We start from the raw sequence: 144179 nt of genomic DNA on the forward strand, positions 1-144179 counted from the left end.
TCCGAGCACATGTGGAAAATGGGCTACATTGTAGAATTGTAGCTTGGTCATGTCCAATTCCTGTTGGCTGGCGGGGAATTTGATGTGACGGTGTAGCTGGGTGAGCATGGCGTCAACAAAAGTATGGAGGCAGCGTGACATGGTGGGCTGGGATATCCCCCCAGCAGCCGCTACTATCCCCTGGAAACTCCCGGAGGCCAGGAGGTGCAGGCTACACAATACCTGCACATGTGTAGGCACAGCATTGGTACGGCTTGTTGGGTGCTGCATCAGGGGGTCAAGGTCCTGTATTAGCTGCATTATCATTTCCCCATTCAGCCTGTATTTAGCATATATCTGCTCTCTGGTTTGGCCCAGCAAGGTGACCCGCTGGCGGAATATCCTGTCCTGGATCCTGCGTCTCCTCCGTGCTAATCGCTCTAGCCTGCGACGCCTCACCACCATGTACATTCCTGGCATTGTGGGACTCCTAATGCTGCTGATGATGATGGTCCTTATGTGTGATTGGTCAGGCCAGTACCTGTTGGTGATAGGACAACGGTTTTTTGAATGTTTTTTTTTGCATGGCTTTCATGGTTACCACCTGCTTTGAGTCCTTATTTTGCGCGGTGCAAATAGCGATTTTTGGTTTTTTCGCTAATAGCGATTTTTCTTGAATACCGATTGCGATTATATTGCGATTTCGCTATTATTTTCGCAGAATCCGTGGTGTGTCGCTATTTCCGAATCGCTAATGCTCACCTGCCGGGATTCTGCGAATATATTAGCGAATTCGCAAATATGTGTTTGCGAATTTGCTATTTTGATGTTGAATGCCGATTACGGAAATTGCGCCCGCATTTGCATTTTCGCAGCGATTGCGGGCGCAATTTTATTTCATGAATCAGGCTGATAGTCTCCGTTTCACCCCCATGAATCCCATCCTCTGCTTTTGTACAGACTGTGTAAAGTCTGGGTAGAAACCAATAGTCACATTCTCAAATTTCGTGGGGCCATTGGCCCGCGACGCCTGAAGGATAGTGACCCTGTCCCTGAAGTTGAAAATTCTGGCTATTATGGGCCGTGGAGGGGCGCCCGGTTTATGTTTCCCACCCGGGACTCTGTGGGCACGCTCAACCGCAAAAAAAGTCACTGAGGCCCTTAGGGGCCAGATGGTTCAATATCAGGTCCTCTACAAGGAGATCTGTCGTTAATTCAGTGGACTTCTCCGGAACCCTGATGATACGCACATTGTTGCGCCTAGCTCGACTTTCGATGTCATCCAGCCGACGGGCAAACAAATCATTAGAGGACCGCAGATTACGAGCTTCTGCTTGGAGATCGGACATGTCGGTCGTGAGACTGGCGGTCTTGATATCCAAAGACTTGACCTGTTCATTGGTCTTCGCCAGATCAGTCCTGATCAAGTTGACATCAATAGCCACCGTGTCAATCTTTAAAGCCAATGTTTCGTATTGCTGGCCCATGGATGTCTTCATGCTTGCAATGGCGCCCATGACGTCTCGTAGGGTCAATTCTTCCGTCGCTAAGGAGCCATCTCCGGTCTCTTCCAAAGCTTTACCAACACCACTGGGGAATCCTTTTGGACGAGTGTAGCGATCCATGATATTGGATTGGATGGCACCCCCTCGGTGCGTGACTTTGGTGGTCCGTTTCTCGCTTTCCGGCTTGCTCGCCATATTGAGCGACGCGCCCCGGAGGGGCCTTTGGGACCTGGTTTGAATGGCTCCTCACAGATCTGACTTGTAAAGTCTAGAGATGAGGTGCAGCGGGCAAGCGCTCACCCAAAGTTAAGCCATGGGCCAACAGAGTCAAATGGCGGCAGGTTGCAACAGAAGAGGACCAAAAACGAAACCGAAAGTACTTCAGGGGCACCAGTCGACTGCCACTGGCCATTGTTGTTCAATTGCCACCTGGGTATCTCGGGGACTCGAGTCCCGGGCTGCTCCTCGGTGTAGGCCGCAAACTTTCGGAGTGGAGTAAGTCCGGTTCCCGGCAGCCAAATCGACTTCTGAAAAGAGCTTCTATGTCAGCAGGGTCATATCCATAAGAACCCGTCGTCTATATCAGGATCAGTGACAGGATAGATGCGGGAGGCGGCGAGGGTCTCGGGAGCCCCTTGCTCACGCGACCATCTTGGATGCGCGCTAAGCTCCTCCTCTAGGGTAGTATTGTAGTGTTTGTGTAGTGTAGGGTTGTACTGGGGGTAGTGTTTTAGGGTTTAGGGTAGTGTTGTAGTGTTGTGTGTGGTGTAGGGTCATGCTGGGGGTAGTGTCTTTAGGGTTTAGGGTAGTGTTGTAGTATTTGTGTAGTGTAGGGTCATGAAGGGGTAGTGTTTTAGGGTTTAGGGTAGTGTTGTAGTGTTTTGTGTAGTGTGGGGCCATGCTGGGGGTAGTGTTTTAGGGTTAAGGGTAGGGTTGTAGTGTTTGTGTAGTGTAGGGTAGTGTTTTAGGGTTTAGGGTAGTGTTTGTATAGTGTAGGGTAGTGATGTGGTGTTTGTGTAGTGTAAGTTCTGTAGGGGTAGTGTTTTAAGGTAGTGTTGTAGTGTTTGTGTAGGGAAGAAAAGTGGTTTATGGTAGTGTTGGGGGGTTTTGCTGGGTAGTGTTATTGTAGGATAAGGTCTGTGTGTCGAGGGTGGGTTGTGCAGGGGTACTACATTGGGGTGTAGGGTAGGGTAGGGTAGGATAGGGTACTCACACTTACCTTTAAAACTTTTACAATGAGTATACCTTTAACATGCATGCCTTTGCGTTGTAGTGGCATGCGTGGTAAAGGCATAGTTGCTGTAAAAGTTTGCGTTGTGACAATTTGCGGGGTATTTGTCTTTGCGGAATGATAATTGCGGAGTGATGGTATGCGGGGTATTTGTTTGCGGAAATATGTCACATATTCATCTGAAGGTGTTTGTTTTGAAGGTTCCTATAGATCAGAGATTACTATTGGGGACATACCAAGAGATAGCTTTCCTCACAAAAACTGGTCCCGAATTGTAAATATCCGTATGAGTAAGGCAGAAAGCCTTGACTTTGATCCTATTTTTAATCGTCAGCCAGTGAAGATCCATTATGGCTGAGGAGGCTGACTGATGTTTGGGGAGATCAAGAAGAATACTAGCAGCTGAGTTCTGTAGAACCTGAAGTTTGTTGATATATTGTGAATGGAGACTGATATATAAGCCACTGCAATAATCCAATTTGGTGAGAATAAGATCGGTGATCACTGTCCTTCTGGAATTAATGGGGAGGAGGCTTAATATTTTCTTTAGGATTCTAAGGGTATTATAAGACAATATGACTGCATTGATTTGTTTCCCAAGATTCAACTAGAATTACCCCCAGACTCTTGACTTTGGTTGTGCACCTAGGAAGCATGCCCATTTCAAGCTTGCCCCAGACCAAATATTGGGATGGCTTCCCAATAGAATCACTTCGGTCTTTTATGTGTTCAGTTTAAGACAGTGTTTGCTCATCCATGTGCAGATTGCTCTCCTGCAATTCTGAATTCTAAGGCAGTTGTTATTAAGGTTATTTGAGGCAGATACCACAATCTGCGTGTCATCTGCATAGGATGTGAGCGAGAAGCCGAAGGCTTGAATAAGAGGGGCAAGTTCAGTTACATATGAATTAAAAAGGGTAAGGCTGAGTGACGATCCCTGTGAAACTCCACAGGGCAGAGAGAAGCTGTTGGAGCAGAAAGTGTCTAATTTGACTGAGTTCTCCCTGTTACTAAGGAAGGATTTAATTAATTTCAATGATCTGCTTTTTATGCCCATGGCTTCCAATCGGTAGAATAAGGTGGAATGTTCCACTGTGTCGAAAGCTGCTGACAGATCCAACAGGATCAAAGCAGCCATTCCTCCTCCATCTAGAGTGACCTTGAGTTCATCTGTGGCCGTAATAAGGGCTGTCTTGGTGCTATGTTCTGATCTGAACCCAAATTGTGTTGGGTTCAGTAGATTGTTCTTATTTCTGTAATAGGTCAATTGGCTGTTCATGATCTTTTCAATTATTGTGGAGGGAAAGAAAAGTCTGGAGATAGGTCTGTAGTTAGAAGGGTCTTCTGGATCAAGACTAGTTTTTTTAAGAGGAGAAGGATGGATGCCCTTTTCCATATGTTAGAGAACATTCCTGTTATAAACATGGAATTAAAGATGTTTGTCATTGTCGTAGCTATAAGCTTCGGGACTGACTTGAGGACTTAGGGGGCGCAGGGATCATCTGAGGATCCAGATTGGGTCGTCTGGATAAGATCCTCAATCTATGCTACCGCGACTGGGTCAAAGGAATTTAGCGAAGATAGTGAGGTGTCACCATTACTCAAGTAATCACTCATGCTATTAGTCAATTGAGAGTTAGCATCCCAAACTCAAACATCTCTAATATAAACAAGCCGGGAACGGACCCGGAATCTGAGCCTGAATCAATATCAGAGTCCGAAATCTATGAGACAGGGATGTCAACCTCAAGTGAACCTCCAGGATTACGATATGAAGAAATCCACACAGACTCTATTGATTTATCTAACTCCAACTCTAGCTCCAAAAAACAGAACAATTCTCCTACAGATAACAGTGCTATAAAAAAGAAACAAGAAAGAAAAAAAGAAGACAAAGGAGACAAAACAAAATGTTGGACGAAGATACTACAGACCAAGGAAGTAACGTAGAACTAGTCTATCGGCTTGATCAAAAACACAGGAACACTTCCCCACACGCTATGACCAAGCCACATTCAAAAACAAAACCAAAATCAATAGGCGACGACATGGTGGCTAGTGAACCATCCTTGGTAGATGTATTCAATTCAATAAAGAAGTTTCAACTGGATGTTAAAGCTGACAACAAGAAACTCCAAGGGGCTATCAGTAAAGTAGGCCAAACATGTTTGGAAATTTCAGATAGAATGGCCTAGGTTGAACAACGCACTGAGAATCTTGAAACAGACGTCCTGGCTCTCCAGAAACAAGGCCAATCACAAGAAGAGATTATTCGTGATCTAATGATGAAGGTAGAAGATCATGAAAACCGGGCTCGCCGCAATAATCTACGCATTTTGGGGATCCCCGAGGGATTAGAGGGGAACAATCCCTGTTTAAAGGATCATTCCCCAAGCTTGCTTCATGGGATCGGGAGAAGGAGATCCAGCGAGTCCATCGCTTTCCTTTTACCATCAACAAAAAGTCACAAGGATCAGAGCAATATCCCAGAGCAATGCTTGTCAATTTCGGTAACTTTCTTTTACGGGAAGCAATCTTCGACTTGGCTAGACCGACCAAAAAAAGACAATACAAAGGATATGCTTTCTTTAGCAGACCCGATTTTGCCCATGCAACAGTCGAGAGAAGATGGCGATTACGGCAACTTTTTTCCCCATTCGAAAAGATTGGCGCAACAGTCTTCTTACTCAATCCAGCTAGACTAAAAGTTATATTAAATATCATAACGAGAAGCTTCTCCAGCGAGATTCAAGCGCAATCCTATTTGGAAGAGATCTCCGACCACAGTAAAGATAAAACAAATCTTTCGAAAGGGAAAAAACACAACAAATAGAGACTATACGTTTGCAGTCAATGGGTTGAGAGATAGGTAGAGAGGGAGAGCCGAGATTCTCCTTGAAAAAGTGGGTTGACAGGTAAGATTATTGTGGAATAAGTAAACGCCTATAAATGATAGTCGTTGAATAAAATTACTGATTAGGGCTAACAGCTCTTCAGAAGTTACCGGGGTCAGGGCCTAGAGCCACCAACTTCCAAAGGACCTGCGAGATGCCCACAACCTGGGCCCACGGGCAACAGGTAGCCTCATCAGATGGAGGGGTTTTAGTTGTTGTGGGGAAGACGGGGGAGGGGGAAGGGGGCAACGGTACAGGCAAATTGAAAATGGGGAACTAATGATCAGGCTAAGATATAGGATAAGAAGAGCACACTGTCAAATGAATAAAAAAGATTCAATTTTAGAAGTACACCAAATTTACAAAATAAATGGCTAAATTGAGAATACTACTATGAATATATGTGGGCTTAATGACATCAAAAAAGGCAAAGATTAGCAATAGGTTTACATTCAATAGGAGCAGAAATAATATGTCTTCAAGAAACACATATAGAGGGGTCACAAAGACATCTGCTTAAAGATTTGGGATATAGAGTTGTTGTCGCCACCACCCAACCAAACAAAACTCCTGGGGTAGCTATTTTAGCGCGAGGTGGGGGTTTGAGTTTTTTAAGATCCGCTTTAGGTCCATCGGGTAAATGGGCCATTACAGAATGTCAATGTAAAAGCGGGAAAACATTTACTGTCTCTTCAATCTATGGCAATGTCATAGATGATCCAACATTGTTACAGTTCCTATCTAATGAATTAGCACACTGGCCATTACCTATGATCATGTGTGGGGATATCAATATCAATTTCCCACCAATTTGGCTTTCGGAACTAACATTTAAATATCAAGGCCGGAAACCTAGAACATACAAGGCCTTGGTGGAACTCTTCAGAAAAGGGGGTGGTGATGAACAGAGTGTCTGAGTTAAGCAGACCACTTTTACCCAGTCCAAAGATCAGGGCTTGATCCATCACCGTTTTTTAGCTCACTGCACCATCCCAGCTCAGAACCTGGCTACATGCAAATTAGTCTGACCCTGGCCCAGTGCATCATGGGAACAGGGCAGACCAAACTACCAAGCCAATTCTTATACTGGGAAGGAAACAAGCTTCCGGGGACCGGTTTCTGGCATTTCAGCCGTCGCCGGCCCGGCTTGCTTGCATCCTGATGGTGCAATGAGCAAGGGACTCACATCTGAGTATACCCTTCCACGCTTATGGTGGACAAAAACGATTCAGAAAAGGGGGTGGTGATGAACAGAGTGTCTGAGTTAAGCAGACCACTCTTACCCAGTCCAAAGATCAGGGCTTGATCCATCACCATTTTTTAGCTCACTGCACCATCCCATCTCAGAACCTGGCTACATGCAAATTAGTCTGACCCTGGCCCAGTGCATCATGGGAACAGGGCAGACCAAACTACCAAGCTAATTCTTATACTGGGAAGGAAACAAGCTTCCGGGGACCGGTTTCTGGCATTTCAGCCATCGTCGGCCCGGCTTGATGAATCCTGATGGTGCAATGAGCAAGGGACTCACATCTGAGTATACCCTTCCACGCTTATGGTGGACAAAAACGATTCAGAAAAGGGGGTGGTGATGAACAGAGTGTCTGAGTTAAGCAGACACCCCGGAAGCTTGTTTCCTTCCCAGTATAAGAATTGGCTTGGCAATTTGGTCTGCCCTGTTCCCATGATGCACTGGGCCAGGAACAGACTAATTTGCATGTAGCCAGGTTCTGAGCTGGGATGGTGCAGTGAGCTAAAAAACGGTGATGGATCAAGCCCTGATCTTTGGACTGGGTAAGAGTGGTCTGCTTAATTCAGACACTCTGTTCATCACCACCCCCTTTTCTGAATCATTGGTGGAACTCTGTCATGTTCATGGGCTGGTAGATTGTTGGGAGATGAAAAGACCGCAAAACCATGGATATACTTTTTTTCCCACCCCCATCGCAAACTGGCTAGATTGGACTATATGTGTATCTCCAATGTAATACTATCCAAATGCTCTATAAATAAGCTGCCGAGGGTTTTTTCAGACCATAATCCTTTGCTTTTGAGTTTTGATATCGACATTATTAAATCTGATCGCAGTAACTGGACCTTTGAAAGAGCTCTGCTAACCAATGACCAATATTGCACCCATATGGATCAATGGATCCCAGAATTTTTAAGTTTCAACATCGGTAGCGCCCCGCTAGAGGTGGTATGGGACTCATTAAAGGCAGGGATAAGGGGAGAAACCCTCAGATTTTCTATTCAAAATAACAAAAAATCCAAACAAAACTTAAAAGATCTTGAGGAGAATTTGGCCAGGAAAGAAGAAGATTTAATCAGAGTACTTCAAAGGGGGAACAATATCGACGAGGCAATCAGAGATGTAGCGATAGCAAAAAAACCTAATTTCTGAAATATTCACTCGCAAAGCAATCCTTAAAGCTACAGCAAATAGGGAAAAAATGTATGAATGGAGCGAACAGGTAGGGCACCAATTAGCCATTAGTGTAAGAGAACAAAATTCTAAAAATACGATTAAAGCCATACGAGACCCTATTCTGGGCCTAACTCATGATACAAATGACATCAGAGATGCCTTTAGGAGATATTATGCAGAGCTTTATTCTGAAACAGATATCAAACAAGATAAAATCGATGAGTATCTAATTTCGGATATAAGGACCTGCCTATCCAAAACAGATGAGGAAACTCTCGCTGAAACACCAGACTGGATAGAAATTTTACTACCCATATGTATTTTTCCATCAGGCAAGGCATCAGGTCTGGACGGTATCCCCGTGGAATTTTATGTCAGATTTAGTAGCTCACTCAAAGATATCCTAACCCAGCTGTTTATCCAGGTCTTTATGAATGGAAATCCTCCGGCGTCTTGGGCACGTGCAAAAATTATAGTGTTCCCTAAAAAAAATAAAGATCCGACAGAATTAGGCTCATACCGTCCAATTACCCTAATTAACAATGACTCCAAAATATATTCCAAACTGCTAGCAAGTAGATTGGCACCTCTGATCCATAAAATTGTATCTGCTAGACAGCACAGGTTTGTTCCTGGAAGATCAACCACAGACCACGTTCAGAGGGTGAAAACCCTCTTTGACATTGCCGAGGTCGCAGGAGACCCTATTGGGCTAATTTTATTAGATGCTGAAAAAGCATTCGACAGTGTCTCCTGGCCATATCTATGGTCGGTCATGGCAAAGAGTGGGATCGGGGAGCATTTTATTAAAGCAGTACAGAAAATGTATATTGCTCCCGAAGCGGTCGTTATGATTAATGGGGTCACATCGGATACTATCAAAGTGACAAGAGGCACAAGACAAGGGTGCCCATGTTCTCCCCTACTCTTCGCCATTTATATCGACCCTTTTATCACAAAGCTAGAAATGAATCCGACCATACTACCCATTAAGACATCGAATGAGGAAACTAAAACTCTAGCCTTCGCAGATGATATTGCGATTGTGACATCTGATCCAATTACAACAGCAAGGATAATGGAGGAAGAAGCTAAAAAGTTCAGGGAGATTTCGGGATACAAATTAAATAAAACCAAAACCCAGATTGTAATAAATAATAATATCAGTGTGGATGATGCAAGAGTTACTGATAATGCATTATATCTCGGCATTAATATCACATCCGATCTGAATAAACTAGTGGCCCTGAACCTAGACCCTTTAGTCAAACAGACAAATAAAACCTTATTGAGACTTCATAACCTGCATTTAACAATAATCGGAATCTCATTAAAATGTTTTTTTTCCCCAAATGTTTGTACCTATTCCGGGCAATCTGTCTCAACTTTGACTTATCACTCTTTAATGAAATAGACAATATGCTATCTCGCTTCGTTTGGGGCTATGGAAAAACACGAAGAGTCTACAAACATATCACACACTCCAGGGACAGAGGTGGCCTAGCCCTCCCTAATTTAAAACTATATTGGTGGGCTACAACCATCAAATACAGTCGTTTACTGTTAATCCCCAAACAAGACTCAACGCCAACTTGCTTGACTCCAACGACACAGGAATTTATTTTGGGTAATAATGCCAATAACCATCTCTGGAAACTACCCAATGAATGCCATCTAAAAAAAGAACGATTTAAAACACTCAAGGGTATCTATACAGTTTGGAATATGGTTCGGAAACATTTGGCGATAGGCAGGTTTTCATTTTATACTCCGATAGATAACAACACCAACCTGCCCGAAATTTTTTTTGGATTCCTGCATGCCGCGATGGGTTAGTTTGGGAATTTGGCAACTCGGCTCGTTTTTCGATTCAACGGGTTTTTGTTCATTTGAATCACTAAAAATTAAATATGGGCTAAATTCGCATGATTTTTTAAAGTTTTTACAATCAAGAGATTTTATTCTCAAAAAGGGGGGACCCAATGGTTGCTTTAAGAAAATCCCAACAATTAACACTGTGGTTAGTTCGGCTAGGGTAAAAATTGGAGAATATATAAGAACTAATTGCTGCACTACCAGATGATATAGATAAACATGCATATATCTGGCAAAATAGGATCAATATCACAGAGGATCTAGCCCACAAAGCACTCGAATTATCCAGCTCTATTCTAATGTCTACCAAGCTACAAGCTCAGTTCTACAAAACTTTTTTCGATCTCTATTATACACCTGAAAAAACTTCAAAATGGGGAGTGGGGAAGGGGACTCTCTGCCCCAGATGCAATAAACCTAAAGCTGATTTGATACATATGTTGGCTATATGTCATACTTTAGATAATGTTAAACGAGAAGTCTCCAACTTCCTATCGGAAATATTCAAAGTTGATATAGAGATCAGCACAGCAGAAATTGTGTTAGGGGTAGATAAAGCTACTAGACCTATTGCCATGATCTCTGGCTGTTTTGTTAGCTCATTTATTACCTGATAGAGTTCCCTGGCAGAATTTTTAGAGGATTCGATTGTGAAGTGAAAAATGCTGTTCCTTGTCCAAATCTGATTTATATTTGGATAGGGCCAATTTGTAACCTCCTTTTTCATAGGAATCGTACTGAGACCTCCATTTACATTCTTGTCATCTACAGCCTTGTTTTTCTAGCTGAAGGGCCTCTGAAAACCATGGGGTGGAGGATTTGTACATGCACTCTCCATCCAGTGCCCACACAAATCGATAAAAGCACCTAGTTAAGTGAGCCTAGTTAAGTGAGATGAGCAGATCTTGTAACAGGAGTGGGAGGATGACTGTTTTCTGAAACAGGCAAAAAGGCTTATCCCTCCCATGAGAAATGTTATGTTATGTTATGTTAAGTAGCTTTTATATAGCGCTGGCTCACCATCAGGTCTCTTCGCGCTTCGAGGGTCGAGTTTACGACAAACAGTGCGTATGAGCTAGTGTGGATGATCTATTTCATGGTCAATGCCTCCAAGAACAAGATAGTCTTGAGTTTTTTCCTAAAAGGAAGGAGGAGTGGTTCCCTGCTCAAGTGTTCGGGTGAGTTGTTCCAGAGCTGTGGTATCAAGGTGGAAACAGCTCCATTAATCTCTCTGGGCCCGATGAGAGAATAGAAGTTGTAACGGAGGGGTGCACTCAGAGCTACACTCTTGAGTTTAAATGAATTTACAGGGGTTGCCCTCAGTCAACAAGTGTTAGTCTCCTGTTTACTGGGGAAAAATCTAAACTCTGAGCAAACTCTCCAGAGCCCAGCAGGAAACATGTCTACCCCAACAAATATACTAGAGAAAATAATAATTACAAACAGGGAGACTCATACATTGGGATGGGGGTCTGACGAGGTGTCAGAGAGAGGTATAATGATGTCAGAAGAGGCTAACTAGCTACCTGAGAGTAATTGGCATTTCTATCATTGGGCTAAAGTATACAAGGTAGCCACTCCCCTCTTTGGTTCCCCTCCCCCTTTGGTCGAAGTGGCAATGTCCTGTTGAAACACACCAAAGCAAAGGTGGAATATGACCCAATCTTACCCCTGGAGGGATTGCCCTGCTTTCAAACTGGAGATATGCCACACCAACTGATGGAAATGCCATGATTGTACAGTGGATTCATGAGGCCTGTTTAGGGCATTGTCCAGGATCAGGGTATACCTAAGATATTGAGAGGGAGAAAGAAAGCAGTAATGCCCCAATATCAGGCACGAACAGTGGACCCCAATGGTTCCTTAAAAAGGCGTCAGGATAATGGTCCATCCATTCTCACCCCATCCACTGTCACCCATTCATCCTTGAATGCTTTTACCCATCCACTCATTTTTTGCATTGTTACATTCACACATGCACAGACGTGCCTTCATTTTACAAACACTTTCACTTATGTAAAAAAATCTGTCACCTTCGTCGATGCGTTTTGGGCCTCTCTGGAGCCTTGAAGAGCATACTTTATCCGGATTTCTTTTATCTCCTTCCATTTACATGTTTCATGAAAATCCACGCCTTGGCATAGAAAGGCAGCATTTATGGGCCGAGGACCGGATGCGGCACCCTTCCCTTCCTGCATTTGAGACTGAAGGTGCACATAGGGCGACTGGAAGGATGATGGATGCCCAACAAACTACTTCCCAAGATGCTGCAGAGCGCCAAATGGCCAGATCATGGCATTTGTTCCAGTTCCCAGTAAAGCAGAATGTACATGACAACTTTTTTTTAAAGTTCTGACACTTGCTCAGACATCTCTTAAGTTATTTGGAACTAGACTTACATTCCGTATTATTTTTAAGCCAAATCATGTGCAGAATGCTTTTTAATTTCTATTTAAGGTTTCCTTTCTTGAAAGTTGACAAGTTATTCATGTCTTTTATAAAGATTGAGAATATGGAATTAAAGCTTCATTTTTCAGATACCTTAAGCTATGTGTTTGCTTTTTCTCCAGCATTGTAAAATTATTTTTTCTTTATACTTTCTTTTAACAATGATTTACGAACAAGCAGCGACAATCCCTATAGCTTAGTATTCACAATATACAGGAAACACACATTGGTTTTGCCAATTTTTGTTATTCCAATTGATAATTCATCTGCTTTGACCATTTACAATGGAAAAAAATCACTCTTTAATACTAATAGTATTTATTATGGCTTCAAACGCTCTAACTATTATATTGGCCTTCTGATACACAAAATCTACACTTTCCTATACAAGAAACCAAGACGTGCCTAATTAGTATGAAAAAACATACTTGTTGATGCTTGCTTCCTTTCAGTATTACCTGTCCATATTGCTGTTGCTGTGCAGTATTTTCTTGTGTGGTGGTAGTTTCCAGTGTTGGCAAAGTCTGAAAATTCGTTTTAGGTCACCAAAATGAAAAGAATGCAAATGTAAGAATTCAGCTAAAAGACTGCAGGAAAATCTAGTAAACATTAGGCAAAGGCTTGTGTGAAAATAGTAGAGAAAGACATAACCACTGGCCGGGCTTGCGCATCTTCTGTTATCCGAACACTGTCTCTATTTGTCAGCTTTTCATCAGCATCAGCCGGTGCAGGTATTTGCAGTGGGGCAGGCAGGGGTGTTATGTCAACAGACAACGGCATAGGGAAAATAAAATAAATAAATAACTCCTATTTTGCCATCTGTTGACATTCACCCTTGCCCCGCCCCCACACCTTGCGTACCTGCTCCGGCCGCTGCTGCGTTTCATTCACAATAAAATAGGAAGAGGGAGGAGATGTAGTCTTGGAGGATGACAATTCATATTCCAGCTTCTTTCCAACACCATTGTGTTGGCTCCTGAGCAAGTTACTATATGTTCTGTGTGGTCCTTGGCAAGGCACTGAAAGTGCTTAAAAATGGGCTGATGTCAAGGACTGGATGCAGGGAAGGTCTGTCATTTTCCTTCTTGATTACCACAAAGAAAGATCGACTCCTTCTAATAGCCATGGTGCCACCCTGCTCTTAATAGTTAATGTGGAAGGTGCCAAGTGCCTCCTTAAGAGGATACCAGTTTGGAGGAAAAGTAACAAATGACTCAGCTCTGCAAACACATCCTGAAATTTCAGCTCCTTGACCTCTACCAATCAGGTTTCAGAGCAGGTCACAGTACTGCAACAGCCCTAACTCACATTGTTGATGACATCTTGAGATCTCTCGACCAGAATGTTGCTTGTCTACTGATGCTTCTTGATCTGTCCTCCGCATTTGACACCGTCAAAGACGAAAACCTGATTGCTCTTTTTCAAAATAAGATGGGGCTATCGGGCCCTGTCTTAAATGGGTTTGCCTCTTTCCTACGTAACCAAACTCAAAGAATCAAAGTTAACCATTCCCTTGCAACCAGTACCCCGGTCACAATTGGCATGACTCAAGGTTTCACATTCTCACCCATGCTTTTCAACCTTTTATTGGAACCACTCTCCAAAATTCTCAATCGCTCTAACATTCAATACCATATGTATGATGACACTCAATTGTATTTAAAAATATCTTTGCCGGATGACATAAAAACTATAAATTGTGTGCTTCGAAAAACTTAACAATGGCTAATTCATAATCATCTGTTATTAAATACCTTTAAAACATAATTCCTCCTTATTGCCCCCACAATCACTCTACACTCACTCAAGACTGGCTCAAACAATTTATAGTGCTCAACTGCACCCCTCATGTTGTTGACTCTGCAAGAACTTTAGGTATAACTCTGGACAAATACCTGAATATTCAAGATCACATCAGTGCAACTATAAGGGAAGCCGATCATCAGCTCAACACTCTATGGAAAAGCAAGCCATTCTTGCCTTCTGTTGACATCCTGTCTACAGTCTAATCCTTAGGTAACTCATGCTTGAAATATGGATTAGTGACCCTAGCTGGGTTACCTAAAGCTAGATGGCACCTCTTAGAGCCACTCTAAGCTCCAGAAAACATGGCCACATCACACCAGACCTATTTCAACTAAACTTTCTGTTCATCAAAGCAATTATTTGTTTCAAGATAGCTTGCCTGATGAACAAAGCTATTCATTACAACACCCCTGTTTACCTGGCAAAAAAACTTGAGCTATCGGGTTCGAGTCAGAACCTAAAAAGGTCTAATACCCTACTGTTGAAACCTCTCAAATTCAATCAGAAAAGAACATACAATCATGTTTTCTCTGGTCTTGCTCCAGGAATATGGAACCCTCTTCCTCCTGAGATCAGGAGTAGCCATTTGACATAAAAAAAAACGTTAAATGGCTACTCCTGAATGACTATCAAAAAGCAATAGTCTTGGGGCCATCTTAACCTACTTCCATCTCCTGTTTGACATTTTTTATACTTTTGTTGAAAAGTTCTTTTTGTGTCTCCTCATTTGCCATTATGATTTATTGCTCTTTTGTAACTTTGTATGTCCCACAAGATGAGCTGATTACCCTGGGTCAACAATGTAATTTAGTTTTTCCCATGCTCCATTATGACTTTGTTGCTTTTCATGTACCTCACAAGTTCCGATATGATGTTGTTCCATGCTTTTAGCTCATTCCAGTTCTGCTTATTTGTGCAGCGCTCTGATAATCGTTTGGGTCATGTTCAAGATTTGTAAACCTTTTCAAATAAACAATAAATAAATAAGCAACCTTCTTTGTAATCTTATTACTATTGACTGAAGTTAAAGCATATGAAACTGCAGGTAAGCAAGGAAAACAAATGTCTTTGAGATCATCAAAGAAAAAAGAGGCAAGCAAAAACAAACAGTATCATGGAAGCACACATCAGGGACAATAATTAAAGCAATTGAGTGATGAATGAAATGAAAAGTAAAGAAACAAATGCATTGAAATCTAGCTCTCCCTCATTAATATCTCCTTTATATTTGACTAGCAGCCCGTCCCGACCTTGTCAAGGAGCAATCAGGCTTCAGGGCCCCCGCCCGCCTCGGCCCCCGCCCGCCCCGACATTGTCCGTGGGTCCCCCTGAGTAGCAGCCCGTCCCGACCTTGGCTTCAGGGCCCCCGCCCGCCCCAACATTGTCCGTGGGTCCCCCGGATCCTTACTTCATCCGCCGCACCTCCCTGTGCTCCTGAGTTCACCGGTCCGCCGCTCCTTGCCGCTCCTCCCCGCCTGCCCGCCGCTCCTCTCCGCTCCTCCCAGCCTGTCCGCCGCTCCTCTCCGCCTGTCAGCTGCTCCTCCCCGCGCTCATGTCCGCCGCTCCTCCTCGCGCTCCTGGACGCCGCTCCTCACCGCGCTCCTGATGTCAGCACGCACGTCGCGGCTGGCGCTACTTCCATGGGACTACTTACATTTTTTATTTAACTTATATTTTTTTAATTTATATAGCCTATGTCCATCTGCACACCCTGACAATTACAGCGATGTATCGGGTGTGTGGATTGGCGCTGTGGTTCCCGAGTTTACCCGCCTCAAAGGTTCAAAGTTCTTCCTTTATAATAGTAGTATAGATAGATAAATGTCATACAGTGGAACCTGTTAGTTCAGTAAGAAGAGTTGGCTGTAGAAATTGTAACCTTGTCCTTGTGACTCTGTCTTTTTTAGAAGAGGCCAGAGTTTGTCTGCTTGATAAATGTACGGGAGAACAGCTCTTCTGTATGGTGAATTATTAAGTGCATTTTAACTTGTGAATAAGAAGAAACGGATATAGAGGCCACTGGGCACCATTTGTGATACCTTGGAGGTTAGCAAAGGGAATTCGACCTTTGTCGTGGTAGATGAAGCTTTTGTAGGAAAGAGCAGAGTGAGTGCACTCAATGCTCTTTGATAGTCAACTTGAAATAGAAATGGCACATTAAATTCTTTTGCACCACAATGTCTTGGCAGGTTGCATTTTTTTCTGTTTAAACTATGAAGCAGAGGGTGGAGCTCTTTGCTGCTCCACTTGTAGTGTTACTGCTTGCTCAGATGTTTTTCCTTCGGAGAATGTTTGTTCCTGCCATTTTCTGTCTTGTGAAAGCTAGTCCTCGTTCCAAGATTGGCGCGGAGACAAAGCGACCGGACAACTTAATATCATGTGCACATTGTTATGTCTAACGTTCTTTGTTTTTTATTTTTAGCACTTTTACTTGATACTTGTTTCTTTTAAATCTCTTCTAGAGCCACTAATTCCATCAATTCACATTTTAGTTTGGAAGATATTCTTCTTAGCTCCACAGTTGATGCTCTCACCGATAGAGCCAATAGGCACCGCGATGCACGCAGTGCACTTTATACATTGTCTGCATATTTGCAAATGCCTTAGCACTGCAGTCCGTCCCGACGTTGTCCGGGGCAGAAGGGGGCTGGGGGCAGCACCGCGCAGCAGAGCGGCCAGCAGCGGGAGCAGCGGAGCCGGGGAAGGAGCGTCCTGAGAGCCGTGAGGGGCGGAGGAGGGAGAGTGGCTGAGAGCCTGGGGGAGCGAGTGGGGCCCAAGACAGGCAGCAGACTATGCAGCTTTTAGTTGGCAGGCTTACTGACGTTACTGGTGCTGCTCTGGGCTTCCGAGGCCGGGGCCCCTACGTGCGGAGAGCGGGTGAGTGCAGCATGGCGGGCTCTTACTGACATTGCTGGGGCTGGTGCTGCTCTGGGCTTCCGAGGCCGGGGCCCACGTGTGCACGCTTCTGTCCGTTTGTTGTGCATGTCACCCTCCGCAGGGTATCGTTTCCGCGCTCCTGGCCGCGCTCCTGCATGCTCCTGGCCGACCGGTTTACTTTACCAAAATTGCCGACCCGTGATGTCAGCACGCCTACAATTCTACGTCGTTAGCGCACACGCCCGCCTCAGAGATGGCGCTACTTCCAAGGGACTACTTTGGCAAAGAACGTACTTTGCCCTTCTAAGGTATATTTTTTTCTGGTATATAGCCTATGTCCATCTGCTTACCCTAACGTTTCAAATGATGTATTGGGTGTTTTGATTGGCGCTGTGGTTCCCAATTTACCTGCCTCAAAGGTTCCCAGTTCTGTCTTTATAATAGTAGTATAGATTCCAATAATAACCATCATCAGAGAAAAAAACTCAACTTCATCTAGGATTGGATTCTATATGCAGAAATCCTGGAACCAACCACTCTCTTGGAGAGGGCAATTCAAAAGCCTAGATCAAGCCTTGCTCCTCTTCTAAGACATGGCCTTGTCTAAGCATCCGAGAAGGAAGCAAGGATTTGACATATTTCTTATGATGGAGAATTCCACAACCCAATTCTTCTCACAGGTTAAGGAGAACCCATCTAGATGAAACCAATTGCAGAAGGACTGGAGTGTTTTAGGCCAAGAGTAGGCTAAGCTGTGTGCTTAGCACAACATCTTGCAAAATGCTGCCTGATTGCACGATGAAGGCACAGTCTTCTTCTGAAGGCTCTTTGCCTCTGCCGAGCTGTAGGCATGGTTGTGCTAGTGGGCTGCCCTCCTAAAGCGCAGGGTTTATCAGGATGCTACTGAAAAAACAATAAATCAATAAGAGAGCATAAGTAGAAGAAGCGTCTTCCTAAGAGCATGGGCTGGATGGCCAATCTTTCCAGTGAAGACAACCTAAAAATATCCGATAAACACAGATTTCTTAAATCCGATATTCTGGTCATGTTTGCACCATGATAGGCAGAGGTTCAGATGGAAGCTGAAGATAAGGAATAGGAACATATAGTCTCCAGTAGGGAGGAAGTGGGAAAGATAGGCTGAACCTTCGATGTTCGCAGAAACGTCAACCAAAAGGCAATAGGACCATAATGAAGAGTAATAACAAATTAATCAAAATATGGTGGTTGACATTTCACTGGCATTGTTTGAGGAGACAAAAAGAGGAAGACAGTAAAATGTTAACTCCAGGAACAAAAGGAGAATAATTTAGGCTTTATTTGTCAGCATATTCCTTCATGCTGATTTTAGAATGGTGTCACCTGCCATAAACTGATTATCAATGTTACTCCAACTGATTCAAATAATCAGTAGCCATTAAAACGGAAGGATCAATACAAGGAGTAGAGGGGAAAACTCTAGGATGACAACATAACCTATAAGTATTTGCAAAGCTAGGAGGTCTCGGCTCTAAAAGGCTGAGCAATCGTACTTTCCAATGCTTGTTTGGGACATGTGAGCTGAGCGACATTTATGTTTCTGGGTGAGATCTGAATGTGGGAGGGTGTTCATAATGAGGCATGATTGAGAGCTTTGGAGCTGAACCTAAATGCAGTGGGAGTCAGTGTTCAGATTGGATGTATGACGTTACAACGCATACTTTTACAACGCATACCTTTACAACGCAGTTTTTTACAACGCAACATCCATTACAACGCATGCCATTACAACAAATTTTTAAAAACTACCTTTACAACGCATTCCATTACAACGCATACTACCTTTACAACGCATACCATTACAACGCATACCATTACATTGCATGTATGGTAAGTATTGGATAGTGTAGGGGTAAAATTTACTATTCTAACTACAGGGGGGTGCAACAGTAGGGTAAGTGTTGGATAGTGTAGGGGTAAAAATTATTATTCTCACTCCAGGGGGTGCAACAGTAGGGTAAGTGTTGGATAGTGTAGGGGTAAAAATTACTATTCTAACTCCAGGGGGTGCAACAGTAGGGTAAGTGTTGGATAGTGTAGGGGTAAAAATTACTATTCTAACTCCGGGGGGTGCAACAGTAGGGTAAGTGTTGGATAGTGTAGGGGTAAAAATTACTATTCTAACTCCAGGGGGTGCAACAGTAGGGTAAGTGTTGGATAGTGAAAGGGTACTATGCGTTGTGATGGTATGCGTTGTAATGGTATGCGTTGTAATGACTGCAATGTAATGACATGCGTTGTAGTGTTATGCGTTGTAGTGTCATGCGTTGTAATGGTTGCGTTGTAATGGCATGCGATGTAATGGATCTTGCGCTGTAAAAGTTTTGCTGTAATGGTAGTGCGTTGTAAAAGTTGCATTGTAAAGGTTGTTTCCCGTTCAGATTAGATTCTCATTGAATCCTTTGTCTCTCTTCAGTAGGCCCAAAGCAATGATGACATATGTACCATTTGGGATTACCAATTCTAAATATTTACAACAAAATCATTACTGTAGCTTATATATATCAACCTGAAAACAAGCACTCATAAAGTCAGTCAGTCTGACTTGATTTAAGGCATATGTTTGTTGTGAGATGTGCCTGGATGCAGAAGCAGAAAATTCACCAAGAGGCGTCTAAATGTTGGTCAGGCAGCAGGATGTGTAAAGCACAGGAAGATAGTTGACATGTTTTGAGTAAAGACCTTAATTTATTGGCCATGCCCCTTTTAGAGGCGTCGCACTCCTTTTTCAACCCACTTAATTCACTCTGGTACACAACAGGCTTTTGCCATCAGGCAGCTAAAAAGATGTCTCATAAGCGAGAATTAAAATTGTTATACAGTAAAATTGTGGCATGCTTGGAGTCCAATCTAAAACTTGCCGAAAGAGGGAGTGTCCGCTTGACACTTTCCTTCTCTGTGGCACTCATTTTGCAGCATCTCTGGGATTGCAGGTGTTTGTTTGAGGCATACGTTTGTTGTTATGTGATATATCTTTAACAACAGCAGGAAATGTACAAAGAGACACCTGAATTGTGGCCAGACAGCTCGCTGTGTAAAGGAGAGGATTGGAGCATGCTTAAAGTTACGCCCTTGATTATTTAGTCCACGCCCCTTTTACTTAATGCCCCACCCCTTTTCCAGATCCAACACACACTTTTTTCACTCCACTTAGAGCACTTTGAGAAACAATGGGCCTCATTTATGAGGCTGTGCGTCACTTTTACGCCGCCGGTGCGTCACTTTTTGTGACGCACCAGTGGTGTAAAAAATGCGCCTCGTTGCGCCATATTTACAAATGGGTCACTTTGTAAACCCCTGCGCCACATTATATCTGCGCCAGGTATAATGTATGCAAGGGGGGCGTATTGACGCAAGGAAGGGTCGTAGAAGTGACGCAGTGAAATCTATGAGATTTCACTGCGTCACTTTTAGGACGCTGTTGCATCAAAATCTTGCGCCTGCCTCACAGCAGGCGTAAGACTGACGCAGGCCCTTTCACATGGGGCTTTCCCCATGTGAAAGGACGCATTGCTGGAGTTGCGTCACTTTTGTGACACACTCCAGCAATGCGTCACTTTTGCGCTTACAGATACATCAGAAATACTGACGTATCTGTAACTCCTTGCGACATGATGCGTCATACATTAAATATAACACATCAGGAATGTCGCAAGGAGTGCGCACTGAGAAGTGACGCATCGCTGCTGTCACGCAGCGATGCCTCATTTCATGAGGCCCAATAGGTTTTTGCCCACAAGCAGCTAAAAGCTATCTCGTAGTTGAGAACAAACACTTGTGATGCTTTAATATTGGAGACCTTGGAGTCAAATCTAAAACTTGTGGAGCAGAAAGAAGGGTCTGCAGAACTCCATTTGCTACATCTCTGGAAGGACAAAACACAACTGGTGTTATACAGGGGGAGGGGAGGTCGTGCACTTCAGAGATAGAAAGCAGAGTGCCTGATCTCATCCACTGCGACACCCCAGGCTGTGATTGTAGGGCTCTTGGTACCACCTCACCCCTTTAGAAATGTGCCAGGCGAAGAGGATTCAAATGTCGTGCAGGTCATATGTTCCCTAGCGAAACAAAGCTAAACATCCTCAGCTTTTCAGGGAGTCAATTGAAAAGGGAGGAACATGGGTGAGAGACAGCAATGTGGAGCATGGAAGGTGAATAAGCATTAGAGAGTGGCACAACTGCGGATGGGGTTGGAAGAGGTAGCAGGAGGGTAGGGGAAGCAACACAAGGATGTGGGTGGGGTGAAGCAACACAGTGGGTGTAGAAAGGGAAGACAAAATGGGGAGAGACCAATTTGAAGCTGGGTGAGGAAATGTATATAGGCAGGAGAGCAACAGAAGCAGACAAAGAGAAGCGCATGGAAAAGAGAGAATGTATCACGGAGCATGGAGGAGGAAAGAGACAGCGGGAAAACACATGCACCTCTGTTGAGTGCTTAAACAAAAAGAAACACATTTAGTGACTGAAAAATTATTATTAGAAGGAAACAAGTATTGTCAATGCTCCAGGGAGAGACAAGAAGAGGTAGGAAAGCTCACAGAAGGGAAGGAATAAGGAACAAGTAAAAGTGCAACTGAAACTGACTTATGGGAAGCAATAGATGGACTCTAAGCCCACTGAAAGATAACGATATGTCTTGCAATAGAAAGCATGTGTATTGACTAACAAGTGAGACCTAAAAAGGGTGCACCATTAGTAGCGCTATGAGATAAAATGTTATAAGACATTACCTCACTTGGTAAATAGGAAGTACAATAATCTTTAATTACATTACAGATATTGTTCCGAACTTTGATTGATTTGCTCTGTAAGCCCAATAGACGATAATAGTGCAAGAGCTTGTTTAGTTCCCCATGCCTTATACAGATCTTTTCAAAAATCAAAAAAGATATTCTGCGACAGGTACGTTAGATACATCAGGTAACTTAGGAGACAAAGATTTTCCATCTTTAGGTATCTACACTTTATCAATCCTTCCGAAGGTGGAAATCCATTATAAAATGTATAAAAATCGAGCCACTTGTAACTAAATTACATCCAATGTCGAAAGGCTTTATTTGTAATGATTTATGTTGTGCACAAATAGAACAGGGAAGAATATATTCTTGAACATCAGAATGAGCAGTCAGCCACCAAAAAGATTGCAAAGATAAATCACAGTCTTCACTCTACTTTGACCAGAAATGACAGAGTAAGGACATTTAGTTCTTTATTCACTTCAAGCTGTAGTTCTCTAGTAAGTACAAACATTTGCTGTTGACTAAAGTACAACTCGTTCGGTCGATGAAAATGGAGTCGTCGTAAGATGAAGAACTTCGAATTCCGATGCTCCACTAGACTTAAGTCAACTTAGCTCTGTCTAAGAAAGACTGCATAAGTCCAACCACATGAAGAGAATGAATGACTGGCTGGTTTTAAACGAGCGATGAATCTGCATAACCGCAAGCATCAGACAACACATTCTTTGAACAAGGAATGTAGGTGACAGCAAAATTGTTATGTTCACAGACAAATGCCTATTTGGCTTATTAACTATTCCTGCATTAAAGACTGTGTAAACACTGCAAGTTCTGATGATCAATTTCAAATGGCAATAGAGTGCATATCAAAAGATGTCTTCATTCAATCCAAGCCATTTTCATGGCGGAAAGTACGCTTTTGAGGATTGAATAATGCTATTCAGTCTCAGACAAATCAAGAGACAAATAAAAGATAGGTTGTTCTAGTACATCGTCTTTGTAGCAAAGCTTCCCAAATAGTTATTTCAGAGATATCCGTTTCCACAAAAAAATCTTAGAAATAACTCGATGACTTAAAATAGGGGATTGAATACATATCTTTTAGAATGGTTTACACACCATTTCAACTAGATCAACCCAACACATGCTTCTATTCACATTTTCCTTTTTCAAAATATGGTGGATTTACAAAGTTTTTTCTGCTAAACTGTTAACAAATGATGATAAATATTTGATAATCCAACAAAACAAAAAGTCTTGGTTGGGTGATGACCATTCCAAAATAGCTGACATTTTCTTTGGATTGATTGATGGATCATAAGCATTTAGTCTAAATCCCAGCTACTCAATCTCTTCCTACTTAAACTCACACTTCTCAGGTTTACGAGACAAATGATGTTTCTGAAGTCTTGCTAAGACCAAACATACATCTTCTTGATGTTGTACAAAAGTTTTAGAAAAGACAAAAAATAATGTAGGATAATGAATACAAAATATCCCAAGATAGTAAACCCATAAAGTGTTAAAAAAAATTGCAAGAAGATTGCACAACCCTAATGTCATTAAAAAAAGGACAATTTTGAAGGCGTAATCACCCCTCTCTGTTTAACATGCAAGGAAGAAGCCAAAGTTGAACATATTTTACCTGATGAAGACCTCCACAGTCCCACTGCCTCCCTTCCTGCTTGACGCCCCTCACAGGCGGTGGAGCACCCCTTCTGATGACTGTTGGAACACCAGGGTTGGCCAGACCATGAAGACATCCAGCTATGCACTGAGAATTGCATACAGCTGCCCCCCATTTGACTGCGTAATGAGGTCATCGGTTTCCTCCGAAGCCTTGCTGCCTCTGGTAAGTTCTCCTTGTGGAAAAAGCAGCTAAAGGGGCTAAATGCTTTTATCCTGCACAAATAGAAATTTCATACATTCCTTTGCTGTCTATGGGGTTTGCATTCTTGCTCCAGATGAGACTCAGCAAATCCTTGTTATGTTATGTTATGTTATGTGGTTTTTATTAGGCGCACAGATGCTCCAGCTAAGGAGCGTCCTGGCGCCCGACAAGGCAGCTACACAACACAACTAAATAAAAAACAGCACAAGCAAAATGACTAAGGGAATAAAAATGTTTTCACGGCGCGACGAAAAGAAAGCAAATCGCTCATAGCGCGAATTGCCGGGGGCAAGGAGTTCCACAAAGCAGCGGCCCGCACTCGAAATGAGCGTCCACCGGCCCTGCTTCGCTTAAAGCGCGGTACCACGGCCAATTCGAGGTCTGCCGATCTTAAGGGTCGTGCTGGAATGTAGTTGGCCATGAGGGTCGTAAGGATCGTTGCCGGGGACCCCTTCAAGATCTTATAGGCGACGCAGAGGACCTTAAACTGAATCCGCTGCGCCACCGGGAGCCAATGCAGCGCTCGTATGGTGCTGGAGGTAGGACAGAATCTTGGAAGGCCTACCACCGCTCTCGCTGCTGCATTCTGGATCCGTTGCAGGCGCCCGATCTCAGCTACGTTCAATCCGGCCAGCAAAGAACTAGCATAATCCAGCCTGGAGATGACGGTAGCTTGGATCATGAGTTGCCGAGTGGGGGCATCGAAGAACTTTAGCACAGGACGGAGCCCACGCAAGATGCCGAAGCAACAAGCAGCCGTGCGTTTAGTGTGGCATGCAAACGTAAGGGAAGGGTCCAACCAGACCCCGAGGTTTTTAAGCTCGGCGACTGGGATGGGAGCAGAACCCAACTCCTCCGGCCACCATCTCTCTCCCCACAGTTCCGGTTGCCTACCAAATACCATCACCTCGGTCTTACTAGCGTTTAGCTGGAGACAATTGAGCGTCATCCAGCTAGCGACCGCCCTCAGTCCTTGTTGAAACCTAGGAGCGCCGACTTCCGCATCCCCGCTGATCGTGACCGCTAGCTGGGTGTCATCGGCATATGACACCATGGTCATACCCCATTGTTTGACAACCTCAGCTAGCGGCCTTACGTACAGATTGAACAGCGTAGGACTCAGCGAGGAGCCTTGGGGGACGCCCAGGTTCAACGGATGGAATTTTGACTGATAAGGTGGGACGGTCACGCTAAAGGCCCGGTTGGTTAAGAACGACCGGAACCAGTCGAGAGCAGTGCCGGTAACACCAGCCTCCTCTAAACGCTGCAGAAGGATAGGGTGCGAGACGGTGTCAAAGGCAGCGCTTAGATCTAATAGCACCAGCGCTGCCGTTTGTCCCGCGTCAAGCACGGAGCGAAGATGCTCCACCATATAAAGCAGAGCCGTCTCCGTGCTATGACCTGCCCTGTCCTTGTCGTGGATGACTGGGCAGAATATGATGTGTGGAACGGTAAATAGACATAATATCGAAAAAAAAAATATAGAATGGACAGAATATCGAACAGAAAATAAAGAATGGACATAATATTGAATGGACATAATATAGTGGTTAATAATATTGAAATGCAGGTAAGTAATATCGATTGCCAAAATATAGAAGTACATAATATAGGCATTAAAAAAGATAGGATTTTTAATAAAAGAATTTTTTTTGTAAGTGTTTTGTATGTTAGTATATGAGTTAAAAATGTATAATATTTTTGTAATGTATATTTAATTTTTTTTAAAGTTACGAAATTTATGTAAAATAATTTTTGCGTATATTACTTCCATAGCGGGCTGTGGGTTTATACGGGAAATAGGGTGAGAAGTATTTCAATTATAATATGTATTTTTATAAATTAATTAAAAATGAATTCATTATATGTTAATTATTTTGCGTGTAATTTAAATCTGTAGTGGGTTGTGGGTTAATAGGGGAATAGGGTGGGAAGTAATTTAATTACAATTAAATAATTAAATATATTAATAATTACTAATGTAATATGTAATAATTTATATTGTTGATTAGGTTAATTGGTTTATTTTTACTTAATTATATTTTGACTCATACCAATACATAATTAATTGGTAATTATGGTAATTATGTAAAAAAATGAATTACTTAGTAATTAAAAAGATATGAATTATTAAAAATTATTTTGTAAATATGTTAATTGTGTACGTTTTTTAGGAGTGGGTTGAGGGTTGATAGGGGAGTAGGGTGGAAAGTAATGAAATTTTAATGAAATGTTATAATAATTGAAAAATAATATTTATTAAAAGTTATTTTATAATGTTTTTTAAATTAATTTTGATTTGATAATTATTAATTTGGTTGTTTATTGCTATTAGTTAATTAATTACTTGTTGATTAATTATGTTAAATAATTAATAATTTAGTAAATTGGAAGTGACGTTTGTAGGGGAAAATGATGGGAGGTAAATTAATTTACAAAAATGTATTAATTGTTAATTAATGTTGATTACATTGCTGGAGTCGGAATATTAAATTATTCCTATCCACTACCGAATGCTTTCTTTACTGATGCACTTGCTGTAGTGGGAATAGTACATTTTACTCTGCCGCTATCCAACGCTTACCCTACTGTTCCACTCGCTGGAGTGGGAATAGTAAATTTTACCCTCCCGCTATTCAGCGCTTTCCCTACTGTTCCACTCGCTGGAGTGGGAATAGTAAATATTACCCTCCCGCTATCCAACGCTTTCCCTACTGTCCCACTCACTGGAGTGGGAATAGTACATTTTACCCTCCTGCTATCCAATACTTTCCCTACTGTCCCACTCACTGGAGTGGGAATAGTAAATGTTACCCTCCTGCTATCCAACACTTTCCCTACTGTTCCACTTGCTGGAGTGGGAAAAGTAAATTTTACTCTCCCGCTATCCAACGCTTTCCCTACTGTTCCACTCGCTTGGGTGGGATTAGTAAATTCTACCCTCCCGATATCCAACGTTTACCCTACTGTTCCACTCGCTGGAGTGTGAATAGTAAATTTTACCCTCCCGCTATCCAACGCTTTCCCTACTGTTCCACACGCTGGAGTGGGAATAGTAAATTTTACCCTCCCGCTATCCAACACTTTCCCTACTGTCCCAGTCACTGGAGTGGGAATAGTAAATTTTACCCTCCCGCTATCCAACACTTTCCCTACCATCGCACTCACTGGAGTGGGAATAGTAAATGTTACCCTCCCGCTATCCAAAACTTTCCCTACTGTCCCACTCACTGGAGTGGGAATAGTACATTTCACCCTCCCGCTATCCAACGTTTACCCTACTGTTCCACTCGCTGGAGTGGTACTAGTAAATGTTACCCTCCCGATATTCAACGTTTACCCTACTGTTCTACTCGCTGGAGTGGGAATAGTAAATGTTACCCTCCCGCTATCCAACGCTTACCCTACTGTTCCACTCACTGGAATGGGAATAGTACATTTTACCCTCCCGCTATCCAACGCTTTCCCTACTGTTCCACTCGCTAGAGTGAGAATAGTAAATGTTACCCTCCCGCTATCCAAAACTTTCCCTACTGTCCCACTCACTGGAGTGGGAATAGTACATTTCACCCTCCCGCTATCCAACGTTTACCCTACTGTTCCACTCGCTGGAGTGTGAATAGTAAATTTTACCCTCCCGCTATCCAACGCTTTCCCTACTGTTCCACACGCTGGAGTGGGAATAGTAAATTTTACCCTCCCGCTATCCAACACTTTCCCTACTGTCCCACTCACTGGAGTGGGAATAGTAAATTTTACCCTCCCGCTATCCAAAACTTTCCCTACCATCGCACTCACTGGAGTGGGAATAGTAAATGTTACCCTCCCGCTGTCTAACGCTTTCCCTACTGTTCCACTCGTGCGGTGGTATTAGTAAATGTTACCCTCCCGATATCCAACGTTTACCCTACTGTTCTACACGCTGGAGTGGGAATAGTAAATGTTACCCTCCCGCTATCCAACGCTTACCCTACTGTTCCACTCGCTGGAATGGGAATAGTAAATTTTACCCTCCTGCTATCCAACGCTTTCCCTACTGTTCCACTCGCTAGAGTGGGAATAGTAAATGTTACCCTCCCGCTATCCAACGCTTTCCCTACTGTCCCACTCACTGGAGTGGGAATAGTACATTTCACCCTCACGCTATCCAACACTTTCCCTACCGTCCCACACACTGGAGTGGGAATAGTAAATGTTACCCTCCTGCTATCCAACACTTTCCCTACTGTTCCACTCGCTGGAGTGGGAATAGTACATTTTACTCTCCCGCTGTCCAATGCTTTCCCTACTGTTCCACTCGCTGGGGTGGTATTAGTAAATGTTACCCTCCCGATATCCAACGTTTACCCTATTGTTCAACTCGCTGGAGTGGGAATAGTAAATGTTACCCTCCCGCGATCAAACGCTTTCCCTACTGTTCCACTTGCTGGAGTGAGCATAGTAAATTTTACCCTCCCGCTATCCAACACGGATGTAAAGAATTTTAACCAGATTATATATATTTTATATTAATTTTATCATTTTCAAATTAATTTTAAGTATAATTTTATTGATGATATTGATTATTTAATTATGTTAATATTACTTTTATCATATTTTAAAACATCGATATTTTTACAAACTATATTTAAAACAACAATATTTTGTCTTCGATATTTTTGTACTTACTTACCTTACCTGTAGATAGGGAGACGATTTTTTGTCCATCGATATTTTGGCGACGATATTCTGTCCAGAATTTTGGTCGCCGATATTATGTCAGTGATTCGTGTGGAACATCAGTATGGAAGCATCCTTCCAGCACACCCAAGAGGACTATTTGCAGCTTTGCCATAGTGCCAACAAAAAACATTTGAAAGGGCATTTCATTAAATGTTTCATAAGTCAGTGCTGATATCGCGTAAAACATGCACCAGGAAAAAGAGAAGTAATGTCTTTGTACGTTTTTAACTCTCTCCTCTGTCCAGTAAAGAAGTGCAGACTCTCTCACATACAGGCCAACAATAATTTTATGCAAAAGTCACGCCATATTTAGGTCAGGAGATGTATGAAAGGGTGTTATGCAGGTTGACTTTTGCAGTTTGTTTATGTTGTACAATTCGTTTTAAAAACTAGATGTTGAGTTGTGTGCTACACACAGGGTCTTAAAGTGTTGGGGAGCACAGTGTGAGCTGCAGGCGGGGTACTGAGGTGTGTGTTACAGAAACAGTTTTGAGCTGTGTGTCTCAGCCCGAATCTTGTGAACTGTGCTAGAGGGTAGATTGTAAATTGTATGATAGAGACTCAGGGTGACAAATGATTGCTGCACACTGAGTATTACAGTGCATGTTTATATTCGTGTCTAAGGGAACCTATTTGTTACAGACTGCCTCTTGAGCCACGTCACCCATAGAATGTATGTTATGTGTGTATTACAGATGGGTGTTATGGTGTGTGTTACACATAACCTGTACGTGTCTGGGTGTTCATAGTTTCAGAGGACATTTCAGTTGCGTAACACCAACTGCCTTCCCTTGTGAGTAGATGAACCCATATGAAAATCCAAACCAATATTTGCGACTGCCAAAACTGGTCATCGATGCATAAAAAGGTTATTCACATATGTAATTAAAACTTATTATGCACAAATTGCTTTGAGAACCTTGCTCTCTGTGTTGCAGTCTATAATATGTAGACTTGATGTTATTATGATTTATTCTTGTTATGACTTGCCACAGGTGCTCACCCCAACTCCCATCTAGAGGTTTAAGAAACTTTAGCAATTTTCTTTCCTGGATTTATCCGAAATTACAAAAAATAAATAGCAGGCAATTATGCAAACTACTATTATATCATTTAATGCTATCTTTTAGCACAAAATGCATCCTGGATCAGTGTTTGGTGCGTGGATGCATTTAAACAAAGCCTCCGAGAACAACAGCCACTCACTTTCTGCTGTTCCTGTGTATTTGCTAGGGGTGGGCGGAAATCGCGTAAGGGACTTTCGCAGAGAGGCACGGAGATTGAACTAATCTCCGTGCCTCTCCGCATATTTTCGTTACGCGACGCCCGCCCGCTGCCCGCCTCCCGCCCGCCTTATTAAATTATATGTAAAAGCCTCCCGCACGCGCAGTTTTCAAGATGAAGCCGGGATGGGCAAGGATGCAGCCGCAGTAAAGTACGTTTTATTTAAGTTTAATTTTAGGCTTTTACATAAAATTTTATAAGGCGGGAGGCGGCGGGAGGTGGGCCGGCGGCCAACTTCGGTTCCGCCCCCTAATGTGCGGAGATTTGCCGCAAATTTCTGCCTTCTTTGCGCAAAGGGCTGAAGGGCAAATCTCCGCACATTCCAGGGCGGAATGGAGATGTCCGCCCACCCCTGGTATTTGTGGTAAAGTTTTACAACTAATTACTGTGAATTGCACCATTCGTGCTAAATTTTTACAGCGAATAGTGCGTAATTGCACCAAGGGCCCCATTAGGATGTCAGACGGATCCCCACCGCCCGCATGGCGGTGGCGATCCGCCCAACATCCGCCCCCGCCTGCCACCCATTTCCCCCCCGCCATATTACTATGGCGGGGGGACCACGGCGGATTGAAAGACCGTCTGCCACTTTTCCGCCCGGTCAACAAGTTGACCAGGCGGAAAAGAGTTTAATATGATGGCAGTGTCTGTTAGACTTTGCCAACCATATTATGATGGGGCGGACACATGTCTTTCCATGGCGGCAATGCCGCAACAGAAAGGCATGCGGGAATCACTTGCTGGGGCCCACTGCCGGCCCCCAGGGATTCTGGGGGGTGGGCGGTGCACATGAGGGGGCATTTCAATATACAAAGTGGCAGGCACCGCGCCTGTCACGTTGTACATTGAACTGCTTGACGCGCATTTTTAGCATTGTGGTGGGCGGTGCTTTCAGCACTGCCTGCTGCAATGTTAAAAATACAGGATGCGCCCGCTACTGTGGCAGGTGCATACTAATGGCCCAAACGGGATCCCTGCTCTTATGGCGGGCGGTCCCTTTTTGCGGTATGGATAATGGGCGGACAAAGTCTGCCCGCCATCCTAATGTGCCCTAAGTGCCATAATGACGTCATTTCTGCATTTTCGCCTGGTAAGCATAACGTCAAATTCACACACTTACATGAATTACACAGCGTAATTAAAACCTTCTCCCATCCACCTTTGGTCTTGTACATTATTGACCACCCTTTCTATTCCTTGCTCAGAGCATTGCTACTCAGCATGTTGTCCAAGTTGCGGTGGAAGAAGCTATGCCCCAAGAATTTTGGCTGTCACATATGTACTGCCCATTGTACCCTATACCCATCACTAGCATAACCAACCCTGTCCCTGAAGCTGTAACGGTGTTCCTCTTCTGCTTTGAAAGCTACAGAAGTGTTTGAGGGTCCACCACAGAGTGTGAGGGACCTGAGATTCAGGTATCTACTTCAGTATTCAAGGATCCTTTAGTCTACTAAAGACACAGGTCATAGCATGGCCAGGGGCTTCGCTTGCCTCTCCGTTGATGAGAAGAAGCCTCTGACAGGGCGCTGCTCTTTACTGGTGTTTCTGGCTCTCCAGCTGAATGTCGAGTTCATCTTCTCAGAGGTTTCTGCTTGTGCCACATCTTGTAACTTCTTCTGCAGCGTCACCTCAGAGTATTTGTTTGCAACCTTACAACTCTTCAAAGAATATCCTTGGAACTCTTGCGTTTCTTCCAGCACTGTCTACAGTGGCCTCAGGTTAGTGGTTACCTAGGGAGAGTAAGATATATGTATTTACATTGAGAAACTACTGTTGAATTCTTGAACTACCCTGGGTGTTTGTTACATTTATGTACACTGCAAACAATTTCAAAGAAAACTGCCTGCAACTGAAACTGGTGTAAGAGCTGTGAGTAATAGTAGACTTGTGTTCTGTTTAGTACAAAAAAGTCGTTGCTTGTTAGAGACTTCAAAACACCTGACTGATCCTCCACTTGAAGAGACAAGCTGTGTAACTGCATCCCGACAAGGCATTTCATGTTCCTTCTCTCATATCTCTCTCCCTCTCCCCCCCTTTTCACCTGGAGTATTGAGCAAAGTCTTGGGCGTGTTCGGCCTTGTTAACTGGGAAAGAGACTGGTGGTTTCCATGACATTCCTGAAACAACATTTGGATCTATTATCAGTAGTTCTAATACTGAAGAAGAGGAGAAGGGCAGCCCGGGGACGCCACGGTTACAAGGTAAGTTTTTTTAATTTACTTTAATGTACTTTTAAGTTATATTATTAATAGGGGATGGAGGCGGGTGGCGCGCAATTCCGCTCCGCTGCGGAGTGTGCTAAGTTCTGCTTACTCCATGTTCTCCGCAGAATGCAGAGTAGACAAAACTCTGCACACTCCGCGGGTGGAGCAGAGTTCTCCGCCCTCAGTTATTGTAGATGAACCAGTCACTTAGGATCCCAGCTATTACTTTATCTTTGGCCATGTCTGTGGGTAAGTGCGCTTGCGGTAAAGCTATGTTGACTAAACTTTGGGGCATGACAGGATTCCCTGTGGGTACGTGTTGGTATAGAAGTTTGTGTGCAATTCGTGTGCAATGTCCCCTTTTTGTCAGGCAATGCTGTCTTCTGTACTTTACTCTATAGTTTAGTGCTGTTTCGGTGTATGGTCTGGCATGTGATGGTTTGGTGCCTGTAGTCTGCTGTAATGGGAGTATGTGTGCTTCTATAATCTTCCCGTAGTCGGCTTTTGTTGCAATTTGGTCGGCTACTGTGTTGCACGAGGTATAAATTCCCTGCCCCCGGTGTGGATGAACACCAATACACTCAAGATGATGGACAGAAAGTTGCACATTGGCAAAACATTCACCCCCAGACACAGATCTGAATTTAATCCATCGTCAATTTGCTCACGGCGCCACCTCAGTTCAGACATGGGCGTATGCAAATCAGTCTTGACCCTGTGCCTCATGGGAACAGTCCCGCACGAACTGCCAAGCCATGTCTTCCCTGGACCGGAATCAAGCATCCTAGGACCGGTGCCATGCTATCAGCCGTCATCAGCCAGGATAGCTTGACTCCAGTGGCGTAGTGAGCACGGGACCCACATCTGGGTATACCCTTCCCACATAGGGCGAACAGCAAAACACACAAGATGATGGACGGAATGTTGCACATTGGTAAAACATTCACCCCCAGTCACAGATCTGGGTTTAATTCATCATTATTTTGCTCACCACGCCACCCCAGTTCAGACATGGCCATATACAAATCAGTCTTTACCCTGTGCCTCATGGGACAGTCCAGCCCGAACTGCCAAGCCATGTCTTCCCTGGACAGGAATCAAGCATCCTAGGACTGGTTTCTGGCTATCAGCCGTCATCAGCCAGGATAGCTTAACTCCAGTGGCATTGGGCCATATGTATCAAGCCGTTTTTGAATCGCAAAGTGCGAATTTCGGCCTTTGCGATTCGCGAACGGCCTTTTTGCATTTTTTACAATGTATCAAAAAATGGCAATTTAAGGAATCGCAATAATTTGCGATTCCTTATTTTGCCATAGCATTTAAGGAATTGCAAATTTTGCGATTCCTTAAATGATATGTATGATACAATTTTGAAGTGCGAATTTGTGTTAAGGAATCACAATTTACCACCAACTTGTAGTTGGTGGTAATTTGCGATTTCTTATAATAATGCCCTATTTGGCATTTGTGAGGGTGTTATGTGACACACATACATGCCCATAGGGCATGTATGTGTGCCACATGCACACACATGTAGATTTCAGGAGTGCAGCAGGGTGTTTTTGAGACACCCCTGCACCCTTGTAATAATTCTCAAATTGCGATTAGCAAATTGCGAATTCGCAATTTGAGAATTATTGAACCATCATTCCTATGGGCCTCCTGGCCCATAGGAATGCATTGGAAATCATTCTTTATTTGCGATTTCGCAAATTGCAAATTCGCAAATAAAGAATGATAAGGAATCGGTAAAAAATAGCGATTTTGTACATACATACCGTTTTGCGAATTCTAAATAGCGATTCACAAAATATTGCTATTTAGAAATCGCAAAACGATATCTTGATACATCCGGCCCTTAGTGAGCACAAGACCCATGTCTGGGCATACCCTTCACACATAGGGCGACCAGCAAAACACACAAGATGATGGACGGATTGTTGCACATTGGCAAAACATTCACCCCTAGTCACAGATCTGGGTTTAATCCACCGTTATTTTGCTCACCACGCCACCCCAGTTCAGACATGGCCATATGCAAAGCCATGTCTTTCCTGGACCGAAATCAAGCATCCTAGGACCAGTTTCTGGCTATCAGTCATCATCAGCCAGGATAGCTTGACTCCAGCGGCGTATTGAGCACGGGACCCACGTCTGGTCATACCCTTCCCACAAAGGGTGAACAGCAAAACACACAAGATGATGGACGGATTGTTGCACATTGGAAAAACAACAGGAATGGCATGGTGAGCAAAAAGACAATGGATTTAAGGCCCAGATCTCAGTACGGGGGTGAATGTATGACATTATTCTGAATTCTGTCCATCAACTGTTGTTTTTGCATTTGTCACCTCGAGTGGGACGGGTATGCTCAGACGTGAGTCCCATGCTCTCTGTGCCACTGGAATCAAGCTATCCTGGCTGATGAGGGCTGAAAGCCCGAAACCGGTCCTAGGATGCTTGTTTCCAGTCCAGGGAGGATCTGGCTTGGCAGTTCGGGCTGGACTGTTTCCATAGGGCACAGGGTCAAGACTGATTTGCATATGGCTGGGTTCAAACTGGAATGGCATGGTGAGCAAAAAAACGATGGATTTTGGCCCAGATCTCTGTACTGGGGTGAATGTATGACATTGTTCTACATTCTGTCCATCAACTGTTTCTTTTTGCATTTGTCACCCCGTTGTGGGTGGCACCTTTTACCAAGGCCAAGAATTTAGCTAAAGTTAGCGCATCTATCAATAATTGTAGGAGGTCTCTGTGCGTGACAGGAGTGCCATCTGATTTTAGGTAACCTCTTCTTCTCCATCTGTCTATGCTAGAGTGCACAGTGGTAGTGACATACAGAGTTGGAGTAGGTGGTGACCATCTTACCTGAGCTTTGGGTGAGGGCTTCAATCAATGCCATCAGTTTTGCCGCCTGTGCTGGGAGGTGGGAGAGGAGAGGCTGCTGTTCGGTGATCTGCAGCGTCTTTGAGGCTCGTGGATATGAGCCCTGTGTGTCTTACCCCTGTTCCTTGGTCTATTGTGGTGGATCCATCAATGAATAGTGCTTCACTCTATGAGGTGGTATCCTCCTCTGCTTGGCTGATTCCTGCAGGGTTGTGGATCGCTCAGTCTCCTTTCCATCCTTGACCTTGTGTGTTCTAGAAAGATGGATGGATTTACCAGATGGCACTGTACTATTTGTAGGGATTGTCTGGAGTGAATCAGATCATAGCCTGACACCCGTTGTGTAGTCAGTGTGCTCTTGCTCTCTTTTATGACTGCCAATACTGAGTGTTCGGCATACAGTGTTAGCAATGCCCCCATCACAATGGTGATGCTTTTGTCGATAGCAGCGGCTGCCAATGCCTGTTCGCATGGAAAATGACCCTGCATGACTGAGTCCAAGAGCCTACTTTGATGTGCAAGGGGCTTGTGTCCCAGGGGGTATTTTGCATTAGGTCAGCTGTCATGACTTGCCCATCACTATGGCTAAGTTGGAAAGATTCTTCTATTCAAACTTTGTATAGTTGGGTGTCTGTTGTAAATGAAGTAGTGAGATTAATAAAGGAATATAAGGGCATTTATTATGCACTACAGAGAATAACTGGTGTTCCCATCAGAAAGCAGGGAGCTAACTGACCAGAGAGAACACAGCAGAGAATGACATCAGGAACATGGAATGTAAGACTTAAAGAGATACAACAAGACTTAAGTATAGAGAATACAACATATCCTCTTCCCTTCGCATAAAAAAAACAAAATAACAAAAAACAAAATAGTAAGCACATGCTCTCCATCACACAGACAAACCTCACTCACAAACAAAATCATGTAAGTAACTCGGAGGTCTTCTCACTCTCTGACCTCTACCAGCACGAATCCCATTGTTTGACTCCAACCCACGGTTAGACGGAGACAAATCAACCTGACATTTTCTCTTCTAGTCGAATTCTCTTCCAGATGCAAAATTTTACCAAGTAGTTGTTTGCGTGGTTCTTCTCTCACCAGTGGAGTTCCTCTCCCTCTGTAGTTGTTTAGCTCTCTCTGCTCATCGTCGCCATGTGTTGTAAATGAAGTAGTGAGACTAATAAAGGAATATAAGGGCATTTATTATACACTACAGAGAATAACTGGTGTTCCCATCAGAAAGCAGGGAGCTAACTGACCAGAGAGAACACAGCAGAGAATGACATCAGGAACATGGAATGCAAGACTTAAAGAGATACAACAAGACTTAAGTATAGGGAATACAACAGTGTCCCTAACACAGGGGAGTGCGATATCTCTGTTTTTAGTTTACAGAAACTTCCAAACATTTGAGCTGTTCACGTTAGCTTCTCATGGACCGCCCTCGCCTTCTTAATGGTTGTAGTCGAAGACTCACTGATGGACAGAATTTCATAGTCCTAAAAGCTTTTTCATACCCTTTATTGTCTTTGGTGGTGGAATAGCCTTGATAGAGTCAGGGCATTCTGGTGTGATCCACTGACCAGTTGCTGAGATTAGTTGGCCCAGATTGCTAACCTCCTGCAGTAAATAGTGCAATGTCCCCTTTGCCACTTTGTACCATTTTATGGCAAGTGCAGCCAGGAGGGCTATTGTCTCTTGGTGGCACAGGCCCTCAGAGGGACTGCATACCAGGATGTCATCAGCATGCTGTATAAGAGTGTTGCTGAATTGAAAGTTGGTGAGTTCCTTCCTCAGATTAAAGATTCTGTGGGACTCAAAGAACTCCTGAGGCAGTCTCTGATATAACATCTGGACCCCTCAGAACGTGAATGCAGTCAGGTACTGACTGTCAGGGTGCAGCAGAATGCTAAATAACTCGTTTTTCATGACCATCACAGAACAATAGCGAACGTCTGCTGGTATGCTAGTTAGTATGACAGAAGGACAGGTACTACGGGGAACTCTGGAACCACTATGTCATTAAAGGCACCAGGTTCCTCCCTTTCTCTTTTTGACCAGAAAGATCGGTGTATTGCAGGGGGAGGACCGCTTGGTCAAATAGCTCTTGGATTGCGGATGTTATACCCTTGTCTGCCTCCTTGGAGAGTGAGGATTGGTGCACCCAGGGGAGGATGGCCCCTTCCCGCAATGTTATTCTTATGGGTTTGGAGGTGTTGCTGAGTCCTACATTTTAGGGATCCTTGGCCAACAGCTGTCGGAGAACCATTACCAAGTCTTGTTCCTGTTATATTGTTACAACTGCCATGAGCACTGGGGCCTCATTCTGTGATTCATTCTACCCTCACTTGGATGGAATTGGTGGAGACAGTCTTTGAGGCCCCCACGGGCACTCGGCAAACCACTGGTCATCAGTTATCTCAGGTATACCGAGGCCGAACTCGATGAAGACGATGCATGCCCACATTGCACCTGCTTGGTTAGTCACCAACAGGACCCTGTATGTGGGCCGTATCTCCACGGCCTCCAAGCAGAACAGTCTGTCCACTTGGTGGCCCACCATGGGGTGACCTTCAATGCGGAACACAAATTACTGGGGCAATTGCACCTTTCGACCTAGCAAACTCTTGGACGTGTTCTGCCTTGTTGTGCAATGCGGTCGAATTAAGGACATGAGCCTGTCGGGGCAATCCCAGGGGTTGAGCATGTTATTGTCCTATCCTCTGAGAATTAAATGGTCATAGTTAGGTTGGTCATAGGGTCATTACCTAGAAGATTAGTTGGGGATAAGGAGTGATATTGTCGCAGGGATTCCGTGTTCAGACAGAACTGTGCATAGAGGCTTGGAACCTCAGTGAATTAGGGTGTGCCAAAACTCACCTTAGTACCCACAAATCCCCTACCAGACTAGCAATCAGTGTCTCATTGGTCATCATAAACTCCCAATGTTTAGACAAACCAGAACATGAACTTAGTACACCTCAGGTAACGTGGAACACATGAATACTCGTTCGTTATACAATCATTTTAATCCAGAACAAGGAGTAAAAGAGACATGTGCATATTTGAAATGTTTATTCACTAATGCAGTGCTCTCAAGTGCAGTATCTTAGCTAATACAAGCAAACATATTATAAGAAACAAAGTAATCAGCATAGCCACTAGTCCATAGAACAAGAACTGTGCAAGCATAGTATTATGCTAAAATGAATAGGGTTTAACAAAACCTAATTCTCACCCTCCCTAGCTAGTATATTATATTATATCTAAGAAGGTCTCTTTTGGGTTTTAGCAGGGCGGCCCCATACCTCAAGATCCTAGTGGTAAGGGATCACATCATCAGCAACCAGCTCTCTGCATGCGAAGCACCATCAAGTGTGTTCGTATGCTCTTTGGCAAAGCAATATAAAACGCGCCTAAAGCCAGAACTTGGCTGCAGCTGCATGAATGTTATGTCTAGGAACGTGCGAAGATCAGTGCTCATAACAACTACTGTGTTGGCACCCTCATCTATAGACCACCAGGAACCTGCACACAATTCACCGAAGACATCACCGACTTCATCAGCCCACACGCCTTCAACTCCGAGAACTACATCCTACTGGGAGACCTCAACTTCCACCTGGAAAAGAAAAACGACAGCAACACCACCACCCTTCTGGACAACCTGGCCAATCTCAGACTCAAACAACTTGTTGACACCCCCACCCACCTTGCCGGACACACGCTCCACCCTATCTTCACCTCCAGCAAGCACATCTCCTTCGACCACACCACAGCCCTCCATTGGACGGACCACAGCTGCGTTCACTTCAACTACAAAAAGACCTAGACCCACAACCCCCCACAACCTGTTCCTCGAAGAAACTGGAACAAAATCACCGCCGAACAACTCTTCACATCGCTTAACTAAAACCCTCCTGCCATATCATCGGATCCAAACCAAGCTGCCTCCAAACTCACACAATGGATCACCCACAGCGCTGACGAACTAGCACGCTTGAAAAACCACCAGATCAAACTAGGTAGCAAAAAGGCCCCCTAGTTCAACGATGACCTTAAGAAATCCAAGAAGTTATGTCGTACTCTCGTGAAAACCTGGAGAAAAAACCCAACCACTAACAACCTGACCACCTTCAAGGCCGCCACCCGCAAACACCACCAATTGATCCGATCCACCAAGAAATCAGCATTCAAGGACCGACTCGACAACAACGCCCACAACAGCAAAGAACTATTCAACATCGTCAAAGAATTCACCAACCCCACCGCCGGCACGAACGACATCACTCCCTCCCAAGACCTCTGCGACTCCTTATCCTCTTTCTTCCACAACAAAATCGACGACATACATAACAGCTTTGAAAACCAATCCGAAGAACAGTCCTCCCCACCCACCCCCGAACCAAAACAGAACTCTCACAAACTTCGCGCCTGGAACCCAATCACTACTGAAGACACCATCCGCCTGATGAACTCCATCTACTCAGGATCGCCAACCGACCCATGTCCCCACTACATTTTCAACAAAGCAGACTCCATCATCGCACCCCATCTCCGTGATATCATCAACTGCTCCTTCAACTCCGCTACCTTCCCAGAAAGCTGGAAACATGCCGAACTTAGCGCCCTCCTGAAGAAACCCACAGCAGACCCATCTGAACTTAAGAACTACCGCCCCATCTCACTCCTCCAATTCCCTGCCAAAGTCATTGAGAAAGCCGTCAACAGTCAGCTCGCCGCCTTCCTTGAATCCAACAATTCCCTCGACACCTCACAGTCCGGCTTCCGTGCCAAACACAGCACCGAAACCACCCTCATCGCAGCTACAGACAACATCCGAACGCTACTGGACAACGGAGAAACAGTTGCCCTCATCCTACTTGACCTCTCCGCAGCCTTCGACACAGTCTGTCATAGCACCCTCATACAACGCCTCAGCAACGTCGGAATACATGGAAAAGCATTGGACTGGATCATCTCGTTCCTCGCCGGGAGAACCCAGAGAGTCCGCCTCCCCCCATTCAAATCAGAGGCCAGCGAAGTCATCTGTGGAGTACCACAAGGATCATCACTCAGTCCCACCCTCTTCAACGTTTACATGAGTCCCCTCGCATCCATCGCGCGACAACACAACCTCAACATCATCTCCTACGCAGACGACACCCAGCTGATCCTCTCCCTCACTGTAATGGCTGGATTTTCTGAGTAGGTGGGATCAGCCCCCAGGGGCCCCTCCAACCCAGCCAGAACGTACTCACCTTCCGTCCCCAGGACCCCTCTATCCAGGCACCTGGTACCTACCTGAGGATGGGGAACTCGCAATATACAAGCTCATATTATTAAGAACACCACTAAATCTATAGGGATACTAAGAATACTCACTGATTACTAGGGATATCCATACCCTACACCACACTTATTCACATCAGTTGGTCTCGCGGCCACCCTGACCCAGACCGTTCTACCCTAGGGCAGATCTGACACACAATCTGGTGCGTCTACACACGGGCCTGCAGAACCCAATGCTCCCTTTTCCAAATTGTTCGCGATCCTGCGAAACTACGCGCCAGTATCCTTCCTGGCGTTCTCACTTATTCAAGCCACAATCCGGTGGGTTTCCACGTTGGTATCCCCCCCAACGCTCTCATTAACGCCGCATATCAACGACGACCACATTCCTATGAACACCTATACATATATATATATATATTGGGATATTATCTCAGCTGTCTACTCGGGATGAAACTACAATAATAACTTTGAATGTGGTTCCAGATTATTGTGTATTACCTGCTCTTGGCATCAAAGGTCCACTCACTCCCTATTTATGTGATCACCACTTACCTGATTGGGATTACTCATCCATTCACATATCTAGTACTCACCTAGGAGATATGTTTACCTTCAGTGAACAAGAATAGGGGCTACACACCAGTTTGTTATAAACTGGGGATCGTTTATTATAGTAATATAAACATTTATACAAATCTAACAAAGGCTATAGGTAGAACACACCACTTGAAAGAGAAGGATTACACATAACAGGAACACTCCGCTAAAAGGGAAAAGATTAGGCATAAAGTGTAAATGTAGCTAATGTGATGAAAACAATATCACCTGATTAGTGTGAAGTCTTGTTCTAGCTGTCATCTGGGTTCCTCTCTCGTCTGTGCCTTGGCTCATCTCAGGCTCTCTCTCTCTCCTGCACTCTTGGGTACACCTCTGCGCTGATCACTCTGTCTCTGGACTCCTCTCCCCCACACGAACTGTCTCTCCACCTTCCGTCTTCAATCTTAATGGTTCCTGCCGCTCTGATCACCGTTCATTCCACTAGCTTATTCACTCTGTCTCTGCGCCAATGTCCAATTCCATCTGCTCCCATAGGTTAATCCACGAGCTCTCCTCTATCTCTTCTAAAAGGCATTACTTCAGACTCCAGCTATTCACACCTCCTCCTGATAAGCAACTGCTTCTGACTGCTTCCTTCAGTTCCAGCTCACTATTCAACTCAGCTCTTAACCCTCTCTCTCTCTCTACCAACTCCACTCCACTGCTGGACTCTCTCCTCGACTGCCCTCTGCTTGACTCTCTCCTCGACTGACTGACTCCGCCTCTGCACTTCACAAATATAGAATGCTGTTTCCTCATGGAAAGTTCCAGCCAGCAGCTTCTTCCCACCAATCCCATGCACCAGGCTCCTTGCGCTAGACGCTCCCACAGTGACCAGTCTGCTTGTTTCGTCTAGAGACCTGAGCCCGGGAACAATTCCTGATTAGATTCAGCTCTGGCCGGTTCTCTCCTGTCCGCTTAGGGCGAACAACAGTTATAACTATAAACATTGCTTTTGCCCTAAAAAGCCTCTCTGCTTCCATCAAGATGGAGTCTCTCTAGCTTTAGGCCTGTAGGCCTGAAAGGGGTGAAATGCTCCTTAGCTCTGTCAGAATACCTACATAAACCATACCAATATGTCTAATATGTCAAAGCCAATAGGCAATAGACAGGTTAAAGTCAAGAATAAAGGCACATTAAGCAGCTATCCTCTTCTAGGTCTGAAAAAAGGGCTTAAAAGGGCCAACACAGGCTAAGAATACCTATACTAGATGCGAGCAAGACTAATGATCTATATCACTGCTAAATAAAGCCAAAAACTCTGCCATAACACTCACCAAAGACCCAAACACCGTCAAAACGAATCTACACGAAGGAATGAAAGAAGTAGCCGAATGGATGAAGAACAGCTGCCTAAAACTAAACTCAGACAAAACGGAAGTCCTCATTTTAGGATCATCCCCCTCTGTCTGGGACGACTCATGGTGGTCACCGGCCCTGGGCACAGCACCCATACCTACAGACCACGCACGTAACCTGGGCTTCATCCTAGATTCCTCCCTCTCGATGACCAAACAAGTCAACGCCGTCTCATCCTCATGCTTCAACGTACTTCGCATGCTCAAAAAAATCTTCTGTTGGATCCCCACCGAAACAAGAAAGACTGTCACCCACGCACTGGTCACTAGCCGACTGGACTATGGCAACACCCTCTACGCCGGAACCACAGCCAAAATACAGAAAAAACTCCAACGCATCCAAAACGCCTCAGCCAGACTCATATTGGACATCCCCCGTCAAGCTCACATTACCGGTCACCTGAAAGACATCCACTGGCTCCCCGTCAACAAGAGAATAACCTTCCGCCTCCTCACCCACGCACACAAGGCCCTCTACGACCTAGGACCCGAATGCCTCAACACACGTCTGTCCTTCTACACACCCACCCGCCAACTACGATCATCCAATCAAGCCCTCGCCGCAATTCCGCGCATCCACAGATCCACCATGGGAGGAAGATCCTTCTCCTACTTAGTGGCCAAAACCTGGAATTCCCTCCCCACTCACCTCTGCCTTACACAGAACCACCTTTCCTCCAGAAAGCAGCTTAAAACCTGGCTATTTTATAAGTAATGCACAACCCTCCCCTAAGCGCCTTGAGACCCTCTGGGTGAGTAGTGCGCTATACAAATTCTTGAACTTGAACTATATCCTTGAAGGTTTCAGCACTCACTGTACAGACACAGCTCGCCAAGCAAGACTGATATCAGTGCAACAACATATTATTCTCGTATGAATCGAAAACAGTTTACTAGGCTCAAAGCTAAAGCAGTAGATATGGGTTGTGTGCAAAAGCAGCAGAAAGGTAAAATGGCGTTTAAACCCCTAAAAACCTCATGCTAACTTAACACAGTATTCAGGCTACATATATCTATATATCAATATAATTGCCACCCCTTCACATGGATGCCACCCATGTCTAACTTTAGCGGTTTACATGAAGGGAGTCCTCATGACTGCGCCCGAGAACCCTTGCATGTCAATGGAGTCCTTGGACAGGGGTATGAATTGTATGATCCCTTCTTTTATACAGGATTTTGTTGTCCCAATGTCGATCAGGAAGCTGTAGAGTGTGCTATTTAACAATATTGTCACAATGGGCTCATCATCAGGTCACTGGTAACATGGGACATGTAAGTACGGGCGTGTCTGTTTCACCCGATGGGTGCGGCTGACCCACGTTGGCTTTGCTGCTTGATGGGGTCTGCTATGGTAGGGGAGGATGAAACTTGGTCCTGACCTTGGAGGATTCTCTGCACAACTTTCTCGAACCCTGTTGCTACTTGCTAGATCCTTCCTGAACCTCTGCAGTGGCACCTTCATTGGTGCTGTCGCCTTCTGCCCCATCGTGGCAACAGCTGTTCTGACCAGGATCACCTGCTCCTTGTTCAGGGAGACCGCAGTGATGTCCTGGTCCCAACCCAACTCAACCTCATTCTACTAACTCTTGTTTCCCTTCTACTCTCACCTTGCTTTCTCTCCCAAATGATGAGGCATTGCTGCATGTATGGGAAATCCCAGTCAGGATTTCCTTTCCCATATCTGATGCAATGCTCTTCTATAGCTTTGCCCTCTGGCTCAAGTGACCCCTCTTAGGCCAGGACTGTCTAAATCATTTCCTCTCCTTAGTCCAATCTGCTGATAGGTCGCAGAAAGTGCAGATAAAGTCGCCCCCATTGTCTCTCACTGTTATCTTTCTCTGGGCCACCCAGTAATTCTCATGTGCTTGGGACGGCAGTCACGGTCCTTGTCGTTAGGACTCAGAGGGCTGGGATCCCTCTCCCTACTCTCCACCAAGGAAGTTGCTGTCAGGGTTGCTGAGGCCTGTTGTTTTGAATGTGGCAGATGGGGGGGTGCTCGAGGTTGAGGGAACTTTAGAGCCTAACCGGTGAGAGGCTGGAGTCTGTTGAGTGAGGCGGTTGGTCAACCTCCAAGCCCTAGAGCTAGTGGCTTACTGCCCGTGGGGGGGGGAGGTGTTTGACCCCCTTGATCAGTGTAACCCAGTGTAGGAATGGCAGATGGCAGGTACAGCAGGCATCAGAGAGGCCACCTCTATGCCTGTGTGTGGTGGGAGAGGTGCAGATATCTGGCGTGCGGGTTCTGGGACAGGTTTGTAGCTCATTCCACCTCGAAATGGCCGATAGTTCTAACAGTGCCTCTCTTCTAGCCTTCTTCTGCCCTATGTTTTTGGTCTGAATGTGTGCCCTTGTTTGCTCTATTATGTTGGTGTTGAAGGTTCTTCCCAATGACCAGGGGAACACATACGTCTCAGTGTTCGTACCATTCATGGCAGAATTTATCTAGCTCTTAGCCTGCGTGGGGAACCTAGTTTACATGTAGTTTAATGGCGACTCCATGATGGGTTGGGAACTTTTTGAGGGCTAGTACACTTCTAACTTAACAAGTCTTTAAAACAAACTTAAATTCTACTTTGATCATGTACAAGGAATTAAACCAGCAACAACTACTTTTACTATGAGCTCAGATTAGGACAAGGATGCATTAATCAAACTTTCACAATACAAAAAACAACACAAATGGAAAATAACAACCTGTAAGAAGGTGTATTGGCTAACCCAAAATCGATATGAAATGTACTTTAACCAGCAGAATAGTAAGGTGTAAACAAATGTCATGTTTTTCATGCACACATAGAATTGAGAGAGCGCAATTTGAATGAAAAGTATATCTGTACCATATTCACAAGCATATAACGCAAACGTAGAATCTATAACGTGAAGTTAGCACTTGTAGTATAAAGTTAGCCGATGTAACATGAATAATAGGAAATGTATCTGTATTCATTTTAGAATATGCATTAGAGAGGCCGTATACATAGTGGGCTAATATAGAAATGTATAGAAATGCTTAAGAATAGCAGAACGTGCCAAACAGAATAGAATGAACGTGGGTAATTATTAAACGGACAAAGCGGGAAATGTAAAGTGAAGAAATGTGCAGAGAATGTATAGCACTGTGTAAGAAACGAGAATATAAATGTTGTATTCTATGTAACATTGATTCTAGTATAATCAAATGATTTGCTAAATTCGATTATATATAAATGTGTGTTAAAGGTTATAATGTGTAGAAGAGTTTGTAGGAATGTTGGAATAGTTTGGTCATGTGTGATTTTAACCTAACTGACCAAGGGTTCGCAGGAGTGTAGTCTGCTGTATGTAATTTAGTGGGCTCACAGGAATAGGGGATAGCCTTGATCTGAACGTGCGAGCCAAGAGTCAAAGGTCTTGTTAAATTTAAGGTGACAATGCTGGACGAAGTTTATGGCCTAAGTGAGATAAGAGACGCTTGGAATTTGGAGTCTTGTTTAGAAATGACCGTTCGCAGGACCAAAAGAGGTTATGATCACAATCGTAAAGAATAGAATTATGTTGAGGTGATAGACTTTGCTCTGAAAGTGTCAAATGGAATGTTAATGAAGTCACCAGCACGAAGACGAAGATGGTGCCTAAGAAGCAAGGTCAACTTAACGGACGACGTGAAGAGATGAAGCTATGGAAAGAGCCAGAAAATGAGATCATGTGAATGTACGTGGTGGGCGTCAAAGGGGCGTTCCATCCATACTGTGATTGTGTATTTAGGGACAGCACCCCGGGGAGAAGATAGCGCAGATGGCCTGAGGAGCGAGCGCTGAGAGATCAGAGCGCAAGAGAGCAGTAGGCCGAGGACCCTTAGAGAGCGGATGGGTAGGCAGAGAGGGTACTGCTTCTCGACATAAGTTACCATTAGAGGCTAAGAGAGTTTGAACTTCTTTGGAAGTCAAACTGCTGACACCTTTTTTAGGTAAGGAACTTGCGAAGTAGGGATGTCACCTAGCATAGAGTAGGGACAGATTTAACTTGTTTATTCTCTTTCTGTAGATGACGCAACGGATCCACTTTGTGTCTATGCTTTTTAATCTGCTGATTTTGGAATTGATTTTGATTGTATTCTTTTGTAGACTGAGGTTCTTTAGGGAATTTATGTTCCTTTTAGTTCCTGTATACTTATTGAATCTTATCCTGAGAGGATTGTATATGCAACTTATTCTGATTTTATATTAAACTTTTAAACTTTATCAGTCGTAAGTGGTTCTTCAGAGTTGCGTCAGTTTATGGGGTTGATCTAACTTATGCGGGGTTTGTCTTTTACTCAATGACAGAAAATAATCGATCCAAAATAGATGAATGAGATAGGTATCTAAGTGATCAGAAAAGATATCAAAATCTCATTCCCCGCAGTTGGTAGCAGAGAAAGATGGTTTTCTTCTTGAGGAAGGCAACCTAGGTCAGGTCTAGATTACCCCAAGGTCCCTAGTCATCGACGACCAGAAGAAGAATCCCTGCCGAAAAAGGTGCTGACGGTGCGTCGAGAGAAAAGCAGCAGAGTCGGTCGAGAGTGAGTATAAGGGTCATGCGTTGCCAGATTGCGGTGTTTTGTGTTGTACTTGTGTTGTAATGTCAAGCGGAGTTGAATGCCTGTAGTGTGATTGCGGGAAGGTTGTGAGCGCGCGCAACCGGATAAAATCTTAAGATCCAAAGAAGGGCTTAAGTGGTTCGGGTGTATCGAACACCCAGAGTAATTGTCTACCATTGTAAAGGGGGTCATGAGGTACCATTGATCGCCCGTAGGACCGATGATAGGGGGAGTGACAGAGTGAGTGTATGAGTAACGGACGCTGGTCGGACGTTTACTGTGTGTAAGTAACCTATCAGTTAAGGCGAGCGTCTGAAGTGAGAGGACGACGTCTCGCCAGTTGAGGTGACAATTACAGTTAGACTGTGGACGTACAGTCAAGAAAAGTGATCGCTTGGACGGAAGTAGTCATTTTTCGGCGTATGAATGAGACGCATGCAAGACCGCGAGACGAGCTGAGAAAGGAGGGGAACTGCTGCAGAGGGGACGAGTGACGTCAGCGTAGAGCCGCGCTGAGATTGGCCGGTTGGTGTAAAACCGCGCTGAGATAGGCTGATTAGCGAGAGTCGCACAGGGATTGGTGGTTTGTCATCGGGACGTAAATAAGGAAGAGAATTAAAGGAAAATCGTAGATTCTTGAAAATGAAGTGTTTTAAGCGTTTAAGGGCGATCTTTAAGAGAGATAGAAGAAACTTGTATGCAGGAGAAGAAGCTCCACCAGAAGGCACACCAGCTTACTATATGGCAGTGAATGTAGGCTTACACTCAATACTATGGATCTCCGAGTGGAATAAGCTAACAGAAGGGAATAAGGAACTGACGTTTCCGAGATACGGGACGTTTAAGTTAGAAGTATTGAACCAACTGAAAGCAGTAATGCTCGCAACGAGACCTCTACCGAGGCCAACACAGTTCGAAGCCCTTAGTGCATGGTTTAGAGCAGCACACGAAAAGAGCTTGAACAGGCGCCAAGAAAGAGTGAGACGATCGGTAAAAGCAGTGCAGGATGCTAAATGGGACGATGAAGCTAAAAAGTGGAGGGTGCAAAAGATAGAAGCAGACAAACTGTTCACAATGCTAGAGACTACGGGAGAAAAGAAACCTCTAGAAGAAGATGAGGATAGTGAGCCAGATGAGGATCTGATAGAGAGGCTATTATTAGATAGACCACCTCCGTACAACAGAGAAGCCGAAAGTCCCGAATTACAGCAAGGGGACGGAGCTAGGTGGGGGGAATATAAACCGCTCCCAGTAACAGAGTGGGATCCCAAGAAAGGTGAGGAAGTACCTCAATCTAGTCCCGTACAGAGAGTAGTAGGAAGATTCGTGGTCCAGAAGGTGCCAGAAACGCAGCATGCAAGGTCGTATCAATTGCCGGATGCTCTACAAGTACCTGTTACCATAGGTCCTATAGTGTCAATCTACAACCCAGAGGGAGCCCAGCAGGAGGAACAGGCACGATGGGACAGGGAAAGGGCAGAGATGGAGAGTAGGAATAATACGATCAATTCCCAAAGGCAGTTACTAGGACCAAAGAGTCGGAGTACCCCATTAGATTCAGCAACGGGTCCCTGGATAGAACAGGGGGGTCAAAGAGGACAGATGGATTTGAGGGGACCGAAACCGAAAACCTTTAAGGAATTAAGGGAGTATTTGAAAGAATGGGATGCTGCCGAAGAGACTCAGAATAAAAGATTAGAAACAGAAGCAGAATGGAGAGATCAGGATAACAGGATCCTCTCTCACTGCGGAGCTGGCGAAAGCAGCCCGGAGTGGGAGAGAGGGAGTCAAAGAAGCAAAGGAGATACTTGCCATACCACCAGTGGCAGTAGGCAAGTGTGCGATGACAGGAGTGCAGGGTGTGGGGGAGTGCCTCGCCTCATCCTTAGTGAGGGAGAACGAAAGACACAGGAGTACCGAGATAGTTTCAGGTGCACTCACCATGCCCCGGGCGAAAACGTGCGACATTGGAGTCACGAGAATATAGGGAGTCGCGAAGCGTCTCGCCATGCATCCGGTGATCACGGACGAGATCGCGGGAACATGGAGGACCGTGAAGGACCTTATCGTTTATTGAGCGACACCAGACAGCAAGGGAGTTGCAGTGATATAGAACAGAACGGAGGATCCTATCTTGCATCCAAAGAGACCGAGCCGAAAAGACAGAATGTAGTGATGGGGAATAGATCATTGTTCCACCATACCCCAAGGGAGGATGGAAAAGCTTGGGATCTAGAGAGGTGGGAACAAAGAGAAACAAGAAGGACGCCTCATAATTCACCTGTGCCTAGACGTAGGGCGCGTAGTGGGGGTGAGAGGGATGTAAACGAACAACCTAGGAGTGAGGCACTGAGAGCTGAGATAAAAGCAAAACGGCTCGATGTAATGAGTTTAAAATCAGACTTGGAGGAAATAATAGACGGCACAGTACCAATGGAAAGGATAGAGCTGTATGAACCGGATGAAATACTGTTTATGTCTAAGGATGTTACTCGGAGAGCGAGGTCAGCTCATGAAAATTTATCTAATTTGGCAAACAGGTATATGATAGACCTATCAGGAACTAAAGCTTTACAGGGTAACCATAGGCTAAATTGCACGGATCAGGATCTAGATGAGCGTAGGACGATTGGGCTGAAAATACACATAAAGGAACTGATCCTGAGTATCAGATTGTGGAGGAATTTGGATAAATGGGAGGAAAGATGGTCCAAGAGGGGATCCGTCAGAAGGAGTACACTTGCGAGGTCCCCGGATGGAGAGCTAATGCGAATGGAAGCTTTCCCTTTGCGAGAAATCGCGAATGGAAGCTACGTGCATGTGCCCTGGAGTAGGGGGGATTTAGCGGCATTTACCAATTCCTTTCCAAAGCTAAGAGAGAACCCCGTTGAGTGGTATAAGCAGGTAGAGAGGTTTGTGAAGATCTCTAAGGTGCTGTGGGTCGACTTGAACACCCTGTTTGATATTGTAGTACCCGGAGATTTGTGGACGGCATGCAAACTTAGTGTCGAATGGCCCATTTGTGAACCCGCGAGAGATGCCCAGACGAATGGCCCATCAGAGAGAGTCATGGAAAAGTACGAGAGGGTAATAGCATGGTTACAAGAGAAAGTGCCGGTGCAGGACATAGACTGGGTTAAGATAGATCGAACAACTCAAGAACCTAAAGAGACCGTTCACGAATTCTATGAGAGATTGCTGAAAGCATTCAAACAGTACAGTGGGTTGGACGTGATGGATCCCAAAGACATAGGACAGTTTGTGTCGAAGTTTGTCCTAGGATTGAGACCAGACATAAGCCTGATGATTCAACAGCATTTGATCTGTTGGCAAAACAAACCTTTAGATGAGATTCTGAGGTATGCGAGGTACTGTAGCGATGAAATAGATTCAAAGGCAAAGAAACTTAAGGAAAAGCTGATGTTGGTGCAGATGCAATCAGCTGGAAAGGGTCGACAGCGGCAACAGGGAACAGGAACACTAGGAAAGAAACAGAATAATCAAAACAGAGATGAGGAGGAAAGACCGAGACCGAGGGTAGATATCGCGACACTGAAAAAGACAACGAGGTGCCATCAGTGTAACGAGGTGGGACATTGGAGACGCGAGTGTCCTTATAATGTCGAGACGGGGGAATTAGAACAGGAGGAGGATGAGGTTCAGAACAACGTGGTTAAGGGAGCAGCAGTCCCGAAGGGAAAGTTTGTCAAAGGGGGGACTCAGACTCCTCGAGCCCCGTTCCCTCAACCGCCTCACATTGCAAATGGAGGGAAAACCTATAGACAAATGCCATTGTTCGTAGGAGGAGAAGAATGCTACTACGTTGATCCTCTTACAGGGCAACGAGTGAATAGAGAAGAAGACTGTACTCTAGGAGCAGCCCTGGAGGTAGATCAGAGAGGACCATACGTAGAGGCTGAAGTGGCTGGATGTCCTACGACCTTTTTGGTGGATACGGGGGCCACTCGATCCACTTTGAGATCGGCGGTAGTCCCAGGTCTGCCAATGTCGGGAGAGACGATCCAGGTGGTAGGAGTCGCAAACAGGAGAATGACGAATCCTCTGACAGAACCAGTGTCAGTGAAGATAGGGAATTACAGTGACGAACATCAGTTTGTGATTTGTGATTCTAGCCCTGTGTGTCTGCTAGGAAGAGATCTGTTGTGTAAACTAAATTGCACAATATATTGCACACCTGAAGGAGTAGAAGTGCAGACTAACGATGATGATGCCGATTTTAAGGTTGTAAACTCGCAGGGATGCGTGGAACTGTATCCTACCTTAACGGTGGAGGAGCTTCCACAGGACTTGAAGGAGAAAGTGTCAGCTGAGGTGTGGGATTTTACTGGAGAAGAAATAGGACTGATCAAAGGGGTAGAACCGGTAAAGATCATGGTAAAACCCAATGCAGAGTATCCAAGAACACCACAATATAAGTTGACACCGGAGACGATTGCAGGAATAAAGCCTGTGATCTAATCCATGATTAAACAGGGAATACTGAAGGAGATCGTGGGAAGTCCATGTAACTCCCCGATTATGGGTTTGCAGAAGCCTAGTGGAAAATACAGAATAGTGCAGGACCTTCGAAAGATTAATAATATCGTTGTTTCATGTTGTCCAGTGGTACCGAATCCATCAGTGATATTGTTTCAGATACCGTTCCAAGCTGAATGGTTCACAGTGATAGACTTATGCCAGGCTTTCTTTTCGATTCCTTTAGATGAGGAGAGCCAGTATCTGTTCGCTTTTAAGCTGGAAAATCGCGTTTTAACATGGTGTCGTATTCCCCAGGGGTATACAGAAAGCCCATCGATTTTTAACCAGCTGCTGAAGAAAAATCTTGAGAGTCTAGTACTGCCCAAGAACTCGGTTCTGGTCCAGTACATAGACGACCTCCTAGTGGCGGCAGAAACTGAGGAAGCTTGCAAAGTAGACACCATCACCTTGTTAAATCACTTGGCCGAGAACGGACACAAGGTGTCTCCAAGTAAATTGCAGTATTGTTTGACCGAAGTGCAATACTTGGGCCATAGGATTGAAAAGGGAAAACGGAAGGTGTCTCCAGACAGAATAGAGGCGATCATGAAAATGAGCGCGCCTAAAACACAAAGAGAAGTCAGGATGTTTCTAGGCATGGTCGTTTATTGTCGACAGTGGATAGCCAACTTTTCACTGAAGGCAAAACCGTTACTACAACTGACGCACAAAGGAGTGAGTGATCCGGTACCATGGGACAAAGATTGTTTGATGGCGTTTTTGCAGCTGAGGGAGGACTTGTGTCGTGCCCCGGCTTTAGGAATGCCTGATTACGAAAAACCATTCTTGCTTTACTGCTGCGAAAGAGAAGGTTGTGCTTTAGCAGTTTTGGCCCAGATACACGGCAATGCGCGTAGGCCAGTTGCTTACTTTTCGGCTACATTAGATCCAGTAGCCGCAGCGTTGCCCGGATGTCTCAAATCCGTTGCTGCAACGGGTGTCAGAATTGAAAGATGTGAAAATGTGGTAATGGGACATCAGTTAGTGGTGTACGTACCGCATTCTGTGGAATTGTTAATGACCAGGACTAAGACTCAGCATCTGACGAATAGCAGGCTCACACGCTACGAGCAAGTCATATTGGCTGCCGAGAATGTGACCCTAAAGAGATGCTCTGTCTTGAATCCTGCTACTTTGATGCCACTTCCAAATGAGATTGATGATGAAATTTGTACAGATCATGACTGCCTTGATGTGACTGAACTATGCACCAAACCGAGACCTGATATCGTAGATGAGCCTTTGACTGACCCCGATGAAATATTCTTTGTCGACGGTTCATGCGTAAGAGACGATATCGGTCAGCTGAGAGCAGCATATGCAGTTTGTACTATTACCAGAGTTGTGGAAGCCGCTTGCCTGGAAGGAGTACATTCCGCTCAGGTAGCTGAAATTATTGCTTTGGCGCGTGCCTGTTTAGCAGGTAACAAAATTCGAGTCACCATATACACCGATAGCCAGTATGGTTTTGGGGTAGTTCACGATTACGGGCAGTTATGGTCTCAAAGAGGTTACATGACCTCCTCGGGTTCTCCTATTAGGAATGGAGAATTCGTGAGATTATTGTTAGAGGCATTGCAAGGTCCGACAGCCATAGCGGTTGTCAAATGCGCCGCGCACACAAAGAATATCGATTTTGTGTCGCAAGGCAACCGTTATGCTGATGAAGTAGCACGCTATTGTGCGGAACAGGGATATTCTCACACCAATGTAGAAGTGGGGGGAATACAAGAAAGAACTGAGTTAACTATGTTGTTAGACACTGTAGATACATGGGACGAATTGAAGTGTGTTCAGGAAAATGCACCAGATGTTGAGAAAAAGGGCTGGGAAACAGCTGGATGTACCAAAAGTGAAATGAATTTTTGGATTTCTGCAGATGGGAGAGCAGTTTTACCGAACGAACTTGTTAGTCCAATGGCAAGGAAATTGCATGGATCAGCACACATAGGTAGAGATGCTATGGTGAGAGTATTCAGACAAACGTGGTTTAATCCGAAGTTTAGAGTAGCGGCAGAAGCAGTATGTCAGCGTTGTGCGATCTGTCAGCAACTAAACGTAGGAAAGAGAACACCAGTCACGTTGAGTCACATAGGAAGGTCTGGGGGGCCTTTCAATAGAATGCAGCTGGACTTTATCGAAATGCCCAAGTGCAATAGACTCAGATACGTTTTAGTGATTGTCTGTATATTTTCTAGATGGGTTGAAGCTTACCCTACACGTAGGTGCGATACACTTACAGTAGCAAAATTGTTACTTAGAGAGCTGATACCGAGGTTTGAGGTGCCAGCCTCTTTGGAATCGGACAGAGGAACTCATTTTAACAGCGAAATAGTGAAGATGCTATGTTCAGCTTTGAGTATAGACCAGAAGCTCCATTGTAGTTATCGACCAGAAGCTTCAGGGATCGTAGAACAAATCAACAGCACGATTAAATCCAGACTCGCCAAAGTTTGTTCATCGACATCCCTGAGTTGGCCTGATGCACTTCCATTGTTTCTTATGAGCATACGTAGCACACCAGATAGAAGAACAGGTCTCTCTCCACACGAGGTGCTAATGGGGAGAGCTATGAGATTGCCATTGGTTCCGACTGCAGCGTTATTGAACATCACAGACGATTTGATCTTGGACTACTGCAAGGGACTATCTGATGCCATTCATTCTGTGTCCCTCCAGGTCCAGGCTGCAGAGGTTCAATCAGCACAAGACTTGTGCCATGACCTGTGTCCGGGGGACTAGGTCCTGGTGAAGAAGCATGTCAGGAAGAACTGTCTAGACGTGCGCTGGCGAGGACCATTCCAAGTCATACTAGTTACGAACACTGCAGTAAAGTGTGGAGGCTTGCCCAACTGGATACACGCCTCACACACCCGAAGAGTGCCAACACCTCTGGAAGAAACAGCTCCTCTCTCGGATGAAAATCCAGCAGAAAGCGGAGAAGCCACAGAGGGGGAAAGTCAAGCTGTAGAGGTGATTGAAGAGGCTGAGCCTGTGTCGGAACAGGTTGACGACGGTCAGGACACCAGTGAGACCGAAGTCGCCTCAGAAGAGGAAAGTACCTGGGAGTTCGAATCAGATACCGAACAAGCTGTGAGTGATCAAGAGACAAGTCCAAGAACAAGGAGCAGGAGGACAAGGAGTGACGAAGCTAGTTGGCCGGAGAGAAGGAGAAGGCCAAGCTTAAAAGCAAATCAAGAGAGAACCCTTGTCCCGATCTCTGAAGAGTCGGATCTAGAAGAAGAAACTACGGATTCAGGCTCTGAGAGTCCGAGAAGATCAAGAAGGGTACGTGTGCCCTGCAGAAGGTACGCCACCCCTGAGTGGACCTATCTAGGAGATGTCTTGGGGACAGAAATCTGGGAGAGTGAGAGAAGTAAAAGTGATCAATCTCGATCCATTTGTGGCAGTGGAGATATGGATGTTGACGCCTGGAATCGAGACTGAGGGGTTACTGACTTTCACACTTCCCATTCCCCTTTACCTAAGTCGGATCAAAGACCTAGTGCTAAATCGATTAGAGTTTCCGACTTTTGGTCATCAAATACCAGCACAAGAAGAAAAAATCATTCGTTTAGAATTATTGGAACATGTTATTAGAGCTGCAGGTACGAGAATAATTGTAGATGCATAAAGACTTTTGTGATTAAGCTATAAAGAAAAAGATAACCTAGCGCCGAGAGGAAAGAAGAATAAAATTAGGGATTACATTTAGAGGACGGAGAAGGGTTAGGGTTGTCTGATGCTGAAGATAAAAAGACATTGTTGTGAAAAAGAGACTTTTTGTTGATTAAGAGCACTTTACAGACTGAGAAAGCAAATAAAGCAAATAAAGACTGAAAAAGAAAACTTTTCCTCGAAAAAGAAAGAGTTACGCTGTTTGTTAACATGGAGAATGGCAACCCAAACCGAAGAGCTAAATGCATAGTAGGTACACTAATAGCAGTAGTAATTTTTCTCATTATTACAGTAGTTACCATATCATACATAGTAGGACATGAAAGTGAAAAAGAAACAACAGATGTAAAGCCTGTAACGACTTTGAAACCTGCTCTTGTTGGGAAGAAGGAGGAGAGCAATGTGATCCGTGTAAAAGCGTTACTGGCAGATGAAGCTCGTAGGTTACACGTAGACGAGTCACTGGGGAATTTTAGATCAAATGCATATGCCAAGTTATTGTACGAGTATATTGATGCCATGGAGGCCAAAGATTGTTATGTTTGCATGCAATTGCCGGCTTCTGTAGATGAAGGCATCAGATATCATCATCTCCCACTGACTTATGGGATAACATGTAGTTTATTGCTCAGTATATTTTATGGTAGAGAAGGGTTCGAGTACTACTTTTCAAATTATGATTCGGTACTGCCTGAAGTCCCGAATTATAAACAAATGAATAAGTGGGACTATTATAAAAAGGAAGATAGATTAGCGAAATTCTTTCTTCCTTGGGATACATTAGATACTTCATATGCACGCAGAAATAATCTGACTTGTAAAGTGTCAGAGGTAGAGAAAAAATTCATAGGACAAGTAGATGACCGATACAGAAGGCAGAAGATTCTAAAAATGTCAGGACAGTGGAAAACAGATTGGACCGAAGAAGAAAAAGCACACAAAAAGAAAGGTAGCAATGGTCCAATAGCTTTGGATAGAACGCAGAAAGGAAAGTTATGTTTAACTCGAAGTAAGACATATTATGAGAGTGTATTTGTAGGTGAAGTTAATTGCGAACATGCTTTTAGGTTAGAGTACTATACGAAAGATTTTATGAAAGGGATGCAAGCTATTCCTAATGTATATTTTGTATGTGGAAGAAATGCCTATGTAAAATTGCCCGACAATTGGTATGGTTCGTGTTATTTGGCAATTGTCTTCCCCAAAATATATCATGCAAAGGATTTAGCGATCATAGAAGGAAAGGCTTCGACAAGAGCGAAAAGAGAAGTAGGAGATGCAGAGGTAGTAGGAGACATATTTGAAGCGATGTTTCCTCTTTTAGGTTTGATACTTAATGATGTTAAGATCAGGAGACTAGCTACAGTTGTAGATAGATTATCTGCAAGTACTGCAAGGTCATTGATGCTAGTAGAAGGAGAGATGCAGTCGATTAGGGCAATGGTTCTTCAGAACCGTCTTGCTTTAGATGTTCTGCTAGCGAAAGAGGGCGGAGTTTGCAAGGCTTTGAAGGTCCAGGAATGTTGTACTTATATTCCAGACAATTCAAAACCACTTGAGAAAGTCATACAGAACATTACAGAGATACACCAAGAAATCGAAGATTTAACAAAAGTAAATGTTTGGGAAAAAGTAGGTCATGGAGTAGGAAAGGTTGGAAGTTGGTTTGCCAACCTTGGTAAAAGTGTTGTGTGGTACATATTGAAACCTGTCTTAATAATATTGATTTGCATAATCACATTGTTAGGGTTAGTGAAACTGTACAAATGGTATAGGTCGAACCGGTTACAAAGGTCCATGAGAGAGCAAGAAAGGAGATTAGCTGCTTTACAAGATCAACAGTATAAAAGTTTAACCTCTTCGCCGCTAATGACAAGGGTAACTCGTCATGGACGTTCCATTGATTTCAATGGAAAGTAAATGAGAAAGAAGAGTAATGCCTTAGCAGTAAAGGGGCTAAGAGCTCTCGAAACGATAAAAAGAGGGAATCTTGTAACTAGTTCTGTGTAAAGTGTCATTCAAATTGCATTTAGTGATGACCCCTAGAGGTCATCAAAGGGGGGAACTGAGAGAGCGCAATTTGAATGAAAAGTATATCTGTACCATATTCGCAAGCATATAACGCAAACGTAGAATCTATAACGTGAAGTTAGCACTTGTAGTATAAAGTTAGCCGATGTAACATGAATAATAGGAAATGTATCTGTATTCATTTTAGAATATGCATTAGAGAGGCCGTATACATAGTGGGCTAATATAGAAATGTATAGAAATGCTTAAGAATAGCAGAACGTGTCAAACAGAATAGAATGAACGTGGGTAATTATTAAACGGACAAAGCGGGAAATGTAAAGTGAAGAAATGTGCAGAGAATGTATAGCACTGTGTAAGAAACGAGAATATAAATGTTGTATTCTATGTAACATGGATTCTAGTATAATCAAATGATTTGCTAAATTCGATTATATATAAATGTGTGTTAAAGGTTATAATGTGTAGAAGAGTTTGTAGGAATGTTGGAATAGTTTGGTCATGTGTGATTTTAACCTAACTGACCAAGGGTTCGCAGGAGTGTAGTCTGCTGTATGTAATTTAGTGGGCTCACAGGAATAGGGGATAGCCTTGATCTGAACGTGCGAGCCAAGAGTCAAAGGTCTTGTTAAATTTAAGGTGACAATGCTGGACGAAGTTTATGGCCTAAGTGAGATAAGAGACGCTTGGAATTTGGAGTCTTGTTTAGAAATGACCGTTCGCAGGACCAAAAGAGGTTATGATCACAATTGTAAAGAATAGAATTATGTTGAGGTGATAGACTTTGCTCTGAAAGTGTCAAATGGAATGTTAATGAAGTCACCAGCACGAAGACGAAGATGGTGCCTAAGAAGCAAGGTCAACTTAACGGATGACGTGAAGAGATGAAGCTATGGAAAGAGCCAGAAAATGAGATCATGTGAATGTACGTGGTGGGCGTCAAAGGGGCGTTCCATCCATACTGTGATTGTGTATTTAGGGTAAGCATGAGCGAATTTTGCGGATCTCGCGTTCGCGAATTTTGCGGATTTGCGGATTCGCAATCCGCAAAATCCGCGAATTCCCGCGAATTTGCGGATTTTTTTTTTTTTGTGTTCGCCCGTGTTTCTGCTAGTTCGCGAGGGTTTTATACACTTTCGCAAATTGCGAACTTACCTGTCGGGTCGCAAGTTTCGCGAACTTGTTGTTTCTACGTGTCCAGCCTGTTTGGGACACTCTTCTTCATCACTGCCACTCTCTGTCACCACTGCCACTCTCTGACTACTCATGCCACCCTCTGGCCCACCCATGCCACCCTCTGTTTCATCACCACACCCTCTGGTTGTCCAGTGTACATTATTTTCGGCAAAGCAAAGCACACCTTCCCTGCCTCAAGTGACCTGAATTAATTTGGGGCTGATTCATGTGTCACAGAATATTTTTTTAGCTGGCACCTGCTTCCTTAGTGCGCCCTGATTAGTGATCTTTTGCACTTGCTAAGTGCTTTCATTGTTGCAAAATTAGTTACAACACCTGCCCTGCCCCAACTGACAATAATGAATTAGGGGCTGATTAATGGATTTTAACTTCCAGCCTGGCTCCTGCTTGTCTCCCTTAGCTGTAATTCAGGACCTTTGTGGCATATGTGTAACTATTCTGAGGTTCAGAGCAGGGTCACATACTAGTTTCAACTGGCAACTGAACTCTGGAGGGGCCCCTCAGGAAGCACTCCAGGAAATGGCTACTAATGATGAGCCTGAACTTTTGAACCTGGTAAGTAGTTACTTTCAGTTTTGCTAAGATCGTATTTCTGCAATTTTGCACTTATTCGCGGGGCGCGAACTCACGCGAACAGTGCGAGCAGTGCGAGCAAAATCCGCTGCTCGCGGATTTGCGGATTTTGCGGGAAATTCGCAAATCTCGCGGATTGCGGATTTCCCGAAAATCCGCAAAATCCGCGAGCGGAACGGATTTTCCGCCCACGCCTAATTTAGGGACAGCACCCCGGGGAGAAGATAGCGCAGATGGCCTGAGGAGCGAGCGCTGAGAGATCAGAGAGCAAGAGAGCAGTAGGCCGAGGACCCTTAGAGAGCGGATGGGTAGGCAGAGAGGGTACTGCTTCTCGACATAAGTTACCATTAGAGGCTAAGAGAGTTTGAACTTCTTTGGAAGTCAAACTGCTGACACCTTTTTTAGGTAAGGAACTTGCGAAGTAGGGATGTCACCTAGAATAGAGTAGGGACAGATTTAACTTGTTTATTCTCTTTCTGTAGATGACGCAACGGATCCACTTTGTGTCTATGCTTTTTAATCTGCTGATTTTGGAATTGATTTTGATTGTATTCTTTTGTAGACTGAGGTTCTTTAGGGAATTTATGTTCCTTTTAGTTCCTGTATACTTATTGAATCTTATCCTGAGAGGATTGTATATGCAACTTATTCTGATTTTATATTAAACTTTTAAACTTTATCAGTCGTAAGTGGTTCTTCAGAGTTGCGTCAGTTTATGGGGTTGATCTAACTTATGCAGGGTTTGCCTTTTACTCAATGACAGAAAATAATCGATCCAAAATAGATGAATGAGATAGGTATCTAAGTGATCAGAAAAGATATCAAAATCTCATTCCCCGCAGAATCATTAACTGAAATAAGAGTTAACATAAAAGACAGGTTGCAATTCTTTTATCAGCATCACAATAGCATGAAAAAATGCATCAATTGAAAACCTCAATGAAAATAAAAGAGAAAAATGACAGAAGAAAAAATGATGACTTAGTCCTACAAACGTTAGTCTGCTCCTAGTTCATGCCGCTCAGTGACGAGGGAAAGCTCTGCACGGTGCATGGAACTGAGTGAGTCTGATAGTTGGAATATTGGCTCGGGGGAAAAAGACAGCAACAATTTACGCAGAGAAGAAGGAGCGACTAGACAACTGCAGGCCCTCCTTGGGCAAGCACAATCTGCACCTTACTCTCCAAGGTCCACATTTTTCCCTATTGTCTAAATAACACCCTATGTCACATCCAGGGGTCATGTGTCCTGGCTGTGTCATGCCCAGCGGTCCCAGGATGTCAGGCTCCCACAGTGGGGTGGCCTTCGTTAGACGTCCCCGCCCCCACATCCGCCGCTGAACTCCGTGCCACACTTCTGTTGTACGGCCATGGGGCCAGTTAAGCGTAGTTTTTTGTGGTTAGTATATCATGCTCTGTTGTATCCTCCCTTACCCATTAGCCAAAGATCGGTGCGGAAACTGGGGTCAGTATGCGACCCGAACACCCACTTATTAATGGTGACTAGTTGCGACGCCTTGTTATAGAGACGCATATCCGGCAGTCCGATACCCCTGTTGTACCATCCCATGGTGAGTTTGGTAATAGCTATTCGAGGCGACCTGTTATCCCAAAGTAAGTCTCTTATTGTTGCCTCTATCAGCACGAAATAAGATTCAGGGACCAGGATGGGAGTATTCTGGAGGGCATATAGGAAGCACGGTAGAGCAAGCATCTTGAAAAGGGCAGCTCGTCCCAAAAGAGTAAGAGGGAGTGTCCTCCAATGGGTAACATCTGATTTAAACCTCTGCAACGGTTCCAATAGATTCTGTTCATAAAACAATGTTGCGTAAATGGTTATGAAGATGCCAAGGTATTTGAAACCACGGGTCACAGTTAGAATCCTACATCCCTGAGGACTCTGCGGAGGGTCAACCCAGAGGGACATCTGGGATTTGGACCAGTTTATCTGATAGCCAGAGTGGGCCCCAAATGTGCAGAAAATGTGGAGAATGCGGTGGAGTGAGCGCACTGGTGAGGCTAGATAGAGCAGAATGTCATCTGCAGATAATGATATGCGGTCCTCATGTTCGTCCATCCATTTAATGCCTCTGATATCTGGGTCGCCCCTAATCCAGACCACCAGCGGTTTGAGGACCAGGGCAAACAGGAGCAGCGATAATGGGCAGCTCTGTTTCGTTCCACGATAGAGGGGGAAAGATGTGGAGCGATATTTATTTACTGAGACGTGGGCAGTGGGGAGCGTATACAATAGTTTGATCCACCCAATTAATTTGGGCATGAGCCCTACGCGAGTCAGAACTGTGAACAGATAGTCCCATGCTATGGTGTTGAACACCATTTTTGCATCAAGCTCAAGTAATATCGCATTTTCTTCTAGTGTCTCTACCCGGCCCAGTGCCCCACGAACTCGGTGTAAATTATGTGCTGTATTTTGTCCCGGCATGAATGCCAACTGATCCGGGGGAACCAAGTCAGTTAGGTAGGGGAGCAGATGGTTAGCTATCAATTTGGCCAAAATGTTGGCCTCTACGGTGACCAGCGAGATGGGTCGATACGATGAGCACTCTTCCACAGGTTTACTGGGCTTATAAATGACCATGATGGTGGCCGCACGGATATGGGCCGGGAGGAGGCCATTCTTGAAACATTCATTATATACATTTAGAAAGCGCGGGGCAAGTTTCTTAGCCCTAGGTTCTAGTAGCTCAATCCAAAACCCATTAGGGCCCATCGCCTTACCCGAGTGGATGTCTTGGATATCTTTCTAAATCTCTTCAGCCGAGATATCCATGTCTAGAGTTTCCCTGTCATGTTGGGATAGACATGCTATATCGATTGTAGCAAAGAGATCTGCCGCTAGTGGCGCTGGTAAGTGCTGTGATAGTCCGTATATTTGTTCGTAATATTAGGGGAATGCCTCCACAATTCCCCGGGGGGCGGTGATCAGTAGGTCTGTCGGCCCCTTTAATTGCTCACACCAACCTCGCAGACTGTTCCTTAAGATCCAGCCATGTCAATAATTTCCCAGTTCGTTCTCTTTGTTTGTATATTCTATGGCGGGTGGAGAGCGCACTCCTGTTGGCGTCCTCCAAAAGCAGTTGCTTATAATCCTGTCTCTTTATACTAAGAGTACGCTGAGCATCCTGATCAGGGCTCCGCGCAGTATTTCGTTCAAGTCCCGAGATCTCCGTTTCCAGTTCGCTCACTCGCCGGTTGCGCTCTGCCCTGTGGCCCACCATCATAGACAACGCCCTCCCCTATATCACAGCCCCGTACGCACCCCAGAATGTGACCGCTGAACCCAGGAACCTGATATTTTCCTCAAAATAATAATCAGTATCTTTCGTACGTTCTCTTGGATGTGTGGGATCTTTAGTGCCCAATGTTGGATCATGATGGGGCCTGGTTGTGGCGCACGCTGTGCCCCGAAGACCACTAGGACCGGGGAATGGTCCGACACTCCCGTGCATGGCAAGCAGGATTGGTGAAGTCTTGTATATGTTGTGCATGAGTAAACAGGTAGTCAATACGTGATTGACTGCTGTGCACACCGGATTGGAACGTGAAGAGTGAGTCGTGGGGGTGTGTCCATTTACAGATATCAACCAACCCTAGGGCATTGGCAAAGTCATGTAATTGTGAACCATGTGTCGTCTTGCCTGGGCGGGGATCAGTCTATTTGGTCATTAATTGTTAAGTTAAAGTCACCCCCCATCACTAGTGTACCTACGGGTAAGTGCAGTAACATCGCTCCTACATCAGTTAATGTCATGCGTTTTAGACCTGGTGGGGCATATATCGAGACAACATTGAGGACTCTGCCCTCCCAGATGCCTGTGCAAGCAGCGTGTCTACCCTGAGGATCAGCCACATGTTTTGTATCATAAAAGGGCAACCTTTACGGAGGAGGACCCCCACCCCTCGGGACCCTGTTGTGAAGCCTGAATGCTTTCCTGTTAAGGGCCATACAGGAGTTACCAATTAGATGGGCTCCTCGAAATAACACCATGTCGAACCCCTGGCGGTGGATATATTGTAGCACTATACTTCGTTTTATTTTGTCCCCAACCCGTTGACATTCCATGTCATTAGTTTAAGACCTTTACCACTAGCCATTGGTGTCTACAGTAAGTATAGTGAAGTATGCAGGGTGTTTATGACAAGTGAAACCCTAGTCTGCATCCTTACGGGTGGCTCCAGGAGTTTGACTGCACAATACAACGTTCCTAAATATGAAGTCTGAGCATTGAAAATTGAGGCCAGCGGAGATGTTCATATACCAGATGTCACTTTGTACAGCTGCACATAAACAGTAACATGTAACCCCCCTGACCTCCCTAACAGATTAAACTCAAAAGGATCCCAATCCCAAAGAACACACCACCCTCCCTGCCTCCCTGCTCAGCGGGACTAAAACCGCCTGCCACCCCCAACATGCAGAGTGCCTGTCGCCCACCCATGAACAATTCCAGGGAACATGAGCTACCCCACTCTTTATTCGTCCACTAGTATGCAGATGGTGCTTCGCTCCCGACCCGACCTCCGCCCCCAAACCATTTACAGTACAGAGGCCCAATATGGTCCGCATTAGTAGTCTTGTGGCACTCACATTGATAATCACAGTGCGGTAACTAGCTCCTTAGCAAAATCAGTCCCTCTATGCGCAGCCTAGCATGTTGACCCATATATCCATCAGTCACTCAGGTAAATTGGTTAGATTTTAGAACAGCTACAGAGGCCAGGATCATCCACAATACCTAATTGTCAGAAATATGAGCCAGCATCGTCCCCAGCACTAGACATGAATAATCTCACTTCCAGGAAATCATGCCAGCGACATCACATTACCAAGGGACCCTGACAAACCCACACAGACTTACCAGGCCCAGGATCAGTGCCCTCCCGTATGTCCCTAGGAGTCAGAGTCAGAGTGTGGAGGAGAGCGCCTCTGCTGGCGCCAGTCTGTGTTGTCATCCGCCGCCGAGTAATAATTTTTTCAGTTTTTCTCTATCTTGCGCCAGCCATCAAGCCAGTCCCAGGCCTCCTCCGGGCGAGTAAACTCGTAGTTTAGCAGGGAACATCATTGCATATTTGACCTCTTGGTCTCAGAGAGCGCTCTTCACTTCCAGGAAACGTTGGCGTTGTTTCTGCACTCTCAATGTGAAGTCTGGAAAGAAGATGATCTTTACTATTCTCCAGTGTGAGTGGGGGTGCCACCCTCGCCATTTGTAGAATAACACCCACACCAGTAGCGGCCGAGAGGGTGCCCCAAGCCTCAGACGGCCCCCAGGCACTCAGTGAGCTCTCTCAATCATGAAGCATTTGGAGAGTCCTCTGGGTTGTAGATGCTTAAGGACCAGTTCCTCCACAAAGAGGTCTATCGCCTGCCACTCCGCTCGTTCCGGCACACCAATAATGGGGATGTTGTTCCTCCACATTCGGCCTTTGTAATCGTCCAGCTGCAGGGCCATCGCTTTATGAGAGGAGCGGAGGTCAGTGATCTGTTTCTTGAGCAGGGCGGTGTCAGTAACTAGTTTCTTGGTGGTGTTCTCCACTGTTCCCACCCTCTCAGCCAGTCTCTTTACATTTTCTCTGATCAGAGCTACATCTGTGGCCACTGTACCAATCCGCACCTCAAGAGAGGTCCGTATGCCTGTGATCGCTTTGAGTAGGTCCCTATTCGACAGTTCAGCTGCGTCACCCGGCGTTCCCGCCTCTGTTCACTCTTCAACCAGCTGCTTCTGCCAGGCGACTTTCTCCAGCTTGGACTGGGTAGCTGTCCGATTAGTACGGCCGGATGCCATTGTCTTATTGTTGTCGCAGAATCACCATGAGTGAACCAGGGTACCGCTGCTACTCCCTGCCGCCTGCAGTGAAAACCTTCAGCCGGCCTGTCGGTTTTCGCAGGAAGTACCCTCCACCAGAGGGGTTCAACTCGTCTTTACACGCAATGGGCTCGGTCAGATATATATTGTACAGGGCCCTTCTGTCTTAAGCGCTACGAAAACATCAGGGCTGGACCCATTCAATTGCAAAGTCACTTCCAATGATCCGTGGGTCTCACCCCTATCATGTGGCCAGCCTGTCTTGAGGGGAGGGGGGGCAAAAGACTTAGGGGCCCCTGGAGCAAAAGAAATTCCCTTCCACCAGCAGGCTGGGTGCTCCAAGACGCCCCTCATTACAGTTTCACCAGCTTCACAAGTAGATAGATCATACCTTATATGAGTCCACGCAACTTTCAGCTTCACGGGGGCTCCAGGGCAACACTTCCCAGGTCGCTGTGTTCCAAAGGAGACTGGTACGCTATTACCACTACACTGAGTATCATCTACTTGACTCCAAACCAGTGGATGTGTCAATGGTGCAACACGAGGTGAAAACAATGAATTTATATCACGCAAGGCCGGAAACAACTGGGTCCCAGCGGTGGGTTGAAGAGAGAATGTCGTCACAACTGAGGCTCACTACCAAACTGCTCCCGCTGCCCTTGTTATGCATTTAATGTCCAGTAGGATGGGGTGGACCGTCACACCCACTGCCCAGTGTTCGAGTGAGCCCCTGTGACTCTGCAGCAAGCGGCTGCCAATCACCACTCTCCTGAGTGTTCAGGATGATTTTCTCCGCAGCATCGCCGGTAATCCATACCTTAACTGGTCATTGGGCCCCCAGCGCACCCGCTCCAGGCTACATGGGCCGCCCACAGCTTCAATAATGGCCGAGCACCGGACCGCAGGGCCGCTCCTGGTCCGTGCTCAAGCTGCAGCAATTAAATGTAACTACAATCCCAGTGGGGGCCGCCATGACATCCACCGGGCCCCCACCACTCACCGGACCATCGGGGGCAGCCCTCGCAGCCGCAACAATCAATCCGCCCGTAGATGTTCAAATGAGGTGAGCTCCTCATTAATCGCTGGGGGCTCCGTCCACACAGGCCGCAGCTGCGGTCTTGCTTAGCACACCGGTGGTACGGTGCGGCACTTCAGCCGGCGGGGACGCCCACGAGGCCTCGGTCTCCGGAGCTCCCGCCGGTCACCTTCTCCGATTCGGTCCAAACTTGGCAGGGCGGTTGCCGGGCACCACACTCATCGATTGGCAGTACCAGGGCAGGGATCGGGCCAGCAGGAGCAAGGTTTTACAGGATAGATTGGGAGTGGTGCTCCGGAGTGAAACTACTGAGCAGCCATTCCTGTCGGCGGTTAGCCACGCCCCCAGATACTACAATTTTTAAGAAACCAATAACACTAAAAAAACTCCTTTAGACTAAAAAACTGAGATAGCGATGCTGGCTCTATATCACACACAGAGCCTATGCATACTCTTTGTGTTAAGCCCAGTGGTCGAGGCAGTGAGGCCCCACCCCTGTCATCACACCAAGAGACAAAAGTACCCTTTGTGTCATGCCCAGGGACCCAAGCGGCCCCTGTATCACACCCAGAGAGAAGCATACCCTCTGTGTCACGCTCAGTAGTTCAAGCGACAAACATTCCTCACCTTTCCTAGTTTGCCTTACGCCAAATGCTGGTACTAAGGATCAGATGTAGTCTCTGACTGATTACAACGGTTTCAATACAGACCTCCATCCCGTGGATTCAGTAGAACTTTCAATCAATTGTGGCGTCTGCCCACCGATCCTGTTGCACAGATGTGAATCCGTATGGATGGGGTCCTTTTCTTTCTGCTGCAGTCAGGCTTGAAGAGCCAATCGCTCCTATCTGGCTCGCCAAGATGTTGCTCGACTATGAATTTACCTTGAAAACATTAAAGAAAAGAGGGGTTTGGCAAAACAGAAACAGTTTGTTTAATTAAACGCAGCGGCAGGGAGATCAGGCAACAGAGTCGGGGTTTGAAGACTGTCTAAAAGTACATTGGTTTTGGCTGTCATTTTATACATTTCACAAAGTTCAATGAAGTGATTTTTGGATTCTTTTTAGAACAGGAATCTGGCCCTAGTCACAGTGTCATAAATCTGGTCACTTGATAAGAAACGCAGGTGGGTCATGACCCTGCGTAGACACAATGTGGAGCTAGTGGGTAGGTGTCCCAATGTGTGTAGTGTGCATGCTGTATTCTGATTGGCTGACTGTTCCTAACTTAGTGTGGCATCTGATATTATGGTGTTTTGGGAATGCGGACCACTCTAGCCAAAGGTGTTTTATTGGGGGCCAATCTACCGAGACCATTATGGTGTTGCTGCCTATCTGTGTGATCGATTGTTCATGCAGTTGTCTAAGGGTTACGTGTCCCCTCCCATCTGTGATCTGTCAATCAGTTGCTTCGGACCTGGGTCGCAGAGCCTGCCTGACCACATATTGCTGAGTCAGGGTTGAGTGGGAGGCCATATCAGGCGACTTCAACAACAGCGATGCAAGTTTTTGATTATACTACATATATCATGGCGTATATTGACATCTTATTTATCAATATTAACATTATGTTTCACAAAATTGAAAACCTGCATTTGCAACAGAAATGTTTGTATATTCAGAACTCATAAGCTAATGTGTGGAAAACAATGGCTGAATTTCCAAAATATATGTCACGCTCAGTGTTTGAGTGATAAATCATTCAGCGTTGGAGAGACTTATTGCTAACCTTCCTCGGTGCCAGGAGCATTGTGGGTATAGCTGTCCTCCATTAGCCATGTAGAGGTGTTGCAAATTGATGAAGACTTTTTTACATTACTGCTGACAGCCTAACCTGATGCACTGAGGTCATTATGGGTAATCTTGCATGCGGTTGTCACTAGTGTAATCTTGTCTGATGTTGTCTCTCTTACAACAACAATAATATTAGTAGCTCTGGATCATTTTCCCTGAATATAAATTGCTCAAATTACAGAAAAAGTTGGTGGCCCCTAGTCTGGAGATAAAGAATTCCAGCAGTGGTTGGGGTTGCCTGTACTTGTAAGATTTGGGGAGAGGATGTAACCTTACGGCTAGAGCGGTCAACCTTGGAGCTGGGGAACCGGGTTCAAGTCTCGGCAATGTCGCTAAACATCCTGTGATTCTGGGCAAATCACTTAGGGCCATATGTATCATCAACCTGATTTGCGATTCTGAAATAGCGATTTTTAAGAAATCACTATTTGCGAATCGCAAATAGGTATGTATGGACAATATCGCATTATTTTTGCGATTTCTTGAAATTCCTTAATTGCGATTAGCAAATTGCCAATCGCAATTAAGGAATAACTTCCCATTCATTTCTATGGGCCAGGAGGCCCATTGGAATGAATGGGAAGTTATTCCCAATTTGCGATTCGCAATTTGCTAATCGCAAATTGAGAATAATTTCAAGGGTGCAGGGGTGTCCAAAGGACACCCTGTTGCACCCCTGAAATATGCATGGGTGCACTTGTGGCGCACATACATGCCTAAGGGCATGTATGTGCGTCACATGGCACTTTGAAAAATGCAAAAATTTGCATTTTCCAAGGAATTCGCAATTTACTACCAACTAGAAGTTGGTTGTAATTTGCGATTCCTTAAGGACATTTTGGAAATTTTTTTTCCTTCATACATTGCATTTAAGGAATCGCAAAATTTGCGATTCCTTAAATGCAATTGCAAAATAAGGAATCGCAAATTTAGCGATTCTGTGTTTTGCACCAGATTTTGCTTAATACATACCATTTAGCAATTTCGCATTAGCAAAGGCCAAAATTCTGCAAATTTTGGCCTTTACGAATGCAAATTTGCTTGATACATATGGCCCTTAATCTCCCCATGCCTAGCAATAAAAAATGAATGTGTCCTCCCTCTAAGGAAACTGGTGTTCATGTAAAGCGCTCTGATACCCGATGTCTCAGGTCTAGTTAGTGCTATATAAAACTCTTTAATATTAAATAAATATGTTATTACTATGCAAAAGGACCCGTTTTAGCAATCTTAGAATAATGAACGACTGGGAAAAAACAAAACTGTAGTAAACCCATGCCTTCCTGCTCTTTATGTCGGTTCGTAGCTCACTGTGCTATTTTCGAAAGATTGCACCTTATGATCTGTAATAACAAAATGATCTCTTTGACAAAAGCAATAACCCACTGAGCTACCTCTGTTCTCCTTCCTGAGTCCAAATTATGGCTGGGCAAAACACAGATATCTCCAGCAAGTGCATGAACCCCCAGAGTTATCTTACCATTATTATTTGCCCTGAAAACTGCTGGGCACACACAAATCTATACAGCAGATGCCTTAACCCTGATAGAGATTTTAAAACGCAGACTTTGTGTCCAGTTTAATCCAGCATGGATTCACTGTCACTTTGCCCTTGTTGCCAATTTCTTTGAGGCAGAGGTTTTTTTTAATGCATCTCCAGCACTGTGTGTAGAATTCAAACAGATCGGCCACTTCCCCTAATGACTTATCTTACAGTGTGCGTGCGCAGTGTTGTAACATACGTACAATAAGGTTTAAAACGTGTTAAAGGCACCCTTTGCAGTCGATTAATCCAATTAACTGACAGTCGTTAATGCCTCAAGGGTCAGTGCACTGGGGGAACTGCAAGAGGAAAAGCTTTGCAAGGGTCTGACGGGAGGGGAAGGTGTCCCGCCCAGCGCGCGCCCTTCAGGGCTCCCCGCTCGTGATGACATGTTGAAGGGGGGCGGCTTCACGCCTCCGTTTGTCTCCGGTTCCGCATCAGCCGGGTTCACTTTGTTCGAGGCTCCCTTTATCTCGAGGCTCCCTTTATCTCCCGGGCCGCTGCTGCTGCGCCCCGGGCCTCCCGCCCTCTCCTTTGTCCTCCGTCTTGCTGTCGGTGGGTGGAGACCCCCACTAGGGACGGACGGCCTCCGTGCATCTGCTCCAGCGCCTGGCATGCGCCCCCTTCTCCGCACAGGGCAGGTGGAGTCGGGAGCTCTCCCCCAGCACCTGGAGACTTGAGAAGCGTGCGAGGAGCGGATTGTTCCTCACAACAGGCCCTGAAAGACGCTCTCCCCGCCGAGGAGCTGTCCACGAGTTGGCATGTCGGGGGCTGGGTGCGCAATTCAAACTGGGTTGCCTCTAGGCGCTACCCTCAGGCGGATATTCTCTGGGTATGCATTGCAGATGGGACTGGGAGAGAGACGAGGAGAGGGGGGGGGGGGGGGTGGGAGGGGGAGAAGATGAGAAATAGCAAACAATTTTAACTAATGCTTTAAGGGACAATTAATTATGTACCAAAAATATGTACCATAACCATAAAACAAAACAAAAATATCTTCCTAAAAATGGAACGGGTGTCGGGTGGAATACAATTTTTCACCCCTTTTCTCCAACCTTTCCACCCCGCCTCTCCTTGTGCAAGTGAAGACACATTGGGCCTCATTTATGAGAAATAACGCATCGCTGTGTAAAAGCAGCGATGCGTCACTTCTCAGTGCGCACTCCTTGCGACATGATTGATGCGTCATATTTACAGTATGACGCATCATGTCGCAAGGAATGACAGATACGTCAGTATTTCTGACGTATCTGTAGGCGCAAAAGTGACACATTGCTGGAGTGTGTCACAAAAGTGACGCAACTCCAGCAATGTGTACTTTCACATGGCAAGTCCCATGTTGTTAGTCCCTGTGTCAGTCTTTAGCATTAGCGGCCAAGAAATGGCCACTGGTGCGTCACAAAAAGTGACGCACCGGCGCCGTAAAAGTGACGCAAGGGCTCATAAATGAGGCCCATTAGGCCTTATTTACAAGCCCCTTTCGCCCCTTTTCCGTCACTTTTAACATGGGAAAAGTGACGCAAAAGTGGCGCAAGGGGCTTGTAAATCTGCCCCATTGTGCATGGAGACACTTAGCAGGCGCAGAAACATCAGAAGATGTTTATTGGGGAGCAGGAGGATTTGGAGTCACACAGTGTATTTTCGGGGTTTCAATCTAAACCCCCTCCTCTAAATCAACCTCCTCAAAAGATATCCCTCCGCTGGATATTGAGTGTATGGAGTCTGATTACTGTGTCCTACTGTTTTGAGTTCCAATGTCCTAATCACCTCCTGTAGTAAGCTTTCGCTGCTCACTATTGTAACTTCTGAGCGACGAGGTTAGAAAATGAACAACTCTGGTATCCAAATAGAATGAAATAGTCTTAAGCTTTGGAACCGCAATGGTAAATATGAGCACCTACCATGCACACTGGCCGGTAATACCCGCTTGCGCAGGACGTGGTCTGGTGCTATGTTTTAACAATGGCACGAAGATGCATCTCTGCTTCACCACATCACCCAAAAATACTGGAAATAAACACAATGAGCAGAGCCATTGGAATTATGTGATTCTGCGGCAGCAGCGTTTTTTGCATAAGTATGAATTGACCGCATTTGCCACACAATCCATCACCTGCAGCATAGTCTACAGATTTAAACAAAAAAAATGTTTCTAGCTTAAACAGAACAAAAGTTACAAAAACAAATGGTGACGCTAGAAGGCTTTTTGCAAAGGTTGACTGGTCATCTTGCAGTTGCTTTTTGCTGTATTTGGGTGTTATATTGGTACTAATTAAGGTGAACTCTTTTTCAGTTACCGAGTGAAAAAATGACAAAATAATGGAGTAATAAGGCTACGAAATGTGCACGATTATGTTGCATAATTTGCCTGTTTCTGCCACATAAATTGGCCCTCCTCTGTTACATAATTCCAGTGGCCCTGACTATGAGGTATTATCACAAAGTGTAATTTGTAGTAGTACAATAGTATGGCTAATTTTCCACAAAAAGCTATTCACAAACCTACACGCAGAGGCCTACTCCTGCCTACCTTATGTTTTATGTGCATAGCTATCCACTCGACTGCTGCGACCTCCGCACAACTAGGTATAGGATATAGTAGTGAATGTGAGAGGGACATGGGAGTGGCTGGGAAAAGGAAAATACTTACGACTAAAGGTGGGGTTGAGGGGAGTAAGGAGGGGTTAAGGTGGAAATAATGAGAGGTTTTCGAGTGAGAGAGACACCCGTCCACAGAAGGGAGCGCCTACTGCTATTCACAAACTGCACTTCTATAGTTCCTGCCGCTAAAAATGATTCACAATAGTTGTACAGTGAAACAGGATTAAAAATAGTTGTAAGCACTCCAGCTCAGAGCTGGAGTAAGTCCAGCACCACGCATGGTCAGCCCAGGTACTGCAACACCCTCCCAAAGAAAAGAATGGAGGCAGGGACCTAAAATAAAATCCCATGGGAAATAATAATAAATTAAATGAAAATATTATTAGTGAAAATATTATTAGTTAAAAATGTATATCTTTATTTTGTGATGGCCACCTAGTTCTACAGAGGTCAGGGTAACCGACACTAGAATTCCCTCTCTGGAATTGTCAAGCTAGGCAGCTTGGTCCAATACAGGGAGATTAAACTGTGACCCTAATGAAATCTTGGCACTAAAATACTAATGTCACCCAAGTTAATGGTACTCATTTTAGCAACCTTGGAAGAATGAAAGGCAGAATAGACCGATGAGGATTTGAACCTGCAACTATTATGTTAAACACTGCCAACCAGAGTGGATGCATTAGCCCACTGAGCTACCAGACTCAGCAAATGGTGTTCCACTATGAAAGCAGATGTGCATTCATTAAAGATTGTTCACTGTGTAGATGTGGGTGCCCTTCCTAAACACACAAGGCAATACCTGGGCTGCATGCCGATATGGGCGCGGCTACCATTGGTGCCCCAGGTCCAGTGCACCGGGGCCCAGAGCCCTGGAGGTCCTAATAATTGCTGTATTTTGCTACCCCAACAGCAGTGAAAGGGGCCATTTCCCTTGCTTGTACAAGGGTCTGTAGCATCATTGCTACGGTACCGCATGCACATCCAGTCTGCACATGGCTGGCATTGCTTATTCTCTTCTACATATTGCAGTCAATATTAACAGATGGGGCACATGGTGCAGTCTGCAAGAGGTCCACCCAGCTCGGAGGCCCACTTATGAAAACCAGGGCCATGACCCCATTTACAAATATGAACGTAACCCCTTCGCTGCGGCGGCTATTCCGCCGCAGCGCTAAGGGGGCGGGGGGGCCGCGCGGCGAGCGCATGCTGGTGACGGAACCGCTCCGTCACCAGCCGCGGTTCAGCTGTGCTCATGACGGAGCGGTTCCGTCATGGCCCGCCCCGCTCAATAGAACGCGCCGCGCAGGCGCAAAATCAGCGCCGCGCAAGCGCGACGGCCGGGCAATGAAGGAACCGCTTCGTCATCAGCACAGCGCCACCGCGGCTGATGACGGAGCGGTTCCGTCATCAGCATGGAACGAGTTAAGTGTTTAAATGAGAATGAAGCCCTACTTGCTGCAGCAGGATCAGAGGGTGGTAGAACCGATGAGTCCATACTGACTCCAGCTGGATTATGATCCAGGGTATTCATTCATGCTTCTCTCATGTTTATTTTATAGCTCTATTGGCGTTGCTCATGCACTTTGCATGACTATTTTGGCGCAGTTGTGTGTAGCAGTGTAGCAGTGTCAAAGCTGGGCTGCTTTACAATTGTTCCTGCTACAATAATGCAAGGTTTCCAGAGGTCCAAAGAGGAGGGAATGGGAGTCCCAGACATGTGGCTCTGCCACCGAGGTCTGTGAAGAGTGCACCCCAAAAGAGGCCGACACAGCTTAGTGCATGACTGAGCTGAGCACCCCAGATCTGGCGCAGCATTCTATTATGGGAGGTGCCCTGGTTGCAGGAACATCACTCAAAGAATTCAACATAGTTGCTTGCACCTGCAGGCATTAATGGATGTTACTTGTTCTCCCTGAAGTTATGTGCTCAAGCCATAGGGGAGGGTACATAAACAAGAGGGTAAATAACAGCTGTTATTGCCCCGCAGGTAAGGGCAATAAGTCAAATAGCGTCCCACACACACCCAACATAGGGAGCACTGCAGAAGCATGAGCGGCCCTTCACCTGAGTGGGCTCCGCCCTCCTGCTGTGCTGCCTCTGCCTCGTCCAATCCTGCTGAGTGTACACAGATCAATGGTGTAACATTAGCCCCCACAGCCCCTGTGGTGTGGGGGGGGCATGAACTCCAGGGGGCTCCCCTCTGGCACTGTGCGCGTGCAGCGGGTCTCTGGCCTGAGCGCTTCTGAGTGGGTCTGGAAGAGGGGTGGGAACCCTTCTTATAATTCGTAGAGGGGCACCCCCTCAAGTTTTATTACACCCAGGGCTTTAAGTGGGCCGGGTCTCAAGGGGTCTGAGCACCGGCAGGTTTTTAAAGGGGGCCTCGAAACAGGTCTCTATCGGGCTCTGTTTTGTGTTTTTCCAGCTGCAGTGACAGCAGGCACTTCGATGTGCGCGTGCTCACACTGCTCACTTCTCACCAGTGGAGGAGTTACCGCATGACGTCATGCCAGGTGAGCGTTGCAGGGGAAGGGAAATCCTTTAAAGAGAGTCACTTCCTCTCTGGATTTCCCTTCTCTTTTTGAAACTCAGGAGCAGCAACACTGTCCTGGTGTCACCAGGGCTTTAAGTGGAAGCTTTTTCAATATCATATACAAGCCATCGTTGCTGCTTATTTATCTTATGCAACTAACAACCATTGACAAAGCCAGTAGTCCTGACTCTTTGTAGGTATGATGTTACTTGTTGAGTTCTATATCTGGATGCAATGACAGAAACAGCAAAACAAAATACAAGTCGGGCGGCCCACTATGCTAAGCACAGATTTTTAGCTTACGTGTTTTTAAGCCATGCTCTTAATTACACTGGCCACGCCTTTTTGAGAGACCCCCTAGGTTTTTCATCCTACTTAAAGCCCTGATTACACCGCTGACACAGATTGCAGTCTGGGCTCCTCCTCTTGATTTGGTGAAAGGAAGTTCAATGAGCCAAAAAACTGTGAAAAAATGTGTTTACGTTTTTCTACTTTTCATTGGCTGATTGGGATTACTTTCACCCAAAGCAAGAGAAGGAACCCGGGCCGCTACATGGGTACAGGTAACTCGATGTGACGAGGCAGAAGGATGCTACAGGGGGGTGATCAGCATTTTGAGGCGCCCAAAAATTCAAGTGAGAAGTGGCTCATGCTCCGGCAATGTTCCATATTTTCCCACCTTGCTGATATTGAGAACTGCAGAAGGCTCCCTTTGCTGATCTGTAAAGGTAAATATAGCCAGAAAACAGAGCATTTTGATTGGCTGACCAACTCCTAATGATCTACGAAGCCATAGATGTATAAAGCCACTTACAAAAACAACAATAAAAGCATGGGTCTGGGTGAGTGGCAGATATGATCTGACTACGTTCCCTTCCCTGATCACTCCAATATAACCCAGACTGTACCACAGGTACGAACAATACTTGGTTTAGAGCATGGAACAAGGGAGGGTGCAGCATGAGCTGAGACACCTGCCAGAAAGGAGCAGTGATATATTTTGTGCAGGCCGAGGAAGAGTTTGGCTTGGAAGAAATAGAATGCTTCCAATGCACAATGTAAAAAACGAGATTATGTACCCTCAATTTAAAGAATTTCCTACTGGGAGACTTGAACATTTGGAAAAGATTCTCCTTGGAAGAGATACATCAAAAAGTCCAATTCCATCACATACAAATCAATCAATCAATCAATCAGAAAATTGGTAAAGCGCACTACTCACTCGTGAGGGTCTCAAGGCGCTGGGGGGAAGGGGGAGGGGTGCTGCTACTGCCTGAATAGCCAGGTCTTGAGTAGCCTCCTGAAGGTTAGTAGGGCCTGGGTCTGCCGTAGGAGGATGCAGAGGGTGTTCACTCACAGGACCCAAAGCATGAAAGAGACTGCCCTTTCAAGCAGTGTGAGGGAAACTGATGGGGGGATATTTAGTCCATGAGCAATGGCAAAATATTGTGACAACAGCAAACAAATTTGTGACCTAAGAGAAGAATAGAGAAACATTATGTAAAGTACTGTACAAATGGTGTTACACCTCCCCCCCCCCCCCCCCCCAAAAAAAAAATGCACAGCTAGAGCCACCTAGAACTTAGGAATTCCGATGGGCGCACTGGACACTGACACGCTATGGTCCTGGCTCAGAATTAATCAATTCTGAGAGAAATTCCTACAGCAATAGACATTACAGGATAGACCAAAGCAGGAAGCCCAGAGATGCTCAAACCGGGCTGATATACCCATTGCACTCAAATGAAGGTTGAATCATATATCATTTGTCCCTTGAGGTGCAGCAGACACTACTTGCACATTGGGGCACCAAGTCATACCTAGAAGTGGTGTGTGGTTATAGAAGGAGTGATAGGTGTTAGCAATGCAGAAAATGCAGCAAATGCAGGCAGCAAAAGGGAAGAAGACTCCTATCGAAAACAATGGAAAGCAGTAAAAGATTAATTGGCAGAAGATTTTAGGGAACCTAATGGCTACAGTGGTCGACCTCAAAGCTGGGGAACCGGGTTTGAGTCTCAGCAGGACCCTCAATATCCTGTGATTCTGGGCAAATCACTTAACTTCACTGTGTCTAACAAAATTAATGTGTCCTTCTGTAACGCAACTGGTGCTCATGTAAAACGCTTTCATACCTTTGGGTTGAGTTTGCGCTATATAAAACAGTGGAGAAAAAACATTGTGGAATGTGAAGCAAAAAGCAATGAACTTTTCTTGAACACAAAAGAAGCAAGGGTAGCGGACTTGATACAAGACAATTCCGCCGATGAAACTCAGATGCTGGAAAACAAATGAATCCTTGATCCAAGGCTTAGAACGAGAGAGGGGACAAAGAGTTGTAACAGAAGGAAGGATATCTGTGTGAATGTAATGTCACAAAGTGAAGATCAATAAACAAATGGGAACACAAACATAATACATTTAAGATGCTCAATGGCTAGTATCCACCAGTGTCCACAGGTGACTCACAGACGTTCACATTGTCTAAAACAAAAATCCTTAGATGTCATTCTGGAGTCAATGTTTATCCAGTTTCACTCAACAGCATCTCTGGCGGGACAGACAGGCAGGTTATTAAAGTGGCTCTCGAGGGTTAACCCTCTACTGACCTGGCCAGCCTGGCGAGTGCATTTAGTGTCTTGAATTTAGAATATTGCAGTTCATTCTACACTGGTCTGTTATGAATTTCATCTCACTGGCTGCAGGTACGTCACAATTCTGCGGTGATTGTATTCAATGATCTGTAGTGCACAAGTGAGAACTATTTAGTGCACACCTGAGCATCAGTAGGGATAGATGCAATACTGATGCAATATATTCATCAATACATTAATGAATGTGTCTGAACATGTCCTTTATTCTGGTTATGGTTGTTCTCCAAGCCATGAAACCCCTCCAGAGAGACTGGTATCGCTAAAGTCCATGCATCACCAAAGTTCGCCCAATGCACGGCAGCGCTGTGCATTCTCCGGGAACAGGGCCTTAATACACTAAGGGGGATATTCTCAATGACGTGGCAGTGAGAGGCGTTCGCCTCCATGGCTTAACTCCTCTCACCGCCACTTCGTAAACGTGAGGCTGCACCCTATTCTCAAGAATGTGGTGCAGCCTGGTGTTTCCCCCTGCGATGGCGCTAAGTTTCCCGACTTAGCGCCAGTGCAAGGGTGTCAGTGTGCAGGGGAGGGTGGTTCATATACAGGAAGGTGCCCCTTCTGCACATGAACATTCTTGGAATACGATTTTGCTTTTCCCATGTGTGCAGCAAAAACGAGGTTTCACCTTATTAAGATCAGGATTTTTCGTATTATCGCCGCCCTTGATAACAGGCGGCAGCGTCGAACACAATGGGTGCTGCGGTGGAACACCCACCGCAACACCCACTGCACACCCCATTCTAGCTAAATTTATCGTGAAAGGGGTCTTATTCTCAAGGCAACGTTATGCGACTTAACGTGGCTTAAAGCCACGTTAAGTGGCTTGACGCTGCCTTGAGAATAATTCTCAACAAAACAAGATGCCAGTACTGCTATCTGATTTGACACATTTAAATGCACAATGACTTAAACAATTGTAGCATTATATATAACACAACAAATTGTAACTGTATTAATCTTTTTTTATTTTTTGAATATTCTCAATTATTCAATACAGTATTATTTCAGAGATTCTGGAGTAATTCCAAAGAGGAGAGGGAATATTAAAAATCTATAATCCATCTGGATGCGAAAAAGTTTTTTTTTTTAAAGACACACAAAAAAAGAAGAATTGTATTAAGAAGTGTTTGGCGATACAATCACACATCACATTCATCATCTGTCATTTAATCAACACACCTGTCCTGCACATTCATCTCGCAATCAAAAGAAGTGTGAGTCAAGAAATAAAGAAAAAGAAAGGAAAGGAAAACGTAAATAGCCTCACCAGGGTTCAGGCGAACCTCATATTAATGTATATGGTGGGGTGCTATTTTAATTTTTTAATTATTTTCAATGGTAGCATCATAGTCAAACTCTCTGGCTATCAAAACTTTTTACAATCTCGTTATTTTACAACAATATTCTCACAAGATTAGCCTGAAAGGTACTCAGGAGTTAGGTTAGTAAGAACTGTTGTTTCATTCCTTTGCAGGATTGATCCCTCAAGGTCCTGAAGAGAACCCCCATGATTCAGGGGTTTCGAAACGCGTCGACCTTCCTTCATTTTCAGGCTTTTTTGTGTTGATTAAATGACAGATGATGAATGTGATGTGTGATTGGTGAGGGCAGAAAGCCAGAAATCAGTCCTAGGATGCTTGTTTCCAGTCCAGGAAGGACCTGGCCGGGCAGTTCTGGCTGGACTTGTCCCCTTGGGTGCAGGGTCAAGACTGATTTCATTTGCATATGGCTGGGCACAAAAACAATGGATTTAGGCCCAGATCTTTGTATTGGGGTGAGTATATGACATTGTTCTGCATTCTATCCATCAATTGTTCTTTTTGTGTTAAGCCAAGGAGGCTAATGCCACTCCCTAAAAATGTGCATTGTACTACTCAACTGCAATAAATGCACTAAGTCATCAGCAGGACAGGGCAATTGTTTGACTAAGTTGCCCCTAAACGACTGGGTTGTCCTTCTTTGTTCAAAAGTAAATAGGCATGGTTGTTCCACATCGCTGCCAACCCTCCTGCATAAATGTTTCAGTGGCAGCGCAGCTGTGCGGGCAGCAGGCTTTGGGACAGTGTCTGCTGGCATAGCGCCACGTCCAGCCAGGGCTTGGCAAGGCAGGGCATCGTTAGCAGAATCCCGCGCGGAAGGCTCGCTCCAGTGCACCTGCTGCTTCCAGCGTCGGTTCTGAGTTATGCAAAATATTGCGGCCGGACAAGAACAATATGTTATCCCTATGCATGTTGGGCCTGGAATAAGAGTGAGTTACTGGGTCATTGCTGGTGCAGTGCAGCAGGAACGGTTCATAATAATTAGGGGTGTGCAAAGTTGCCAAGCTTTACTTTTTTTGCAGAATTCGAAAAGTTATAAAAATGTATGTGAAATTCTGAGTTTTACAACAATCGGTATCCAAATACCAGTAATGCCAACAAAATGGTTCTGCATAAAGCGTACCTTGCAGAAGACGATGTACGCCTGTGCAGTGCCTTTCTGCACAGGTAACCTCATCAAATGTCAAACCTACAGAGAAGTTTTATGCATACATTTTCCGTATTGGTTGCAAGTTAGTAGAATGAAAATTGTCTTGCTATGCAGTGAAATCGATCTTGTTATGCACAGATTAAATCCGCACATGCAAATACGAAGGTAGAGTGGAAGAATATGCAAAACTTGCAAAGGACAAGCTCATAATAATAATGAGTCAGGCTGCATGAATTATTCATTAGGTCTAATTACATAGCAGGGTGATTTGCACAGATGAAGGCGGGGGCATACCTGAGTGAGGTGAACCAGACAGCCAAAGACGTCAATTCACCAAATGTCCTGGGTTGGTGAAATTGAGGTCCTGCACCCTTTGATCCACCAAGGACATTGCAAGATTGACGCTTTATCTAACACCTAGCTCCAGAGCAGACTCCTTTTTGCTGCTAAGGGATTAGGGGGAGGCAAATGGGTATAGGAAGGAAATGAGTCTTAACTACAGAAAGTAAAGTGTTTATTTGACCCTGGACACCAGGGATTGTAAAGACAATGCCAGGGAACTCAAAGTGTAAATTGGGGAAGAGGCTTCTATCCCTGGTGCCCCAAATTGACATCCATGCAGTCATCCTTCCTTTCATCGAACACCCTAATGATGGCAGACTGGGCTGCTACTTTAACGGTGTGCATCTGCAGTGCCACTTGATTATGAGGTCTAGACCCTATGAACCCCAGCAGAAGGAATATAAAGTGAGTGACTGGCTCTCCCTCTCAGGAAATTCCATGCTCTCTTGAAAGGCCTCTACTCTATGTCACTGTACAGAATGGGTGTTGGGAGCACACTGCCTCACAGTCCCGGCACAGTTCTCCCCTTTGCATCCTGGTAAATGCAGTACACAGTTCAAACTTACATCAAAATTAGCTAAAGTTTTTCACCAATGTTGGTGCAGACATTGCTGTATATCGCTAGACATGTGTTTCTGGGTTGAACCCATCTTCAGTAGAGAGCAGCAGTTTTAGAGAGCAAAGAAAAATCATCTGGGTTTACTGGAAATGCAGCCAAGTTTCTCTCAGGTCACAGTACCACTCACAGGCACACAGGTGCATCTCCAAAGCTTGTCAGCTTGCTGACTCAAGGGAGCCTTTTGAACAGAATGGGGGTTGAGAGCGAACTGCCTTGCAGTCCCAGCACAGTTCGCCCCTTTGCATCCTGGTAAATGCAGTACAAGTTCAAACTTACTTCAAAATTAGCTGGAGTTTTCCACCAAAGTTGGTGCAGACATTGCTGTATATCGCTAGACACGTGTTTCTGGGTTGAGCCCGTCTTCAGTAGAGAGCAGCCGTATTAGAGAGCAAAGAAAAATCATCTGGGGTTACTGGAAATGCTGCCAAGTTTCTCTCAGGTCCCAGTACCACTCACAGGCACACAGGTGCATCTCCAAAGCTCGTCTGCTTGCTGGCTCAAGGGAGCCTTTTGAACAGAATGGGGATTGGGAGCACACTGCCTCACAGTTAAGCATGGGCGGAAAATCCGTTCCGCTCGCGGATTTTGCGGATTTTCGGTAAATTCGCAATCCACGAACTCTCGCGAATTTACCGAAAAACCGCAAATTCGCATGCAGCGGATTTTTTTGCTTGGTGATACAATATTGCGGCGTTCACTTACCGTCATTCAGCGTTTGCCGAGTTGTTTTTCTCGATATTTTGCGAGTGCTGCGCCATTTTGGATCTTGCTGCGGGATCCCGCGGGAGTTTGGCGACGCATCGCGAGAGTTCGCAATTGCAAACATGTAGGTGCGGCGGGCAGCAACAATCTTGCACTCGCGAAATTACAAAATTTGCAATTCTGCACAAGAAATCCACTAGCAAGCAGCATAGACCTTCTGAAAATGATGATTTTTATTAGAATAACTCCTCAGGTTGACATTTGACCTGCACTTTTTTGGATTTGAGGCCTTTTTGACTTTCTTTGGATCACTTTTGGATTAGAAATCAACTTTCACAAGTAAGTTTGTTTGGGGCATTACAGTTGCTGTTCTGCAGAAAAACGAGTTTTGCAAAACTGAAAGCACTCAGCAGGTGCAAAAGTTCACTCATCATTAGTAACCATTCCCTGTAGTACTTCCTGAGGGGCCCCTCCAGAGTTCAGTTGCCTATGTTTGTTTGGGGCATTACAGTTGCTGTTCTGCAGAAAAACGAGTTTTGCAAAACTGAAAGCACTCAGCAGGTGCAAAAGTTCAAACTCATCATTAGTAACCATTCCCTGTAGTGTTTCCTGAGGGGCCCCTCCAGAGTTCAGTTGCCTACTTGCAACTAGTCTATGACCCTGCTCTGACCCTCACAGCAGGCTCATAGAATAGCTACAAGTAGGCCACAAAGGTCCTGGGAAAAAAATTGCACTGCAACAGAAAGCAAATTACAGATAAGGAAGCAGGTGCCAGACAGGAAGTTTAAATTCAGTGACACATTAATCAACCCCAAATTAATTCATGTCAGTTGAAGCAGGGCAGGTGTGCTTGCTTTTCCCCCCATAATCTATAGTGATGAATCAGAGGGTGGCAGTGATGTACCAGAGGGTGGCATGGGTGAATCAGAGGGTGGCAGTGGTGAAACAAAGGGTGCTGTGAACCTGTGATGATGAACCAGATGTAGAAACAACAAAGTTGCTACCGTTGCGAGCCGACAAGTAAGTTCGCAATTGCGAACTGGTACAAAACCCTCGCGAACTGGCAGAAACCCTTGCGAACACAAAAAAAAAATCTGCAAATTCGTGAGAATTCGCGGATTTTGCGGATTGCGAGTTCGCAAATACGCAAATTTGCGAACGCCAGATTCGCAAAATTCGCCCATGCTTACTCACAGTCCCAGCACAGTTCGCCCCTTTGCATCCTGGTAAAGGCAGTACACAGTTCAAACTTACTTCAAAATTAGCTGGAGTTCTCTGTCCCGGGACACTAGTGAATGTCTTCGGCAGAAACCTGATGGGGGCCATCTGAGTGCATCCCTATAGGGTGCTTCATGTGTTTCTCCAGTTGCCCTGCTCAAGGTTACTATAGGAAATTATAATTTCCAGTCCTCCTTCTGCATGTAAAGTCCATAAGAGAGGACTGTGAGGGCTAATGCAGATTTTCCTTGTACTTATGACGGAAAGTCTTAATTTTATTAAAGACACGGAGGCGAGTATTATGCCTTCTTTTCTTGCTTTATTTTCAATAGCAGCAAGATAAGCAATTAACTACAATACCCAGAAGGCACAGCAGGAAAACTACTGGCCAATGGGATTGGGTAAAACAAACAATAAACCAATCACAACATAGCTAGTATATATGGCCCGAACCGACCATGAGTAGTCCTCTTTTCTTGTGCGAGAAAGTCAAGTAGAATGTAGAAACAAAGGAAATATAGTTAACAAAATGCAAAAGGTCATAATCCAAGCAAATAAATCCTGAAGGAAACCCAGAACTGCCGGATAGTGATGGAGGAAAGTTCCACGAAACACAGATGAGGAGCCGGATGCAGAGAGGTAATCCAAAGGAGTAGAGTCAGTCTTAATTGGAGGCTGGTAGTAAAGCCGGAGTTCCTAAGGGTGGGAAAAAACAGACATGATTAGTAAAGCAGAGGTGGGATAATACTCGCCTCCGTGTCTTTAATAAAATTAAGACTTTCCGTCATAAGTACTAAGAAAATCTACATTTTATGTCAAGAACGGAGGCTCCTATTATGCTTGTTCAAAGCATATTAACCACCAAAGAAGAAGCAGTAACACCAGGTTTGCAATAAAAAGTTTTGAAAACCGAATCATTTGACCAATCTGCTGATTTCAGGATATCCTCCAAACGAGAGCCTGCCCAAAAGGCTTTAGAGGCCATAGCACCCCTGCCGGAGTGAGCACCAAAGGCGGTAATGTCAATGCCCGCAAGGGACATAATCCAGCGTACCCAACGGGCGAGCGTGGCAGAAGATACAGGAAGATGGGGTTTGCGAAAAGAAATGAGCAATTGCGAATGAGAGGAGGTCCTGAGATCAGCAGTTTTTTGTTCATAACTTTTGAGACATTGACCCACACAGAGCTGTGGTTGGGAAGGGAAATAGGGATAAAACACAGATTGTAGATTGGTTTTGGTACGTCTGTGAACCTGAAACAAAACACCAGAAGATGAAAATTGTCTGGAAGACAAATCCAATGCTTTGACATCAGAAGCATGTTTGATTGATATTAAGCACAATAACATGATAAGTTTGGCTGAAAGCATTTTGAGCGAGAGAGCATCATTGTTAGGCCATGAAATAAACAATTTGAAAACCAAATTAACATCCCATAAAACTGAATACTTAGCCAATGGAGGTTTTGAGAATCGGACTCCTCGGAGAAGACAACACACCAAAGGATGAGTACCTACCGGCTTATTGTCGATGGGACAGTGGTCCAAAGAGATAGCAGATCTGTAAAGGTTGACGGTGTGGTAAGATTTACCCGCACTAGCTTCTGAAGCCAGAAAGTTAACCACAAAACTTAGAGGGGCTGAAAAGGGATCGACAGACCGTTCCAGACACCAGCTTGACCATAAAGTCCAAGCTGACTTGTAGGCTCTGGAAGTGCCCGGGGCCCAGGCTTGGCTGATAAAAATTGAAGCTTCCTGTGAAACGACGATGTCAGAAGAGGAAGACCGAAATTTTCCAACCGGAAAGAACCAGGGAGTGATCTAGAATCATGGCTTGGGGGAGACCCTGAGGGTTTAGAAGAAGGTCTTTGCTGAAAGGAAGAAGTATTGGAAAGTCCACTGCCAGCTCCAGGAGCGAAGGAAACCAGATTTGAGCTTGCCAGAAAGGAGCTAGAAGGACTAAGGAGGTCGACTGACGTCGGACTTGAGCAAGCACCCTGTTGATCATCAGGAATGGAGGGAAAGCATAATTGAGGTGAAGGGACCAGTCCTGGAGGAAGGCATCCGTCGCCAGAGCGAGAGGATCCGGTCGCCAACTGAAGAAAGCGGGAAGTTGGGAATTGAGACGGGAAGCAAAAAGATCGATAGAGAAAGGGCCCCATTTCCTGAAGAGAGAAAGAAAGACGGATGGAAGAAGCTTCCAATCGCTTGAATCTCGCAGATAACGAGAATGCCAATCCGCTATGGCGTTGAGATTGCCTGGCAGGTACTCCGCCCGAAGGGACAGCTTGTGTTGAAGACAGAATTCCCAAAGGCTTTTCGCAAGTTCTGCGAGAGGTTTGGATTTTGTGCCACCGAGATGGTTTATGTAGCAGACTGCAGAAACATTGTCCATCCGAAGAAGAATGGAACAACTTGCCCTGTTTTTCGCCAGACTGCGGATTGCAAAGGAGCCTGCCAGCATCTCTAAACAATTGATGTGCAATGACGACTCCTCTGGAGACCATGTACCTCCAGTCGAGATTGAACCACATCGGGCGCCCCAACCCAACAGACTGGCATCTGATTCTAATACAAGATCTGGGGCCATCGCGAAGATCATTCTTCCATTCCACACATCTAAATGGTCGATCCACCATTGAAGTTCGAGGCGTGACTCTAGGTCTAGCTGAATAAGATCTGAATACGCCAGTCCTTTGCGCAGGTGTCTTATCTTCAAACGTTGAAGGGCTCGATAATGTAATGGGCCGGGAAAGATGGCCTGAATGGACGCCGAATGAAGGCCCACTATCCTTGCTAGAGAACGAAGGGACACTTGAGAGAGCTGGAGCACGTGACGTATCTCCGAACGGATGGCTGTAACCTTGGATTGCGGAAGGTAAAGAGAAGCGGTGGAAGAATCCACCCAAAAACCCAGAAACTCGATACTTTGAGATGGAAGGAGCATGGATTTTTCTGAGTTGATCAGAAAGCCCAGTTCGAGGAGAAGAGACTGAGTCACATCGAGGTTGGCAAGAAGAGACTGTTTGTCGGTATGCATGAGCAAGATATCGTCTAGGTAAATGATTAGACGGATGCCCCGAGACCGTAGATAAGAAACGGCAGGTCTCATCACCTTGGTGAAGCACCAAGGAGCGGAAGAAAGACCGAAAGGTAGCGAACAAAACCGGTAGGTGACACCCAGCCACTGAAATTGTAGATATTTTGTGTGAGATTCGTGAATGGGAATCGAGAGATAGGCATCCTGAAGATCCAATATGACCATCCAGTTGGATGGGCGCAATGTGTCCCTGAGATGGATGATGGTCTCCATCTTGAAGTGACGATAAACAACATATTGTTTGAACCACTTGAGATTGATTACAGGACGTACTTTTTTGTTCTTTTTTCGGACCAGAAAGAGAGAGCTTAGATACCCGGAGGGATCGAAGGGAGCTATGAGGATAGCTCGCTTGGTAAGAAGATTTAGAACTTCCAGTGAGACGAGCTGGGCTACGTCTGCGGAAAAAACCAGAGGCGGAGGAAAAATATCCTGGAAAGGAGGATTGTAGAACTCTATGAGATAACCTTGGACAGAATTGAGGACCCAAGGGTCCGCTGTGAGAGCGCACCACCTGTGAAGAAACAGAGACAGACGTCCTCCGATTGGAGGAGATGGGCTTACCTTGGTTATTGGCTTGGCTGTTGTTGGAACGGGAACCTTATTGTCCGCGGCCACGGAAGCCACGACCTCGTTGGGGATAGAATTGTGGCTTGAAGTCTTGATAGCCGGAGTTGGCTGCACCTCTGGAACCTTGGTTTTGGTAACCGCGGCCGGAAGAGCGGTTCCTGCCTCTGCCGGCCCTGCCAAAAACCCGAGGGGTGAAGACTTTCTTAATGGAGAATTGGGCTTTTTCCAATGAAGCAAAGGTAGAAACATAACGGCTGAGGTCCTTGACAAGGGAATCGCCAAAAAGGAGTCCATCTGCCTGGACACCAGGATCCTGAGAAGCCAGGTTCGCTAATTTTGGATCTAGTTTAATTAAGAGGCCCTTGCGGCGTTCATTGATAATAGCAGCGTTGGCATTGCCCAAAAGACAAAAGGATCTTTGTATCCAAAGAGAAATTACCTCAGGGTTGAGGTCAGACCCATCTAGGTGGGCAGTCTCCGCCATATCCAGCACCCGGGCCAAAGGACTAACAACATCTAGTAATTTTTCCTGACAAGTGGACCAAGCTCTGTCCACGCCCTTGCGATGGTCCTTGCCAAATTTTGAAAAGAAAGTAAGGAGAGGTTGATCAATGGAAGGAGTGGCAGTGATATGAGAGGGTAGAGAAGGTTTAGGACATTCAGACTTGAGTTTGGCTCTGACAGACTTATCCAGAGAAAGACGTAATTTGGAGGAGATATAATCACCCACATGGGGAATGGGAAACCATTCTGTGGAATTAGGATGTCGAATAGAAGTAGGGTCAAACATAGGATTGCCCTCCGAATCAAGCACAGGTTGGGACGCAAAAGCGTCAAGTCTAGGCTTCTTGGGGGAAGGAGGATCATTAAAGAGATCTGCCAGGTCGTCGGTGTCACCCATATCATCATCATCATCCGTATCGGGGATGGAGTCAATGACCAGCTTCTTAGGAACCTCCACATTTTTGCTCTTGGCTTTACTTTTGCCCACAATCTTAAACCCCTCCATGGTAAGAGGCCTCGGAGGGACCGTGCCCTCAGTCTGGTGCGAGGAAGACTCGCGAGTAAGCAGTGACACATTTTTAGAAACATTAGTGGAAGGAACCAGTTTACGCTTTCTGCTTTCCCCCGCAGAATGGGCCAAAGCTTTGGTCATAAGACTCAGGAGAGAGTTCTCCATGTGTTTAGAAACACGAGTCATAGAAGCTTCCACAGCTGTCTCTACAGAGGAATTAATAAACTGACTAAGGTCCTGCTTAAAAGTCTCACTTTCCTCATTATCCAGCTCGGGAGAGCTTGAAACCTCCATAATATGACCAAAAGGCAGAGAGGAATGGGTTAAACAAAAGGAAAGGCAAAGGGGGTGTGAGCGAGAGGGAAAACACTCCCCCGGGGAGCGGGACCGTGAGGAAACGAAGCCTGAAACACGGAAAGCCTCACAGAAACGCTCGTTGAGGAAATGCGGTACGGCAAAGCTGCAGGGAGAGGAAAGCGCGCTGCGGGAAAAACCAACCGCAGAAGCGCGCAAGGTCTATACCAAGGGACCGGACGGGATACAAGACGAGCACGAGCAGCGCTCGAAGGCACAAAAGATAGACGAGCGCAAGCAGCGCTCGAGAGCACGATATATAAACGAGCGCAAGCAGCGCTCGAGGGCACAAATTAATAGCAAAATCAGTAAATACAATGCAAATACAGCAGAGAAACAAGTAAATATGACTTATCTGACTGCGTAGCAGCAAGAAAAGAGGGATACTCATGGTCGATTCGGGCCATATATACTAGCTATGTTGTGATTGGTTTACTGTTTGTTTTACCCAATCCCATTGGCCAGTAGTTTTCCTGCTGTGCCTTCTGGGTATTGTAGTTACTTGCTTATCTTGCTGCTATTGAAAATAAAGCAAGAAAAGAAGGCATAATAGGAGCCTCCGTTCTTGACATAAAATTCTGTTTAGGGCCACATTACTAGTGCCCCAGTAACTGCTTCCTATTCCAGTGTGATGGGGTTATTGAGCCTATGAGTAATGTTCAAGAATCATCACACTCCTGAGCTGTTACTCCGGTGCACATTCATGAGGACATGCCTGCCAAAATTCTCATGGGCATCAACTTCGGAAAGAGGCAAAATATGGTAATTGTCTCTGCAAACTCTCATAGAGCACTTTATGCCTCATTCCATCTTCCCCAACCTCGGCCTTTAACCCTGACCCAGGGATATATTGCATAATTGTGTATCAGTATTTCCATGGACAGTGTAACTTTGCTAAAATACCGGGCCACACATGGCCACTGGCTTTACTAACTAGTATGGTTCCCTCTAAGCAATCAGGATTGCAAAACTGGTGCAGTGACCAAATATATTCCTATATATTGCAAACACATCCTTTATGCAATATAGGTCCTGTGCAGGGCCAGCTTTAGCACTCGTGGCACCTGGTGTGACAATCTTTTTGGCGTCCCCCCAATGACCTCCTTCTCCACGAATTGCCTCTCTAGCACCCTCCAACAGTTCCTCTCATCTCTTCATGGCCCTCTCTGACATGCCTTTCATTTTTAGGTTGAGGCCTACCAGATGGCACAGCTGTCTAGTTTGCTTGCGACTTCTTACGGGCATTCTGAAAGCTTCCCTGCAAATCACAAGACGCAACTGGGAACTTGGGCACGCCACCAATATGGTGGTTGTGCGGGTCCCCGAGACACTTCTCTGGCGGGGGTGGCACCAGCGCGACAATGACACGGCCGGCGCCTGCCCCCGCGTGCAGCAATTGGACGGCCTGGCGATTCTCCGGAAGCGGATCAAGCACTTCCGGGGCAACGTAGGCAAAACGGGTCCCGGATCTTGCCAGGACCTGTTTAATACAGCTAGGGTGGCCAGTCTCCCTTTAAAAGGGAGCGCAGAGCAGCAGCACGATATTTTCCTTGCCACTCCGTGGACTCAGCTGACCGGCACAAGGTAGTATTGGAGGGCGTAGGGTGTGCCCGCGGAAAAGGTTTCTCATGGGCAAACGGGCCTCCTGCGCAAGGTTTCTCTGTTAAAGGGGAAATCTGGCAAGTAGTTGGGAACAGTTATGACCTTGCACGTAGGCACATCCGGGATACTCAGAAAACAAAGTGTACATATTTCAGTTTAAGGTTAGGTATGGCTATGTATTAGACTCATGTTAAGGTAAGCCATAACAATTAGTAAATATGTGTATTTTAAATATTATTGAATATGTTTTGGGTTTTCTGCACATTAAAATTGTAATAAGAATTTTAATTATGATTTAATAATTTTTAATAAAATATGGCCGGGGTTATCTAACCCCTAATTCAAGTTCTGTGTTTGGATGAATTTTATTATTGGTGCCTTGGAGCAAGAAGGGGGAGGGGGTTGGAAACAACCATCCCAAGGTCCCTGTCTGTAGGGGAGTTGTTGGGGTCCACATTTCAACCATTGTAGGGGGACTCTGCAATACCTGGCCATGTGCATTCCTTCCATTGCTGACTCCTGGCTTTGTGATTTGTAACTCACATTTGCTGGCTTTATTTGTTTTAGGCTGTCCAGCTAGAGTGTGTCCCTCCCGTTGCCCAAGCCTTGTTTACTATATTCTTCCACACACTAGCTTTCTGTAAACATGCCTCTAAATCTTGTTCTTATCTTGTCCCATCTGCTGAGCACTCAAAAAAGAAGTCAAATGTCAGCTCTGTCTTCCAAGGGAGCTTGGTGTTTATTTTTTTTCTCTGACTTCAAAGTGAGAGAATTTATGTTACAATTCTGCTGAGTAACCATGTGAGAGGATAGGGTGAAGGATGTTTTTTGTCTACCAAACAACAACAAAAAATGAACTATGCTAATGTTTCAGAATATATCAGAATTAGTACAAAAGAAGCACATTTTATGTATAATTCTGAAGTGTGGTGGAAACAAATATTTGAATACGATTAAAGCACATCAATACACAGGGTGATGACATTTGCACACATTATCGTTTGGACACAGTAAAGCCATGTTTGTGGTGCAAAGCAATGGTCATTTCAATTGAAAATGTGTTGTCTATAATGGTGGTGTGCTTCCACATCATGCATAGTCCTCACTACGGCACTCTACTCCACTGCACTCCTCTCCACTCTATACCATTCCAATGTATGCCAGGCCACACAATTCTATGACACTCCATGATGTGCCACTCCACTCCACTCTACACCCCTCCACTATAAGACACTCTACGAAACACCACACCATGCCACTCGACTCCACGTCACTTCAATCTATGCCACTCTCTCTATGACATACCACAACGCTCCACTCTATGCCCCTTCATTCCACACCACTTACCCCACTCCACTCCAATTGAACCAAATCTACCCCACTCCAATCTACCCCACTCCACTCCACTCCACTCCAATCTACCCCAGTTTATCCCAGTCTACCCCACACCACTCTATCCAACTCCACTCCAATCTACCCCACTTCACTCCAATCTACTGTACTATAATCCACCCAGTCTACCCCACTTCAATTTACCCCAATCCACTCAACCCACTCTGCCTGAGTCTACCCCACACCAATTTACTCCTCTTCAGTCCAATCTACCCCACTCCACTACAATCTATGACTGTTACCAGCATTCCACTCTTACCTAATCCACCCCACTCCAGTCTACCCCAATATATTGCATTCCACTCTACCTGATCTTACCCACTCCAATTTACATCACTGCACTCCACTCCAATCTACCCCACACCACCCTAATCTACCCTAATCCACCCCAGTCTACCCAAATGTAATCTACTCCACTCCCCCACTCCAATCTACCCCAATCTACTCCACTCCAACCTACACCACTCTAATCTACCCCACTCTATTCCAATCTACCTCACTCCACCCCACTCCAATGTACAGTACCCCATCCCAATCTACCCTGCGCCACTCCAATTTACCCTACTCCCCCATCTACCCAACTCAACTCCAATCTACCCTCATCTACCCCCTACAGACTACTTCAATCTATCCCCACTCCATTCTAATCTACCCTACCTGGGATAGCTCCTCCGCTATGGCGGAGGAGCGCTGTCCCCAAGCTTTCAAGCAGTGCAGAACCAAAAATATAAAATGATAATAACTTTTAGTTATTATCATTTTATGCCTGTCTGCTTTGTGGGTGGACAGGGCTGCTCTGCTCTGCGAGAAGGGCAGTGGAGGAGTTGTTTGCCCACTCCTAAAAGTGAGCATTGATTGTTTGGTCGGCACTCTTGTGCCGCCTAAACTAATCATGCGTACTTTCCCACTTTTCCATGCAGGCTGCATTACAGCCTGCATGGAACAGGGTCACCCCTACAGCCCCTGGCTGAGCACCATGTCAAGGAGCTCAGACCAATCACAATGTTGCAATTGCAGCATTGTGATTGGCTTAGGGGAGGGAGCCTGGCTTCCTGTTCCTGAAAACGGAAGTAGGAGAGCAGGAGAAGGGACGCTGGACTGGGTGGCAACAAGATAGGTGATTTAAAAAAAGATTCCCTCCTTTCCAGCCTGCAATCACGACCCCCTTGTGACCCCCACCTCCCAGGCCCCTACCCGCAAGTCATGCCAGCCAATGCTGTACCATACTTTAATGCATCCAGTCTATCCCACTCCACTACATTCTACCCCAATATATCTCCCTCCACTCTACCACAATCTACCCCGTGTTAACCTACTCCAATCTACCCACTCCACCCCAATCTGCTCAACTCTGCCCCATTCAACCCAAATCTACCCCAAATCAATCTACCCCACTCCAATTTACCACGCCAATCTATGGTACTCCAATCTACCTTAGTCTACCCCACTACACCCCACTCCAAATTACACCAATCCACACCACTCAATTCTAGCCCACTTTTACCCTACTCCACTCTACCCCAATGTACCCCATTCCCCTCCACCCCAACCTATCCCATTCCAATCTATCCCACCCCACTCCATTCCATTACCTTTTAGACATGCCAAACAGCAGCCACACTGGTGTGCAACATGGCTTAAACAAATTGCCAAAGCCATTAGCTCTTGTATAGGTGTGACCTATTGACGTTGCCAATGCTTCTTTATAAGGCTACTCACAGTTCACTCTCACTCAGTTCTGTGATCTGCATGGTACACTTTTTTGAAGCAGGCACTACTTTAGGGTGAGTCAAAACTGTTACTAGATAAATCTTCAATTTCTCTAGCAGGAACATTAATCACCATAGTTATTGTGTCATTTTTATTTTTTCCGGATAACTACTGCACCCATAAGGAATACTGCAGCAGGTGCTTTTAAACCCATACGTCTGTGTCTGATACAGCTGCACCAGTCACACTGCCTAAACCCAGCTGTCTTACATCCAGCTCAATGAAGCCCTTCCTTGACTGCTTCTGCACTATTCCTGTGTTCTCCATAAATAAATTAAAACACTTATACTCTTGTCCTCGCTCACCATCATGTGGTTCTCGGAATATCACTTACTTCATCTGTGCTGTGCCTCAAAAAGAAAACTATGTGCATGTAGTCTTGTTCTGTGTAAAGCGCTTTGATGCCCTTGAGTCCAGTTTGTGCTATAAAAAATGACAGACGTCTCAGGGGCCCCTCACCACGTTCTGCGGGGAGGGAATCCGATAATGTTGCATTACGCCATAGGCGTGACCGTTTACCAGCTCTGGGAACACCTTTTAATAAATGGTTTGTGCATTTCTGACATTTAAAGTTGGAAAGCTGGTCACCACGTCACCACCGCCCTGCACCCCCATTTGAAATCCTGCATTTAGCATAACAAGAGGAACACAGTAATATTGTGTATGGAAATGAATGGCACAGACAGGGAAACCCCCAAGCAGTCACTTGCCAGCTGTACACCCCTTTCATCTTTTTTAGGTCTCGGCCTAGCGTTACACTGCGCAGCAGTGTACGCGCAGCCGAGATTTTATGTTTCCTAGAGTGGGGCTTGAACCCGCCCCTCTTCTCCATTGGCTGGCTTCCTAAACGGAGGCCAGCCATTGGAGGAGAGGGGCATCACTCTGTTCAAGCCCCGTCTTTTTGGGATTGAGGGATGTGTTTTTTACGTTCTTTCTCTTTTCTGATGGTGGCCGGAGCGGTGAGTCTGGGGCTAGAGGCTCTCTGGCGCGTTTGCGGTTTTGTTTTGCTCCGTTTTCCCCCGGATTTTGCAGAAATGGGTCGTGGGTGTGATGCGGGCGCGTGCAGTGCTGAATGAATGGGGCGAGGGACCGTGGCAAACACTCGGAATGGAGGTATTGTTAACGCAAACTCTTATTAGCGTGTGGGGGCCCCTTTCATAGAAATGTTTCTGAAAGTAACGGAGGCCAAACGTGATGCCGCTCCGGGGCCATTCACCAAGAAAACAAAAGTTATTGTTCTTTATTTCGATGATGCACTTTTCCTGTCCTGTTTGGCTTTCATTCACAGGTTGAACCTTTCACAGCCTGCGCCGACCCGGAAGCACTACACCACGTACACTTTTACGTTCTGTGCAGCTTTAAACATTGAGCCAAGTAAAATGTTCCTTTTCTGTGCATTTCAAGCGGAGCCGTGAGGTCTCTCTCTCTGCACCTTTCAAGGTCCCTTCGATGCTCCTCGCGCGGGTTTAGCAAACACTGAGGGTCGAATATGCCCCTTCCCCTCAGGGGCCCCCACTGACCTGGATGTTCCCGGGCTCGGCCTCTGCTGCTCCTCCGAGGGCCCCTCCCGGCGACCCCCAGGGCTCCCAGGGGTCAGTGGGGCCCTCCTCCCCAGGGCCCGGACTCAGGAGTCCTTCCTTCATTTCCACCAGGATCCAGGCCGTGGAAATGAAAGAGGGACAAGGGGGGCACTGAAGGCTTCTGGGTAATGCAGCACCGATGTATGAGCAGGACTGGGCCCACCACAGCTCGGCCCCACAGCCGGCACCCACTGTGTGATACCTGCGTGCACAGAGTAATGCACATGGTGTGTCCATGCTGCGCGGCGAGCTCCAGGGTGCACTCTGTGAACCGTCTGCAGTTTTATGCACACAATGTAATGTCTGCAGTGTGTCTGTACAGGGTGAGATGTGTACTGTGTGTAATTTATACCTGTAGTGTGCACACTGAGAAGTGTGCAAGGATTGCAGGGTGTCTAATCTCTGCTGCCTGTGCCGTGTCCAACGCTTTCAGTGTATACATGGTCTGCAGCCTGGGTGTGCACTGTGTCTGTACAGTTTTTGTGTGCACGGTCTGTGTCCGCAGCCTGGGTGTGTACTGTGTGTGAGGCTCTGTGTGTGTGTGGGGGGCTCTGTGTATGTTTGTGGGGGGCTCTCTGTGTGTGTGGGGGGGGCTCTGTGTGTGTGTGTGTGGGGCTCTGTGTGTGTGTGTGTGGGGGGCTCTGTGTGTGTGTGTGGGGCCCTCTGTGTGTGTGTGGGGCTCTCTGTGTGTGTGGGGCTCTGTGTGTGTGTGTGTGGGGGGGCTCTGTGTGTGTGGAGGGGGCTCTCTGTGTGTGTGTTTGTGGGGCTCTGTGTGTGTGCGGGGGCTATGTGTGTGTGTGGGGGGATCTGTGTGTGTGTGGGGCTCTGTGTTTGTGGGGGGGCTCTGTGTGTGGGGGGGAGGCTCTGTGTGTGTGGGGGGCTCTGTGTGTTTGGCAGCTCTGTGTTTGTGGGGGCGCTGTGTGTGTGTGGGGGGTGCTGTGTGTGTGTGGGGGGGCTCTGTGTGTGTGAGTCTCTGTGTGTGTGAGTCTGTGTGTGTGGTTGTGTGTGTGTGTGTGTGAGTGTGTGTGTGGGTGCAAATGCAATAGGTCTCGCATTTGCAAGAGATTAAGCTATTGATATTGTAAATTACAATGCCATTTATTTATCTGTTTTCAATACCAACACATAAATACAAATGTTGTCATTTACAATGCCAATAGCTCTAACTTTGGCAAAGGGGAGACCGTTGAATTGTAAATGCTTGTTTAACACCCGAAGCAGGAAATCCGTTAAGGGCGTTCCTTGAATACTCTTCAGTGGGCGTGTCCCAGTCAGCCGTGGGGCAGTTACCCCGGGTGGGGGATGATCTGGACGTCCATCAAAGTAACTGCGCGCCACCAGGATTACAGAATGCAATAAAGCATTGCTACATGCCGTGGGGCCGGCCCCAGGGCTTTCCGTGGGATGAAAAAACTGGGGGGGTCTCTCAAGGGGGCACGGCCATTGTAATTAAGGGTGTGGCTTAAAAGCACAAAAGCTAAAAGTTTGTGCTTAGCATAGTGTGCAGCCCAACTGGTATTTTGCTGTTTCTTTCATTGCATCCAGATATTTGATACGACAAGTAACATCATGCCTACAACAAGTCAGGACTATTGGCGTTGTCAATGGTTGTTAGTTGCAAAAGATAAATAAGCAGCAACTATGGCTTGTGTATAATATTGAAAAATCTTCCACATAAATCCCTGGTGAGCCCAGGACAATGTTGCTGCTCCTGAGTTCCGAAAAGAAAAAAAAGAGAAAACCAGAGAGAAAATTACTCTCTTTAAAGGATTTCCCTTCCCCTATAACGCTTGAAAAAAATGGACCACCTGTGCCAGGGCACCAAACAGAGCCCAATAGAGACCCGTTTCGAGGCCCCCTTTAAAAGAACTGCCGGTGCTCAGCACCGGCTCGACCCGGCCCACAAAAAGCCCTGGCCGACCCCATCTTACTGCTGCCTCAGCGCTGCCGCTGTGTACAGCTAGTTTAAGCCCAGAGAGGTGGTGGTGATGCCCACCAGCCACAGGGGAGCTCAGGCTCGTCTCCGGCCAAGCTCTGCTGCGTGTTTAATGTTTAGTGTTTTTGGGGTAGCGAAAAATACAGCTAGTGGTGGCAAAGTCCCTTAGGTTGTTTGGTGGTTCTCCCCTTCCCTAAGAAATTTTAGCAACAAAAGTAGATGTCTGCCACCAGGTGCGCAACACCCATTGGGGTCACGGAGCTTCAGCCCCCCCCCAGCCCACCCACCATTGTGTGTGTCAGCCCGGACGGAGACAGCTTCACGAGCTGGCGAGCATCTAATTGCAGCCGCACCCGAGTACTTAACAGGTCTTTAAAAAACCATTTACTTGTAAATGAGGCTTTTGTTGAGTGTTCACCCCTTCTTACAGCCACTCTGTCTATGGCTGAAAGACTTAGCCACCCCCCCCCGAAATATTTTTCAGCCCCCCCGAAATTTGGCTCTAGTTGCCCGCCTGTCTGCCACAGTGTGTATGGCATTTTCATAAATTATCTAACACCCCAAAGGGTTAATAGGTTGATCAGAGGAGGAACCATTGAAACATATAAAAAGCTCAGACTGTAACAGCCGAAACTTTGGGGCTTATTTTTGGGATTTTTGTGCAGGGCAGCTCAGTAGGGCACCTTTCTGCGCTACCCTACGCCAAAGTTTACGGGCTGGAATGCACCGTATTTAAGCAATACAGTGCATTCCTGTCCTTTCTCCATGCGCTGGTGCCATTTCAGCAGCCCAGCGCCAATGTAGGCACCCTTGCACCATGGTACAAGGGTACAAGGGTGCCTCCGTTACATGCAGGATGTTTTTCCCTTTCTCTTTTCTATGTTTGCTGCAGAGTGCAGCACACATAGAAAGTGGAAAAAACAAGAAGAAATAAACATATTCCTCTTGTTTCGCCTCACCTCGGGAGGCGTACGGATTTGACAATTCCCCTGGTTTACCTCAGTTTGTAAATCTGGGGCAAAGTCAAAATCTATGGGTGTTACGTGGAAAACCCCACTGCTACGGCCATGGAACGCCTCCCGGGCCCCAGAGTAAGGCAACACAGCAATTTGGGCTGCGTCGCGATACTCATGATTTCTATTGCCACTCAGAGCCTTGCAGGGTGGCTTTGCATGGCTTCATAAGTTGAAATGAGAGACCTGTGTCACGCATGTAGCACTTTATGTTGTGCAAAAGTGATGCACGGCTCTCATAACTAAGCTCCTATGTAACTATGTGGCTTTATCCACCAGAAATTACTACTAATAGGTAATTCAATTGCTAGGAGAGGGCAATGCCTGTATTACAGTCTTTTAATGTACCTGTGTTGCCTCAGTAGTGACCGAGTGAGCTTTGACAGCGCACAAAGAGAACAGATGGAGAATATTACAAACTACATCCAGAGCATGTCCTGTGCAGACAGCACCACAATGTTTCCCTAATTTACAAAATACAGATGCACAGTGGCGTAGTCAGGCCACCTTAGGCTCTAATGCACAGTGGCATAGTCAGCAGGTCTTGGGTCTGCCATAGGTGAATGGGGAGGGTGTTCCAGGTCTTGGTGGCGAGGTGGGAGAACGATCTGACAACGGAGGTCCCTCTTCGGATGCGGGGGACTGTGGCGAATGCGAGGTCGTCGAAGCAAAGCTTGCGGGTGGGGGTGTAGAAGCTGAGTCGTCTGTTGAGGTACGCTGGTCTCGTGTTGTGGAGTGCCTTGTGTGCGTAGGTGAGGAGCTTGAAGGTTATCCTCTTGTTGACGGGGAACCAGTGTAGGTCTCTCAGGTGGGGTGTGATGTGGTTGTGGCGAGGGTTGTCGAGGATCAGGCGTGCAGAGGTTTTCTAGATGCGTTGAAGTCATTTCAGGAGTTAGGTCGAGGCTCCTGCATAGAGGGCGTTTCCGTAGCTCAACCTGCTTCTGACGAGGGCCTGGGTAACCGTTCTCGTTTCAGTGGGGATTCACTTGTAGATCTTGCGGAGCATGTGGAGGGTGTTGAAGCAGGTGGAGGAGACGGTGCTGACCTGCTTTGTCATGGAGAAGGTGGAGTCGAGGATGACCCCTAGGTTGCATGCGTGGTCAGTGGGTGTTGGGGCTGTTCCCAGTGCGGTCGGCCACCAGGAGTCATCCTAGGCTGAGGGGGTGGATCTGAGGATGATGACCTCCATCTTGTCTGAGTTCCGCTTCAGTCGGCTGTTCTTCATCCACTCGGCGACAGCTTTCGTTCCTTCGTGGAGGTTGGTTTTGGCGGTCCTTGGTGAGGGAGCGGATTAGCTGGGTGTCATCGGCGTAATAGATGATGTTGAGGTCATGCAGTCGGGCGATGAGGGCAAGCGGTGCCATGTAGCGTTAAACAGCATTGGGCTGAGGGATGAGCCCGGGGGTACTCCGCAGATGATCTCGGTGGCTTTGGAGCAGAAAAGGGGGGAGGCGAACGCTCTGTGTTCTGCCGGAGAGGAAGGATATGGTCCAGTCCAGGGCCTTCTCTTGGATCCCGGCGTCGTGGAGGCATGTGCATTAACCCTGGATGTAGTTTGCGCAGTAGCGCTACGCGTAGCTATGCGAAGTGCACTTCACACTACACGAGCTACGCGTAGCTATGCGAACTACGTAGTGCACTGTGCAAAATGCTGTTCGCACTGATTGCACAGTGCCGTATTCTTGTCTGTACTGAGTAATCAGTGCAAACCGCATCTTGCTCGGTGCAAGCGGTCGTTTTCTGCGGCACGAGTAGATTTCAACTCGAGCGGCAGCTTTCTCAACGCGTACTGGTAGTTTCTCATCGCGAGCGGTCGCGACCATACGCGACCACTTGCAATGAGAAACCTGACCTTCCCGTGTTGAGAATTTCGCCGGGAGGTTTATTTTCATGCTCGTGATCGGCAACTTGATGTTGCTGATCGCGAATGAGGAAAAAGTCTCTGCGGGATGTCATTTTGCTCACTTGCGGCTGACAACTTGATGTTGAGGACTGCGAGCTAGCAAAAAAATGAATGCTACGCGTGTTTGCACTAGGCTACGTGCAATTCGCATAGTGCGAAGTAGCGCAAACTTTGCATATTACGCGAGTGTAGCGTAGTACTTCGCCCAGGGTTCGTGTACGTGGTATACACCCGTTACAACGCATCTTTTACTCCGCACTACCATTACAACGCGACTTTTACAATGCATACCATTACAACGCATTGCGCTGGGGGGCGCTCTAGGATAGGGAATAAGTATAATTTACTATCCAACACCTTCCCTAGGGTCCACGGGGACTGGAGTTAGAATAGTAAATTATACTTACCACTATCCAGCACCTCAAAGCGCTATGCGTTGTAATGGTATGCGTTGTAATGGTCGCGTTGTAACGGTAGGTAGTCGTAATAGTATGCGTTGTAACATGGTACATCTGTGTACGTAGTGTGCGGTGGCAGACCGTGTCAAAGGCAGCTGACAAGTCCAAGAGGATGAGGGCCACGGTTTCTCCATTGTCTAGCAGGGCCCTGATGTCTTCAGAGGCGGCGATGAGGGCAGTTTCGGTGCTGTGGTTGCTGCGGAACCCGGTATGGGACGGGTCCAGGATGTTGTTCTCCTCAAGGTAGAGGGTCAGTTTTTTTGTTGACAGTCTTCTCTATGGCCTTTTCTGGGAACAGGAGCAGGGAGATGGGCCGGAAGTTCTTGATGTCCTTGGGCTCCGCCTTGGGCTTCTTGAGTAAGGCGTTGATCTCGGCGTGCTTCCAGCTCTCTGGGAAGGTTGCTGCCTCGAAGGAAATGTTGATGGCTTTCCGGAGATGGTGTGCTATGGTGGCGCTGACTTTGTTGAAGATGTGGTGTGGGCATGGGTCTGGCGTAGATCCGGAGTGGATGGTGTCATAGTCGTTTATGTTAGTCCAGGAGAGCAGGCGGTCGGTGTGGATGGTGGTCATGGGGGCGGAGGTCTCAGTGGTTGTAGGGCAGTCGTGGTGTTGAAGCTGTCATGGATGTCTGCGATCTTGTGATGGAAGAAGGTGGCAAGTGAGTCGCACAGGTCTTGCGAAGGTGGGATGTCGTTGGTGTTTGAGTTGGGGTTGGAGAGTTCCTTTGCGATGTTGAGGAGCTCTTTGCTATTGTGAGAGTTGTTGTCTAGGCGGTCTTTGAAGGAGGCCCTTTTGGCGGATCTGATGAGGTGATGGTGTCTGCGGGCGGCGTTCTTGTGGGCTGCGTAGCTGTCCGGTGTTCGTTCACGGTGCCAGTTCTTCTCTAGCTTTCGGCAGGCTTGCTTGGAAGCCTGGAGGTCTTCAGTGAACCAGCTGGCTTTCTTGCTGTTGTGGCTGTTGGAGGGTTTCTCGAATGGGGCAAGGGCGTTGGCGTAGTCGTCGATTCACTGCCTGAGGTTGCGGACGGCGGTGTCTGGGGTCGGTGGGGTCGGCGGGGGGCTTTGGGCAAGGGTGGTGGTTAGCTGGACTTCGGTGACTTTGCTCCAGCAGAGACGAGGGATCTGTTTGGTTCAATGGTGCGTGGTGGGTTTCCAGAAGGTGAAGTGGATGCAACAATGGTCGGTCCAGTGGATTTCGGTGGTGTGGTTGAAGTAGACATGGGTGCTTGCGGAGAAGATGGGGTCAAGCGTGTGGCCGGCGGAGTGGGTGGGTGTTGTGACGAATTGTCTGAGTCCGAGGTTGGTGAGGTTGTTGATCATGGTGGTGGAGTTGGTGTTGTTGTTCTTCTCGAGATGGAAGTTTAGGTCCCAGAGGAGGATGTAGTCCGTGGAGGCTAGGGTGTGTGTGCTGACAAAGTCGGTGATGGAGTCGTTGAACTGTGGTCGGGATCCGGGGGGTCTGTAGACGAGGGTTCCTCTGAGGGTGGTGTTGGGGTCGGTGTGGATCTGGAAGTGCAGGTGTTCTGCGGTGCTGAGGGTGTCGTCGGTGCTGGTCGAGACTCTGGGAGTGTTCCTGTGGACAATTGCGAATCCTCCTTCTACTCCGTTGGTGCGGTCCCTGCGGGTGATCTTGTAGCCTTCCGGGATGGCTATGGTGATGTTGTGTGCCGAGGAGGAGTTCAGCCAGGTCTCCTTCAGGAAGGCGACGTCTGGGGAGGTTGAGTCGAGTAGGTCCCAGAGTTCAACAACATGTTTGCGGGCGGAGCGGGTGTTGAGAAGAATGCATCTGAGGTAGTTGGGTTCTTTCCTGGTCCTGTGGGTTGGCGGGCTGAATGCTGGTGAAGCTGCCGTTCCGGCAGGAGAAGTGTCCTTGGGTGCACTTCGGGGCGGCCAGGCAACAGGTGCATGATCGTCCGGTGTTGAGTGCGTGGAAGGTGCTGGAGTCGTAGCGGAAATGGGCAACGTGGTGTTAGAGGTGGACAAGGGTTCTGGCGCTGGGCGCGGTCCAGGCATGTACGGGCGCAGACGGGCTTGTCTTAGGTGCGGCCACCATAAGAAAGGGAGGTGGGAGGGAGGAGGCAGCTGGGAGGAAGCGGCAGACGAATGGGCGAGCGGGGGGTGGGGCTGCAGGGGACACAGCGGTGGGAAAAACTGGGGCAGGAACAGTGAAAGGAAACAGAAGCCAAAAGGGGCACAGGGCACAGAAAATAAGCAGGGAACAAGGGGGGAAGAGCAAATAAACAGGAACAAATAAACAATACTACAGAGGCAATACGATTACGATGAAAATGGGGGCAGGGACGGCGAGAGGAGACAGAAGGAAAAAAGGGCACAGGGCACAGAAAATAAACAGGGAACAAGGGGCGGAAGAGCAAATAAACAGGAACAAATAAACAATACTACAGAGGCAATACATTTACGGCGGCACAGGGCACAGAAAATAAGCAGGGAACAAGGGGGGAAGAGCAAATAAACAGGAACAAATAAACAATACTACAGAGGCAATACAATTACGGTGGAAAAGGGGGGCAGGGACGGCGAGAGGAGACCGAAGGCAAAAAGGGCCCAGGGCACAGTAAATAAGCAGGGAACAAGGGAGGGAGAATAAATAGACAAATACAGCAGAGGCAATATAATTAGAGCAAGAGACAAACCTATGGCCTACCACTGGCCACCAGGGATGAGGTGCAGGTGGTAGAGGGCCTCGAACTCCGTCACCAGCAGCGGCAGCTGGGCTAAGGGCACGGGCCCACAGGTGGTGCTGTGCGGCATGGAGAGCGACCTGCCTAAAGGGTCAAGGGTCGCTTTCCACACCGCGCAGCGGCCGCCATAAGAAGGGGAGGTGGGAGGGAGGAGGCAGCTGGGAGGAGGGGGCCGCAGGAGACACAGCGGCGGGAAAAACGGGGGCAGGAACAGCAAAGGGAAATAGAAGGCAAAAGGGGCACAGGGCACAGAAAATAAGCAGGGAACAAGGAGGGGGAGAACAAATAAACAGGAACAAATAAATAATACTACAGAGGCAATACAATTATGGCGAAAACGGGGGTTGGGATGGCGAGAGGAGACAGAAGGCAAAAAGGGTACAGGGCACAGAAAATAAGCAGGGAACAAGGGGGGAAGAAAAAATAAATAGATACACATAAACAATACTACAGAGGCAATACAATTACGGCGAAAACGGGGGCAGGGACGGCGAGAGGAGACAGAAGGCAAAAAGTGCAAAGGGCACAGAAAATAAGCAGGGAACAAGGGGGGAGAACAAATAGACAAATACAGCAGAGGCAATACAATTGGAGCAAAAGACAAACCTACGGCCTACCACCTGCAGGCCACCAGGGATGAGGCGCAGGTGGTAGCCTGCAGGTGGTGGAGGGCCTCGAACTCCGTCAGCAGCAGCGGCAGCTGGGCTAAGGGCACGGGCTCACAGGTGGTGCTGTGCAGCATGGGGAGCGACCTGCCTGAAGGGTCAAGGGTCGAGCCTAACTGCTTGTGTGTCAGAAGGGGCCAAAACTAATCTGCTCTAGCTCGCTTTTAACTGAACCTCCAACACATGGGCTTGGTGATGAGGTTTATCCGACTGGTCCACCCCATAACCACTTGGAATCTACCTGCTCTAATATTTATTTATTTATTATGAGTTTTATATAGCGCTAGCCAGACCCGCGGGTATCGAAGTGCTTTACAGCAAAAATCAATCATAGGATACATTAAGCAATTTAGTATATTAAAGTAAACATGTCACTCATAAGTAGGATATCACAGTAGACTGTACAGGGACTGTATGAGGTAGTCGGACTGAACCCCAAGACTTTTGGCTATCCGTTAAGGGGAGAACGGTTAAGGAGGAAGTCCTTGAGTTGCCTTTTGAATTTTATGAAGATGGGGTTAGTCCTGATTTGCACTGGAAGGGAGTTCCATATTTTCGGCGCATTTCTTGTAAAAGATAGGGTTTTTTGTCTAAGAGATATTGGGGGGATAAGGAATAGAGTGTTTGTGCTCCTCAGGGTTCTTAACTTCCCGGCCTTCTGTAGATTCGCTGCCAGGTAGGCTGGTTTCCCTGTGTACAACACTTTGTGCGTGAGGCAAGCGGTTCTGAAGCTGGCACGCATTTCGGCAGGGAGCCATTTCAGCTCTTTGAGTGCAGGCGAGATGTGATCATATTTCTTTATTCCGGTGACCATTCTAGCTGCTGTATTAGGAGTTGATCTGAGTGGAGCTAGATGGGATTTTGGGGCTCTTGTGAGGGTTGCAATTCCGTAGTCCAGTCTGGACAGTATCAGGGATTGTGTGGTTTGTTTGAGGTCACTAGGAGGGATGAAGGGTTCAATTTTGTTGAGAAGTTTAAGGTTGAGGAATGCGCTTTTTGCAGTGTTTTTGATGTGTTTGTTCATGTCTAGTTTGGGGTTCAGAGTGATTCTCAACCATTTTGCGAAATCAGCTGGGATGAGGTTATGATTGAGAGACTCGATGTTTTTTATCAATTCTGTGATTTGGGTGTTCTCCTCTTTGTTAGAGATGAGGAGGATTTCTGTCTTGTCCTCATTTAGTTTTAGATGGTTGCATGAGTGCTGGACTTCTCGTGAGTGACGTTCAATCTATGGATGTCTTCGATGGAGGAGGTTTCCAGAGAAATATGGGTATCGTCTGCATAGAGGTGGAAGGGAATGTTGCTTTTTTTTTGTATGGCAGTAAGGGGCTCTATATATATGTTGACAAGTTGTGGGGAGAGTATTGGTCCTTGGGGGACACCCCTAAGTACAGGGAGTGGGTCAGACGAGAAGTTCTTAATTTCTATATTTTGGGTGCGGTTTTATAGGAAAGAGGCAAACCACTGTAAGACCACCTCCTCTGCTCCCGCCCTTGCTTGAAGTGTTTTGATGAGTAGATTATGGTCAACCCTGTCGAAGGCAGCCAATAGATCCAAGAGTATGAATAGATAGCATTGGCCTTTGTCCAGAGATTTGTGCATATCGTCTATTACATTTAATATCACTGACTCTGTACTGCATCCTTTTCTGAACCCTGATTGATGGGGATCAAGAAGGTTGGTGCTGTCTAGGTGTTGAGTGAGTTGGGTGAGAACACTTTTTTCCAGAATTTTGGGTAGGAGAGGGAGGTTAGAGAAGGGTCTGAAGTTGTTTAGATCGTTTGTGTCTGAGCCAGGTTTTTTCAGTAGAGGAGTGAGTTGGCCAATTTTGAGACAGTCAGACATGACTCCGGTGCTCAGGGAGCTATTTATAATCTTAGTCCAGTGCGGGGCTAGCCATAGTTTGAGCTTTTTGGCTAGTTGGGCCGGTAGAGGATCCATGGCGTGTGCTGAGGGTTTGGTATTAGAGATCATATTGATGACCTCTGCTTCGGAGATGGGGGTTGAAGGATTTCCAAAAGATGGGGGTGTTTAGGTGTGAAATCTTCTGACTCAGCGGGCAATTTGCTGTCGAGGGGGCTTTTCAGTACGACTAAGGAGAGTTCTATCTTGGAGATTTTGTCATTGAAGAAATTGGCAAAGTTGTCGCACAGGTCTTTAGAGGCTATAACTTGTGTCGTAGGAGGTTTGGAGGTTTGTTGCTTGATGAGGCTGAATAGTTTCTTGGGTCTGTTTGTAGCTTTAGCTAGGGTATTGCAAAAGAAGGACGTTTTTTCATTTTTTATGTGTTTCTTGTATTTCTACTGCTTTGAGTCTAGCTCGTAGGATTGTGGACGGGTTGGTTTGCCACAGTCTTTCTGCCATTCTTAGTTCTTTTCTTTCTGAGTTTCAATCTGAATTGAACCATGATCTGGAAGGAATGTTCCTGACTCTTTTTAGTTTCAGGGGGGCTATTTGGTCCATAATGGATGTCATGGTGGAGTTGTACTGAGAAGTGAGTTCAGTTGCTGATAGATCAACTGTGTGAATGAGGAGGAGGGAGCTTACCCTTTCCTCCAGGTCAGCAAGGGAGATTTGACTTAGATTTCGCACCCAGCGCTTTGGGTCCCGCGTCCCGGGTTTGTCTTGGATCCTTTGATTTCGGTGTAACAATATGATATGGTGATCTGACCAGTAAACAGGCAAGGTGTGGTTGATGGAGACTGAGTCTGCATGAGCAATAATGGCATTGAGGAAAGAACCTTTCTTGTGGGTTTCCTCGGTGCAGTGTTGGGTGAGATTGAACACCTCAGTTAGAAACTAATAAATAAATATATAAATAAATAATAATCAATAACAATTCTGATAAGGTGCACAAAAAAGTCAACCTATCCATCAATCATAATTTCCATATAACATTTTTCATCTTCTGTTATCATTTTCCTGTAGAATGTGCTTCAATGGTTTATTTAATCATTTGAGCTTTTAGGGTTTGTAACACTGAACCTATAATTTATCACCTTGATCTTATCTGTTGAGATCTGGAAGGTTTATAACTGAGGTACAACCTGGATAGGCGATAAAAAGTTAAAAAAAAGAAATGAGTGATTGTGAAGGACAAACTGAAGGGGCTTCAGGATGGTTGGGTAAAACGTACGAACGATTCAGGGCTCAAGTAGACAGGTTCCTACTTCCTTTGCCAACATAATTGAAATGTGGAAGTTGAATGGCATATTTATTTTATATTTATCTTAACTGAGGTGTATCAGAAAAGAACGTCATTATGGTAAGTGTACAAAGAAAATTGTAATGATAGAAGCAAGCAACAAACCAATACAGTGGACTGCTGTGAGGATACTCAGTGCATATTATATTGATTAAAGAAACAAAACTGTGATAGATGAGGAGTTATACTGGGTAGAAAACAGGCACTAATATACAGCAGCATAAGCAAAGTCAAGGTCAGAGAAGACAGAGAAAGGAGCAGAAATGTAATGAACACATCTTAACATATCCTATACTTTCCAAGGAGAGGGCATCAGATTGGTGACTGCATCTTATCAATCTGAGTCCATGCCTTTAAACAGTATAATTAGTATAATTAGTAGTGGTGGGCTGTAAACTCTGCTCTGTTGCGGAATTCCCAGAATTTTTCCCACTCCTGTGCGGTTCACCAATGTTAATTTGGCGCCCGCAAGTGAGAAAAAATTAGTGCTAGACCGCATCCCAGTGACATGTCTCAACACGGGCGGTCGTGGCAGGTCGCTATCACTTGCGATGCGAAAGCTGCCGCTCACATTGAGAAAGCTGACATTTGAGTAGAAAATCTACTCGAGCAGAGAAAGAAGCAGTACCCTCTGGTGCAATACGTGTTGACGTTCATGCAGATTTTACAGTGCGGGAGAAGCTCCTGGTGCTAAAAATCAGCGCGAGCAGTGCGATAGAACAGAACTCTGCTTCTTGTGGAACTCTGTGGAATCTTCCAGAGTTTTTAGATAACTCCACAGAATGCTGCAGAGTGACATTCCGTGAACTCTGCCCTCCCCCTGATAATTAGTGGCATGTATGGGCATTACATTGAATTCTGGGTCATAGGTTTCTGTGAAAGATACAAATGTTGGAATTAGGAGGAACGCTTATAGTTATTAATGTGAAGAGCATAAATGACATCAAAAGGATGATGAGCACATTATTTCATAGTTCAAGGTGCTACAAAAATCATATGAGGATCATTCATTTTGAAAAAATAATATAAGCCTAAATTTTGGATACAGTTGACCAACATTCTAAACTACTGGATAGATTGGATAAGACACATCAAGAAAGTTCTCTGTAGATTTTTTTTCAGAGTACATCACATGTATAGGACACCTTTGAATGTTGCGACACTCATACTTTGTTGGTGTGTCCAACTCAAAATAATGAGGATACCCTTATAATAGTGAAATTAAAGATAGTTACCTTTGAAGGCTCATGTACTTGCAACCAAACGTTGCTCTGATGAATGCTTTAAAACCAGTGCCACAGATGCTGAAACATGTTGATTAACACCACTTTGAAGTGAGAGAGATCTTCTGTGGAATAAATAGACTTAAAAGCCTGCCAGCGAGTTTCTCAATAACCTCACACAATTTGAACATTTTATGAGCTTCATACATAATAAAATCTTAATAGGACACTTGTGCAACAAGTTAATTGAGTATACGAAAGCAGGTAAAGTGAGTGGAGTGTTGTAACACCAGTGTGAAGGTACTGGATTGGTGCTCAATAGATACAAAAGAGAAGCCATGAGGTAGTTGTATGTACAGCAGGATATCAGATACAGAAATAATGTCTAGGTATGTATGAAATTCACATCATTTGCTTTCTCGTATTTGCACAAGCATTTGGTCAAATTATGCATAATTACAAGAATGTGAATTCATCATTCAGCGCTACAATTTTAGTGCCAAATGGATCCTCATGTGAATCTTTGACCCAAGGACACATTTTGTGGAAAAATATAGTACAAAACCACAAAATTCTGCAGTAATAATGCAATGTCCCATAAAAGTGTCCTTTTGGGAATCTTGCGTAACAAGCAACGCTGGAAATATTTAAATGTCACCCGTTCCTACATCTGACATAAATATAGTGTCCTAAATATTCTTTACAGAAAAGCATCCCACTGTGAATAGGTTATTATCTCCATTGGGCCAATATTTTTGAAAACACCATTTAGGACACCTATTTATTTCAAATGATATGTTGACAACAATATTCTGGTGCCAAACCCATAAGGTAGAGTTATATCTATATTTATTCTAATTTGGGCTCTATGTGTAAACCACAGACCTTTAAACAGGTTGCATTGGAGACCGAGACTGCTCTTTCAAGTCCTCCTTCGGCCAGCCAAGGTTGAGTTTCACCAGTGGTTGTACAGTCATGCAGAATGATTTGAAAGAGTCAATGGTTGGCCCTGGGGTGCCAAAGAAAGTCGGACGTCTTTGGGTTAGTGTGCAGGTTGGAGGTTGTTTGCTGCAATCAGCACAGAGAAGTGGTTATGATGATGTGTAACACTTTATTAACTTATAAATAAATGAACACCCAGCCCAGGTATGCAATACTAGTCAGGGTGTTTCCATCTGCAAGAATGTCTTAAATACTGAAGGTTTGATCACAGCAGCAGTTGAGGTTACCCAAACTGGCTAAGGTAGTCTACAAACTGTCTTTATGCTTCTAGAAACTGATTTAGGACTTCTAGGAACTATTGTAGTAATTGTCCAGTTTGTGCTAATGCCTGTGTGATCTGTTTTATGGAGGCCAGGCACTGTTTTTTGACATCTCTGTCTTCCTTCACTGAGATCTGTCCTCTGTCTCTGGAAAATGTTTTATGAATTCTAGAAGCTGTTTTAGGAATTCTATTAAAATACTTTAATAACAGCTTTAGGGTTTCTATAAATGGTTTTAAGGATTCTTGGAATTATTTCATGTAGTACAAATTGCTCCAGTATCTTGAAGATCCAATGGAAGCCTATGACAGTTTTCTAGCTCCTGTTTACCAGAGAATCCAAAGATTTCCTGAAGGGGCTGGACAAAGTTTCTTCCTCAACTGGTTTTACAGTTGATTTTGTACTGGTTTTACTGAGACTTTGCCAACTGGTGTGTCCTCTTTGTTTGATATGGGTTTGATTTCTTCTCACTTCTCCAAATCCTCATGAATGCCCTATTCATCTCTTGTCACTGAACGACATTTCTCAAGTAAATCTTTTCATTTGGCGGTCTAATGGGAAATCTGATCATTTTCATAATCTAATAAAGCTTTTTCTTATGGTCAAATGCATTAAGCAGCATAAGGCCCTTTTGCCACTCAAGGTTCACATGAATGCATCTATCAGACTCCCAGCATTTTTGCATTTGTGTATGTAAATCAGGTACACTGATGAATAAGTGAGTGAACAACTAAAATGTACACACTCTTGCTAACAATTTGTTTTCTTTGTAGGGAAAATAGAATGCTCCTTACCATTTAAAGTGTGTTCCCTTCCTATTCCCATCCTAGATAGGAATTTACTCCTGCCCTTGACATAAGTAAGTCTCATGTCTTGCCGGGTGGTAAAAGTTTATGAATACCCCCAAACTCACAAATTGTGTGAGACTTTACCAAATTTACAATCTATCCCACCCTTGAGATCCAATTTCCCTTCCATTGGACATTGGAGATTAGTTACTCTCAAATAACTTTACACTATGCATAAATTTGCACTTCCATATTATCAGAACTGGGTTGAAAACCAAGTTCAAACAATGTTTAGACAAGCCCCGCCCTGCATGAAACCGTGAGCTGAAGTGAGCAATAGGGGCATGGTTGGGTCATGGTAGCTCCTGAGACTGCAGCCTACCGAAGAAAAGCCAGAAGGGCCAAATGGTCATTCCAGTCTTGCACATCATGTCAATTGAGCCCCAAAATAGAACATAGGTGTGCAATGGATTTACAAGAGAATTCACGGCGTTCCTTTGCTCGAGGGTTGTACCCGTCAGAGGTAAACCATTTAAAGGCCTGATTAATTCATTATTTTTTATGAGTTTAAATTGTGTGTTCCAAAAATTTATTTACAGTAATGAATTCTGGATTGTGCATCCTGATCTCTGTTTTATGACTGTAAATTGCATACCCAATGGTTATAATTTCTGCAGATGTAGCGCAATTGTACATGTATTAGAATGTTCGGAAAAAGGGCGGTTTCTCCACAGGTAAAAATAATTTTTACTGTGAGTAATAAAAGAATGTATGAATACAAATCCACATACGTTTTTATGTTAATTTTCCACTAAAGAAAGCATTTTTCCCAAGAAATTTACTCCTAAAATATTGGGTGTTGTGTGTTTACAGGGACCCGCCTGGGATTGTATGTGAACCCCAAAATACCAGATATCTACTTGAAAAATAGGAATAAACCTACAGGAGTAGATATCCATTTTTTGACGTCTGGGATTTGTGAACAGTGTGATCACATCACCCAATGTCATCACAGATACTGTTTCCAGTCCTAACATTTATTATCACAAATTATTACTGTCAGTTCTGTGAGATGAATTACTTCCAGGTAGATCAACCAGGACTGGAAGTGTGTGCATGTTTATTTGGTATGACGTGGTCACCATATTTGTTAATCAGGCCATGTATGATTTCTGTTTAGATTCAAGGTATATCCATCCACCATATGCGGATATCTTAAAATAATACATACAACTCTCCTGAACATATGCTGTCCACCCCAGAAAAATCGAGACAAAACTTTTTTTTCAAACTCCTTGGGCAATAAAATTCCATGGTCCTGAGTGCTTTCATCCTCATCTTTAAGAAAGGAGATTGGAATTTGTCAAAATGTTACAGACCGATCTCCCTTATTGATAGCACAGTAAAGATTATTGTCCGGGTAATTTTTAATCGGTTAAGATCTTGATCATGTCAAAATAGCATCTTATCCCCTTATCAATTTTATCTTTCGTCCAGGGCTAGGTACGGTGGAACAGTGTTTGAACCTGCAATTCGTCTTCGGTAAATCTATAATCGCCAGACTCAGCCCACAGTACTTAGCATTAATGGATTTATGCTACTAATCCATGCCCTCACATGGGGGTGGCCACTGTGATGTCCCTAAAATTGCCAACACAGGGGGTTCCAGTGCTACGTTACACCGATTATGCTGTCCTGACGGCTAGGACCCGAGAGCCTCACATAGCGCAGTGGAATAACAAATTTTGGGGAAACCCATATTATGGTGTGCATCCCAGGAAAGAGCCACATTGCAACATTGACAGTGAATGGTCATCATTGAGCTGTGTGAGCAATTTTTGTTGCCTTGGGGTCACTTTTAACTTGTCCAGGACTTGGCAGCCTCAGATCACCATCTCATGGTTGAAATTAAGTAGAGCGGCTGGGGCCATTTTGAATCGCACTCGAGTCACTCTTAGTGGGTCAGTTCTGCCTTTCCTAGAAATATATAATCAGCAATGTTTCTGAGCAACTCTGAATGGTGCAGGGGTTTGGAAATAGCATAACTCATCTGCTATGCAGAGAGAAGAAAATTGCGTTTGTAGGCATCTTTTTAATCTCCCGCCTGCTAGTGCTCACTTGATATTACCTTCGGGGCTAAACCTACCCTTTATTTCGGAAACAACGAGGTGGGTTCTACTTTTGCCATGAGTTAGTGTCTGGATCGACAGTGAGGCAGGTTTTGATAGGGAGGTAATTTTAGATTGTCGTAAATAGAGGCCTGTCCATCCATTGGTTGAACTATGTTTCCAGGCCCTTCAATTAATCAATCAGGAGCTTGTAAAGCGTTACTCACCCGTAAGAATCTCAAAGCGCAGGGGGAAAGGGGGGGCTGCTGGTACCTCTGGGTGTAGGATCAGTTGGAGAGCCAGGTCTTGAGGGCCTTCTCGAATTGGGTCAGCCAACCGGTTTGCTTGTGGTGGAGGGACAAGGTGTACCAGGTCTTGGCGGCGAGGTTGGAGAATGAACTTCTACCAGTTATCATCTTGTGCATCCTGGGGGCGGAGGCTAAGGAGAGTTGAGCGGAACAGAGTTGTCTGGCTTGTGGGTGGAATCCGAGGTGGTGGTTATGATGGTCCTCCATCGTGGAGTGCTTTGTAGGCATGTGTGAGGATGAATCAAGTTTGCCTGATCTATTTTGCAAAGCGAACACTTTAAGCCAAGTCAGGTTAGAAATTGTTGAGAACCAGCTTTATGGATTATTGTCTCAACGAACGATTGGACCGGGAATGTAGCAAATACTCTGTTGGGGATTCCTTTGTAACCTTAGCATCAGCAGAGTCCACGTTGTATCTTACCCTGGAACTCACAAGGTGGGTATGATAGCTCCTGTCCCGCTGCAGGCCAGGCACTGGAGGTTATTATGTTTTCAAGATGTAGCGGACCAATGAGGAGCTAGTTTGTCTGCCTGTCCCTGTGATGGGACCTCCACACAGTCCTTGATGCACTTCATGATTTTTTTCTGTAAATTTGATAGGCCCTATTTTATTATCTTTCTTAAACCCTATTTTAAAACATTTAGCAATGGCGAAGTGCAATGATGCCCCACTTTATCTGCAGTTTTTGGGAAGCTCTGAAGTGTGTTTTAGAGTTTGTTCCTTTCTAAAGTCGGCAGTAAAGAGTAGGAAAACAAAGGAAGGGTGAGAAATCGGAAGTGACGTTTGTGTGTAATCCTGCTGATGAGCAGATGACATTTAAAGGGCTCATGATTCTTTTTAATTTTTCTGTCTGTGATCTAAATGTAATGCATGTCATTTAAAGCAATATGAATTGCAATGCTGGATGTTTAATATTATGTTTATCTTATTCTACTACTATGAGGTTAGTTTTTAATTTTGAAGAGCATTTCTCATTTTTTTATGTTTTTTTCATGAATCGAGTAAAGATTGTTTGTACCTTGACTTATTTATCAAAGTGTACTTTTCTGTTATACCAATCGCAAAAAATGGCAACACCGGTTTATCTTAGCCGGGATTTCTCAATCTTCAGTTCCCTTCTATACCCCGCCTCTTCTCTGGTGTTAATGGTCCACGTGCAGAGTAATAATTAATTCAGGTGGTAATTAGCTGACCCACGCCTTCCTCCTTAATGAGCCTGTCAGGTTATCCACCAGCAGTGGGCATTTAGCTCACTACCCTCGAGTGCAGGTTCTTCCAATCTGTCACACTCCATTATTATGATTAAAGTGAAATATATTCAGCACCAGAGAAGGCAGCTGACATCAGCACCAGCAAACACCTGCCCAGGGAAGTCCTGGGCCTGCGATTCATAACAGAAGACAAATTAGCTGTATGTATTTTCATTTCCAGTTTAGTCGCTATTTTGCTTTTCCTGAATTGGAATTGAATCTGTTGAAACAGAATCTAAATGTCAGCATGTGGTGTTGAAATGAGGAGCCAAAGACGCTGTAAATGGAAAACCATAGCCCTAAATTGGGGTGATGTAAAAAGGGGTGGAGTCATGCAAAGCCAAACCATAAGTGGTGGAGCATAAGGAGTGGTGGACATGACAGTGAGTTCATGTGCCATTTTTTTCAAATTCTACCCCAAATAAATTGGCAACAAGGAACATGAGATAGCCAAGCTCTTCCATGATACATAATTGGGCACAAGCAAACTTTGATGATAAATGCAGAAATCTATATCTATCCATCAAGTTTTATTTATTTATTTATTTATTTATTTTGAGTCTTATATAGCGCGTGGTTACCCTTGGGCGTCCCAGCGCTTGTCAAGGAGTCCGTCAGACCAGTGCGAAGCCAATCCAACGTGTTAAGATGGGAAAAGGTGTGTTTTCAGAGACTTCCGAAAACGAAGAATGCATGTCTCACGACGCAGTTTCAAAGGGAGCAAATTCCAAAGGGTGGCTGTATGCACCGAGAATCTTCTACCTCCAGTGCGAGCTTTGTGAACTCTGGGGACCTGTAGCAAAAGTTTTTGATCAGAGCGAAGAGCTCTGTTGGCTTTATAGGGCACCACTAACTTCCTTAAAGAAGGAGGACCTTTCCCTTGAAGGATCTTGTGGGCCATACAGAGAGCCTTAAACTTGACCCTCTCTCTTACCGGGAGCCAATGCAATGCTTCCAAGGCGGGCTTAGCTGATTGTCTCCTTGATGTGTTAGTCAACAGCCTAGCGGCAGCATTTTGCACCTGCTGCAGCTTACTGAGCGTGGCTTCCGGAGCGCCAAGGAATATGGCATTGCAATAATCAAGCCTGGAGATAATTAGCCCCTGAATGAGTAACCTCCTCGATGGCAAGGGGAGGAGGGGCAAGACTTTACGGGCTGAACGAAGAAGCCCAAAACAGACACCCGCCATTTTCTTGGCCTGAGTTTTAAAGGAGAGATCCTGCTCCAGCCATACTCCCAAGCTCTTGATATCCTGCTTGGGGCTGGGGAGCTCCCCCAGGCAGCTGGGCCAAACAGTCAAGGGGAGAGAGGGAGTCTTGTGCCCTAACAGCATTATCTCCGTCTTGGAACCGTTTAGTTTAAGCGACGATTCACACATCCAGGTGTGAACATTAGTTAGGCATAGGCGCAGCGCGTCTGGGTTCTTCTCCAGTTGAGACAATGCGACCACCAGCTGGGTATCGTCAGCATAGCTGACAATTTTTATCCCAAAAGGGGCCACCACATCCTCCAGGGGGGCCATATAGATGATAAACAGCGTAGGGCTCAACGAGGAGCCCCTTGGCACACCGCACTGGAGGGGGATAGATGGAGAGTTCTCGCTGCCTTCCCAGACCTGATAGGTACGACCACACAGAAATGACCTAAGCCATTGCAACGCCACTCCTGTGACCCCCGCATTGGACAGCCGTTGGATCAACACTTGATGGTTTACAGTGTCAAAGGCAGCACTGAGGTCCAGGAAGATCACTGCCACCGACCCTCCTGAATCCAAAATGCTCCTTGCTTCCTCAACAACTGCCAAGAGGGCCGTGTCTGTGCCGTGCCCTGGCCGAAAGCCCGTTTGTGAATCTCTCAGCAGGCCATTGGATTCCAGAAAGACGGATAGTTGTCGATTAACCAGTCTTTCAGCGATCTTACCAAGACCCGGCAGCAGAGAGATGGGCCTGAAGTTAGCGAAATCTGACGAATCCAGATTGGGTTTCTTCAGAAGAGCCTTTACAACCGCTCTTTTCCAGCTCGGCGGCACCACACCCTGGGTAAGGGATGCATTAATCAAGTTCGCTATAGGGGCCGCAACCACAGATGTTACCTGTTTCAGATATCTCATTGGGGCTGGATCCTCTGGTGAACCACTCTTCATGGATCCTACCTCCTTTGCGACCTCAGCTACAGGGATTGAACCAAAGGTATCCAGGCGGGCGCCTTCTCCTGCTGTCTGATTGCCTGTCTGTGCAACCTGTACGACTTGGGGCAGGGCAGCTATGATGTTTTCGATTTTTCGATGGAAAAATTCTGCTAGCTCTCTACACTTCTCAGCAGGATTATCCTGAGTCGGTGGGGGCTCCGGGATTTTGAGGAGTTCCTTTACCACTGTAAAGGTCTCTCTCGAAGAATTGGAGGCACTTTTTATCCTATCTTCAAAGAATTGCACCTTAGCACTGCAAAGGGCGTTTTTATATATTCTTATTGCGGTGCGATATTCGCCCCGGCTTGCCACCTCCCAGTTTTTTCTCCAAGTTCTCTCCAGCCTCTTACATCCTTTCCTGAGGATGCGTAAGTCCGGCGAATACCAAGCGGCGGAGCCCATCCTTTTACCCCTCTTTGCTACTCTTTTTTTGGGGAGAATGACGTCAAGGGAATTGGTTATCCACAGCTCAAAATCCGTATCAGCTGTAACCGGGTCCGCTCCTACAGGGGGGCATGAGCTCTCAAGTCTCGCGATCCAGTTATCGACTGATAACCTGGACCAAGCTCTCTCCAGAGTACAAACTCTCGGAGAGGGGGCCACTCTCTGGTCAGCCTGCAGACTGACCGGGACCAGGAAATGGTCTGTCCAAGGTAACGGACAAACGGGCAGAGCTGTAAGGTATGGAATATTTGAGAAAATAGGATCAAGAAGGCGACCCTTGGAGTGGGAGGGTCCCAGGTTTTTTAGATTAAGATTATAGGCTTTAAGGTCACTCAACAGATCCGCCGCCACAGAGTCCGTTGGTTCGTTAAAATGGAGATTCAGATCTAACAGCATGAAATTAGTCGTCGAGGAAGCCAACTGCGTGACTGTTTCCATCAGAGAACCAACAAATCTCCCCAAGACTCCTGGTGGACGATAGATCAAGATGCCTGACACAGTCACCGTAGGAGAAACCTGTAGAGAGAAGTGACAGCTCTCACAGTCCAGTACGTCACTGTTCTGCGCCTTACACACCAATGTATCTCTATATATAATGGCAATGCCGCCACCCCGCCCCCTAGGTCTATCAAGATGGTATATCAAAAAACCAGGGGGAAGGGCTCGAACCATGTCTGCGCGTGAGCTGGCAGTAATCCAAGTCTCCGTCAGGAACAGGATGTCCAGTTCATGATCTTGTATCAGGAAATTAATTTCCAGGGTTTACATTTGTTAAGATAACTCTTAAAGCTAACTTATTTTCTGGAGAGAGCGGTAGGTTTGAATTACCATTAAATAGGTCAGGGGGCTTACATGTCTGCTACCAGGTGTACCTTCTATGCATAGTTATGCATTTGTATTTTATGTTAGATAAACCCGTAAGTAAATGCTTTTGTTGTGTTGCCTGCAAGTTACAAATGACAGTCCTAAATACCGCAGCGACTTGTGCCGCATTCCAAACAGCTCTATGAAACCTGCAAGGCAATATTTTGGAACTTTCAGGCTTTATCCAACCATCCATTATTCTAATATTGATGAAGTGTGTCGCAATAGGTAGTAATACACATCTATTAGCAAGAGGAAAAGAAGTCAGTGTGCGCTGCGTGCTGTAGTCGTTTTAGTGAACTTGCACCTGTAGAAAGGCATACCTGGTATTTCTGCATGCCCTGCCTAGACTTACCCATCTTACAACAACCCCGAACCCCAGAAAGTCAAATATGTTAATATATCCAATTATGGCTTAAACTCCTTTGAAGTTGGACTGCAGGAGTTTCCTTGTTTCTATTGCTGCAGGCTCTAGAGGCAACATTTAGTGTTCCACTTCTGTGGCGTTTGACCATGAGCTGTCCCCAGCCAGGACAGCACTTGGACACAATAGAAACAGATTGTCCTTTAAGTGAGTAATCATGCAGCTGCAGGTTCACAGAAGGAAAATAAGAGCCCTAAAACAAAGCAACCTACGTGCGCTTGGGCACTGTGTTTTCTGGGGCAGGCTGAGAACCAATTTTGAGCTCAAAACAGCTGCCAGAACCAGACCCATTACAAGGTCAGCCAATGAAAGGGAGAGGCTGGATCTTTCAGTTTTCTCCCCGCCCCCTACTCCCAAGCATCCTGCCCCCTCCAGTATCTTCTGCTTCCCCTCCTGCCAACACTGGCAAGGCCTGGTAAGTACTTTTATTTGAATGCTTGGGTGCTTGCATGCATGTATCAATGCATGTTTATGTGCGAGTTAGGGCAGTGCACGGGTGTGTGTTTGCATGTGCTTGTGAATGGTGGGTGTACGTGTGCACACTTGTGAATGGATGAGTGTCAGTATGTGTGGGCATTTGTGGAGGACAGTGTACATGTGCGTGCACCCACCACTACTGCACATTACCGGCTGATAACACCTCTATAGTAATAGCTGAAGCCCTGCCTCCTCAACCCACAGTAAATAAGTAGTTTTTTATTTGTACATGATTAATGAATATCTTTACAAAACAATAAAAGCATAGCTGAAATTTTTTAAAAATTCATTGTGCACAGTTCCTCAGTATTACAAATTTGATTAATATCAGTGTCTTAGTTGTCCATTGAATGTTTAACAGCCTTCAAGTGCTCTTGTGTCTTTTTTCAACTATTTCAAAAAACTTTACGACCCGACAATTTAATTTTATAGTAGTGGAGTTAAAACACAATTTGACAGCCTGCCTGCATGTTCGGATGCCGTCTGATTTGAAGGAGGGTCGTAATAAGTTGTGCCTCAAGTCTTTTAATTTAGGGCAAATACACATCACATGGACGATGTCTTCCTTGTCAGCTTTACACAGACGTCACTGCTGCGAGAAGTTTTGTCTTACCCACGAGGTAAATGTGGGAATACCGGAATTGCGCCAAGGCGTAATTTTAAAAACTTTTCTTTTGTTTTTAAATTTATTCCAAAATAATTGAAATATGCTTGCGGTTGCATTCTTCCATAGTCACCGAACATGATCCAACCGTGCCCTCTTTTTGCTAATGAGTCCTTATCCTCAATGGAGCAGATGAGTGCTGATTTTTTTGCAACTTTTTTAAAAGACATGAGATCTTGAAATGAGTCAAGTAGGTAATCTCTAGCTGAGGATTTACGATGTCGGAGCAGCTCTTCCCATACTTTGGAGTTTAGAGAACCAGGCTCAGTGCTGCGAATCTTGTGCCAGCTGGTAAAATACGCACTCCGCCTTCCCAGTGTTTGTTTCAGAATCCCAAATTCTAACCAAATTTGTGCAGGCAAGACGGATCTTGGCAGGTTGTAGATAGCCCTCTATGAATTAGCTATTACTGTGTCCAATACTGTGGCGTCCTTCCCTTGGAAGGATTCACTCCCATATGTGAGAGTTGGCTGTAGATTTGCACGCAAAACCTGGATAAGAGGGTTGAGCGTTAGGTCGGGGAGTTTGGCCTTCACAGATTTTATGGCCAGGTAAGTCATGGTTCTTTTTCCTCTAAAGAGTCCAATTGAGGTTTAAACGAGTTCTTGAAATCCAGAATTACTCCCAAATATTTGTAGGTGGTTACTAGGTCCAACCCTTCTCCGTTTATGTGCCACTTCATTTTCCTTTCTTTTTGTAGTTCACTGCCATGACCTTTGATTTGTTGAAGTTTATTTGCAGAGCATTCCTTTCTGAAAAGGAGTAGGCTACATTTAGAAGATGTTGGAGGCCTATTGGTGCCCGGCTTATCAGCACCAAGTCATCCACACACAGCAGATTTGACAGTGGGATTTTCCCTTGTTTCGGAGCATGACAGAGGCATTTATCAAGTTCCCCTGGCAGGTCGGCAAGAAAGAGGTTGAATAAAATTGGTGCTAGTACGCAACCCTGTTTTAACCCTCTTGTTGTTGGAATGGGTTTAGAGAGGTGTGTTCCTGCTCCTAGTTTAACTTTAATCCAGGTGTTTGAGTGGAGTAAGATCGGTATGTCTAGGAGATGTTTGGGTATTCCCCAGTCGTCCAATTTCTGCCAGAGTTTGTTGCGATTCACGTGGTCGAATGCAGCAGTGTAATCAATAAAGGAGAGAAAAAGGGGATTTTTAATCTATTTTGCTTCTTCCATTAGCAGGGTCAGTGCCATGATGTTGGTTGTGGTCCCTTGACCCCTGCAAAACCCTATTTGATTGATCGGAATTATTGAGTTTTCAGATGCCCATAGCGTCAGGTCCTCCAGTATGGTTCCTGCAAAATACTTAGCCTCCACATCTATGAGGGCAATAAGCTGATAATTATTTGGATGTTTCTTGTTGCCATGTTTGAAGATTGGACTGATTATTGACCCGCGCCAGGATGCAGGTAGAGTCTGAGTGTCCTTTACGCTGTTGAATATTGGTGTTAGCGCTATGCTCCAGAATTCTGCGTCCGATTTGTACAGCATCGTGGAATGCCGTATGGCTCCTGTCTGTCTTCCCCTGGCTATTTGCTTTTTAACATCGGCTGGCGTGGTGGCCAAATGTCCAGACCTGATTTGCTAAGAAGAACTAGGGTTGGGCATTGGTTTTTCCGTTCGAGGCGGTAGCGTGACTCCATTTGTGTGGATTTCTTGGGTCGTGGCTGTTATGCATTGATTGTCTGTTATTTCCCTCTGAGCTTCTTTGCAGAGCTTTATTGTCATTGCTTCTTCACGGCTGTCCTCAATGTTGAAGTGCTTAAGTAGGGGTTTTGTCCATTCTTCCTCCGTTATGTTTGAGTTTAGGCCGAGTTGGCCTGGATTCTTTATTCTTTTAATCATTTGCCAGAACCTTGAGCTATTTTTCCATTTTACTTCGTTAAGAAGTTTCGCCCATAGATCTTCATTTTTTTGTTTTTGTTTTTCCCATTTCATCAGTTTTAGCTGTTTTTTCGCTCTCCGTAGGATTGTTTGCAGGTCGTGGTTCGCTGTATCCTTTCGTATCTGTCTCAGAGTTTGGTTTATTAACCATTTTTGCATTTTCATTTCTGGGGTGAATTGTAGTTTGGTTGATGCTCCCTGTCCTTGGCGTGACCTGTTTGGTGGGCCTTTTAGCAATTTCACACTGACGTCCAGAATAAAGTTTTGCCATACTTCTGTCAACTTTGTGGAACTTGCCGTCTGAGTGAAAAGAGTTTTCGCTGCGAGGCTTATGGAGCCGATGTCAGAGGGATTGCACCGAAGCCGCCTTAGATTTGAAGTCACTTCAGTATCAATGCCTGTGTGTGGTTCAGTCTCCAGAAATGAATTGACTTTTATCGTGGATTCTTGGGGCAGGTGGTCACTAAGGTCGCTCGTCCCTATTTTGAACGCTGTTACCCTGCCAAGCATATTTAGAGATGTGAATGTGTAGTTCAGATATGAGGATTGCTTATCAGAATGAAAGGTTGCGACCGGTGGATCGTCTTCCTCTTAAGTTAAGATGTTCTAGTTGGCGAAGTAGATTTTTGGAGCAATTTGTAGATTTGTTGATTTTCGCGGAGCCCTGTCTTGGGACTCCCCATGCAACACTGAGTTCTTGTTTAAGGTCGTCCTCTGAATCCGAGCTAATGAGGAACATGTTAAAGTCCCCTGCCAGGTTGAATAAATCGGAGTCCTCTTCGTCCATTATTTTTTCCAAGGCTTTTATCACTTTGTTGCCAGCTTGTTGTTTCTGTTTGGGGTGGATGTAAGTGTTGATTATTATTACATCATGAGGCTGGTTATTTAACTGAAGTGAGATCTTTGCCACCTGTATTGCGCTTGGCGGGGGTATTTGAGATGTTGTCCTGGTCTCACCTATTGTTGCAATTGAGGCAAAAATCATTAGGCCCCCTGATCTTAGGCCGAAGGTGGAACTTTTGCTTGATGGAAGACAACAGGATGTGAACCCTTGTAACTCAATTGCCTTTTCCTCCCAAGTCTCTTGGAATAGTAGCAGGTCAAATTAGTTCAAATATTGTAAGAACTCAGGGTCATTGCTTTTGCTAGCTAGGTCGTTGATGTTCCAAGTACATACACTAATTTGCCTGAATTTTTCTGAGGGATGAACAGAGTTGTTACCCCTTTGTCAATTTGTAGGGTTGACTGTGTTGATGGTGCGTTGGATCGACTTCCAGTTCGGAGGGATGGTCGGCAACCACTGTACCTTGGTTCTTGTTCAAAGAAGTATGTTTTTGTGTCTTGGGGTGAACACTTGGAGAGGTGCTCCTTGCTCCTTTTAATACTGAGTTGGTGTTTTTCCATGCTGGTGACCTGGTAGGGGTAAAAGGTGTCGGTTAGGGAGGTTGCTTTTCGAGTCTCAGATTTATCCTCCATTGTTTGAACGTTGCTCTTCCTTCGAAATTTTCTTGGCTGTCTTGGTGGATTTCCAAGTTGCTTTAGTTGTTTCTCAGAGTTGTGGATCATTACTTGCCAGAAATTCTATTTGAAGGAGATCAGGGGAGTTTATGTTTCCTGGGCTTGTAATTGAGTGTAAAAGTCTTAATATGTTTTCCCTGTTCAGTGTGTCATCCCTGCCTTGGGACGTGTATTCTGGAGTGAAGAGAATGTTGGTCGGACTGTCCTGGTGGTGCTCTGTTGTTGGTTTTGTTGGTGGGTGCCCGTGGTCCAGACCACAGGGCTGGGGCGAATAGCTTGGGCTGCCAGTGAATGGGCAGGTTAGTTGTGCGCTTTATCGCTATCTCTCCCGAGAGCTCTTGTGTTGTTAGTCGAACCTCATGTTGGTTGCTGGGGTGACTCCGGGTTACTAGTCTTGACATTGTCTTGGATTTCTATTGGTAGGATGAACATTATTGGGTCAGTTCTATGTGCAGGTTGGGTAAGTTTTGCTTCAGGAAGTCTATGCTTGCTTTTATTAGTCGAGGTTTCTGGGTGACGTCACCGGGTGGTTTATCAGAGCTGCTAGGGGGGCGATGCTGGAGTCCTCTCTAGACCCACTTGGGAGGGTAGGACCTAAGGTTGTTCCATGTCTGCAGCTTTTCGACAGAGGGTGATGGGTGATGGAGAGGGATTTAGTCACAATTCTATACGGGTCTTGCAGGAGACCTGGGCACTAACTAATGCCGAGTCAACTACATTTGCATTGTGGTTTGTGAGTTCAGCTTCCTTGTCCTCTGACATTGATGGTAGAACTTCTCTACCCTCTGGGAGTAGATTGCTGGTTGCCGTCTATTCGACTGCAGGTTGAGTCTCTAACTTTGCTGGTGTTGCAGGCAATTCTATCTTAAGGTCTAAAATTTGTGGAGTTGCTGATTTTAGGTCGCATACGAGGTCACCTAACATGGATGGTAAAATTGATAATTTGTCTAAAATCGATTCGCAGGAGCATAATGGCAGTATTGTTTGGACCACGTATACCACTTCTTGGCCCCTCTTAATGAGGCCATTTAGTTCTGATATCTTCCAGTCAATTCCTGAAATTGAGTCAGCCATTGTCTGTAGGACTTAAAGCTACAAGTCCATTTTGTGCGATTGAAATTCTAGGGCTGTGGCTGAGTCTTGCAAGGTATTTAGGATTGTTGTCCATACAGATTCCGGGAATGAATTCCCAGTATTGTTACTGTTCTCCAATCTTGGGAGGTTATTTGCTTCGCTTGGTGAATGTACACGAGCTAGTTTAAGGTTGTAGGAAGCAACTAGCTCTTCCCATTCCTGAGTGGCTATAAAGGTCATTTTGTTGTTCGTAGAGTGGGAATCATTGTATGGAAGTAAAGTGCGACGCACAGAGGACATATGTGCTGCTGTTCTGCTATGTGATGATATTTGATCCCAGGTATCTACTCGAGTTGTTTGGGGTGTCTCAATTTGAGTAGGGAAGCTGGTGGTTGGCTGGGAGAATTCATTTTGCGTTTTTTTCTTTCCAGCAATCCTGTTCGTTAATCATTGTTGGTTCTGTCTGTATAACTCGGATTGTCCTTGTTGAAATTGGGGAACTGTTGTCTTGTCCATTTCCGCTATTAAGGATCTGAAACTTGGTTTTGGCTGATAAATCTAGGCTTTCCAGGTTTTCTAGGTGCGATATGCTGACTTTGCTTGAATGTGTATTAACTCGACCGGCTAAATTCGAGTGGATCGCTATCTCGGCGGATTCATACGCCTTTAGTGGAGTCCGTAAGTTGTCGTTGGTAAACCCTTTTCTGGAGTGTAGCAGGTCCAGATTGTTCCTGCTTTGGCTGTTCTGGCTGTTGGCTCCTTTACCTGCTTAGTAGATGGGTTCTGCCACTTCTCTATTTCCAGTGGATGTTAGTGCTACAGATGTTGCCTCAGCAACGGGGTGGTTGTGAACCCCAGCAGGTCAGAAAGGGTCAGATGAATTGCTGTTGGTACGGCTGCAATTAGTTTTGCTTATTGGAAGTGGTGTTTGCAGTCCTTTTATGTTCCCGGTCTTAGAGTAAATGGCTGTTCCAGGGTCTTTTAAGAAGGAAAACTTTGTGTATATCTTTGGTTGGTGGGTGCATATCTTTTTCCTCACTGGCATTCCTTCAATGGTTATAAGGTCGTTTGGGACCCTTGGCAGTGGTTTTGGTATAGAAGGCAATAATGGCTTTGGAAGTGACTGTGATGTCGTAGGCGGAGTCGGTGGTCTCGGTAACTGCCGATGAGCCGTAATTGGACTTGAGGTGGAGGCGTTTGCCATCGGTGGTTCGCTGTCCTTTTTGTTTTCGTTTTCAGTTGATGTTACAGTTAAAATTGAAGTTCAGGTTGGAGTTGCAATTGAAGTTGAAGTTGAGGTTGCCATAAATGGTCCTTCTTTATGAGTGTTGTGAACATTTGTATTTGCTTCCTGAGGATTGGCTAAGTGCGATGATATTGTTGACATTGTTGGCTCAAGTTTCCTTTTCCTCGAGTTAGACTTAAGATTGGATTTTGGTTTAGGTAGGGGTTGCCTAACTCTGCCGGATTGCGTAGCTCCTGTGAATTGTTTATATGGACAGTTTCTTTTTTAAATTAATTAAGTGTGCTTGATTTGGTATTTGGTATTTGAGGCTTAAGGAACCTCGCCTCTGTAAGACCCCTCTTGACAGGGTCTGGCTGGGGCTTTTCCCCTGACAGGGGCTAGCTCAGGGCTTCTTGCTTAGCCTGGCTAGAACCCAGATCTTTGGTCCTTTGATATTGGATCTTGAATATTAATAATGTGGTTGGCGTTGATATTGACAGTGTTATTGCTGTCAGAACCCCAGTAATTCATTGAAGTTTTGACAAGGTCTTAATCATGTCCTGATCTGCTCTCTTGGGGAGGCCACTCTTGCCTCCAGTTTCCCGCCTCAGCGCGTTCTGGTCTCCAATGCTGACACCAGTGCTGGCTCCAATGCTAGCTCCTATACTGGCTCCAATGCTGGCTCCATGGCTCTCTGCGGGACGAGGGAAAACCCACGCCACCTCTGCTCTCCCTCTGTTCTTCAGCTACCTACTACAATGAAGCTGTAGTGAAGCTTTGGTCTGAGCTTTTGGGGTAGCTTTGGGGGAGAGCTCTTGCGCCCTTGCCTTTTTTCCTATCTTTAGTGTGGGTCTGCTTTCTGCCCTCTGGCCCTCTGCTCTCTGCCGCGTTCTCCTGATGGTGTCTTTTCCGTTTATTTTCAGTTTATTCTCGGTCTATTCTCTACGCTGCTAGCAGACAGGCGAGCAGACAGACAGGGTGGCGGGCAGGAAAGCAGTCAGCTGGCTAACGGGCTCCTGTCGTGGCTGGGCTGTTTGTAGGAAGTCCTCAGGTGGTCAGGTGAAGGAGGGCTGGGTACGGGATGAGATGAAATGGAGGGGCCAGCCGTTTTCTTGCAAGCCGCGGCCTCCGGCCCCCCTAACCTTGAACAACCTGATGACAGCCGCGTCGGTGGTCTCCGCGGCGTTCTCCACACTCTGCCTCACCCCTGTACTGAACCCGCTTCCCGCTCTTTGCTCTCTCGCCCTCCGGCCGCTAGGGTGGGACCGAGGCAGAAGAATGCTGCCTGGAGTTCGCTGTGGAGAGCGGGGGCGCTGGACAGTGACAGTGAGGAAAGCGAGGAAAGCTGGGTGATCTCTTCGTGCTGCCACCACCTGTGTGAGGAGCTACTCACCACTGCTGGGTGCTGGAGAATGGACGCACAGGTGGTAGCGGTGGTGAAGGGTGGTGATGGACCTCGCAGCCTTTCTGCTCCGTTGCCTCCGCCACTTTTCTCCAAGTAGCGGCAGGGTAGGCAAGGGAAGGGAAACCGCACCTCGCTAGGCTGCTTCTGTTCTGTTCCACCCTTCTCCACGTCACCCCTGCCGCCGCTGCTCCTCATTGCGGCAAGGCAAAGTAGGCGAGCAGGCAAGGCAGGGGAAGGGAGACCGCACCCGGGCTTCTGTCTCCATGTCTCCGCTCTGCTCTTGCTCGAAGATGTCACGAAAAACCACAACCCATAGGGATGTTGACTTGATGAGGATGGACCATGATGGTCAATTGTGGGCTCTGAAGGACAACTCACTGCCCTATGAAGTTTCCACGGAAGAGGACTCTGCTCTTGGCTCCTGGCTAGGGAACTTCTGTTGCATTTCATCCTAATTTTAGAAAGAGTATTGTGAGGTCTCATGAATGTTCAAATAATATAGATGTTTGGCTCTTAGCTTTTTTTCTTAAAGACCCTGAGAGAAATTGTAAATCAAACTTCTATTCAAAGTCAACCCGGATTATCCTGAACCAAAAATACAGACCATGAAACTGGAGAAGAAAAACATCATTTTATGACCATAAAATGTTTTTCAAGAATACATTTTTGCTGTTGACTTCTATTAACAAAAGTGAGGTTTAAACTATTTTCATGTTCATTCACCCTTTACCGTTCCATCCCTGTCTTCTACTCAAATATTATACACTCTTATAAGCCCACCTTCCATAATTGGGGGTTGGAGAAATTTTAATATTGTGGATCGTAGATTGCGTTATGCCTGTAAACTTTGCATCGGTTGAAAATGTGGATATGTTTCTTAATTTCACCAAACTGCGCTTCCAGGAAAGGATTTCAACAAAAAAATAATTTTCAAGATAATTTTACAAAATATGTAAAAACACTCTCTCACTAAAAGTAGATATTTAGTTTTTCTTGCAAAAGTGTAAAAAAGTTGATTAATTTTCGCAGGCAAAAGCATTGCAGTTCATGCATCCATACCAATGATCTAAGACCTTCCATCAGCTATTATTACCTTTCCTTGTGTTTGTGAACGTTCAGAAGCAGGATTTATAAAGACCAATTGAAAATGTATTTATGAGTAAGGGAAGTGGTACTGCAGGAGGACTCTTTTATGTTCTCTTTCATGCCTTTGTGAATCCGATGTGAAACATCAACTCTTAGGTATTAGTGAAGTGCAAGGAGGGTACAGTCCTTTGTGTTTGTGCTACTGGGAAATGAATGCTCCCAAAATACTCCCATTTTATTTCCATTTATGCCTTTTGAGCCAATCAGAAAGGCACAAAAAAGGCACATAATAGAGTACTACTTGAAATAAAATGTACTTGTGACTGGGCCCCCCATACATCTTCTCATGACTACAAAAATGCCTTAAATTATGGAGTTGCCATCTGAAGGAGGTTTAAATCCAGTAAATATTGCCATCTTTCTCACCTTGTGTGCCTATTGGGAGGGAGTTTACTATAGGGAGCAAAATGCATTGTCGAGGCTTTGGGAAAAATGGAAAACGGGCTATTGTTTGTCAATAATCGCTATTCTCAATGTCTTTCAGTTCGGAAGAAGTTATAAGGTTAAAACACGCTACTGAAACAAATAAATCAATCATTCAATCAATCAAAATCTTTATTTCGGTTTCATAAGGACCAAAAAAGATGCATCACAGTGATAAAAACAACCAATATCAAACAACAGTAAGCATACATAATTAAATAATCATTACATTTAATAAAAATGAGCAGTTTAAAATCTCATTCTGATATACAAATTGACTTTCTAATCCTTGTAGCCTGCATCATCATTGCAGCAACCGCAAAACACGTTTCAATAGAGTCTAGTTGCTGTGAGTACAAAATGCCTGGCTTACAATTTCTCAAGCAGGCATTATTTGATATTAGTGGACTGAGATGAAATCTCCTTGGAGCCTTATAATATGTAAAGAGTAAAAGAAAAAAGGCGAATAATTGATTGAGCTGAAATGCCAACACATGGGCAAATTCGTGCTTCCCTTGTTGAGTTGTCCATTTTTGGGAAGGCCACCAGAAAATGAGTCAACTCAAAGCGAAAATGTGTCATAAGAAATCTATAACGAGTATTAGTCACAACCTGTAAGAAAAAAGGCAGACCCTCCTGGGGCAATACTTATCTATGGCCAGATACAATTTTCTTTGACAACTCTAATGTAGTCCTTGATTCAGTGACGAATGTTAAAAACATATTTTTACATCATTTTTTGATGACTCGTCACGCATACCTGGTGCACATCCTTTTCATGTATCGCTTCAAATGCGAGTGGCCAGGTCTAAAATTAAAATATCTCATATAACCTCTGTTATAAGAACTCTCTGGTTTAGTCCAGGTTGCATGCAATAAAAGAGAGAGAGACTAAACCTTATCCGGTCCTCCAAATCCCCCTAGAAAACAAACAGATAACAAACTGGAGCTAATGTAGTGGCTAGTATAATATCAGGAATATTTCTGAGAACCATTCTTAAAGTATTCAGTGCACCTATACTTAAAGGAATGTGACCCCCATAGGTCCATCATTAAATCCTTGATCAGAGAGATAGTTTGGAGAATTGAAACTAACCTAGTTAACACTTGGGACAGAATTTCAAGCTAGCTTATTTCTCTTACAAACTCAGAATACAGAATTAATTTGCACAGTAGGCCTTTTTAATGTCTTCTGATCTTGAGGTAAGCAGTTTAGAATTTTGTATAAGATAGCAATAAGTTCACTTCTGTTTGAGGAGATTCCGTGCCCAATAACGTTTGTATGCAGATACATAGCAATTTCCTCAGGGCTCCTTACCTGGGAAGCAATTTGAGAATCGATTGAAGTAACTCCCTCCCCAAACCACAACATCAGCCATTGCCAATTGATACTTGATCTCTCACTTAAACAGAACTGGTACAGTGGGAGAAGGTATTGCTATCAATTACCATTCCAATTTCTTTTGCTCTAGTAAGCAGGTAGACTTACAGAATAAAGGTGAGGCTCTTACTTTCACCCTGAAGATTTCAAAGATTTTTCCCTCTCTGGATTTCTCTTGAATCCCCTCCCTCCACCCCAACAAGGCTGACTCAGAGTTCGGTCAGATCCTAGCCAATGCCATTATGTCACTTTTTTACAAGACTCTAATTTGATGGTTTTAGGACACCATAACATACACATGAATAATCTCTCACATAAACTTGCTTAACACTGTTTGAGTCAATGTGCGATTTTAACCTAGCTCTAATGTTAATGTTAAGCTAAATTTATAAAGCGCACTGACACCGGAGGTTTCCTGGCGCTCTAAAGGTCGATGGCCCAACACTATCGTGTGCCGATACATTAGATGTAATCTTCTCCAACTTGCCCTCGCTGGTGGATGAAACATCTCCTTTTGCGTGGTCCGATCTTCATCTCAGCCCTTTCCATTTTAATCTCCCTGTTCTACAGATGGTCAAAACAAATGAAGCACCATGGTACGGCCCATGGCATGTAGTCTTGGACACAGTATTGAACACAACATGTTCCTCAGTCAACGTTGACCCCTCCAGTGGCATAGACACAGCCATCACGACTTTTGAGTATGATCTAAAATCACGTTTTGACAAAATTGCACCCATAAAAGCTAATAATATGAAAATAATGTGCCCTCTGCTTCATGCTTCTATGCTAAACTAATGGAGGAGAAACGCAAGTCCCAAAAACTTGAGAGGAGGTGGCAAAACAATTTTTCTGAGGATGCAAAATGCAGCTATAAACATGCTTTGAAACAGTTTAGGAGAAACATCAGAAAAGCCAAATCTAGCATTATCACCAAACAAATTAAGGAAGCAAAGAATATTCCTAGGACCATATTTAAAATTGTAGTCTCCTCCCTGAATACGAAATAATGTAAACAATCCAATCCTACATTTCAAACATTTGTTGGAAGCCTGTCCTGATTTCTCCACAATAAAGTTTCTCAAAATATATTTGCAATTGAAAGATAACCTGAATAATGATCCCTCCAGGTCCCTTCCAAATCCCCAAGTCATCCAACCACAGCGATCCACCTTCAATGGGATGTCTTTAGAGGCCTCTGCAAGGATTATTTTACAATCCAGATTCGGCCCCCCACTACACGTTTGTCCTACACAGACAATGAAGCGGGCAATGAAGGGTCTTAATCCCAGATAAATGACTTGCTTAAACTTTTTTAGAATCTAGAACTGTCCCTACAATATGGAAAAAAGCAATGGTGCTCTCTCTGCTGAAAAAGGCAAATTTGGATCGACTAAACCCAAGCAGCTACAGGCCTATCTCCCTATTTCCACCGATGGGTAAAATGGTAGAAACTTGGGTAAATGGATAGATCACAACGTGTATAGTAGAGAATAACTGCCTACATCCCTCTCAGTTTAGCTTTGGAGCTAGCTTAACTACATAATCATCACATCTTGAAGTAACACACTTCAATAAAATTAAGCTTTACTTGGGAAACACATCAATTTTGGTCCTGCTCGACCTGTCGGCCGCTTTGATACGGTCTCAGACGAGATCCTGCTGCAGTGAATGGAAGAAATAGACATTAAAGGCACTGTCTAGAAATGGCTAAAGTAATTTCTTATGGGCAGACAGCAAGAAGTCTATTCTAACACCCTATACATCAGAATGTAAAGATATAGAGTGTGGGGTACCACAGGGCTCAGCCATTAGCCCCACATTATCCAACATATACTTGGCCCCACTCACAGCAGTGTACCAAGCCTGGGGTATCAATGTTGTGTCATATGATGATGACACACAACTGATGTATGCCTTCAACAACCTAGACAATTTGAAAATGGCAGTGGTGAATGGATGTTCAAAACTGGCTTTGCCTGAACACTGCTAAGTCAGAGATCTCAGTTTTCAGTACCTCCTTTGCTCCTGACACAGAAGGATTCTGGCTGTCTGTACGCCCAGCTCCCACCAGAGTGGCCAAAAACCTAGGAGTCAAAATCAAACCACAAGTCAAAGCCACTTTTGGAACATGCTGAGAAAATATTTTTAATTTATACCAGCTAACACTCACAAATGTTTCACACATGCCTAATAACATACAGGCTGGATTATGTAAACATCCCGCTTCTTTGGGTCCGTCTAGGGCTCGTAAACAGACCTCAGCAGGTCTAAAACGCTGCGCTCGCCTGGTCCTGATCATCCCAAAACTCCATTCAATTAGAAAAGGACTGAAAACATTCCATGGGCTTCCTAGCAGCCAAAAAACTAAATTTAAAGCACTCTTATTCACTTTCAGAGCTGTGAATTTGACAGGCCCGAGCTACATCAAGAAAAAGGTGTGAAGATGCCAGTCTCATAAAAAGTTATGATCTGCCTGCCAAAATCTCTTAGACATCCCAAGAATATACAAATCCAGAGTTGGAGGCAGGGCCTTCTCCTATTTGGCACCTATACTTTGGAACTCGCTTCCGAGCTATTTTAGGAATCTACTTAAAGAGTTCATGTTAAAAGCTCAGCTAAAAACCATCTCTTTAAAGATCTGTGAATTGCTCTCTTCTCCTTCTCTTAAACACTATTTACTAGTCATCCAGCCTAGTTACATACACAACTAGCTTCGGGACGCTCCCGCTGTAGTGGCTGTTGCGCTTTATAAATCTTCAACGAAATTTTCACCCTCTTTGGAGTAAACTGAGGTCATACTACTGATGTAGTCTGCAAACTGCATACTAATTCTGGATGTGGAAAGCTCATTTTCTAATGATGAGGAGGTGCTGGTTTTGAGTGATTCTCCATGAAGGCGTTTTATAGAGGGAGCAAGAGCCTATAGTGTACCAGCTTTACATGGTTGATCATCTATGCTGGAAGGGGAACGTGCTGATTGAGATGCGTACCACTTTGAGGACCTTAAAGAACATTATTGAGGCAAAATTTCATTCCACATGCACATGACTTACATTCCCAACCACCAATAACGAACAGAGCAGTCTTCCTGGTCTCTTACCTTTTGGTCTGTTGGCGATGCCCTCCAGATTTCAGGTCAGCAAGGACCATGGCGTGTACGTCAAGCTACGTCTGCTCGTGGCAATTTATGGCTCCCTTGTCCAAAAGTCTGATCACTGCCTCCTAGTTGAACAACAAATCTATTTTAAGGTGATTTGTTCTTACATTCGTCTAATTACTGATAGTACTTTATCTCTGTAGTGATCCTCTCTACAAGCCCATTTGTGTGCTGGTTTTCTAACATTGCGATACCAAGGGGGATTATGGACAGAGCGTGTTAGCAAATCAAACTCTCACCCCCAGTCATCTGATCTGAGTTTAATCCATCATATTTTTTTAGCTCACTCCACCACCCCAGTTCAGACATGGCCATATGCAAATCAGTTTGATCCTGTGCCTCATGGGAACAGTCCAACCCAAACTGCCAAGCCATGTCTCCCTGGAGCGGAAACAAGCATCCTTGGACTGGTTTCTGGCTAATCAGCCGTCATCAGCCAGGCTAGTCTGAATTCAGTGGCAAAGTGAGCAAGGGACCCGAGTCTGGGCATACCCTGCCAACTTAGGGCGAACAAAGCGATACCAAAGGGGATGATAGACAGAGCGTTTGAGCAAATCAAACACTCACCCCCAGTTAACTGATCTGGGTCTAATCCATCATCATTCTTCAGCTCACTCCACCACCCCAGTTCAGATATGGCCATATGCAAATCAGTCCGGCCCTGTGCCTCATGGGAACAGTCCAGCCCGAACTGCAAAGCCATGTCTTCCCTGAACCGGAAACAAGCATCCTGGGACTGGTTTCTGGCTAATCAGCCGTCATCAGCCAGGCTAGCTTGAATCCAGTGGCAAAGTGTGCAAGGGATCCACATCTGGGCATACCCTGCCAACTTAGGGCGAACAAAGCAATGCCAAAGAGGATGATGTACAAAGCGTTTGAGCAAATCAAACACTCACCCCCAGTCAACTGTTCTGGTTTTAATCCATCATCATTCTTTAGCTCACTCCACCACCCCAGTTCAGACATGGCGATAAGCAAATCAGTTTGACCCTGTGCCTCATGGGAACAGTCCAGCCCGAACAGCCAAGCCATGTCTCCCCTGACAGGAAACAAGCATCCTGGGACTGGTTTCTGGCTAATCAGCCATCAGCAGCCTGGCTAGCTTGAATCCAGTGGCAAAGTGAGCAAGGGACCCACATCTGGGTATACCCTGCAAACTAAGGGTGAACAAAGCGATACCAAAGGGGATAATGGACGGAGCGCTTGAGCAAATCAAACACTCACCCCCAGTCAACTGATCTGGGTTTAATCCATCATCATTCTTTAGCTCACTCCACCACCCCAGTTCAGACATGGCCATATGTAAATCAGTCTGACCCTGTGCCTCATGGGAACAGTCCAGCCCGAACTGCCACACCATATCTTCCCTGGACCGTAAACAAGCATCCTGGGACCGGTTTCTGGCTAATCAGCCATCATCAGCCAGGCTAGCTTGAAACCAGTGGCAAAGTGAGCAAGGGACCCACGTCTGAGCATACCCTGCCAACTGAGTGCGAACAAAGCATACCAAATGATGATGGATTAAACCCAGATCAGTTGACTGGGGGTGAGTGTTTGATTTGCTCAAACGCTCCGTCATCATCCCCTTTGGTATCGGGTTGTCTAACATTGAGCAGTTATGCTGACCAGAACACTCTTTAACATACAGATACATCCCCACGAAACACCATCGTACTCCATTACGTCTAATCCAAATCAGGATAACCTGGTTCCAGGGTGCCATTAAGCTTGCGGAATATCGAGGTAGGAATCTCGAAGGCAGCAAATATCATGGGCACAATATTGTAGGACAACATATCAAAAGATAAATAACCAAAGATTTTTTAAACCTATTCCAGAAATATTTACTTAGATGATATTTCGTATCTAAATTAGTGTATCTTGATATTCCTAGCCTTGATATTCCGTACTAGAATCCATGGTGTGTTGTCATTCTGGCACATGATAAACAGGCTTGCTCCTGGAATATCGAGGTAGGAATCTCGATGGCAGCAATTATCATGGACACAATATCGAAGGACAACATATCGAAAGGTAAATAACTAAAGATTTTCTAAACCTACTCCAAACATATCTAGCTAGATGATATATCTAATATATAAATATTTTAAGGGGCATAGATGTGGAGTTAGGAATAGTAAATCTATACTTCTTTTATGTGCACTTACCTTTTAATATTTTGTCACTCGAATATTCTGTCCACGATATTAGTGTATCTTGTTACTCCAAGGCATGATATTCCGTACTAGAATCCACGGTGCATTATCATTCTGGCACATGATAAACAGGCTTGCTCAAAAAACCCAAGTGCAACATTATAACCTCCCATTCCTCATTTCACACTACACAAAACATAGTGCAAAACCACTAATGGCTCAATGCGGCACTTTGCTTTAATATGTAGGGATTGGTAGATCTGCTATTAATATCACCTGTTCTGGAGTTTAAGGACTAATCTGCACATACGTTTTACTTGTATGTTATTACGGTAACACTCCCTCCATAGTGAAAGGCTGCCGGAGGCATATAGCAAATGACTGAGAGAGGTAAAGATGGATCAACTTGTCCAATAAACCGATTATGTGACATTTCACATGCTTCAGTACCATACTGAGCCACTCTGTATCTTGGCCTGAGTTTGGAGTAAAACTTGTTTCCACTAATTCTTACTGTTCAGCTTCAATGTCATGACCTGGCGCACAGCACTCCATAATTTGGCAATAGTAATTTCCATGTGTATATTTTTTTTTTTATTATTTAAGTATTTAAAACATTTGGAAAGCACAACAGTTGACTAATGCCAGCAGCTCTTCAGATGCACATCAGCTTATCAGCCAGCCCAGGGAGATTCCAACCTCCTTCCCCGGGTGACAGACATGAGGGAGGCTTCAGTCTCACTGGCATGGATACCCTGGCACCAGTGAAGACTGAAGTCCCAAGGCCGCCGGAAGCGTCACGACACGTGATGCGGTGACTCACGGTTCAAGGATAAGGCCAGGTGTACCTCTGCATGTACCCACTCCAGTACTAGGAGATGGGATGAACCATGGTCGAATGGCATGGTTGAAAGAGGGCAGGAGGGAGGTGGGCAAGGAGGCAGAGGGGACAGCTCTACCTCAAGTCTCGCCCCTCCTATCCCACTGCTCTACTTTCACTTCCGCGAGCACCGGCAGCATCCTGTAGCTACACTATGTTGATTTGTTATGTATTGTTTGAGTAGGCCTCCTGCCATCCTAAGGCAATGCCAACATGGCAGCAATAAGCCTTGGCAAGGAGGATAGATGAGTTTGACAGTCTAATGAGTGCAATATTTTGGATTTGGGGAGAGGCCCAACAGCACCCAGACGCCCTCCGGCTTGACAGGGAACAGCAACATGGGATGGGACCAGGGATGCTGATTGACAGGAGGCATTGAAAGGTGAAGGCAGACCACTGGTTGCTGTAGTTTCATTTTAATATAGTACTCAGAGTGGGACTTCATCATTATGTTAGTCATGTTATGTTATGTTATGTTATGTTCAGGCCTGGGTGAAATTGTAATTACTGGGGAGTACTCGGAATAATTTCAGAAATTATTCATTACTCTGGTGATGTGAAATTATCGGAATTACATCATTACACCAATTTGAGTCATTAAGAATAATTTGGGGTACAAATCCTACCGCAGGAGCACAGGAACAACGAAACAAAGAGAGAGTGAGCGACTGCTGGCTTCTGCTGTTTGTGTCCTGTAGCATTTAATACTATTTTCATATCACAAAATTCATCCTTCGGCCCATTTTGGATGCAAGGGTGCATTTTGCACTGAGAAAATAGAGCTAAATGCTTCCTTACGCTTCTAACATAATAATGCAGAATATGATTAATTTTGTTGTGATTACGAGTAATTACACTATATAGAGAATTACGCTGGTTACTTTCACCGCTAGTGATGTTAGGTTATGCTGTGGTATGTTCTATTATGCTACACAATGCCATGGTATTTGACATTTGTTTAGCACAGGTTCATTTGTATACGTTTCATGCAATATGGCCAAAAGCTGGGTACAGAGAGACTGTGAAAATTACAAGTCAACTTGAAGAAGCAAGTGTTCAAAGCTTCAGAGAGTTGGAGTGGACCCTTGGAAGTGTCTAAAGAGAGACCATTCCAAAGCGTAGCTGCTAAACCTGAGACACTCTTGCATCCAAGGTGAGCTTTCTTGTACTTAGAAATTCTCAGGAATAATAAAGAGGAGGTGCTTAATGGTTCGGCGCACATATACAGGTGAGTCTTCCGTTAAATGTAAACGGGGTCATGTCCAATGATGGATCACGGAGTAGTGAACATCTTAAAGGTACCCTTGCTCTCGGTAAGGAGCCAGTGAAGAGACCAGAATAGGGTTTTCACAGATGACTTTGGTCACCTCATTTACCATCTGGGTAGTCTGGTTTTGAATGGCTGTAATGCAAAACAGGGACGTCATTGTATAGTATTAAAGAGAAAAACCAGTGTGCTACTTTCATACAATCAACTTTAAAGCACTAGGCACCAGGTTTACTAAAGTTTTGCATAGGTGGGGTTATGAATCAAAGTGACCTGAAAAATAGAGCCAATCAACTGTCACACACAACTTTTATTGTGCTCACATAAGCCCAACAATTAATGGCACTGCATCACTTAAACATATAGGGAACCACTGATAATAGATGACAAGTGGGCTATATATTATTATGTTTCTTATATAGCGCCTGAATCGACCCCCGAAGAGGTATCTCCGCGCTTGCCTTGGGAACCCGTCCTGGCTTTTCCCTGTGAGATAGCCCCTACAGGGCATCCCCAAGGTGAAAGCCAGGCATCCTGCCGCAGGGGGCCGTTGTGGAGATTAAGCAAGCTTAATGCCCAAAGTTGCAGAGTGTGAACCCATGATTAGGTCAGGCACCGAAGAGAGAATTATCGAGTCCGTGGACATTTGAGCTCAAGACCCTGCCGCGTCGGGAATTGAACCCTGGTCCCGGTCTGACCTCTGCTTCAGGGTCTGCCTGCTCTAACCAGTGAGCCACACTTCTCCACTGGAATTATGCAGCAAGAAAAGGCAAATTATGTTGCATAATTTTGCACATTTTGTGATAGTATCACTTTATTATTTTGTTTATTTGTATCAATATTATTACTGATTTAGCACAGGATCAGCCACCTTAATACTAACCCTTGGCATAATACTACCCTGCGGAGCAGGCAAAGTTTGTACTAACTTAATTGCAGGTAGTACAGTACCAAACCTGTGCTTAATCACATAGCTAGCAGCTAAATAAACAATATCCTCAGATGCTTTGAAGAATCTAATTTACATGCTTAAAAGAATATAACCAATTCATAAAAGTGAATTTTAACAATGAAAACATTAGGCAATGAGAGAGCTGATGATTTTGGGGTCCCCCTAACCAAGGGGGAGGACCAAGCAGATACCTTGAACACAAAGAGCATAAACAACAAGCATTTACAATGCAACGGTTTCGCCTTCGGAAAAGTTTGAGCTATTGGCATTGTAAATGACAAACTTTTTATTTATGTGTTGGTTTTGAAAACAGATAAATAAATGGCATTCTCATTTACAATGCCAATAGCTTACTCTGTCGCAAATGCAAGACGTATTGCATTTGCACACACACACCCACACAAGAGCCCCCCCCACACACACACACACACAAGAGCCCCCCACACACACCACACAAGAGCCCCCCTTGGTCTTGGTTGGAATCAGACCCTGGCCTTGGGAGTCACTTGATGCTTCATCTTATAGAGATGTGAACCCTGACCTTGGGGCCTGAGTCCTGGCTCTGTGAAGGAGCTGCTGCTTCACCTTGATAAGGATTTGTGCCCTGTTATTAATCAATATTCCAGACAATACAATGACTTAAAACAGCGTTTAGCTGTTGTCAATGCTAAATACCTGGGCATACAACAATTTTTTAGTGGGAAAAAACTTAAAACATATCGTTACTGTAATATAAAGTTTAAACGTACTACTGTAGCCAACTGGTTTCACCTGCCCCTACTCTGTACTCAGAGGTGTCAACTTATTCCTGGAACCTAAACTCTACGAAAACCTACTTCACAGCATGGCTTCGGACTAACAATAACACTCGGTAATGTTCGCAGCGTGAGGGTGTCACTTTACATATACTCACGACCATTCATTGCTTTCTACAATCAAACAAAAATATCGAGATCTGAATAAACTCATGAGGCAAGTGTAAAAATAGTATAATTGCTATTTTTTTGTTTTAATGAAAATATGGCAGCAATTTCCTTGTACGGACTTGAAACACCGCTGTCCAGATGACCCCCAGGGATTAGCTTTCTGGCTGCAGAGTAAACAGAGCAGGTAAGGCGCGTAGGGCAAACATCCGGGCCTGCGGCGGGAGCAGGGCGCAGCCGCCCATTCCCAGCCAATTAACCACTTAGGGAGCAGCTGTGAAGGCACCCCCGGGGAGCCGCAGGTAGCGCTGCAGGGCGCCGAGGCGGAGACTAGCACAGACCCGCACGCTCTGCCCTGGGGGTATGCGCCCCCCAAGGAGCCCCTTAAAGCGTACTTTGCTCTCAGAGTGGGGGCCTGAAAACTAAACCGGGACCCAAAAACTTTTTACCGATCAAGAGCCATGCGCCTCGAAGGAGCCACGTCCTCGCTGCACGTAGCGCTTTAGGGCCATTTCGAAACTTGGGAAGCGAGAGAGCTACCATACAAAAGGTATTAGAGGGGGTTGGTGGTAAGAAAACAACGCACCCAGCACATTATTGGCACCGACGCTTGAAAAGTGGATCACACGAGGGCTCTGGAGGCTCAATCAGTCCGCGGCCATAAACCTGACTCTTCTGCCCTGGTTTCTTCAGCGGGACAAGGGGGCGGGGGAAGCAACCTGAACACGTATCGTTCACCCTGCTGAGTAGGCATCCCATGAAACCCGGCGTGGGACCCCCGCTCCACCCCTCCCCCTCTTTAGCATGAGCGCTGCAAACGCCGGGAGTTTCCAACTTTACCGCTCCCGTCCCCCCCAGCGTGGCTCGACACACCACGAAGATGAGTGCGCCCCGCGGGGCTTACTACAAATGCCAGCGTGAGGAAGAGAAGTATCGCTGCTGCCACCGCTGTCCTGGCCATGGTGAGGAGTACCGGTCCGTGGCGCCCCTTCTGCTGTCTGGAGCGGCTCCTCGCGGGGCTCGTAACTCTTGGCGACCAGCGTGTCAAAGAGATAGGCGCTAAAGCTAAAAGCCCTCATAAGAACGGACCCAGAAAAGCTCATTTGAGAATGCGAGTTGTTGTACATTTACCGCAAGTACAATTTTACCACTTCACATTGTGCCAGGAAAAATCTGGTCCAGCGGCCGCTTCGGACTGCTGTCTTACTCCTGTCCCGTAGTGCCTCTTGGTCCAACTTCTGTAAAGGACTGTTCCTCAGTACACCTACTGTCCAAAACCGTTCCTAGATCCACTAAAAGCAGCGTCCCAGTGTGACATGCAGTAATCTGCTAACCCAGCCTTACAGCACATGTCCTCCCTCCTCTGCCCGCAGGTCAATCGCGGCTCCTGGTCTGTGTCTGTTCCCTGCAGCTGCCCGTGTTTAACTGAAAGTTGTACCAAAGTTCCCTCAAGCTGTGCCAGGAGCGCCGCGGCCAGTGTCCCTTTCCCAGCAGGTGCCCTGCACAGGCTGCACGTACCTTCCCTCATCCCCCGGGTCTGCAGGCTCAGGCTCCCGCCCGCCCTCGGCAAGGCGCACCGCAAGACTCGCAAAAGCATCGCAGCCGCCATGCTGCTGCTGCTGACATTTATTTATTTATTTATTTATTTATTGTGACTTATATAGCGCCCTATAACCCAGGGGTCTCTAAGCGCTTTGTTAGGATCAGCTAGACAATAAAAGATGCATCAGAATTACATTTAAAGGCCACCCCACGCTTGCTGGAAAAGCACAGTTTTTAGTTGTTTGCGGAAAGGCATTAGTTTCTTTTCATTGCGGAGTTTCAGCGGTAATTTATTCCACATAGCTGGCAAAGTATGTGAAAAAGCGCGTCCACCCACATTAGTCAGTCTACAGCGTGGCTGAACCAGATAAATAGAGTCAGCAGATCTAAGCGCCCTCCCTGGTTTGTAAAGGGACAGACGAGATTTCAGATAGGTGGGTGCTCTGCCATGAAGCGCCTTGTGTACAATGCAGAGCCCCTTGAACATTAATCTCTGCCTCACTGGCAACCAATGGAGTTCCCGCAGGAGGGGGGATGCCTGGGTACTCCTTGGTTTCTTGAAGATGAGCCTAGCAGCATCATTCATTACCGTCTGCATTCTATTTAAGAGGCCCTGTGGGAGTCCTATATACAATGAATTGCCATAATCCAGCCTGGCCAAAATCATTGCAGAAACCGCGCTCCTTAAGGTGGAAAAAGAAAGTAACGGGGAAACTTTCCTAAGTTGGCGAAGGAGGCCGACGCAACAGCCCACCACAGCTGAAACTTGCTTTTTCATGGACAACTTACTGTCCACCTGGATGCCCAGACTCTTGACCACCTCCGCCGGTTCTGGCGGCGTGCCCAACTCCCCAGGCCAGAAACGATCACTCCAAGGGTTGCCAGCGATGATAATCGGCAACACCTCGGTTTTGTCCGGGTTGATTTTTAGGGAGTTGCCGGACATCCAGTTAGCTGTGCTTCTCAGAATGTTTTGCAGTCTGGTAAAGGCATTCTGGCTATCCTCCAGCTGGATAATAATCTGGGTGTCGTCTGCGTAGTTATATACCTGACAGTCCATTTGATTAAGCATCCGAATCAAAGGCTGCAGGTATATATTGAATAATAGGGGTGACAGAGCCGACCCTTGTGGGACCCCGCAAGTGATCGAGGTTGCGGTAGAAAGCATGTCACCCAATTGCACTTTCTGCGTCCTCCCTTGAAGAAAGGATGTGAACCATGCCAGTGCTATGCCCTGAATGCCGATATCCCTCATCCGCGACAGTAGTTGTTCATGACACACAGTATCAAATGCCGCGGAGAGGTCCAACAGCACCAGGGCCCCCGGGATTTTCTTGTCTGCTCTGTTCCTAAGTTCATCCACGATTGACAACATCACCAGCTCCGTGCTGTGGTTCGTGCGGAACCCTGCTTGGTTCGGTTCTAGCAGCATGTTACTTTCCAGATGTTCAGAGAGGGTGATAAGGACATGCTGCTCCAGAACCTTCGCCAGGAATGGTAGCTGGGAAATTGGTCTGAAGTTCTTCAGACATTTTGCGTCTGCCCCTGGTTTTTTTAACAAGGGAATCAGACGAGCTTCCTTGAAGGCCGATGGCACTTGGCCAGTTTGTAGAGAAAGGTTCAGGAGACTCAGCACGTCCTCCTCAATGCCCGGGAGTGCAAGTTTAAACACTTCAGGTGGGCATGGGTCCGACCTAGAACCGGACTTAACCCGTCCCGTGAGGGAGACTAAACTATCCTTAGTGATCAAGGGTAGATTAGAAAGCGGGATTGTAATTGGCAGTATGGCTGGGACATCCACCGGTGGACAGTCAATTTGCGAGGTTGCCGCAATTTCAGTGACCAAGTCAATGACTTTGTTGGTGAAAAAGTCCTGGAACTTCTGACAATCCTCCTGACTAAAGTCCGGGGACTGTTCCTTGTTCTTCCTGAGCTCCGTAAGGACTCGGAAGACTTCTTTCTGAGGGTTCGTGGCTGAAGAAATCCTCTCTTCGTAGAACTCGGACTTCCTGGCTATAATCGCTTGCTTATAATCAGCGAGAGCCCGTAAGTAGTTACTGCGAGAGTCAGGACTATAGTTTTTCCGCCAGTATCTTTCCCGTTTACGTAGCCCCCGTTTCTGAGCTCTGAGTGACTCATTGTACCATGGGGCCCCTCGTTTCCTATCCGAACGGTTCACCCTACAGATTGGTGCAACTGTGTCTATGGCAATCTGAAGTTTGTCCATGAGTGCCCCACAAAGGGCCTCTGGGTTGAGGGGGCGATCGTTAGCAAGGGGGTTGGTGCGAAGTATATTTACCATTTTTTCCCCATCGATTTTATTCCACTTCCTAACTGCCTTCCATCCTCCTTTAGTTGTTGTTTTCTGTCTATTCGCCAAAACCTTGCCTCTCACCAAGTAGTGGTCAGACCACACGCATGGCTGAGCCGCAACCATGTCCTGAACAGGAACTGTCGTCCACACCAAGTCTAGAGTGTGTCCCTTGGCATGTGTTGGTCCTCTTACTTGTTGAACCAGGTCTAATGAGGTTAGCGCCTCATCAATCTGTAACGCCTGACCATCTTTTGGGACCTTCTCCCAATGGTAGTTAAAATCCCCCATTATCATTACCTTGTCATATCTTGAGCGAATGTCCTGTACCAGTCTTATGAACAAGTCAGGGAAGTCAGGCGTAGTCCACGGAGGGCGATAGACTAGCATAATCAGCAAACAGTCCGTTCCTGATTGCAGCTTAACACCCATCACTTCCGCACCTGCTAAATTTTCCATCAGGACCCTTTCGACCAAAAGGCGTGAGTTGTACAGGAGGGCAACACCTCCCCCCCTCTTGTCTCCAGATCTATTGTGGAAAAGTGCCGAGAAGTCGGGTGGTAGGGAGGCAACGAGATCCGGCATAGAGGAATCCTCTAACCATGTCTCGGTGAGTCCCAGGAGATCTAGTTCTCCTCCTTCTAGAAGGGTGAACACCTCTAGATTGTGTCGTTGCAGGGAGCGAGTGTTAAGTAGGCCAAAGCGTAAGCCTCGGGCTTGACTTATCACCTTCCGAACCGACTGGGGAGTAGGGGTAGACAGGAGTCTCTCGCGCTCAAGAATGGCAACACATTCTGGGCTGATATCAAGATTACAGGGGTTCAGAGACTCCAACTCACCTCTGGAGTAAACCAAGCGAGAACCAGGGGTCGTGGCCCCGGGTCCCGTCTGGGCCCTGATGGGCACAGATGGGCTTGCCTCTGGCGAGCCTCCGGCGCGCCCACGCTGCGCGCATACGCTGCGCGCCTGCATGAGGGCAGGGTTAAGTAGCCTCGAGCGTGCAGGTGGCCAGGCAGCAACTAGGCTGCAAACCACAATGGCGTCCCAAAGCCGCGCTTCCTCCCCCAAGATGTCTTCCCACCCCAAGAGAGCAAGAAAGCAGCTAAAGACCCGCTCAACAGCGGTGCAATCTCCGATTAGAGTGTGGGTATGTCCTAACTCAAACCCCACCAGGAAACAGGACTCTTCGATTAATTTTAAAAAGTGAACAATTAATTAATTATTTCCGCGTTTTAAAAAGCGCTGTGCTCGCGCTAGTTAGCAGCATATAAATTCTTTCAGGAGCAGCCTCAATATCGCGGCGCTTACCTAGCAAGAAGAAGCCCTGTGCTTCTCAGCTTAAGTAGCCTCGAGCGTGCAGGTGGCCAGGCAGCAACTAGGCTGCAAACCACAATGGCGTCCCAAAGCGGCGCTTCCTCCCCCAAGATGTCTTCCCACCCCAAGAGAGCAAGAAAGCAGCTAAAGACCCGCTCAACAGCGGTGCAATCTCCGATTAGAGTGTGGGTATGTCCTAACTCAAACCCCACCAGGAAACAGGACCCTTCGATTAATTTTAAAAAGTGAACAATTAATTAATTATTTCCGCGTTTTAAAAAGCGCTGTGCTCGCGCTAGTTAGCAGCATATAAATTCTTTCAGGAGCAGCCTCAATATCGCGGCGCTTACCTAGCAAAACCCGTCTGACAACCGCGCTTCCGCTTCCGGGTAACTGAGCCGGGAGAGTCACGACACAAACGATGGACTGCTGTGCAGGACAGGAGCTACAGAAAAATGGGATGACCGGAGGTAGGGTGACCAGATTCTCAAAGCAGGATCCTACGCCCACATTAAACCTGTATGCTGGGCAAGTCGGGCTTCCCTCCTCCGCTCTGGGGGGGGGGCGGGCGGGAGAGGACGAGGGGGGCGGGAAAGGTCACGGACGTCGGGAGGGGGGCGGGAGAGGACGAGAGAGGCGGGAGCTCTGGGGGGGGGGGAGGCGGGCGGGAGAGGACGAGGGGGGCGGGAAAGGTCACGGACGTCGGGAGGGGGGCGGGAGAGGACGAGGGAGGCGGGAGAGGGGCAACTAGGAACAAATAAGGAGACCCGAGCAGCAAGGGAGGTGCCGGCAATGCCAGAACAGACTCGGGGGCGTTCCCGGCGTCGCGTGACGTCGGCAAAAGCCAAAGAATCTCGGGAACGCCCCCGTGTCTGGTCCGGCATTGACGGACGCCTCTCTGTTCCAATGGCTAGCCTCCATTTATGGAGCTAGCCAATGAAGCAGAGAGGCGTGTTCAAGTCACCCATACTAGAAACTACAGATTTCTCTGGAGGAGGAGCCTAACGGCTCCGCCCCCCAGCGAAACCTAAAAAGCACATTTTATTGAACTTCATTGGTGGTCCCATCCTCTTAGGACCACCCCAAGCACAGTTATGGCAAAAAAACTATCCCAACCAAAGGCCCTGCAAAGCATTATGGGACGAGATTAGCAGTGGGCAGTGAATATTATAGTATCCAATATCAAAATAATTCTACAAAGAGCTGCAGTTCATCTGTCGTTACTAGATGTCCCTCATGAGTCAAATACAAAGCATTGAAATTATTCTTACATCAAGCTGCAGTTCCACTAGTCGTTACTAGATGTCCCTCAGGAGTCAAATGCAAAACCATTGAAACACTTTCATCAAGCATTTGCATTTGACTTGTGAGTGACATCTAGTAACCACCAGTTGAACTGCAGCTCTTTGTAGAAATATGTTGATACTGGATACTATATAATATTCACTGCCCACTGCTAACCTCATCCCATAATGCTTTGCAGGGCCTTTGATTGGAAATGTTTTTTTGCCAATAACTATGCTTGGGGTGGTCCTAAGAGGATGAGACCACCACCAAATCATTCTATAAGATGTGTTTTTTTCATTTTCAATGCATCTTTTTGGTACTCCCCCTAGGTTAGGGAGGATCGCAAATTCATAACCTCTCTCACTGCTTGCTACGTTTTCCAGTTTCCCCTTTTTTGTAAGTTATATATGCGTTCTATTATATAAAGATAGATATTTATTTTATCATAACTGACACTGTGCAGGATGACATTTGCAATTTTGCAATTTTTTCGCAGTGCAGACAAGTACATAGTGCCATCAGCTCTACATGAAATACAGCAGTAAACAACTGAAAGGTGATCATTCAGCCTTTACAGGGCTGTCCCCTGCGCTCCATCATATCGCACTACGTTTAAGTAACTTTTGAACTGCTTGAATTTTAATTTTTTTTGTCAAAATCTGCAAATTATGCAGCAATGGATAATGTGACACATGAAGCAAATTCATTACTTTACACAAAATATCGCACCCTCAGAATAGTATAATTCTAGTGGCCCTGTCCACATAGGACAACAACTGAACAAACGTGCCTCAACCCTAAAAGTCATGCAAGATACCAATTAATTTCCTTTGGTCCAAGACACTATGATAGATTACAGTTTGGAACACGAGTCCTGCAGACCTGCCACCTAAAAAATCAATTTCACTGTGTGATGCAAGGGGCAGGGCTTTGGAGGGGGCAGGATCTCGTGCCCAGAAGTAACTAACAGGCACTTTTTCCCCCCGCCCCTCCCCCTAAACAACTTCTACCAAAAAAAAAAAAACATTTTGCTGAGGCTGGTGCTGGTGTCCTGGAGTGTTTTCACATCCCTTAATGGCCA

The 144179-nt window shown here is 45.5% G+C and overlaps 1 pseudogene; it reads right to left on the reverse strand.

The window, feature by feature from the left end:
• Positions 1-4439: 4439 nt before the first annotated feature.
• LOC147717919 (uncharacterized) lies at positions 4440-86894 on the reverse strand (annotated as a pseudogene).
• Between the last annotated feature and the right edge of the window lie 57285 nt (positions 86895-144179).

Source organism: Lissotriton vulgaris, chromosome 5 (assembly GCF_964263255.1).
Source record: "Lissotriton vulgaris chromosome 5, aLisVul1.2, whole genome shotgun sequence".
Lineage (NCBI taxonomy): Eukaryota > Metazoa > Chordata > Amphibia > Caudata > Salamandridae > Lissotriton > Lissotriton vulgaris.